Source organism: Anticarsia gemmatalis, chromosome 18 (genome assembly GCF_050436995.1).
Source record: "Anticarsia gemmatalis isolate Benzon Research Colony breed Stoneville strain chromosome 18, ilAntGemm2 primary, whole genome shotgun sequence".
Lineage (NCBI taxonomy): Eukaryota > Metazoa > Arthropoda > Insecta > Lepidoptera > Erebidae > Anticarsia > Anticarsia gemmatalis.
In genome coordinates this window covers 4051243-4195421 of record NC_134762.1, presented here as the reverse complement: position 1 = coordinate 4195421, position 144179 = coordinate 4051243, and the positions used below count along the sequence as shown (strand labels likewise).

Sequence of the window (144179 nt, the reverse complement as noted above, 5' to 3'; positions counted from 1 at the left end):
GGTCTAAGAAAATTTATATCGATACTTCTTTCACCTCATCACTATTTCTCATACGGTTACCATTAGACGAAGCTTATTTAAAGAGACTAGGCACACTTGTACGCTGAGAACACAGGGCTTTGACGATGATAACCGGCAAATTGGTTTGAAGAACTGACAGCTCCTTTGAGACACTCGTACTAAGGTACAGACGGTGTCTTAGCAGTACTCACGACAGATTTTGGTACAGTTTCAATATAATATATGGAGGGCTGTATTGCTAAAATAGTCTGTAAGGACTTTATTTGGTGTATACAGTATGACTGGTGAGATACCTTCAATACTTATGGAGAGTACTCGGTACTCGATTCTCGTTAACTTAATTTTTTATCGAAATTTCTCTAAAAATAAGTGAAATTTGGACGACACGCTTTACTAGTTTTGTTGCTAAGACAAGCTGTCAAAAATGGACTCGCCCTACATTCTGTGTTGATAGCGCAATGCGCGCCGCGTGCGTTCGCGCGGTGTCCAATTACCTATTCCGCAGTTAAATACTGGACTCTCGGTGTACTGTGTACGAAGTTTACTAAGAAGTTATGTAATATTTAGTTTTTATGTTATTTTATTTCATGATATATGTTCGCATACTATCACGTCCTCAAATATTGAAGGTATCTCACCAGTCATACTGTATATGAGGTGTGTTATGTGTATTCACACTCAAAAATTAATAATTTAGACAAGTAATCAAAATATTAGCATATTCACATACACTTGCTGTTGTTTATTTTTGGATTGGCGCCGGCTCGTTGATAGTGTGCTGACATTTTGACCGAGTTGATCCTTTATACCCTCTTCTTTCTTAGTTTTCTAATAAGCGATGAAAATATTGCACACGCAGTGCACACGAGTGGATGAGGGCACGTTAACCGTTACATCAGCTTATCTTATCTCCTCATCGCAACTCATCGCTAACTTCGCGGCCTCTAGTTCTGTGAATGTACATTATTAGATACTTTGTGACGCATTTGCGGTGTAATTATCTACTAATTATTTTCTTTTTTTTATAAAAAATATGAATACTCACTTGTTGAAAAACAAGCTTTTAAACCTACATTTAAAAAAATGGCGTGTCATAGTGTAGGCGTACCTTAGTCTTAACTGTTTCATATCTATTGCAATTGATAGAAAGCATTTATTAGAGATGGTTATGATCGATAGTTTTAAAATTTGTCCATATAATATTTCTGATTATATGCTCATCCATTCATAATTGGTTATTGGCACAGCTACCTCAAACATTTTTAACTTCTAGCTCAGTGGAAAGATTCCGCCGTAGAACGACAGCGTGCAAAACAAAGAGATATTTTCTATTGTTTTTTGGTACGAAGAAAGCAAAAATTATCACGAAATTAGTAATTTTTGCGTATTCCAAAATACTCGCATAAATTAAGAATATGTAGTCTGAAACCAGTAAGTATGTAGTCATAAACCGTACGCACAGAAAGTAGTGGCAACGAAACTAATTAACAAGTTGGACTCGACAGTGCTCAGAGATTTCGTTAGCTAAACAGCTATTTTTGTTCGACTTCGCCTCCCTTCCTCGTCTACTACGCACTTTATTACTTAAACATGAGTTTGTGTTTATTTATCTGTAGTAAAATAACAGTTTCTCGTAAACTAGTAGGTCACTCCAGAAAGCCAACATCGGTTTCTTTGATAATTTGTATATTTTTTTTATGCTAGAAGAAAAATAAATCGTTTGATATGATTATAGTTAGATATAAGGTAGAATTGGTTATAAGAACTAGAATATTTGACTGCCAGTTGCGAATTATCTACTCTCTAGACTATTTCAAGGTGGAATCGCAAACTTAAGGGTACTTACATACAATACTGGGTTATAGAAAAAGTACATTTGGATGGAACTTTTTACGCTTTTCTGAGTCACAAATCAAAATAACAAACTAAACTCTAGGGTTTACTTAAGTATAATTTATCATTTAAGTATGTTTATCAGTTATCTGGTTACCATAGTACAAGCTCTGTTTAGATTGGAATCAAATGACCGTGAGTGAGATGTGCCAAAATATTTATTTATTTAATTATATTTACTTTAATAAAATCACAGTAACTTCAAAACTATTTTATCAAAGGCGCAATGTATCAACAGTAGTAGGTACTCCTGAGGTCTCGAGACCTCATTACACTAAGCGTATATGCAAACAGCAGCAAAGTATTCCAGATGAATTCACAAAGTTTATACCAACTTGGAGTTTATTTAGCAAGTCTCGGCGGAAAGTGTGTTTAACTTATGATTGGGATCCGTACCTCTTAAGGTGCAACGGGAAAGAAATGCCTGGATCCAGCTACGAAATTATTCTTTACTTGATGTTTATTAAAAGTTTTCGTAAAAAAACTGCAGTTTGAAGGACGCTTGGAATTAAAAATATTTTTTTGATTATTATCAAGAAAGAGAGTTAATGAAGAAATTAAAGGAAAGCGAGTCGTTGTAGACTTGAGACAGAAAATACTGTCTCTAACTGTACTATTATAAAAAAAGACTTCTGCTGTAGCAGTCTCTTTTTAGTATGTATATATATGTATGTACATTTGACAGTAAATTCTCAAAAAGAGACGGCCTTTTCAAACTGGTCATATATTCTATCTTCAAGATTCAAATCGTGGTCATTCCTGAGATATTTTAACTTGTTACTGCAAGAATGAAATTGAAGATCCACAATAGTCTAGCATCAATGTATTCATCTCCATTGCATTCGTTTTCGAGTTATGCAGAGTTAAATAAAGTTTCGCAAAGACGTATGCGTTTGCGTCCCGTGGCCTAATGACGTGTGACGTCATCAAATTTGAAACAAACTTACATTTTAAACAGCCAGTGCAACTTTAAATTAAGTTTGTTAGTTTGATGAAGTTTACTAACTTTGTGTAGTGCTTAATCATATTTTCTGACTACGTGCAAGGATGTAGAGACATACTTTACTAGTTGATCTGATTATCACGACATTTAAATAATCAACTTTTTGAAGTAAGATTAATTATAATGTATGAGAAAATGCATTTAGATAATGTATCATATTTTGTTTACGAAGTTTCTTAGTGGTTGGTTTACTTTAAAAAAATTACAATTGTTATCGAAAGTATTTCATAAGCCAAAAATTCAATAGATATAAAACAAAATTTTACTTGTTTAGGTATATTCTAAGCTTTCTAATGTAACATGCAATAGTTTATTATTGCTATAGTTCAAATTCCTTTACGTTTTATACCCCTTCAAGACTGAACTGAGGGTAAAATATAAAACTCATCTTTTAAACAAGGTGTAGAGCTGCCATCACTGACGTCAGACGACACTGACCCAAAAGATCAAATTCGCAAACGTTTTAAAAATATAAAAAAGATTATATTTTATCAATTTTTACGGTGGCTTCAAGTCATCAAAATATAATAGGTTTAATCTTCTCAAGGTGTCAGCGGAAATTTTAATTATATCGCTGGAAAAAATTGCCGATGGCGATGATGACTGTTTGAACACCATACAGTGGGATAAAGAAGTTCAACTTGGTACAATTTATTGAACTGCTTGGTCAGGTTAAGTTAAACTGTGGAATGTTTGTATTGATTGATTATACGGTTGCAGGTCTACTCTGCTCATTTAATTTAAAATTTATTTTTCCTTGAGATATTGAGCATTTGAGTTGGTAAAAAATATCATTGAATTGAAATTGAAATTACAATTGGTACCTTAATTGTACATTCTAATAAATATACATGAGCCCAATGTTAATGTGGTTTGAATACACACATCATATATGCAGAATTTTGTAAGATGCGTATAAAAAATAAAACATCACAATGGTATTCATTATCCTTTATGAAACCGATTTCGTAGTGGTCTCTGTGGCAAATATTTTCTACGTGGGACTTCTGTCATATTTCCAGCTATTGGCAGCCTAATTGGAATTATCTCGGCGAAAATTTGAGGCTTTGAATAATGAGTCCCTTTAACGAGCACACTAAGAGGATTGCTTTCAGCCCTTAAATGTTTTATACAATTGTAGGCTTAGTAGTGTGGACTAATTCGTAGTACTATTTACAAATGGCTTATAGCTATACGCTATTTGTACTTGCTAACAATTTATTTATGTCGTTAGATGTCCATAGAGTAGTGGACAAAAATGGCCACGCAATATTGTTGAGTTGGGAGATTGTAGGTTCGATTCCCACACGAAATAAATATTCGTGTATCCATAGAAAGTAGTTGAAAAGTCTAATGAAACGCGCCTGTAGTTTCTTTATTCTAAAAGTTTCTGCGACACAACAGCACAATCAAATAATATAACATACATGAAAAAAATCGCGACGTCTTCTCATAAGGGTAGCCAGAGGGCAGATTCAAATAACATATACAAAATTAACTATTATTAATTTATTATATATATCACTACAAAAATACATCCATAATATCTTTAGTCATCTTAAAAGGTTCGAGTTCTTTAGAGTTCTTTTTATTTTCGAGTAGTATTCTGCCTTCGCCGTGGCTGCAACACTTCACGTAGTCTGGGTTCCACCATTCTAGAAGGTTCTTGTAGGAAGACCGTTTGTCAGCCTCTTCGTTCAAGATCTTACAGAGCTGACATACATCTGGGTTTTTGGAGCTTGCTTCGTATTCATAGTAGTTATGCCACCTGGAATATAAAATGATTTGTTAATAGGTTGATTCTTGCCAGCTCTTTTCATTGGCCCTACCTTCCGAACTGGCGGTAAATTCACTCTCTGTATCATTGACTATCATAAGTGTCACCACTTGACCTAAATAAATAAATGATTTGATTTTGATTTGATTTCTGATACAGAGCAGTGATAGCCGAGTGGTATAAGTCGGTACCTTCCCCGCAAGTGGTTGACGGTTCGAAGCCCAGCCAACACACCAATGAGTTTTTGAAGATACGTGTGTATTAGAATCACACATTAAACAATGAAGTTCTTCTCGAGTGTAAGTTGAGTTTGAGTGGAGTCAGTGTTGAATTGCTGCTAGTTGCTGCCGGGTTTTGAAGTACTTCATATATTCATTGCTATTATGTGAAACTAAGTTCCTAAGTGCCTAAAACAAGCCTATCTCTTACCGAAGTTAGGTTATTGCAAACGGTTGCAACGACTTACTGGAAATATTTCTCGTACTCAGCCGGATCTTTGATTGCTTTATACATTTCTGCAGCTACCTGTGACGCGTTCAGTTTCCTTGCATCTATGTAGGAACCCGGTGGTAGGAACCTGAGGGTGAAAATACATTGTTTTATATGCCATATTACGTTATTTTACATACTGTTATGAAGCTTCTGTGTAGACCGTTCTTTCAAAGTACCACATATTGGTCGTTAATATAAATGTATAGATTTTATTTGGGCTCAGGATATCCAGTACCAATTACATACTATGACCCATCAGTTTCATCGTTAAACCAACTCATTTCTTTTCATTGAAAATACATTTGTATCAGTATTTGTAAATAATTTCAAAAGATCTTACCTGGAATAATTTGCTCCACCCAACACAATCGGAACAGTGTAATGTTGCAACGGATACAGAATCTTCTCAGTCACATAATCCTCACTGAACGAGTTCTCAAAAGACAAATAGAAGTAATAATCACTCTCTAATAATGCCAGGCAGTCTTCAAAACGGTCTTTTGGACAGGTTCTTTTACCACACCATCCAAACGTATCGATGAAAAGACCGTATTTCCTTAGCTCAATTTCTATTAGGTCAGTGACATTAGCTCGACCACTCTTTGTCTTGCAGTTAGACACGAACCATGCCGCAGCAATTCTTTTGTCCCGTAGTTTTTCTTTCACATCTAATGGGGTAGACTTCATAGGATCCACCCAAGTCATGTTAATTTTAGGTCCAACTACATTGCCCCTTTTGTCGTATATCGCCAAATACGTCCAGCGAATATCCGAGTCTAACTTGTAGGTCCATGTCAAATTGTAATAGTCATTGTATCGTCTGTCACAAAGTGGGTTGTTCGCTGATGACTCTGATGCCATAAATATGAACTTCTGGTATGGCTCTCGAAGCAGAAGAACACTGTCCCAATCATTTTCCACGTCAAACATTATCGCGTCGAAGTTTCTAACGTCTGCTAGCATATTCCTGTCGTTTGTAAAATAACAGTTGATGTACTTACATTTGTTTCGAATGAAAGCAGTTTGCCCGTTCTCGTAAACATATGAATCGGAATGCAAAAATGATTCAGTATATTTCAAAATATATTTAAAATCCGACACAAATCTTAACGGCTTCCTGAATTCCTTTTTAAACCACGTTTTGTTTAGCTTTTGAGATTTAAAATTCATAACTTTGTCTGCGTAAGCGGGTGATTGTTTCACGTAGTACAGTTCAACATCTTCAATGTTCGCAGTAAGTGTGTTCTTGAGATATTGTAGAAAAAGATACGCGTACGCCGCAAAAAGAAACGTTTTTACCACCTTTGACATGATCGTCGTAGGGACTGACATCAGACTGTTACATGGAGATGATGGATACTTCTATATATGATAACATTGTTTACCGGTAAACGCGCAATTCATAAACTTCCGTACGTAGAATTGATCTTCAGTATTACCGCGAAAATGTAACGAATACCACGTACCGTTAATTTGGATTGTGTACACAGAAACGCTTGCTCTCAAATCTACGTATGCAAATCTAGACGAAAAACGTAGGACAGGAAACGAAATATGTTGGCAATTATACTAAATAGAAAATTAAATATGAAAATGTGTTTGTCCGCGCGAGCGCGCAATGTGTGGTGGACTCGACGTCTGGTATGCAAATGACGATAAATAGACGAGTGGCGCCCCCACTTGTGGCGGCTGCACGAGGATTTATTTTAGTTATGAAATGCGATGCGTGAGACTTCCCGTTTGGGAGTTTTTTGGAAGTTTTCTCATTTTTAGCGTCGGCATTGTATTACGAATAAAATTTCCTGCTTTGTAAGCAAAATATGCATGTGGTTGAAGTACTTATATTTAATTGGGAAAATATTTTGGACGTTTCGTTTTGTAGTCTCACTATTTACGAGAATGTCAATCGTAAGAGTATATTTATTTCACAATATTTCATAGAATTATGATACTGTACCCTAAAGAAATTATATCTTATCACAAGCAGATAAGTAACTTATGAATATTATGGCGTTTTTGTAAATAAAATAGTTCTCAACAATTATATTCCTTTTTGGGAGATGAGGTCCATACCATAAACTTTTCAATGATCGTCCTCGATCGTCGATACACTGATCAATTGCAAGTTTAAGTTCACAAGTCTTCAAGACCAATTCAAACAATTTTCGGGTATGCAAAGTTCTATGTTTTTGTATAACAATGGTATTGATAGTATACCTCAGTGACTGTCTATTGTCGAACATCTGGCGCGGTGATCCTGAGTCGTGACAACTTGTCCCCACATTAGCATAACAGAGTATCCTCGACTTTACATTACAATATATTCCTTGTCGGCTTGTTCTGCTTTTGATTTAATGAATATTTTTTATATTTTTTGTTGAAAAGGTAGGAAATATGTATAAGTTAAAAAGGAGTGAATGACATTGTTTTCGGTAACGTAAGATTCGATGGAGAAAGTTATTAACGAGTGTGTAACCTTTTTCTTACTATTTTGTTTATTAGTTACGATAGATTTAAAAATAAGGCCCAAATATTCTGAGAAGCTCTGTAAACTTAAAGGAGATCAATAAAATTATTGTTGAACAGTTAAAAAAAATTAATAAACGAACTTCTTATGTTGCCTAAAATGCCATAGCACACAATCTAATACTGTCGTCACTTACGTACTTATTATTTCTCAAATATTGCACAAAAAAAAAAGTTTTCATATTTTCCGCCCGCCATTAACTAATGTTTCATAATAAAAGTTGTGCGCACCTCAAACACGAACCTATCTTTGAGAGAAAAAAATCGAAACCTCAAAGTTTTTCCTTCAAAAGCCGAAAGCGGGGCTAGATATTAGCAAAAAGTCATTAAAAGTGCGGGCGCTTCATCATAGCCGACTCAAAGTCGGTATTAAAGCAAGTTGGTACCTTAACTTAGAAAAGTTCATTCATTTAACGGTTGTGTGCTCACGACCCCAGTTGAATTTCAAATTTTAACACGTATAAATAAATGTTATAGGTTTTTTATTTTGTATTGAGTTTGGCTTTCTAACTTTTGCATTTTTGCGTTGCATGTTTTATTTAATATGAGAAATAACGCGAATATACAGTTAGCTTACTTTGAATTGTTTGATGTTTCGGCGCAGGTCAATTTAATAATGGTCCTAGTGCATGAGTTTGTTGGTATGACGGCTATCAACGTGTACTTTGTGTAGTGATCTATGGTTTACCGTTAAAGCTTAGATTGATTTTCATTTACGAGCGCTTTTGACATTTGTCTCTTAGTATTTATTTAAAAAGTTTGATCATTTAAGTTTGTCAATCTTATAAGTAGTTATTTCAAAGTCTGTAAAGTGCCTACTATAATTGCAAAACTCAGTAAATATTTCGCAGAAAGATGAGACACAAATCAGAAAACTTTTCTAATAAAAACGTTAAAACCAATTGACGTAAAACATCAAAGTAATCGTAGTAACAAAGTTAATCCAACTCTCTCAATAATAATAATACACTGTCATCTTCAAACAACATTACACTTAAACTAAACGGTACAATAATCCACAGAACAGCTTTAAAACAATCAAATTAAACCGGCTACGTTTAAAAGTGTTCATCGTAACACAATACCAAAGTTTCTCACAACTCTTTAATTCGGCGACTTTTAGAGTTTCGGTTTCCGCACCATCGGCCTCCTTTATCCTATTACTGATTATTAAATCTAACTTTTGATTTGTATTCAGAGGGTTTGAATTTCATTTTGGGTTAAACTTCGCTAATGTTTGAACGTCGGTATTATTTCGTTTATAATTAACATTTTAGTTGAGTTTGTGGCGATTCGCCTTTTAAGTAATGCGTTTCAATGCTTTTGAGTGAAATGACCTTTGTAGCTAATAATAGAATCAACGAACGAATATATATTATTGTTATTAACCAGCCTCATTTGGAGATAAATGTGTCATTTAACTGCCGTCGTGGTCTGTACCGTAGTGTATGCGACGGTTCATCATCGCTCCATTCCCGGCTCGGACAAACTGTTAACGTAATAATTTCTTTTGGGATATTATCAATAGCAACCCGTAGTTTGTTAACCTGCTTAGTTTATGGCATTAGGCTTGGACTTTTCCCTCTTATTATATATGGAACTAACAATAATCACGGTGAAAATTTGATGTACACAGCTTGAGCCAATGCTACACAATTGTTTATAACAGTCGTAAAGAAGAAAGAAAATCAATGCATTGTTGAAATAACTACAGAAACAATTTAATATAACAGTGTAGTGGTACTCATTGAAAAGTCCGTTGTGTACAATATAGTGCCCGCATATTCTTTGTGTTTTGTCAATGTTTGATATACGTTTAGTTTCAACTATGAGTTGCTAGTTGACACGGGTTCATGTACAGTTTAAAAATATATGATTTTTTGTCCTACATTATTTACTTACATAGAGGAGAAGCGAAATCTGATAGATATTTGAATACGTTTTAAATTTCATGATGGCAATTTCAGCTGCATATAATTTGATTTTTCTAAAAAAAAGTACCTATGTTTGATGCTGGGTATTCTACCGTAAAAGCGTAACACAGATTCTATCAAAATTTCGCATTTATAATAATCAGGGATAATAAAAAATTGGAGCAGTCAAAGAGTTGATGTTAGTACTGTAACTACTCGTAAGTAGGTTTCAAACGAAGTATTGTCATGTTTGTATTGCTTATTGGTAGTTACATACTGTTTATAATAGTTAGTGACTAAGCTTTTGACAAAGTTTGCAGAGCCAGTCGAAAGTTACGTAGCTTGACGTAGAAGTCTTAAGACAACAGCTAGATGTACTTACAATTTATCCAATATCGAAGAGATGTTATAACGACACATCCATGTTAAATTTTATTGAATTTTACTTTATATTTCATTATTGACTAGAAATAGCTCGAAGATTTATTTTTTATGTAAAACGTTTTACTGTAAATTTATACTCGAAGAATTATATCAAAGGATATTGTCAAGACATAAGGAAGTTAAAAGCAACCGAACGCATAACCAAGCAGGCAAGCCTTTACGAAAAAAAAAACAAAACGCAACTTAAAAAAAATCAAGCATTCGACCAGAAAATTACATTACCAAGTGACTTTGCATAAAAATATCTTATAACGGTCACAATGTAACCATAATTTTGAGTAGAAGGTCCATCTGTCAGCACCCTCAGAATAAATCGTGAATAAAATTATCACCTTTCGCCCCGTCGCCGCGTTTAACTTCATTTTAATATAAAAAAGTGTAAAAGTCCTTCCCTCCTGATAAACGCTGAGGCTGGATATTTTTGTGCTGTCGCTGCAAATCTTTGTAATTCAATTGATTCCTGTTATCTTTCAAGGTTGGTGCTTCATTTAAATATTTCATTTGATTTTTCTCTTGATTTTTGTTATCGTTATTTTTGCAAAGAGAGAGAGAGTCATAAAGGTACTGTAGCCCGATTTTCTACTTCTATCACCTACCGAAAACTGGCTAGCGGTCGAAAATTTTTGTTCGGCAATCGGTTCAGCGCCTCCAGCGGGTGTCGTAGAAACTATTTTTGCAGTACATTTTAAATGTCAATCTTTCAATACTCGAAAGTAGCGACTGAACATAATCGTGCTACTGTAGCCCGAATCTCTACTATTATCGAGAATCGACAACCGGCTAGCAATCGAAAAATTGTATAGGCAAATCTGATCAGCGCCTCTAGCGGACGTTGTAGAAACTATTTTGGCAGTACACTTTAAATGTCAAACTCGATGGTTTCAATTGTAGAGAATTATGCTACTGTAATTAATAAAAAAAGGAAAGTAGTATATTAAGTTACGTGGACGGCCACCAAAAACAATGACCGCTGTATTTCGGATATTTCATTACATACGTGTATAATACGTTTAACATTAATCTGACACATACTGTTTTTTAACAATAACCCCAGTTGAATAATAAGGTCCTATGAAACAATATGAGTTTTATCATTGTGGTATCTTCAATACTGTCATGAATTCATCTGAAATTATATTTAACTTTTAAAATGAAATTTATTTCAAACATATTTCTGGTAGTGCGGCTTTTATTTCTGAGAGCACTACTCAGTTAATTTCTTTGAAAAGTGTTCCAACATTGCAATGATTTAAATAAAACAAATCTGTATAAATAAATAAAAATGAATCACCGAAATGCACTCGCATAACTTTTGAACAACTAAACTAAATTAAATAATTCTTTTTTATATGTTTGTAACTGACGCGACAAGGCTTTCATGGGCTAAAGTTGCACTATACCCAGACGAAGTCAGGCCAATCCGCTAGTTATCAATACAAACTAAAGAACATGTAACTTAAGCACTAAAACTTATCTCAGCTAAGAAACGGCTTTAGCTGTTAACATTTGGCGTTAATCCAAAAAATTAATTGGAGACAAGCGTTCGCTCAAGAGCGCTTAAACGCTTAAAAGCGCTCAGGCTCAAGTGCAAGCGTTTTCGTGTCGAGTGTAATTAGTGCAATCAGTGTGAATCACGTTTTAGTCAAGTGAACGTTGCTGTGTTGAGTGGAGCCCTTACTACCGATTTAATTGACACCGAAATACCATGCGTGATGTACGTCCTAGACATGGTGACTTTTGTGTAGTTCAACTGCCACTGTTAGTTAAATTTAAGTCCAAAATATACGTTTTTTCGGCACTTCGTACAAAGTTTTTGAAATAGACCTATTTTTTTACCGTTTGGAAACGCAGGTGTCTTAAGAAGGAACGGCAAAAACTTTTGACTGTGAATATAATTCTTACAATTTCTGTTTGCAGTATTAAGAAAATAATACGAAATAAATTTCATGCTAAAACAAGGTTTAAAGAAAAACTTACAAGCTGACACAATAAATCATCTGTTAGTCTTAACTACTGCAATCTAAATTGACAATATTTGAGACACAATAACATTTCTTCTACAATAAAGACTTGCTAACCTTAGACACATCAACGCGGCTACTCATTTAATTACTTATTTTACTTGATTTAATTACCGCTATCTACAATATCTAAACAATTCACAAATTGATTCATTCACAATACTCATCAATTACAAATAATAGTACATTGTGTGGTACAAATTGTATGTTTAAATTAATTGTTAATAGCCAACAATCGATACAATATGTATAACAAAATACGCAGCAAATCAAAACATGAACAAATTGAATAACTTTTAACTATCGTAAACAAGTGGTAGGGGTGCTCTCGACACTCACAAACTACATACGTTCGAGTACTTGTTATTGCGCTTTTTACCGTCACTTCGCTGTAACAGTGAATAATTACAGATCAGGTCAGTGGACCACACATGAGCACACTTACCTATATATTGCGACTGATTGTGATTCATTTGACAGTGCGATCGCAATAAAAGAGTACAGAATTCGGATGTCATCTAGACTAGTTATTTGGTTTAAAAGAGTGTTGTCTGGGCGATAATGAATACGACTGCTGATAACGAGGTATCGGGTTCGATTCCCAGGTCGGACAGAGCTCATTTGGGCTTTAATAATAAATTAAAAATATGCTCTCCAGTCACTTAAAGGTTGACTACGTCCCTGATATATGACAATAGTCTCGTAAAATTCTGTCATTTGTAAATAGCGAAATCTAGGAGCATTTCTTACACCTTTGTATACACCTTCAGATGGCTATAGCAATTATGATATTAAAAGATGATAATATTATTAAAGACTCTAGGTCATTTTGATTGGTTAGTAAGTGACTTGATCTACTAACTTACTCTCATCTATTTGAATGGCAAAGAAATGTGATGTTTTCATAACAATCTTCATAGTGTATTTGATACCTTGTAGTACTATCAACTATTGTCTAAACTAACCGACAGAGCAATATGTTTTTATAACACTGACCTCGTACCTATTTGTAAACGCAGATTTAAAGTAGTGAGACTTCTTCGTCAGTTAGATGCTAACGCCACTGGATCCGCAGGATTTTTTATCGTATGGCTAGTGGTCAACCTGGTGACAAAGTTGTTTAAGTTGGTGGGTAGGCCTTTGACATACTTTGACGAAATCATCACCAGCTTAGCCTATTATCCAAACTTTGTTGGAGTCGGCTTCCAGTCTCACCGGAAGCCACTGAATACCAGTATTTTACATAGAGCGACTGCCTATCTGACCTCCACAACCCAGTTACCTGGATTATAACACGATTAATCTAATAGTTTGACGACAAATAACTTTAAAATCTAATGGACAAATTTTTAACTGTTCATCAAAAGTTAGAGCGTTCCCGAGAAAAATTTGAACAAGTATAATATGTTAAGGCAAACCCGGTGTAAATCGAACGAAACCGGCGGGCCGCTAGTGTTCGATAAAAACGGGACTTCCAATCCAAAATATCGCTTTAGGCAGTATTTTTTAAGACGTTTGAAATGGGGTCTCCAATAAAATACAAACAAATTTTATAAAAATTATTTAATCTGTTAATATGTGTAACTGTTCTAACTCTTCTACTTTACATGATAAATCATCGACGGCAATTGTAACTTAGGTCTCTAAGTGTACCTAGCCATCTTACTATTACAAACAAATCAAACAGTCCCGATGGCCTTGGTCACAACAACAGTCATATTAAAATTAATTAAACATAACAATGTTATACGAAACTAAATCTAAAACGTATGTGAGAGTAGACGCCTTATCGTGTCGAAGACAGACTTGAAGGTCTTTACTCTGGCGGGAGGGAACAGAAGATCTAAGACTCCCCTTTGGTATTTGTTGGATTTCGCTATTGGCAGAACTTTAATGATCAATTCGTCTGGTTCCTCTGTTGTTGAAGACGTTGATGACGTGGGGAGTGTAGTTTCTTCTGTGCCATTTCTGATATATGAAGAATTTATTGCGTATCGAGGAGTTGGCGGTGGTCCCACTGTGGATTGTATACGAGGTTGGTACTCCACGAAGTGTGAAGGCATGTTACTGAGGTGGTAAGAGTCGTCGTCTGTGAGAGGCGTGGCTGGAGACGGGTCGTCAGCTAGCATGGCTAAGCTGTTCGCGTAGATGTCGTGGAAGTTTACTGTCGAAGGCGCGTAGTACGTGAATGCTTGGTCTTCTGATGATTCGCCATTTGTGTGTGCCTGTTAATTAAGAAAACAGTTGAATTACAAAAAGTGAATGTGGTAGTGTATGTATAGAGAGTGAGCTTAATGTTCAATATACCGGATACGCTACCAAACACCAGGCTACTGTTAAGAATATAAAAAAAAAATTAAAAGCATTTCGCATGACCCAGGAATCGAATCCGAGATCTCCTGAGAAACCGTTATATACATTTAAACTCAGGCTACAAAGTTCATGAAACAAAGAAGACTAATTACAATCAGACTTGAAACAAATGTTTGCGTTTCACACAATATTTTATATATGTTTCGTGTGGGAATCGAACTCATAACATTCGCGGGTATGGGTAGTGAGAGACCACCACGGAAGACTTTCTTAATAATGAGTTCAAACAAAAAAAACAAAAGGAACATTAAAAACTGTCAAAAAACAGTTGACGTCAATTGTTGATTAATTTCGATAGTTTCGTTTTAAAGTAAAATAGTATAACTTCAAAGATACTTGCCTTTAAGCTCAAAACATGCAATAAATAGCACAGAAGTCACTTACGGACAAACACCCAAAGGATTCAGAAATAAAAAACCATTATTTTGACTTGAATCAAAATTAGGGGGATAACTATATATTTGCTACGAAACAGTATGAGGTGTAACACTATAGCCAGAATTATAGCATAACCTTGCCGCGGAAATAAATTAAGTTCCAAAGCAATATAAGATATTATATCAAATAGAACTAAGATTAGTAAAAGCAGTTCAGTATGACACTCAACAAGCCGAAATTCACCAAAAATATTAAAAAAATAAAGTAAAACTTTGTAAAGCTATAAGACAGTACGGGATACCTTACGAAGATGTCTATTAGGTACCAAAAAAATCACTAAGATATAAGAAAACCGGGTCAGGATATTAACAAACAGATGAAAAATCTCCAAATATAAGTAAAATAAACTTACAATAAATAGCACAGTAGTTAATACGATAGCACACTGGCACATGTTGATAGCACGATCTTCAAACTCGAACTAGCTCTAGCTATTGTCCAAGCCACTATCATTTGGTATGTGAAGTCATTTAATTGTATTAGAGCAACAATGAACTGCTTTTGATAATAAATTAAAGAATATACAATACAAATGTCATTGTCAAAGTGGATGTTTGTTGGGTATTGTATTGTTCGATATTCATTGTTGAATTATGAGTTGAAGCGTGTGTGTTGATAGTGGACGTATCCGCTTACGATTTGAAGATTTAATATAAATATAGTATTTTGAAGGCGGACAGAAGTGTTGAATGGAGACAAGGAAGTAATACGACCGAAAATAATGGGAGTTCAAGAAAATATTCGGTAAAAGTTCACCTTCTTTAGAAACAAGACCTTTGATTGGACTGGTGAGAAAGTCTCTGTGCTTAATAGTGGTACAGATTTCATTCATCATAGTATGGTTGGTGATCTATTAGTGACAAAGTTGGTCAAGCCGCACTAAAGGCCTTAACCTAATAGCTGTTATTTCAATTGTCAATAACCGGGACCGACTTTGTTACTGTTGCATGCACGGAGACGCTGAGTTCAAGCAGACACCCATCTATGGAATGGCCGCGCCAAGCTTCACCCATTGATCGTTTACCTATCGGTGACCGCAACTTGAGTTAATACAGTTTATTAATAATGTTTGGAAATCATAGTAAAAGTAATGATAAGCCTGAAGTAACGATAATATCCTGGTGAAAGTGAAATGAAGCGAAAATCGGAAAATTCTCTGGTAAAAAATTGTTTGTCGGTACACGGGATGTTGTCAAAGATTTTATAGCAAATATTCATCAGAGAGACGTGCAAATGTGAGATAAGATCGTATTAGAGCGCAAATAAAAAGAAGCCATCGCAACCCCGCTGCGTGCACGCCGTCTCGTATACAATGTTGGTTTCCATTCACATAGACGACACGCCAAGTCACACAAAAAGAGAAAGTCACGACGAAATCAAATGAAATGGAACATATATTTTATGTTTTAGTTGTGAATGCCAAAATTGTTGACGCGCATTAATTTTTCAGGATAGAGGAGGATTTTAATTATTTATTTATTTAAGTATGGAACTCCACCAAAGAATACACATCCACGCATTACATGCTACGTGTTTCTTCAATTAAAGGAGAACACATCATGCTTACTGCCAAGATGATAATACTCACAAACATACGTAAATTCGAAGGAATAAGCAAAATAACAAAGTTGTATATTTGTTATACTGCTATGTGTAATTGATCACAAAAAATCTTGATAAAGATTTTTGACGCTGCTGTGTGAAATCGATCATGAAGAAGAAAAGAAGAAATATTTCTCTATCTTTAGGAATCCAGACATCAGAATCGGTCACAATATTAATTTTTTGAAATAATTACGCGAAGGTAAAATGCTAGTTTATAGCAATAATTCAAAATACCGAAATTAGAACACCGAAAATATGATGTCTCGATATCAACTTTAATAAAAAGTGCAATGAAAACGCGCACAAACTCGACGTGCTTCGTAAGGATGCTTATGATGTGGTTGCAGTTTATTTAATTTCCTCAAAGGCATTACGTGGAAAAAGCATGTTTTCAAGTGCCTCCCCGCTCCTAGAGCGTAGCGCGGAGGCCTTTTTGCACAGCTCTTTCATGTTGGATATATATTTTGAAAGACACTTCTTTTGATGGTGCAAAGTGTATGGTTTTAGAAATGTAATAATGAACGGTATGGTGCTTGTTTCTTTTGGAAGCCGTTGAATGATTTATGGAGTTGCGGCTTAGATTTTGTGGTTAAATTTTTTTTTTGGTTTGCTTTATTTCAGCTTGCAATTCAATGTTCATTCAAATACTATAAGACAAGAGGTCATAATGCAGTGTCTATTGAATCGAATATCGTATTGCATCCTACATACAGTTAAACTGTGGTAGGTACATATTAGTAATTAAATTTCATGTCCATAATGGCTACGAATGAAATTAAACGACTTTCTCAATTTCGTTGTGTCATTATTATTTATTTGTTTATGTATTTAGAAGTATATAAGTATATTTATTTGGTTACCATAGTACAAGCTCTGCTTAGTTTGGAATCAAATGACCGTGTGTGAGTTGTCCAATGATATTTATTTATTTATTTATTATGATTTTAAGGTTTTTCTTGTACCTAACGATTCGTCACAATTTACCCTAACAATAGTCACAATTTTTTTATTGCTTAACACAATAATTCTCAGTGAATTTCTTTCACAATCCTTTAAATCAGTCTATAAATAGCAATATATTCACTTAGAGTGTACAGACGTGTCTACATTGGGGAATCACTCACGGCTCTTAGAATATATTCGGGAATCTTTTGTGGAGACTTACGTTGACAAATTGTGTAAGCGAGTGCGATTTATCTGTCTCATGTCTACTCCCTCATGGGTTAAGGTTTTATGTGATGACAACTGTTTGAAGACTGGTGAAAATAATAGTAAAAAGAGTAATGTTGTCTTTAGAATAAGCCTCAGTAAAAGCCTTTTTAAATAATTTTATAGTCGTTTTTATCATTCAAAGAGCAGTGATAGCCGAGTGGTATAAGTTGACACCTCCTACTCAAGTGGTCGCAGGTTCGAACCCGAGGCAACACACCAATGACTTTTCGAAGTTATGTGTGTATTAGAAATAATTATCACATGCTCCAACGGTGAAGGAAAACATCGTGAGGAAACCTTGCATGCCTAAAATTTGTTTAATACATTTATTGAGGGCATGCAAAAGTCCCGAACCCGCAATTGGCCAGCGTGGTGGACTCAAGGCCTAACCCCTCCCTTATTACGGGAGGAGACCCTTGCCCAGCAGTGGGACAGTAATGGGTTAAATTTATTTTTTTATAAATTTATTTTATCATTCGCAGAACGTGTAAAAACATCAACATAATAAACCGACTTCAACCTAAAATTCAAAGTTACAAATTATTATTTAAAACAAATTGTCACATTTCAAGAAAACTAAATGGAAACGCATCGGAGTATTTAGTTATACTTTATTTCAACAACAATGAACTTTTATTACAGAATAAAAAAAACATACAGATGACTTGAAAACCGTCCCCGTTTTTTTAAGTCGGGGATAAAATCTTTAGACTACTCGAATTGCACTTAAAACACCATGGTTTGGAACACTAGCATCCAGACCGCAAAACACTATTTTTAAGTATTTACCGTCCAAATACTTTACTTTCAAAAATACGATCCTAATTGAAGATTTTCATTGAACAGAACACGAGGAGCACCGTCACGCATGCTCTACGCTCACGTTCTTGAAACACGTCGCTACATCGACTCTACCAAGGGATAGAGACGTTCGTGTTACTTGTAACTTCTATTTTACACCAGCGCCTTCTCCAGAGATTGCTCTACTAAATTATATCTGATTTGTGGTGAAATATTTATATATACTTGTAAATTGTTCTACGTGTTTTTCCAGAAAAAGAGGTGTTTGATATTACATTTTTCATCTGTTATTCAGTCATTACTGTTACAGTTTTGTGTCTAGACAACTTTAATGCACGACATAAATTATACTTTACAGAGACTATAACAAATTAACAAACCGCTTAATGTTTCTTAATCAGCCAGCGAATTAAAAACACAACTTACTTTTAAAATCAGTGCAATGGAACGTTCAGTAGACCATTAATTCCTTAGCTTTGGCGGGTGTTACAAATACTCAGACTATCATCGGCGCCGAATCGTCAAGCCTGCCTTTTCCTGTACCTTATAAACAACACTAAAATTAATACTTTCACATATAAACGTAAGTTGGAAGCGTGCCAATGTAATAGTTAAACAAGCACGTGAGTGTACACGATAGGTACATAATGTTCGGTGTTCGCTCCGCTCCTTAACTCGTGAATAATGCAGTTGTCAATAGATAGATTGATATGCTTACCGCACCCCCTCTCCGGGGCCACCCTTTACTTACGAGTTATACTGAGATTTGGATCCCCGAGCTGATTGACCAATTTACTGACTTCAATTTTCAGAAAGCAGCATGTTACTTTAAGTATCTGAGTATAGCAACAAGCTTATGTGCAGAAGGTGAAAAAATAAATAATAATATTATTGGACAACTCACGCACGGTCATTTGATGCCAAACTAAGCGGAGCTTGTATACTTCTATAGATAAATTTACAATTAGGCTCTGAACAGGTATTCATGCTCATCACATTGTTTTGCGTGGGATTCGAACCTACCACACGCGGCGCTACGGTTATTGCGGCGAGGTAACCACTGTACCACCAATATAAGAGAGGCAAACAAGGAGTGCCAGTAACAAAAAAGTAATAATGATGGCGTGATTCCTCATTTTTAAATAATAAAAGTCTGTATTACCTTTGAGAAACAACTATAAGTATCATTTGAACAAAAACCCACGGCATTTACGGTTCCTACTTTGGAAAATAGGTACATACAGACATGAAACAACTTCATATTTGTGGATCGCTGAAATAATTGTCCCGAGTGGGAATTCAATAAACGACCTCCTGGTACAATGGTAATGGCGTAGCCACCACCTTAACTACTGACCCACGGAGGTCAAAATAGCGGTAGGAATTTACCCCTTTAAATGATGAGTTATGTTCACGATTTCTATGTCTCGTATGTCACGTGTAGAATGGTCATACACAAGACCGCGATAGGTAGCTGTTGCGTACGTAATCTATGCCGGTAAGACACCTTTGTTCCACGCGCTGCACGCCGATTCATGGCCAATACAATGGGCCCAATGCATCAACCTGATAGCTTGTGGCCTAATCCTTGCTCTTCGATATATTACATATGCTATTCGAATCTGGATTGAAGGCATTCGACAGTTCGAACGAAGTAGTACAAGTTCGATATGGTATTTCAGTTATACGCTGTGATATATCGGGTGACAAAAAGTATGTTCTAAAGAAATACATAATCTGGAAAATGGAAAGATTACATAAGATGAAACGCACACAATATGCATCATACATACATAATATCACGCCTTTTTCCGATAGGGGTAGGCAGAGACCAAACAAGGAGGATGGTCGATTCATACAAACTTCCCTTGCTTCATTCACACAGATGGCGTTACATCTTGTCATACAGGATCGCCGGTAACGAGTACTATGCACCTGACCTTTTTTCATGACTGCACCGATGTGATCAGTATGCATATGCATGAAACTGATAATATTCTCTACTAACACAATTTAATAAAGGGTTACATCAGTAGTCTAATATCATGAAGATTTCGTAAAATTATAATTAGGGCTCCAATCAAAATTATTTTGGTTTGGTTTTTTAAACACAACTCCCGCTCTAAGAAGTGCTCTTGCGTCGCGGGGACTTTTACAAACATACAAACAACGGACACAAACTGCAACCAGACCCGAAACAATTATTTGCGGATTGCACAAATAATTGTTCCGTTTGGGAATCGCCCTCTCGAAACCCACGACCTCTCGACACAGTGGCATCGGCGTGGCGACCTAAACCACTGCGCCACAGAGACAGTCAAAAATTATAATAAGAATCCATCAAGTTATAATAAAATAATTAAATCCCAAAATATGCAATTAGGTACTATTGGAAGCTTTACGATATACCATTTCAAAGTAGGCTATTTACATAGAGTATGTATTATGTAAGTAGAACTACTGTATTAGCTTTACATCGGCGGGTGTTCGGTTCGACATAATCAATCAGGTCTGGCGCAGCTTGTCTCAAAGGATTGAACCAAAACACGCGCATAAGATGCCAGATAATACGGATGCTGCAGTCATCTGTTAAGATGAGAAGCCATTTGTTCTACAGAATACGTTTATTGTATGCCACGTTGGGTAGAAAATTTATTTGGTATTTTAATCTTTTCATCTAATTACGAAATAATAGTTAGTTCAGTTTAGGATTAGGTAAAACGAAGGTGATTTATAGAAGTTAACATTTTAAAGAATTTTAATAACTTTATGTATTAAAGACATTGATTTGTAAGTTTGCTTTTTAAGGTTTAATAATCATAAAATTATGAATTCGACAAATATTGATTGAATTAAGCAGCTCAATTTGTCTTTCATTTGTCATGATGCTGAAGAAACTATTATTTTCTAATTATATAAGGCCTGCAACCTAACTAATCTCCTTTGGTAAAAATTACGTAAAAAGTTTCTTAACTTAGTTTCAGTCTACTCTATAACACTTTTGTCTATGCCAGGGCTGTCACTCAAAATAGTTCATTATTACACAAAATCATTATCTCAACTCGCACTACACATACATATATATTTTTCACAGATCTTTAAATCATATTAATTACTGTAAAAGTAATTAACGCTTTCACGGCATTCGTTAAAAACTAGTCTTGCCGCCAAGCCAACCGTTTGGACGGCATCATGCAACAATAGAACAAGTTACGTAAAGTTTAGCTTAGATGTACAGATTTCAATGAAGCCAGAGAAGTTTGTAAGTGAAGTAGCAAGTGGTTTTCTATGATTTCTACTTACCCTATGTGAAAAAGTGTAATAACACATTATACATTACAAATAACAATATTAGCTTATACGCTGATTCAATCGCGATTAATATTTTTCGTTGGAAAGAGAATCCCGGTCACGCTTTTTTCATCAATAAAATCAAAATAGTTCAGCCTTTTAGGTGTGAAAACGAAACATATGTACACACAATCCTATTCATAATAATATATGTACTTATGTCCCATATTACACGTGTGGATTCAAAGCGAAAAAAAGACAATAATGTTTTACATAAATTATTGTCAAAATGAAATTTCTATTTGCCTTTTCCACAAACGATTAATTAAATACTAATTCGCGGTATCAAACAATGGATTTCACAGAATACTTGAAACGATACTAGTAATCCTATAAATCCTCTTATTAGTGCTTTGACCAAATTATCCGGTCAAACGTTTGTTCAATACAAGCCTGAATAAAATGTTTGTATACCCGCAATTTACTTGGAATACTGGTATGTGTGTCTGTGTGTTTGTATGTCACTTTTCAGAATACACGCTTTGCCTGTGTCACTATTTTATTTGTAGGTTATATTTGTAAATCTGTTCGTAGAATATCGTATATTTTTATTGTATTGTGGTTGAAACGTTAAAATACTAAAAATGTTTATTTTAACAAAAGGTCGTATTTTTTGAGTTTTATTGTAAAGTTGGCGATTTTAGTAGTAACAAAAAAGTGCGTACGTGCATTGACACTGATCATTTAGAAAACATGATGAAAGATCACAAATATTAGTATTTCACCTCTTACATTATTTCTTTTATTAAACGTAAATTTTTGGTCAATTTCAATAATCTTTATTCTTGCCTTGTAATATGCTATCCACAGTTAAAATAGTTTAAAAAATCTAAATGAATTAGTAACGATATATTTTTGACCGACTACAGGTTAAAAATAACGGTATATAAAGCTTACATTGCTGGTACCCTCTCACATGATTGCTACCCGCGAGGGTTGCGCGGCAACATCTTGTACTAATTGGTCCGCGACGCGAAGATGTTCCGACGATTTATCGCACGGCTCAGCACCTACCACTGTGCATTTAATGCTCACAGTTTTATATTAAAACCTGTGTTCTTATGCGCTTTATTAGGTGCATGGAGTGCATGAACCGCGGCAAGCAAACCACACTGAAGACTAGTCGAGACGTTCTAAGTAATATAAGTTCCCTTTATAAATGGTGTTTTGAATGGTGTTTTCATAACACCAACTTAAAATTTCCTTAAATTTATAAGTGAAGTACAAATATTTTATAACATGATCTATTGTTCTGTTCTAGGTACATATGAATAGAATTTAGGATCACTTCTATAGTAGACAGATTTTTGTATTGACGCTGGAAAATAATTTTGTGAGAATATAATTGTGATACTTACATAATATTTATTATAATGATTGATACAAACAACACTTCTCACTGATACGGGGATTATGAACAGCTTTGGAAGATTAATTGGTAAAAACCATAAACTTTGATATGAAAAGCAAAACAGACAGATATACAGACAAACATGTCACTGTATAAAATATTAGATGCAATTCCGCGTAACATTTCCTTTTTCTTTGAAAGTTATGATTGGGAGAAAATCTCACTAGTGAGATCGCCAACTTTGCCTTATTATAGCATAGCCATGTTGTGAGCTACCGACCGACTATATTAATATGGACATGACTTCACCGGTAAACTGGCGTTTTATATCTATTTAAAAATGAATTTCAGCGCTATTGTACTACAGCCACTATTTGTTATGTACATTAAAACCAGCTAAAGTAAAAACCTGAAGAAAATCTGTGTTATATTAAACTTAAACATACATAATATCGTGACGTGGTCATCAGTGAATCCTATTTGGTATAGTAAAATCGAAGCAATCTCCACCTGTATAAAATGACACATAAATAAGTTGTTTTTTTTACAATGATTGCTTGTTATTGCTCCTTTACACCTTTAAACTTTAAAAAATAGTAATTAATATATTATGAAAAACCAAACATCTTTGACTTGGTTTACTAAAGAAAACTTTCTTAAATAATTACTAACTCTGTATTTCTAAATTTATTTTCTACCGAAATAATTCTACCGCCTTTAAATAAAAAGTAAGTCTTAAACCTCTTAAGACATTATTTTTAAAACACACCACGTCCTCATGTTTCTTTAGTTCGCTGCCGGTGCCGTAGCCTCCTGTACTCCAGTCGCGTATGAAGGAAAATTAGACTTTTTAAACTTGCCTCCAGAACTTCGATTTTACCTCATTTCTCCCAACTTTGGACTTATTCCACCCCTCAGGTGGGCTGCATTCTTATTACCCACTTTTTATGAGACGCGCTGAAATAAATGTATGAAGAGTAATTTAATGATGTTCTTTTTGGATCTAGTTAATTATTAGGCTTTATTGACTGCAGACAAGGGAAGTACGAATTATAAGACATGATGGAGTAAAAATATAGTTTTTGTACTTTTGACCGTGCTTGTTTTGCATTACTAATGCCCGGTTTCTGAGGCGCATTTAGCGGTACATTATCTATTCACATTGTCATGCTTATATCAACTTAAGCGATAATGAATAGATAAACTACCGCTAAATGTACCTCAGAAACCGGTGGTAATCCATTTCGCAATTTTTCATAGAAAATTGTTAGTTTGTCATATTGTATCTTTCGGCTTTATAGTGTAGTTGTGTAGATTTGCAAATAGTTGTAGTTGTCACCAAACCAGTTTTAGGTCACTGATAGATTTAACACGCAGAAACAAAACTAAAAAAGCAAAAAATCCCGAAAAAACAAACAGAAAAAACACATCAGCCATATATCAGAAACCCGTTGATAAACCAATTCACAATATATAACAGTACGAATAAAAAGCAAAGGGGAATGCGTACAGAATCGTCATTTATAACATCCTATCGCTTGTTTCCGAAACAATGTTCGCGAATGACAAACGGGTTGGTGGACTTCATGAATAAAATGAAATTTTATCATTCGCGCCGGACGAGTTCCGCGGAACTTTATCAATGCAAGTTTTGTGGTGGTGTGCAATGTTTTCGCAATGGATTGTACTAGTGTATTGTATTATCGGTTTTAATGAGCGCACTGCGTATGTGATTGTAGCTGGATTTATTTAATAATGCGTGATTATTCGCTTTGTTTTAGACGAACGGAAATTTACCCGATACGTTCGATGATATTATGAGCTTTTTGTGTTAAATTTTGACTTTATAAAAACTCAATGTGTATATCTGTTATTTTGCGTTTATAGTTTTAATTATGTGAATGTTGGATTTTGAAATACAGTCTTTGACGTAGTGTTTTACCGTTTATGTATATTTATGATATTAACACAATACATTTCAATCATTTATTTTACTTTTATATTTTCGGTACACTTCCATATTAAATTAGCAATATACATCTGTTGGTAAGTGTCAACCATAAAGATAAAAATATTTATATCTGTCTAAGTTTACGATGTTTTTGAGAACAATGACATCACCTTTATTATGTCTCAAAATCTTTAACTTGCTTAGTCTATAGTCAAACCATTTGCGACAACCCACAAATGTGACATAGAAACATTGAAAGTTCACATATCGCTCTCTTGCGACTGTAAACAGTCTTTCCATACACTAATAAACTTACATCCTTATTGAGCTAATAAACTCGCAATAACGATAACATTTAGGTGTATACCCACAGGTAGACGTGACCCGTCGACCGCGAGGTATGCTGGCATTCTCGATTGAATGTCTGGAACGCCGCTCGCAAGGAATGCCCCGCAGTCTGTCGCTCAACATTTACCTATTATGTGTCAATCAATAACTGAAGGTAGTTGGGGTTTTGTAAAATTGAAGCTTTGTTAATATGTTAGGAATTTGTAGTGGTTGAATTTTGGTTAAGAAAACCATATTATGATCAAGAAGTTGAAGGCATGTGTGATCTAAAGGTTGATATTTTGACTCTTGTTGCATCGAGTGGCCTAGATTCCTTGTTAGGTGCATTCTCAACATGTTATTTGTTATTTACATATTGAAAAATAGAATTGAACATATAAATCTCGAGCTTTTAAAAATAGATATCAGACCAGACGTCGCATAAGTAAATTATTTCACACTAGCTGACCCGCGCAACTTCGCTTGCGTCACCTAAGAGAATGGGTCAAAATGTTCCCTGTTTATGTAACATTTTTTGTTGCTTCTCCGCTCCTAATGACCGTAGTGTGATGTTATATAGCCTATAGCCTTCCTCGATAAATGGGCTATCTAACACTGAAAGAATTTTTCAAATCGGACCAGCAGTTCCTGAGATTAGCGCGTTCAAACAAACAAACAAACAAACAATCAAACAAACAAACTCTTCAGCTTTATAATATTAGTATAGATTTGATATAGACTCGTGATCCACACAAAAGCAAACAAAAGATGCTTCCAGAATAAAGAATAAAACCTACGAACTTTCACTCTATCGCAAGTCCAGAATAATCGCATCCGAGAATTCTCAATCGAATTTATATTTATGTAAAACTAAGTACAGTCATGCACGGCTCATATTGACACGTCGACGGCGTCACGTGCGCAAAAGGGGTATATTTTTATGGAATACGTAATTTTGTTTGACTTCATACGCGATGTCCATATTTGCCGAAGACTCGACGTCCTACATGCAAAGAGCGGGGCCTGTTTCCTATGCTTTAGATGTAACGGTAATGTAAAAGGAATAACGTCTTTGCTTGTGTTTGATGCAGATAACTAAATAGATGTACAAATTGAAGTTGTTGCAAGCTGTGTGATCACGTTTCAGCATTAGTTTGTGTAAACTCTGTTCTACTTTAGTTTTATAGGAATTTTGTTTCTCCTTGATGTATATTATAATTCTTAGCTTAACAAAAGAGTTTTTATTATAAGTGAATGATATTAGAATAATTTGGTACTGGAAAATATTCTCCAAGTCTTTTTTAAACTAAAATTAGAACTTTATCTACTGTTGATTAGGCTGACCATAAAAGAAAAAGAAGAAGAAAGACCACTATTTTGTGGCAATATTATTACGCGTGGGCACGTTATAATATTGTCCTATATACTAATCTGGCTATACTAGACTACAATCAAGGAAACTATACATAACCAACATACCATAATTTCACAAACAAAAGCTACAAAAGTTTAAAAAAACCTATATTATTTATTAATAAAATTGATATCACAAAACAATCTCAATACATACAAAGTACAATGGAAACAGCCAATGCCTCTAACGAAACAGGTCTTAGCAAATAGAGGGAGACATCGACTGATAGAAAAATTTTCTCGAGAGCTTTTTGGCTGCGAACAGACAGACAGACGGATCTCCTTTGAGAGGTTTTGCGACGGAACATTTTAGATGTTTGCTATAAAGAAATAGGACATATACGGAAAGGCTTGTCTCATGGGTGAAAGATGTTCAATAGATAGTCTTTTGAGACTTTTATTGGTTTTAGGAGCTTATTAAATGGTCAACAATCGCTTAAAGATATAAAATTTAGTTATAATGATGGGGTTTGGTTAGGGAATATAAGTTTTGGTTCTTTTCTTATAAACTAACAATTTTAAATAATAAGTAATAATACCAATGTAATCTTTTTCATGATATTTGCCTTCGTGGGCTCACTTGTAAACAATGAAAAGTATCAAAAAGCATTTTTCATATTTTTTCGGAACTTTTCGTGTTATGCTTACTTTTGTTAACAGTTTTTATGAACGTTGTTTAGTCGTGGTATTAAATAGCCAATTATTGAATCAAATAAACTAATTGGGGAACCACAAAATTGTATTTGGCTGAATTGATTCCCAGGGTAATGTCTAAAGAATTTGTTCATCGAGCCAGCACGCGACTCACTGTCTCTTTGTTTATTTGGAATCAAAAGAATTTTTTGTTTACCGCCGTCATCTAATGAGACAGCGGACGCATTCTTTGTTATTTATCGAGATGAAGCCGACGTTTCTTCTCATTGTTGATGCGACGCGGCGCGCACCAACTTCGCAAAAATGTATTTAGTTTCTCGTACCAGAACTTTTGCGAAATTATTTTTTGTCGTTAGCATTACCGGGCTAGTTATGTACGCGGTGCTCGCGTTTTATACCATTCATGCTGCGTTCAAAACAGAGGCACAGGAACCAGATTATACTGTACACAAACATCAGAACTGGTACGTCGAAGAGTTCCCTAAGGACTTGAAATATATACTGGTATGGTCTGTGGATGAAAATCAACTTCAGTTTATCGGAGACGGTCCTGAAGCTCCGTTTTTACTTGAAGAGGGGCAAGCTCCCTTTCTCAATTCCAACTGCCAAGACCTCAACTGTTACATTACAACAAAAAAGAAGTTATTGTATGGAAACTATACGAATTTTGATGCAATCGTTTTCAATACAAGTGTTTTTTACAATTGGTATAAAGCTATACTACCAAAGGAACGGTCGCCGAATCAGAAATTCGTGTTCTACGGGATGCAGCCTGCAGAAAATCCTATATGTAATATTATAGTGAACAATTATTTTAATTGGACATGGTCATATAAGTTTGGATCGGACATTTTCACTCCTTTTATTGAAGTGAAGAATTTGCGCGGTCGAGTGGTCGCTCCGAAGATAAATGTGGTGTGGAAAAATCACAAACAGTTGTCAACGAAGGAAACTAATAATATAGATGAGGTTACAACGAAAACGAAAGCTGTTTTGTGGCTGATGAGTACTTGTCAGTATAAAGTAAGATCAGATATATCGTTATGGAAGTTCAAGAGAGCTTTATCAGAGCATTCCTTAGTGTTTGATGAGTATGGATGTGAGAATAAAACGTGTCCTGAAGGAGGATGCTTGGCGGCTATTGAGAAGGATTATTATTTCTATTTGGTGTATGAGCCTGAAGGAGTCGATGATTATGTGACGGACGAGGTGTTGAAGGCGTATCATCACGATGCTGTACCTATTATTATTGGCAGTGCTGATTATACCAAGTACGTATGTGATGCATTGGCTTTACAATCCAAATCTTGCCTATATGAAATTTTCGAAAAACAAATTCACACCTTGTTTTAAGAGTGGTCTCAGTATTCTGTAAATAATTTCAATCAGGTTTTTGGTCTCGGTAGAATATCTGACTGGTTTTGTATTTATGCATAACTCAACTTGTATATTTGCGAGTAGGATATAGAGACCACCAGTTTCTTTTCTTACATTAATTTTATATAATTTATATATTTGAGGACACGTTTGCTCACCCAAATCGTGTGAATCGTGTGTCAAATGACAGGTTTCCATCAAATTATAAGTTCAACTTTCATATTCTTGTACACAGATTCCTCCCAGACAATTCCTACATCAGCTACAGCGGCTACGACGAGAATAGTCTAGCGTCCTACATCGCGTACATCATAAGGACACCATCAAAGTACCGTGAGTACTTCACCTGGAAAAAATACTACACCATTCACAAGGTCGATGAACGCAGTGGCTTGTGTCAATTATGTGCGCTCCTGAATGATGAGAAGAAGGTCAATGACCATTCAACATATGTCGACTTTAGAAAATGGTGGTACCCAGGCAATCTCAAAGGAAAATGCTATCCAAAAGGGGCAGAACTCCTCAGTGATGTTTTAGTCAATTCGAATAGATCAACGATATTTTGATTTCTGTTACTTGTTTGCAACTTTTTTATTTGTGCTTGTAAATAATTAAATAATACTCTTTTGTAACTATGCAGTTGTTTTCTTATATTCCAATACTATTCAGTTTTGATTTGATAGAAATAGAAACCGCAAGAAATTTCTGTTATTTTTACGAGCAAGTCAAAAAAGCTTAATACATTATGTATTTTTTCTATCACGCCAATTATATCCTAAGGTTTAGGCAGGCTTGTTGTCCCGACGAGTAACAAACATGTAAAAAATAACAATAAGGTTAAGTTGTTCAATAGTTCAGCGCGCCATACATTTCGTTGATTCATATTTATTTATATAGTAACTAATTTATTGCTTGAGCTTTTTATAATGTCATCCAATTTACTTAATCAAATGAACCGTGAATGTCCTACAAAACTTTGTACGACAGACACAAGACAAAGGTTCTATTATAAGCTTTCTTGTAGCGAACAATAAGCCTTTTGTCACCTATTGAAACAGGATTAAAAGAGTTGCTGATATTTGATACAAGGGAATAAATGACACCTTTCGATATTAAAGATCAACGTATCTGTTTATTAGTAAAGGTAAATATTGTAATCATTCTTGCAAATAGAATTAATGAACAATAAAGTATTAGATATATTTATGTAGATCGCACAAATATTTGTTCTACGTAGGAATCGAGTATCTGTGTTCTGCCCAGGTAGCGCGGGTTTTGCGTTCGGGAGTAATTTTGGTAATGTAAATTTTAGAAAAGTCTTGCCTATGTTTGATCTCGGGTCTTCCACTATCTCCTCAATTTTCGTGAATCTGGGTCCAGCAGTTTAGTCAAGATAACGTAACTGACAGATATTTATACAATTATATTAGAAGGGAGCAGTAGGTACTACTTCCTTTGACTACAAAAGAGAACCTTTTATTGAAAAGGCTCTACGAAAAATATATCATTAATGAGGCCTCCAAAATCAAACTGTATGAGCGCACAAACAAACTGACGTAATTTCCATACTGTAGTACGTAAGTAGGGTCAGCAACAAAGAGCTGTTGAATATTCGAGCGGGCTATCTCAACGATATGCTAACCATGCCGGGGCTTGCGACGCCGCTGACGAAATGTATGAATTTTTCAGTATTTTCACTATTTACGGCGAAGAAACTTGCTTTGTTTCGTCTCTGGTACGATTGTCGCGTTCAATTTTAGTATTGTTGTTTTAATGACAAAGTTATTGAAATGAATGAGGAGACGAAGTGCTTTGTGAATACGACGAGAAACATATATCAGTTCAGGATACTGTCACTACTTTTATGATATAAAAAAAATCACGTTGAGGTAACAAAAAATATCGGCACAATAGATCTCTAGTATCAAGTTAAATTCTGTGCAGCATGATAGAGAATTCTTCCGTATCTTTGAATTTAAGCGCACTGTGACTGTTACTACAACTTAAGGTATTTTTAGCTACGTCGTTAAGTTCTTAAGCTTACTGAGGCGTTTCTGTTGCACTTATAAACGACGGACAATGGAAGCAAGAAAGCGTATACGCGTCTCGGACGCTGCCGAAGATAGCCGAGGCTGCCGAAATTTCTTGAAGACGATTGTCACTTAAGGTTACCATGCTCCGTGGGCCGTGGTATTGTTTTTGGAAATGTACACATATAACGAGTATAGTTAAAACTTTGTCAGATCATTTTGGAAATCCTTGTTAGCATATAAGCATCATTCGCAATAAGCTATTGAAAACTATCATTTTCTCTCTTTTCCTTCCAGAACTTTCGTATGACAAAGGTGCTTATGAAGTAATCAAGTCAGCCTGATGAATATTCGAGAAGGCTCGGCACTCCGCCTCGAGAGGGCGCCACTGAGCTAGCGATTTGAATTATGCCTGGTCAGGCCCTTGAGGACTTGCCAAGGTGATAATTAAAATATAGGGGCGTGGATGATGAATACGTTTTTCAAAAGTTTATTGCATTTTTTTGAGAAAGTGACAAGTCCGAAATGACCTTAGTATCATATGCATTTCATATTCGTTGAACAATTACGGCGTATTTATATTAGATACATTTGCTGTATTTGGTGGAGCAGAATACATTACTAATACGTATATTATCTCTTCAAATTGACTATGAATGTGTAAGTGGATTTCGTCAATGGCGCATTGGAAGGCACCAACACGGAAATTCTAAAGCTGACTAAAGTTATTTTATGTCAAATTATTTATTTTATTTTCTGTTACATTTAGTTCGTCTTGTCTTTCATATAACTCTCTGATCTTGTCATTACTCTATTTTATAAAATAATATGACATAGTACATTTTTTACTATTTATGAATTAAAAACAAATTGACAATGCAGCAATGAATAATAAAGATCAAGTTAACCAAATATCTATCCAACCAAGCTATCGACTTTCATATCGCACAATAATCTTTTCCGCTATTCAATAATATTAGTATTCCGTTATAACTAATAGCTGACTCGCGCAACTTCGCTTGCGTCACATAAGAGAGAATGGGTCATAATTTTCCCCGTTTTTGTAACATTTTTTACAGGTACTCTGCTCCTATTGGTCGTAGCGTGATGATATATAGCCTATAGCCTTCCTCGATAAATGAGCTATCTAACACTGAAAGAATTTTTCAAATCGAAGCAGTAGTTCTTGAGATTAGCGCGTTCAAACAAACAAACAAACTTCAGCTTTATAATATTAGTATAGATTTATCCTAAACCTAAGACTTCAATCCCACCTCAAATCTATTGCAAATTTGCATCTCGTAGCATAATCCCCTGTATCAAAGCAAACAACAAACGAATAGCAACTCGTAAAGTAGTGTTGCAGAGACGGTGTAATTGAATCTGAGTGCGAGATTCGGCGATATATCGACTTGTAGGTGTTAACTAACAAACACGCACCTGCTACTCGATGCAATAACACCTCTACTACTGGAACTCGAAAGTGAATAGTTTTTTCGAGACTTAATGTTAGACGTTGGAGAGAGAAGGGTGTAATGATTTTAGTTTAAATAATCACGATGCTTTGGTAAATGTTTTTCTGATGAATTTGAGTATGTTATTTACCTTAAGTCTCCACTTTGTTGAAAACGGCTAAACGAGTTTAGTCAAAACAAATTATTTGAAGCAGTCTCCAAAAATAAACCATGTAGTAATATATTTTTTTTGCATGTCGAAAAACATTAACAACTTACATAATTCTACAAAATTGCTTTCCTGTTCAATAGAAAAACACATTAAACAAATGTTCGTTGTGTGTCACTTATTAAATTCATGATAAGTCATAAAAAACGCTATAAAAGTGAGAATTCTCACAATAGTAGGGTACCTCACAATTCTGGCAAGTTCTATTACCCGTGCGTTGTACACATACGTACGCACCTGAGCCCTGTTAACGCTTCTAGTAAACCTATGCAATTGTTTCCAGTTATAGCCTGTTAAATAGATAGCTGTCCAATATTGAGGCTAAATTGTGGTTCAAAAAGAGTTATTAGCCGTGAATAACAAGTTAACAGGTATAGTTGGTATTGAATTAATGTTAAATGGGAATTATATCGGTCAACGAGTTTTAGTTGTCGACATTCATTATAATAATATTATCAAACGATAACAGATTAAATCATGGATATTCTTCTTTTGCTTTTCATAAATAGACATACTGATTTTTGAGAAAAGTTTTAGAGTATTTTCTTTAAGACAACGTGTAAATTAGGTGAGATATGATGATACTATACTATGATGTTACTTTCAGAAAAAGTGTACAAACATACTACAGCTTACGAGGCCGGCTAGGCGATAACGATTTAGTTGTTAGTGGACCATAATTTATCGATGTGAAACCGACTGATGCATAGTAGCAATTTAAATGTATTTACCTATTTTTCTTTCGTGAAAATGTTTGAACAAATTTTGGTTATTGTAAAGTGATACATACATATTATGTTAAGACATTATTTTTACAAGTGGGCATAAGCAATGAGTGTATTACATTCATAGATGAATTAACCTGACATAAATTCTATAATAGATGTTGATAACATGGTATAAGCACACAGGGGGTGTATCTGAAGTGACTCGGTTACACAGCGGTGAGGCTGTGGGCCGCGTTAAATAACTGATTGCGTCCCAGGCGACCGATTGGGCTCAAAGTTGCTGCCTGCTCGTGATATAATCTCGTCAGGGTGACTATGTCCTGATGAAGTATTGGATCGTAGAAGGAAAAATATTAAAGTCTCAACTGCTGTATCGTTTATGATTCTTCTTGATTTATAGATTGTCTTATTTGTCTTTACAGTTTTTATTGTAATTAAATATACATAGGATGACTATGATTATATTAAACTAAAATCAAAGTGTATAATTATTTCGTTTACCATAGTAATTTTTTATTTAGCGACGTGGATTTGATACTAAAATATGGTTTGAAAATTGAATTCATGCTCGTTCACTTTTGGTACCTAAAAGCTGCATTCGGTGAGACTGGAAGCCGACTCCAACGTAGTTGGACGAAAAGTAACCCAATGGTGATGAAAGCAATAGTGAAATTAGATGTGAATGTTACCACAAGTAACAGCATTAAATAATCTAAATAACACAATTTTATTGCAAATTACATTCAAAGTATGCAGTACAACTAAAATGTCACCAACAATGGCATAAGCTTCAACATTTTAACCCACCAATCGGGAGAATCCTCAAAAACGTCATTCCATTGTTTCCCTTTGCGGTATTTATTTGCGGTGGTAATGAATGAGCTATGTGCTATGCAATTTATTATAAAGCACCGAATGTTAAAATTGAGATTAATAATAATTGTGTGGTATCGCTCGCAGTGTGATCCTTGAGATAAGCATAAATAATGACCTGTTATGTTTATTGCTCTGTGATAATAAAGCGGTGACGTTTGCAAATATTTATTCGTTTAATCTACTAAAAGATAGTTTAACTTATTTTAAAGGTAAATAAAGTGCATATAAATCCAACACTGAACTTATCTTTAACAAAAAGGTAAGTTTCAGATTATAAGGCAACTCATAAAGTATTTTCAGTACACTTACTCTTGCTTCAAGAGGAGCTCGTGGCTTAGTTAACAACAGCCGCGCGGATCGATCTCTGAGGTTATGCCATGCTTGCCGAGGTTGATTCGTGGATGGGTGACCATCTTATACATATCGAGTTCCTCCGTGTTTCGGCTGTCATTTTCGAGGATCTTTGACAGTCGTTAACAGTAATCAGAAGCTTGAAAGTCTGACAACCAGTCTTACCGAAGGATATCGTGTTATCCCAGGTAACTGGGTTGCGGAGGTCAGATAGGCAGTCGCTCCATGTAAAACACAGGTATTCAGCTGCATCCGGTGAGACTGGAAGCCGACTCCAACATAGCTTGGAAGAAAAGGCTAATATATTACTCTTGCTTTAAGTATTACTTGTTATCGTAATATCGTAGTTGCACTATAATACTGACTTGACTGGCAAGAAGTGATAAAGCTCTGTAGGTATATTTTAGACGGTAATTGGACCCTTTCTTTACCATTGACAAGAAGGCAGTACCTTATCCTTATTACCTACACGTTTTTTGTCTAAAATTCCTAAAGTTTTGAAGTTTTACGACTGCTCCAAATGTAACCACCACTCTGCTGCTACTTGTAATCTTTGCCTTAATGAATATATTTGACGGATATTTTCACAGATTTTTGCTGTTTTAACCTTCGTAAATATATTGTATCAGCTACTTGTAGGAAGGAAATCAATTATCTCTTCCATATCAGCGTCAAACAATAAGCATTCAACTGTTTGTTTCAAAAAACAATTTACGATCTTTTTTCTCCAAACAAACGAAAACGAATGCACTTCCAAAAGCCTTACCATAACAAAGCGATGGCAAACGAAATAAGACGAACAAGACATAGAAATGTAAAGAAGATAGATGTTCCCTCATTGTGAGTGAATAAGAAAGCTAAAAAGTATTCAATAATAAATCTCGGAGGACGTCGATCACAGATGCGTCCTCTGAGAGTGATATCGGCACTCCTTTTAATGCTAAATTGAATGTGGGGTGAAAATATGGATTAAATGAAGCCTTTTGTTAGGTGTGTTTTTATAGAATTGGTTATTGGTGACACTGTTGGGTATTTGTGTTTAAGTATTTGGAAAATATATCACTATATTACTTATCCTTTTCTCTATGGCAACTTTTCTTTACACATTGTTTGTGATTTTTAGCTATCATCATTACATCGTTATTGAAATATGGAAATACTATATACTCTGAAGTAGTATCCTTTGGTATATTTCGGTATTACATAAAATTTCAGTCTTACAAAATAATACTAAAATTTAATTTTATCTAATTTCTATATATTTAATCTTTGTCAAACTTCTTATGGAAACTTAACAATAGTAAAATGTTTATATCTGTAATCCTCAAGACACTTAAGCTTAGTTATTATTATGGTCGAATCAATGAATATTTATTTCTTTTCATTATTAAACATTTTATACAAACGTATTCTTTGACAAACATCTTTGTAGTCCGGTTCCCACCAGTAACGGAAATGCTTATAAGTCTTTACTGTTTTGTTATGACCGTTGAGTTTCTTACACAGGTCACACACCAAGGACCTGGGGTTTGTTTTGAAGTAGTAATGGTTTCTCCAGTCGAAGAAATATTCGTACATGTCCACGTTCTTGATAAGGTAGTCGATGAGAGCGCCTAGTTTTTTCATGTCGAATGCTTGAGCGTTGAGGTAGGAACCTGGTGGTAGGAAACTGTAAAAGGAAAAATATATTATAGGTTTTTGAAAATAAATATTGACTATTGATTACTGCTGCTGATAAATGTCTTTTGCAATTTTTTTGGTTGATAAACTGTTTTTTAGTGCATCCTTCCCTTTTCTAACCTAAAAAGTACTATAGCCAATTAATAGTTTGATGACTGAGATCTTAACCATCCTTATTTGTTTTTAGTGCCCGCAAAACGGTTTTAAAAAAGAAATTGTTAAAAGGGAATATGCTTCGATGAAAACATAATTTTTACTCACTTTCGATAATCACCAGCTCCCAAAACAATAGGTATAGTGAAATGTGACATCGCGGTCACAATATTATCCGTAACGTAATCATCCGACATAAACTCCTCTAGAATTAACTGGAAGAAGTAGTTCTTCTCTACTTTCTTATGACATTTAGCTACATTATTATCTGGACACTTCAATTGACCACACGGGCCGAAGATATCTAAGGTATAATTGTACCCTTTTAACTCATTTCGAAGTTCTGTTATAAAATCCTGGTGTTTAGTCTTCAGTTTACACTTGGTAAGAACCCAGGCGACTGCTTTATTCTTGTGTTTTGTTTTAGTATTATGACCAGCACGGTTCATCTTTTCAATCCATTTCATACCATTTCGTGGTCCAACCACAGTCTTTTTGTCACCGTATATATTGAAAAATGGATGCGGAATATCGGAATTAAGTTTGTATGTCCATGTCCAGTTGAAGAACCTGTCAAAACCATGTTCACATATAGGATATTTTTCTGGAGATTCTGAAGACCTGAATATGTAGATTTGATCGGGAGACCTTGTCAAATTGAGGCTATCTATGTTCATTCTTTTTACTTCATCTATTTCAAATACTATTGCGTCAAAACTTTCATCGTATTTCATAAAATGTCTATCATAAGTGATGTAGCAGTTGATATTTGGACAGTTCTGATCTATGAATGCTTTCTGTCCTGATGGAAACTCTGGGGTTCTGTTTGTGAAGAAATGTCCTCGATGTGGCCTTTTCGGCTGGCTCCAGAACAGAATATACTTCAAATCGGATGTATATCTTGCTGGTCGATGAAGAACATGTTGGTTCATAGCTATAAGATGTGGTATAATCATCAGCACTATTCCAAACACGACAAACGATACGTAAATCGCTATCTTCAGAAACACTTTCTTGCAAGTGCTGACGAAAAACATTTCTTTCACGTGATAAGTGTACATGTTTAACACGGCTTTAGTCTTGACTTGTTCCTTCATTGGCACTAAGGACTACACACATCGCTTCACAACGCACAAAGGGTAACTGCGAACATTGTTCATTGTCTCTCTATGTATTCTCTGTTGTTTACAATTTTGTTGACGGAGAATTTTTCGCCGAAGAATTTTGTTTGATCTTCGTTCGTAAACTAACGTTTTTAACAATAGGTGGAAGTAGATGCATAGTTTTGGTCTAATAGTGTACATATTGATGATTAGAATAGAAAAACAGATGCTTTATGCACAATCATTTACTGTTTACGATGAAACGTTTATCAACTATAAGAAGCAAGCCTTTGTTGCACCAAAACAGTGCTATAGTTCAGTGTATTTTGTAATCAAATGCAGACTGTTAGATTTTCGGGATAAGTTAAAGGTAATAGAAATCATATTTATATCTTTCGTCACGTTTGAAGAGTCATAGTGAATAGATTCCATATTTTTGTTTAGATATGAAAGTATTTCTGTGAATTCTTTATACAAATTCCATCGAGACTTACGCACTAAATATTCAAGATAAGATCAGACGGTGAGATTCACAAAGAGAGCTCGTTGCCTCGTAAACATGATTTTTACCTCACAAAGGTAAGGAAAACAATTATAGCTGGCATTGAGATCCGCTATTAAGTACAGAGTACAAACGTATCTGAGAGCCAGTAATGGTGTGCACTTCAAACAGTGGGGGACTCAAAGAAATCATTATTCCACGAGGTTCCTCGCGCGACCACTTGGAAACATAGGGATGGGACGTTGAATTGTCGATTCATATAAAGGTTTTCTTGCAATCATGTGTTCGTGGGCGTAACCAAAACGTGTAAAGGTAAGTGCAAAACTGAACTTCAACACATTGGACAGTCTGTAAAAATGTCTATACCGAAAATTTGAGGTAGTTCATCTAGAGCACCCGTTCCAATAGCACCTAGCCTTACTCACTTATATCTGACAGGTTCACATTCTAATGAAATTGGAAAATTAATCACCTATTCTTAAAAGTTTACCTGAAAAGATGTCATAATTTTTTCCTACATTTTTGCATAAACCTTGTGGTTTAGTGAGCACTACTCAAATTCTATCAAAATGTTTTCAACAAGCTACTCAAATTTATCTGTTTAAATTCGACATCATAGTTCTATTTTCCCTCGTATATTCCACATCCTTCACTATACATAAGCGTACGTCCACCATACACTAGGTACGTACATTAGTGACACACACTGGCCACAATACAGCCATTAGGTGCAGTAACTAACGACTTGATTACCGGAATATGTTACTGTGTCAATCTCGGTCACACCGTGTGACGTTAAGCCGACGTTTCCTTGCTATACATGTCGTATCTCAGTGCTAGACAGGCTTAAGTGGTGTTGTGCTAATGGTGTCTTATGACTTTCTTCTTTTGAAGGTAAACTTGATTTTTATATGTCGTATTTTCGAGGATGAGTGGACAATATTTGACGAGTTTTTGATAAGAAAATGGGAATTTGTAATTACACATTTCTTTAAATAAGTATTTCTATATTTTTATCAAACTAACACTTTAGCAGTCACAATAAGTAATCTCGACTAACCTGTTTACACTAAGGGATAGAGTAGTTTACTATATAATTGATTATACATCAAACTATTAAAACTATGTTAATTCCTTAGGTCCTTAGGTAGGTGTACTTCATTCTGTCATAAGCATACAAGCTTTACAAGATTTAAAATTTATTTATAATATCGCTAGCAACTACTTTTCACTTGACTATACCAGTAACTGTAAGAGACTTCCACAATTTATTATACTCCAAGTTTATATAAAGGTTCATAATAATCTGCCCTGTCGACAAATAACAAAATTTCCGCTCACGCTAAAGTTTTAAAGAGATAATTAAAACGTCTATCGATATTCCACGTCCCATCACTAGAGCAGGTACGCTCCGCCGCGGGGTAACGAAGCTAATCTGCGTTCAAGTGTCGACAATTTGAGGCGCAACAACAGAAAATAAGCAAGAAGCCATGTTGTACTTAAACCGAGGTTTACGCCGAGACTCGTAATGAACGATGTTTATCGACCTATTATTCGCAATACGCCTTTAATTTGAATGTTTCCATGTATATGTTTGGTTTTGGGTTTAACGGTGGGTTGTGGAGTAGAATTTGTGTAGTGGGATCTTAGTATTATGTGTACAACTCGATAGTTTAAAGGGTTGACTAGTGTTTTGTTATTTATAAACTAATAGTGATATAACTTAGTTTTGACTAGTTAATTTCTGTATCTTTGTTCAGGAGATGTAAGTGCATGTGACTTATTTCTGGACTTTTTTTTGTTCAGAAGAAGTTAATTTTTACCTGGTGTAACTTAGTTAAATTGAGATATAAACTTGATTGTTAGTGTTAACCATTGAATAATATTACTAACTAGCGGTGTTTTTCGTCTTCTGGTATAAAAGAGCGAATAACAGTTTGATAGTCTAATTTTTCGCATCTATGTTACTACTCGACTATAAACTCATTTAAACAGAATAGAGCTATATTTTCCATATTTTAGTAACAAAGTTTCCCATAACTACTTAAATATTACCGAAAATTCTATACCATTATTCCACTCGTTATATTTGATACGAGTTCAACATTGAGTGTACATTCCAACACCCGTACGCGTGAACAAAGCAACTTTCCAAAACAAAAAATGCACTCCCTATTTCAATAAAAACACATGTATATTCGAGCAACCAATAAATCATAAAAACGGCTAAGGCAGTGCCGAATTCAGTGCGGTAAGCGACAATATTAAGCTCGGGGTAAAATATTTTTTAGCCATAAATTAAACGAATGTAAGCGAGTTTTCCATACGCCATTCCAGCAAGTATATCGCGAAATTAAACGCATAAATTACCAACAGTTCTGCTTGAGGTGTGTGTGTTTAATTTGGACGCTTTGTGATAATAATTATGTAGTTTTGTATGTCTGTTTGAACTTCAGTTTGTTGTTTAGGATAAGAGAAAATTGTATTGTCATATTAAGTAAATTTCAAGTCAAATCAAAAGACAAAAAGTCAAGATATGTATAACGAGGCTTGCAGAAATATAAAAGTCAGACTTCAAAACTTTGATCGGCACAGATTGCATTTATTGCCTGCTGTGACTTTATTTGGGAAATGAGTATAATAATCTTAAAGTAAACTATGAACCATTTCATCAAATCAATATAGTTACATTAGGAATGTAAATAACTCAGTGTTCTTATAACATTTTTCTGTTTCTTAAATCTGCGACAATCGTATTCACATAAGCTACTTCATACAGAAAGAATACGTAATTATCGACACATGTTGCCGCGCAGTTGTAAGTCAAAGCGAAATATGGTAAAGTGTGTGCTTACTTTCACTCCTTGCTCTTCGTTCTCACAGCTTTGGAATTAATCGGTATTAGGATATGCTTAGTATGATAATTCGGAGCTAAACACATGACTTAAGTTGTTTTGATACAAATAAATGTGATAAGTTGTCAGTCTATAGACAGAAAAATAGTAGCAGAGATATTCTCTTTGTTTCAGTAGCGCGATTGTAAAAATTGTGAAAATTTGACATTTAGGATGTTCTGCCAAAATAGTTCCTACGACGCCCGTCAGAGGCGCTGATCAGATTTCCGTACAATATTTCTCGATGACAAGCCGGTTGTCGGTAGTCAATAGTAATAGAGAATCGAGCTATTGTTCAACTCTGTTGAAGTTTTGTTTGTATGTAATACAGAAACATATTCTTAGGCTCCATTTTCATATTTATATTATGAATGTGAGACACTTTCTGTCATGATTTTACAGTTATGTCACCAAAACTATTTTAAAGCAAAAAGATAAACGAAGTTCCAGTATCAAATATAGGAACAATCAGAACAAATATTTTCTAATAGCTGGCCCGCGCAACTTGGCGGATTTTTTTACCGGCACTCTGCTCCTTTTGGTCGTAGCGTGATCAATGCTCAATAAATATGCTATCCAACAGTAAAATAATTCTTCAATTTGCATCAGTTGTTCCTGAGATTAGCGCGTTCAAACAAACAAACTCTTCAGCTTTATAATTTTAGTATAGATTTATTTCTTATAGTAGTCAAAAAACCAAGAATAAACAATACCCGACCAAAATACCTATCGCTTCTATCCCATCCTCACACCACATAGTTCCAACACCAGCTCTCCAATGAGTCAAAGGACACAAAACAAAGGCGCCACTAACATTCATGTGCCCAACAAAACCTATTGTACCCCGACATCGATCCGAGAGAGCCGTCATCTCTTTGAGTCCAAACGAATGTAGCATAAAGTGGAGACGAACTCAATCAAATCTCGATGGTGTAAAGAAAAAGTGCAGTGCGCAAACTGGATTGTCACAGTTTCAATTCCATTTGGGCGGCGGGCGACCGCGGTCGGGACCGTGTTGTTAAGGTAACGGGCTGAGTGGTGAGCGGAACGGGTTTGTTCAATTAATTTGTGATTTATTCTGGTGGTTTGTCTTTATCTTTGTGTTTTGTGGTTAATGTCATGTTTTTTAGACAAAAACTTTGGTTAATAATATAATTAATAGCTGCACTGTAAGGATGTAAATGAAATTTATCTGGGTTTCTGCGTGTTATAAATAAGTCGTACTTAAAAAACATATTGTACTTTGTGGTGAACCTAAACTCCACCTAAACTCCTTCTACTCTATGGTAGATGCCATATATTAATCATATAACGATTTGGCATTCTCTGTCAATATATATATCAAACACGTAATGCTTGTATTTTATTAATACATAATATTGGCGACGAGAAAAAAAAAAACTGAACCTAAATGGAAAAATTACGTAAAAAACGGAGCACCCTACGTGGGATGCTCACCAGACTCGATACCTACATCGAGCAGAGGGCGACGATGTCTGACGAGGACATCACCGCTCGCTCCGCAGCCTTGAAGGACACCATAACAGCACTGCGAGAGTTACAAGAGAAGATAGAAAACAAAACCATAGATGATAACGATGAAACAGCGTATTTACACGAACAAAATTACGGCTACGAATTCGAAGAACTTCACACTATTTTAGTATCAAAACTTTTAACAAAAAAAAACATTATTCAAGGTCAGCGACAGGAAGACCAACATAGAATATACCAATACCATAACATTATACCAAAAATACAATTTAATCCTTTACATGAATCAGAAACGTTCAATAACTTTAAAAAACGTCTGGAAGTGTACTTTAGACTTAATGAAATTACTGAGCCCCACATGAAGACAAATATTCTTCTGTCTACATTATCACCAGAACTCCATGAAAAATTATGTGATTTAATAGCACCAGACGAACCATTTAATAAGACATTTAACGAAATTACTGAAACACTTGACGACTACTTAGACCCAAAACCTAGCAAATGGGTTCTACAACATAAATTTATATCGAGAACTCAAAAATCGGATGAAACAGTAGCGCAATACGCCGTAGATTTAAAAAAGCTCACTACCAACTGCGAATTTAAATGTCAACACTGCCAGAAAAACATTTCAGAAAGCTTTTTATCTCTTCAACTCATAAGAGGATTGAAAGATAGCGACGCACGTACAAAAATTTTACAAGACCGAACAGTATGTACATTTAAACACCTGACACAGATTGCAACATCTATTGAAATGAGTAAAGCAGAAAATACATCAATGCTTCCGAATGAACAACCAAGTAGTGACAATATCAATAAAATTTCCACTGATTCCTACAATAATCCAAAAAAATCTCCTTTTAGAGGAATCACACCAAGAGATTTAAAAGGGAAATGTTTCCGCTGTGGTTTAAATCACGAAACCAAGAAATGTAGCGCTATAAACATAACATGCTATAAATGCAAGAAGGTCGGACACTTAGCTAGTGTGTGTCTACAACGGCGCTCAGATGCGAAGCCCAGTAAGACTACACCGGATATAAATCAATTAAACGACTCAGCGATAAGCGATGATGATGAATGGAATGATATTAATGTTATATCTGGTGAAACATCCGAAAAATACATGATAACGGTACACATTGAACATGCTAAGATGAAAATGGAATTTGACACTGGAGCCACACTTACTTCTATGTCATTACGAGACTACAGAAAATTGAAAATCGGCAAAAGAATCTGTAAAACTAATATAAAACTCAAAACATACACCGGCGAAGTAATCGAACCTGCAGGTGTTGCATACGTTCAATGCAGATGCCAAGGAAAAGAATTCCACGGTAAATTATACCTCATCAACAACAACGTTGACCCCGTTTTTGGCCGGAGTTGGATGAAAGAACTCGAAACTCTAAATTTAGCAGACATAAAAACCTTACAGCAATCCGAAAATATAGAATTAGACCAGCTTTTGGAACTTTACAAGACATCAGTATTTCGATCCGACTTAGGCGAAATACCCAATTACAGAGGACACTTAAATCTACAAGAAAACACAAGACCAATTTTTATCAAACCACGTAGAATACCGTACGCTTTAAAAACCAAAGTGGATGAAGAGATCGAGCGACTATGCAAACAGGGTGTCATCACGAAAGTCGACCACTCTGATTGGGGTACTCCAGTGGTACCAGTTGTCAAACCGAATGGGAGTATCCGATTGTGCGCTGATTATAAAGTTACACTAAATAAAGTCATACAAGATGAACAATATCCAATACCTATGATAGAAGATATATTTGCAGAGATGAACGGAGGTAAACTATTCTGTACACTCGACATCACCCAGGCATATCTCAACATGACAATGGATGAAGAAAGCGCAATGCTACAAACACTAAGTACGCATCGAGGCACTTTTAAGGTGAACCGCCTAATGTTCGGCGTTAAGGTCGCGCCGAGCCTTTGGCAGAAATTTATGGATAAACTCCTTCAAGATCTCGAAGGTGTAAAATGTTTCTTTGATGACATCATCATTCAAGGCATCAACAAAGAACAATTACTACAGAGACTTAAGCTCGTGTTAGACAAACTAAAAGAAAGTAACTTACGAGTAAACAAAAATAAGTGCCACTTTTTCAAAACAAGCATCGACTATTTGGGACACACTATCGACAAAGAAGGTCTACACAAAAACAGAGAAAAGATTAACGCAATAATTAAAACAGAACGCCCAGTCAACACCGCAGAATTGAGGACATTTCTTGGAATGGCAAATTTTTACAACAAATTTATACCCAACCTATCATCGATCACGAATCCACTGAACAACTTACTCAAGAAAGAATCTAGTTTTCGATGGTCTACAGAATGCGAACAGAGCTTTATACACATTAAAAAAGAAATTCTAAGCGAAAGAGTACTTATACATTTTGATCCCAAGAGGCCCTTGGTTCTTGCAACAGACGCATCTCCACTGGGAATCGGAGCAGTACTATCACATAGACTCCCAGATGGATCAGAAAGACCGATAGCATTCGCTTCCAGAACACTATCGGATAGCGAGAAGAAGTACAGCCAAATTGACAAAGAAGCTACTGCCATATACTGGGGATTGAAGAAGTTCTTTTATTATTGTTACGGTAGAAAATTTATCCTAGTGACAGACCATAAACCACTGACAATAATTTTCCACCCACATCAAACGTTACCAGCAATGAGTACAATGCGATTATTCCACTACGCTCATTTCTTATCTGGATTTGACTACAACATTGAATACAGAACTTCGCCTAACAACTCAAATGCCTGGGAATCGGAGCAGTACTATCACATAGACTCCCAGATGGAACAGAAAGACCGATAGCATTCGCTTCCAGAACACTATCGGATAGCGAGAAGAAGTACAGCCAAATTGACAATAAATATATCAAACACGTAATGCTCGTATTTTATTAATACATAATATTATTGGCAGTTTGGTACTATCACAAGACGTCTAGGCCGACTTCATTATGAGATCCGCACCGACAACGGCGATGTCTGGCGCCGACACCTCAACCAGGTGTTGGCTGCATCTTATATTCAGCAGAACAGCTAAGAGGTTAGGAGGGGAGAAATGTGGTGAACCTAAACTCCACCTAAACTCCTTCTACTCTATGGTAGATGCCATATATTAATCATATAACGATTTGGCATTCTCTGTCAATATATATATCAAACACGTAATGCTTGTATTTTATTAATACATAATATACTTAGTATAACTTCTGTCGCAATGACATAACAGTTTGAATACTTTAACAATAATAGTGCCTCAAATAATATGACATTTATTCTATAACTAAAATTACGTTAAATTTAATTACACGCAGCAGTAACTTATCTCCCTAACTGATTCGAAGACAACAAAAGAAAAAAAAATACAAAGAAATCATAACATGTAACCTAAACCATTACATTAGCTATTTGCACAACATCTGCAACCATGAAATTAAAAGCTGACAACTTTATTAAGGAAGCTATCACAACAAATAAAATTTACTCAAAAATAATCCGGATTAACGTGAACCCGCTGCCTCTCAACAATACAATCTCTACCTAATTTGTGTTAGAGTATTCACAAGTGTAAATCACAGTAAACAGTAAGGTCCGCATTTTCCACGTAGGGATTTAGTCGTTCTAGTGATTTAACAGGTAATTAGCGGTCGACGCCGCGATGAGCTCTGTAAGGAAACACTTATTTATGTGTGGAGTTTAGATAGTGCGTGTATTTACTGTGGAACTTTCTTGTGAGATAACTTAGCTATTTGTGGTGTAATGATATCTGTTTTAGCTTATTTATAATAATAGGGTATTTTACGCTATTCGAAAGTTGACGTATGCTGTTTTTATTATCTGATGTTTTGACTGAATAACACCGATCTTGGTCACGGCGGGCAGACTGTTGTAGCTGCTGAGCATCGTCTCTTTATAGAGCAAGTTTCTACGCCTATCCATCGCTTTTATGAATTTAGTTGTCTTTAAACAAAAAACTGTTACTGTTCCATTGATGAAAAAGAAAGCCTTTTTAAATGAGACAGAGCTTTGAGTCCACTATTTGTTATTGTGGACTTTGCATTCATATATGAACTGTTTAAAATAATTGTCTTTCTAGTAATTTAACAGGTAATTAGCCGTCGACGCCGCGATGAGCTCTGTAAGGAAACACTTATTTATGTGTGGAGTTTAGATAGTGCGTGTATTTACTGTGGAACTTTCTTGTGAGATATCTTGGCTATTTGTGGTTCGTGTTATGATATCTTTGTTAGAATTTGCTTGTTTATAAATAAACTGCCTATGATTTAATTCGCGTGTAAAATCTTCTCGTTATATGTTACTATAGGTTGTAGATTTTTTATGTACCAAAATTCTCAAAAATCAAATTTTGTAGTTTTCACGTGATCGGGAATCAAAAAGTATACTTGTTAAAACTTTTAAAATTAGTATATATTTAACCCATTATTGATCCACCATGTGGCAAGGAGTCCTCCGAATGTGATAAGGACGGTACACCGCGTTGACTAAGCGCGGGTTAGAGACTTTATATATTTTAAAGAACTGTTTAAAGAACCGTCTCTTTAGTGATTTAACAGGTCATTAGTGGTCGACGCCGCGATGTGCTCTGTAAGGAGCTCTTATTTTTTTGTGTGAAGTGAAGATAGTGCGTGAACTTGGGAAATATTTGTTCATCTGTATTGTTAGTATCTGTGAAGTTATATGTGATATTTGCCGGCTATTCGTGGATTTTGTTAGGTTTGTGTATATGTCTTGGGATTTTACCCTTTGTTACTTTTCGGTATGTATATTAAGTAAGGGTTTTATATAAAGAACTGTAAGATTTAGTGTGCTTGTTAGTTACACTGCGGGCTTATCGCGTATCTCAGTTGACAGCTAGTGTACGTCAAATGTTTGACAACTGAGATACTTGATAGCCCGCCTGGACTGAAATAATAATTAATTAAAATCTTAACTTAGCTCAAACGAACAATAAATTATGAACAGTTTTAGTTTCCTATTTCCATCTTATCGGTTTGGCCGTGTTACGGTAGTTGGTAGATAAACTTTAAAATTTATAATATTATCTAACTCCAGGTGTCAGGCACATTTGGCGGTAGTTTATTTATACAATAGTGTTTTTTTATATGAGTTTTGACACTATTGAATAGATAAACTACCGCTAAATGTGCCTCAAAAAACCTGGGGTAAGTCTGTTTGCAAAATTTACTGTTTATCTATTGAAAGGCATCATCTATATAAAAATGTAAGTACATAAATGTTCAGTGTACCACAACAGGCTACACAGCCGCAGACATGGTGTGTTGACTGATGCATAAACAACGAGAGACTAAACAGACTAGCGAGACCGATGAGCGGAACAGACAGGCCGATGACTGCGTGCCACACGTCACGAACCGGACTCTGTACAGAATGGGATGTTTTTCGGGAGGGTTAAAAGTCTAAATGTGAAAAAGTTGTATATTGTCATGTGGTTATATGCCATTAAAAGTGCAACTGATACGTTGATTTTTGTTACAAATTAAGTCTAAACTTGTTACTATTGTATATTATTGAAACGTTATGCAATGCATAATAATTATTACTTAAGTAATGGATGTGTGTGGTTAATCTCTCTTAAATAAAATTATTTATATTTTATAGCAGTCGGATGCATCCTCTTTTCGTATTTGAACACTTTGAGCCTTGTTTTGTAATCAATTAATGTTCACCTATCCTGGCAAATATTTGAATACTTCGGCCAGTTTCCTTGAAACCAGCCAACTGTGCAAGACTTTCTTTATGGTGTACAAGTGTGTAAACAATACACAGGCACAGGTACCCTTTCTATTCCTTTACTCTAACGTAGGGATAACCGACACGACCAGACGTAGGACCGACGGCTTTGTGTGCTCTTCGAGGCACGCAGGTCAAGATCCGTAACTTCCTAACTCGGGGCAAATCACTAAGCATTTCTGGACGGAAAAACTCAGGAATGTATTGTAAATTCGTTTCCAAGTGTTTAGCGTACTAGTATTTTACGAAGCACTATTAAATTCGATTATATTCGTAATCAGGCTATTGTTATATTTTACATACGTAGCTGATAGGTTGCCTGCACAATCAAGTAATCCAATCAACATCGATATAGTACCTATTTAGTGTAAATAAACTACCTGACTATATTTGTGAACAGAAATATAGAATACATTAAATTCAACCAAAACTACCGCATTTTGTCACACGATTAAATGAATTTACTATTTAGATAAAAGTTAAAACCTGTTTATTAGTAATAGGATTGTTTTGTTATCACGGCCACTTTAAGTAAATTACGAATTTTGTATTAAAAGTGCCTAAACATTTGGTTCATTAAACTATAATCAGCGCTACAGCTTTTAAAAAGGCAATTTTTTTTTTTTACTTATCTAATCATAACTTTATTCTGACAGTGAACAAGAGAAAAAAATGTGCGGAAAACATAAATGGTTCTTTTCACTAATTTCGTCAAATTTTCAATTATTTTGTTGTCAAATTGTAAAGAATAATACAAAAATAAATATAAGCAATACCTACCCTGATTCAAAAGTTATTTGCCCAATTTTATACCGGAATATATAGAAAAAATAACAACCTAAACTCTCGCGTAGAATTAGCTTTTAGTAAAAAAAACTTGTCTAACAGTATGCCACACAAAGGCCATGCACTAAGTGAGTTGTTGGCGAGTAATGAACATTGTACGCAGTGCATTACGCCGTCAATGAACGATAACTCACTTGTGACGCGCGCCGAACCAGTAGTGTACTGTGTGCATAAAAATGTACACTAGTTTTATTTTAAAGTTAAAATGCAATGTGTCAGAGTTGGCAGAAATATCTCAATGTCACGATACAAGAAAGGATATTAATATAAGGATATGAAATAATCTAGGATCAGCGAAAAAAAACTGTTGGAATCGTTCTTTCCTTCTTTAAAAAAAAAAACAATATATTTAATTTACGAATGTCTCTAAGTACTGCTATCAATCGCGGTCTAACAAATTAATATTATTTAGGCATGTCACTTTTGACAGGTTGATACCCATAAAATTTCGCTCACAGCAAATACTAAAGAACACCACTACGTTCGATCCCTATAAACTTTTCCTTTATTTACATTAATGCATACAGGACCGTCTATCAATAAAACGTTACCTGTTTAAAATACAATAAATAGAGGGCTATTTAAGGCATATTATTCTGCAGACGCTACCACTCTACACCGCTCACTTCGGCGTTACGCCAAGATACAATGAAATTACCGAGACGGCTTTTTAGCGAGCCGCGCCGTAACTCATAGATTGTCTCCAAGCCACTTGTTTTGTTCTACCACCGTTTACTTACATTTGAAACTTGATCTTTTGCTGATTGACATTGCGAAGATAGTTTAGTTATTGAATTGAGCTTTGAAGTGAAGCAGACTGCGTACCAATTGGTCTACTATTGCTGATTTGAGCGACATAGCTCGCGTGTAATTTTGTTTAGAGGTTGTTTTATTAAAACAAAAGTACTAATGTATGCTTTTCTTAAAGGTATCGTTATCAGAGCTGTAAAGAAAAAAAACCTGGTGAGTTTAATTAAAAGTGTTTTGAACTAAGATTTTTTAACGTAGTATTACAACTAACGACAAAGGCAAATGTGATCGTGCAAGAGTTACCGTGCCTTCTAAAACTTCCTTCACATAAAGATTAGTCACATTGAAAAAGCATCATACTCACACATCCAGCGTTAACCAAAGAACTTTAAAAACATGTTAAAGTGGTGTAATGCAGGCACCAACTCGCGGTAGACAAGTGGCGACGGTCGCACCGGAAGTTCACCCGCAAACAATATGGCCGCCGGCCACTTCCGCCCGCGGAGTTTCCGCCTTCGGTCCACCACAGACATTAATAACTTTTCAAAATGCGTAATGTTGTTTAAAAATAGATGTTCGTTTGAATTTCGTTCCGGCCGTAAGTTTTGTATGTAGTTGCGCCAGTGCAGTATTTATACTAACTTGTTTATGAATATAACCTGTAAATTATGCATTCATATTTTTTCTGTAACTGTAAATTTGTGAAAAGTGCGTTACAGAATCGATTGGGAATTACGAAATTGTTGTGCTTTTTCAAATTATTTACAATTTTGTTTGTGTCAACATTTATTTTGTTTAGAAAGATTGCCAAATATATGTATTATACCAATTACACTCTCTATCCCATAATTCTTATTTATAACAAGCACAACAATCAGGCGCAGCTAGACCGCGTTGCGAATTTTTTTGAACTTAAGATCACTCATTCCGTACACAGTATTTTTTGTCGTTTCATATTTTTCTTTAAACACAATATATAGAATTGATTTGCATGTAAAATGTTTTAACTACCGCTAAACTATAACACTAATTTGCGCTTAAACTGCGTTTATTGCGAGCAGTTATTGTATAAGTTAGTCGTGATGTTGGTAGCATTGGAGCGAAGACTTCCGGTACAGATATGGACAACGGGGACTTCCGCCGTGGAACATGTGCATTAATGACGTTGATGGTACTCTATTATGTAGTATTAGGCGAGTTATGTAATAATAAATTATTAATGGTGCGTGCATATTGACATGTTAAAATATAATTTGTTGAATATCCCTTATGGTCAGTATATGTTAATAAAGTGGTAGTGATGGTTAATATCGGTGTGTTTTTATTTGTAAAGATTACTTATTTTTGGCAGAATAATTTCGAACTTCAAAAATAAAATAAAGAAATGATCGTATGAATTAAAATGTCACAGAGACTGTGCCGTCTTAAAAAAAGGGTAAAATACACAACCTGAATTATATCTAAAATCTGTACCACATTTTGTTTTCTGTCGGTATAGATACCACCACCGACCGTAGTAGCGGTTACCGTTTTTATCATAAGTCAGCTAAGTTGAACGTTGAACTAAATAATACCCACTATACCCCGCCGCGATAACGCATTGCCTTATGGCGTAGCAGCACTACGGCGTAGCAACCGTAGCACTGCTACGGCGGTCATAGCGGGCCCCGGTTCCGGAGGAAGGGGGGGTCGCAGACAGCGGACACATCCGTCGCGCGACATATGTATGTATCGGCGGCGTTTCCTCTCTGAATGTGTCATGGCTAATCTACTGGGTACTGGTCTACGTGTGTGTTTGTGAAAGGAGGTAGTACGGGGCTTCTTGTACGGTGGATTGTAGAATTAGGTTAAAATGTAGTTCGAATAAATGTAGCTACATTTATGTCTGGTTCTTGGCAGCTTGTGTTAAAAATTAGTTTTTTTAATAGCGTGGATGGACGATAGTTGTTTATGTATGTATATGATTGCGAAGTGATTGCGTTTATATTAAAAATATTTCTGTCCACGTTACCAGTTTATGTCCTTATATTTTTTATTTGACACGTTAGGCAATGTTTATTTTTTTTTACATCAAATTAGCTTCACTATACTTAATTGGCTGTATCCTCATAAAAATATCGTGACTTTTTGGGCTTTACATGAAAATGTTAAAAAGATTTTTATTTTATCAATGATAGGGGTATAGTAGAATAAGTTTGTACTAACCGGTCGGTAAACGATTTGCGGTTTAAGCAACCGCGCTGGGCTTTTGGGCGGCTCGTATAACTTTGACACTAGGTTGACCAATAACCATACGAAAAGAAGAAGAAGTGTGGTTAATTGAAATAAAACAATATATTCGTCATAAACATTTTATTAATTAACTCATAAAGACAACACAGGCGTCTAAACTACTACATTAAATTCCATAGGTACATTACAGTTACTTATATAATCGTATAGCTATATAGTAAAATAAAAAACGAATTATATAGCCTACTCATTGTACCGGAGTTTTGATATAAACAGTATCGTATTGCGAATGATACACTATGTCTACATCTATGTATACCAACCTATAAGCTTTATATTTGTAGCTTAGTTACATGTTATGTAAAGCGTAAAAATATACCAAAGATATAAAAAAACAGCAATTTTAATTCTAAATATCATGTTCTTTTTTCCAAAATATTTTTGAAATCAACTTTTTTGGTATGTCATCTAATATATTATTTATACTACTAAACGAATACATTTTATATATCAATTTATTAATTGCATTCCCTATATATGTATAAAGCCTTATTTGTATATTCTTGCAGTAAATACACTTTACAGTGTGGACGAATTATGATACTCTTTTTAGTTATTTATTTTAAAATGAAAATTGTATATACAATTCTATATACATTTAATATTCTATACGTAACCTGTATTTATAAGGTAAGGTTAGCAAAGATATATTAGGAATTAGAAGCTTTGTTATAAGTATATTTCTTAAAGAATTAACAGTATGTTTTATGGAAAATATTGTCTACACAATTGACGATTTATAATTATAATTTTAGAACTAATTTCATCGTTTAATAGACTTCATACATCACGATTATATTATCGATAATTTGAATTGTTTAGGACGCAACAATATGGGATACCGCTCACTGGCTACTTGGCGACTTAGTGACTGCCGCGATGCTGATCGCGTTTTGCCGAAAAACGACTAAAACGCCAATCGCCGATGCTAAAAGTAGTCAGTGTGCGGCGTCCCTATGTGTTAGGTTAATACAGGGATCAAGTAACAAGAATAGTATCTACTTTGCAATTACTTTTTTTTCAAGAGTACAGTAGGATACAAGGCTACGTATTTTATACATATCTAAATATAAAGATACAGTTCTGCTTTTTTTTAGTAAGTTCCTAATTTTTGTTATATTTAAGCCAGATTTAGGTTTGATTTGAGTTCTTTTGTCTGCCCTTTTTTTGCCTGGGAGTGATGTCTGGTATAATTATTACAAAACAAATGTCAAATCTAATGTCTATTTTTATTTATATGCTGTTTGGTTACATATTTATTTACATGAGCATATTCAAACAGTCGCGACGTCAAGTTAGTATTAAAAAGCAAGTTTTAAAGCATTTCCATAGGCTGTTACGCTGTTTTACATCTAAGTTAATGATGTCTAAATCTATCGATTATACATTTATATTTACAAACAAGTACAACATTGCTTTCTATATTATATATTTCGGCCTTATTTAGAATACACGTTCGTATGTTATTTGGGTTATATATGCTATTAATTAACTAAATTTCAATTAACAACGCGGCTGAACTATTCTAAGTTAGATAATCTAATATTTTTCAGTACACTTTAAATCGCGTAATTATTTCACTCCTGTCAATATTCAACAATTTATGAAGTCATGTTTGCCCAATTTTAATGGTCTTCTTAGTCACGAGCTTTTAGTCAACCCAACTGCACACCGCATTCCGCAACTGCAGATTACGAGTTGCGACTGCAAGCCATAACTGCAAACTGCTTGTAGCGGCTGTGCAGTCTGCAGTTTTGGCTTGTAGTTTGCGGTCATCTCGAAAAATAGTTATTTAAAAGAGCTTGACAGTAGTGAAATACTTTAGTGCATAGATAAAAGTAACTTTACATCTTACTAACTAAATATTTGGTTATTGTTGTCTTCAGTAATTGTTTGTTACATAAAGTTAATTTTGTGATAGAGACATATCGTCAACGCTTCTGTACCGCAAGTTGTGTTCCTTCGGCCATTGGGTTGCTGCAAACGTAAAGTAAAGTGTTATTTATGCTGGTCATTTTCGATGTGTGTGTTCTATTTGCAAACTCACCTTACATTTATGCCTTAAGTCAAACGCTTACCATATTGGATAGACGATTAAAATGTACGGTTACAAAATTACATGCATTGTATACCTTAAAGACATAAAAATATCAAGCGTATTAACAACAATACATTGAATTTACAAGCAGAATTAGGTTAATACAACAACCACAACACATAACACACAATCACACGGGATGCACCGTTCGTCATCTAGACTGCTAATCGTACAATATATACAAATGCAAAGCAAACCAAAATATCATCATACTACCGATAGCCCATTATTAATTGAGACGTCAAGTCATACATTTATTTTACTCTGACGTACCACAAAATGATGGTATTTTAAGAACTAGAACTATTAAAAGACCAGTATTAAAGAAACCTCTTGGCAAACACTTATCTTGAAACGTCGTCTCAACAAATAATGGTATTATTTTATAACTAAAGTAGGCAACAATATCAAGTGATTATACGAACTATATTTGTGTAATGTGTATACCTAGGTTTGTGACATTTCTTTGGTTTATCGTTTCGTTTGCATGCAACACTTTTTTTGGAACGTCTCTTGCCGCGGTATCGTGCTGAAATTACATTGGAAAAGTGAAAGGAATTGACATTTTCAGGCAACGTGGTTAATATTTCGTATCAGTTAAAAGTTGTAGCTTTATTGATGGATTGGCAATTTTAATAAACATAGATGAAATTACTGCGACAGCAAAATACTGACATAATATTATAATGCATCGGGCCTTATACGCGATTGCATTATAATATTATGTGTACTAGTCGCGAGAGTTTAAAAACGTTAAAATTCTGATAGGCACTAGTACTACATTGAGTTAAATATATCAAAAAAGTATGAATTAAATTTATATTGCGGCGCTTGAATATCAAGAAAAGAATCATTCTTGCCATATAGGATACTTTTATAAAAAATCTGCTAGAATTTTCGTTTTCTTTAATAAAATGCTTATTAAAATTTCAAAAATTATTTTATAGGATTATAAAACAAATTGATACGAAACATTAAACTCTAGTTAGTGCTTTGCTAATCATAAAAGTCCATGCTCCATTCCGTACTAGGAACACGATGCATTGAGAAGAGTGCAGAAACTGTACAGTGAAAGAGATGTGAGGTTCAATACCTGTGTAGTGCATATTGCGATACATATCTGGACAGTTGTTGGCGCCCTGAAACAAAATGTCATAATTAGAAATAGTCTTATAAAATACAAGAATTGTTCAAGTCATTTTCTTTAATATTTACCCAACCTTTTTTATGTACTTATGTGAATAATTCAATTATTTAGTTGGTAAGCGGTCATTGCAGATGTTGTTTGAAGGAAGAAGACGATTGATTTGACCTCAAAATTTTTGTGTTTCTTTATTTTCAATAACATTTTTTAGCAAACTATGTCCGAATCAAATTACAAATACTAAATATACTGCTACCAATTACTAATACTAAACTGTAAAATAATTAAAAGAGCTTGTTTTTAAACAAACGATCTCTATGAAACATGAAATTATTATTAATCTGTACTATCTGCCTTAACTGAAGACAGGATACCAAAAACAGTTGTTAAATTAAAATTGGTACTGGGAATTTGATCTAAATCTGATATTGCAATAGCAACGTAAATAATTTCAAAATTGTTACATTGCTGTAGAGCATTCAAAATGAAAATTCTTTAACAGATATTCAACTACGCTTTCCATGTTTAGAACAATTTTGTGCAATCATTGAATTCATTGATTTATGTATTTGAACATGTTTTAGTTCAGTTTATTGCGAGTTAACTGTTAACTTAGTAATTTGACTTTAAGTGCCCTAAAAGCCATTATGCAAAACACTGCATAATATTTACCTAAACGTTCTCATTTCATAATCAAAAATATTTTTTGTCGACATTTTACGCGAAATATATAGCAATTTTATAGATTGCTTAACGTTTCGGCACAGGTTACACTGAACGTGAGAGTTGACCTACCATTTGCGTTACGTGATAATAAAATACTGCATACTTAAAAAAAATAAAGAGTTTTCAAAAGCTATCACATGATTTCTACATTTTAACAAACCAATCCACACTAAGACTATCTTAAATATCCCCGGACGTAAATTATTTGTCGCCCTTGAATAAGACAAGCGTCTTACACCAGGATTTGTCCACAATTTATAGCCGGCCATGCAATTTGGTTGTGTTTAAGTCGCTTGCAAGAAATTGTCGCATAAATATACACTCAATGGAGCTGTAGTGTTCCGGTAGTCGCTGCAGTTATGGATTTTCTAGGGCTTGCCGCAAATGGAATTAGTTACCGTAGATCGGAACGTTGGCGTCGAGAAAACCTCGGGTTGATTTAATCACCAAAATAAGTAAATAACTGATAAAACTAGCAATGTGGTCAACTTTACGGTATTTTGTAGTAAATGCCACTTTAAATTATTTGTTTAGTTTAAAAGAGTTTCAACAAACAAATTCCTGTTTTCGAATGTAAAAAATATATACATATAAATATATAATATACCGTGACCGTACCGTTTCATTACAACATGGTCTTTGACTAATGATCTCATTTTACTAACGATCAGCGACTGATATACCGCAATTTTTGAAACAAGACACTGGTCACAGAATTCTAGGTAAATGTTTCTTTATTTACTTCTGATACAAGAAATTGACAAAGCTTTAAGATGAGTCTATAAAACGTTTACCCTCTACCGCGAATGGGTCCATATAGGTAGTATTACAAAAAATAGGTTTTAACCGTTATACTTTGTTTATAAAAAATTACAACATACGATAGAGGGTTATTAACAAGCATGTCGGTATTATTACAATGCCTATACAAGGTCTTATAGTTAATCCTTTATACCCCAATGTGTTCGAGATTTTCGCATGAGTACACAAGTCATAACTCACTAATGTACTGGGAATTTAGTGAAACTGTGTTGGTTTTATGTGGATCTTTTCATAGGATTTCAACTAATGCCAAAATAAATATTTTACTTTCCTTTTCATATATTACAGTATCAATAAATATGTATCACAATCTCCCAGATGGACTAAAAAAGTCCATCCGGGAGATTGTGAAAATATATTAAACACGTATTTTTTTCTTTTAATAGACTTTCTTATAATTACGGCGATACATTGAGTTGAAGACTCATTCAGTTTTTTTTTATTAAAAATTACAAGGTTAATATTTTTTCAATTATGTGACTGACGGACTAATAAGAATTTCTTTTGCGACATCCCAATTTCTGCACAAAGAACTTATATCTTTTTACAAGTACTTTTACTCATAAACTAATAAAGGACACACAGTTAAACAAAAAAGTTATTGGTGGATTTCATAGATATTTTAATCGCGTAATACATACCACGATACAGCACAGTAGTAATGTAGTATGAGTCTGGAGAGATGCTCAACCACAATGATATTTTCGGAGTTCTAACAACTAACGTTTACCTGCACTCCTTGCTTGTTGAAGTTGATGTTAGTTCTGACGGTCCGATGGTGGAGAGGCTGGACGGGTCGCGCGTTATTGCCTAGAGGAGCCTTCGGGGTCAGCTGGGACCCCTGCATCAGTTGACGGAGAGCGTACATCTGCACAGAGAAGTTGGATTTATTAAAACTGTCTTTGTAGTCTAGGTATCTGACCACGAGAACTAGGGCTTGATTCACTGTGCAAGCAAATTAGTCTCAAGCTAAAGTCTCATAAGACTATTCTTAGTAGTAGCAACTCTTGGCCCGGTCATTCCATAGATGGGTGACGGCATACTGGTGTTTGAGCTGGGTGTTTCCATGCATCAGAGGGCACATAAAAAGTCGGTCCCGGTTGTTGTCAATTAAGATAACAGTTGTTAATCCATGTCAAAGGCCTCTCGGCTTGAACAACTTTGACACTAGGTTGACTACTAACCATACGACAAACAATCAAGCAAACAGTAGCAAAGATTTCGGTAATTTGTACGACTTAGCTCGATCCCTATTACATGAGATTAACTATGTAAACGGCGAAACATGAATGTATTTTATACACCTCTGCCAAGTATACACCTTCGGGTGGTGTGATGTTGTTAATTAAAAAGCATACCTCTTGTTTAGAAATATAGATGGGTTTGTTGAAGATGATCCAGACGGCCGTCTCCCAGCACCCGGGGTGTGTGGTGGAGCCTTCGTATGTGAGGTACTGCTGTGTGTTCGGCAGGAGGGAACTTAGAGGTAAGTGTTTGATTGGGAATGAGGAACCTGTAAATAAGTGGACGTTTAAGAATGGCATTTGAGGACGTTATTATGAGCAACTAATGTTTTTGGTCTCAAATTAAAATAGAAAAAAAAAACATCCTTGCTCATGTACATAGTTTCATCTCTTTTAAGTATCTAAGCGAAAAAAAATTGAAAATATAAGCCTATCATTGATCCCGGGTTTGCATTTATCTTCAGGCTTCCTTTCTCTGAAACCGGTTCATCGGTTTGCCGTGACAAACGGAGAGTTTTTTTGATTTATAGTAATTCATGTGATTGTAATGAGACTAAGAAGTTATCATCCATTTTTAACCGATATTTGAAGTTTATATTAAAGGAGAAATAAAGTTAAATAATAGTATCTTACCTCTGTAAGTAACCTTGTTAAATGCGCTAGTGATTAGCCTGAAGTCCGTATTTGTTGGCTCTCCGACCTGCATGAAACAAAAGTAGAAAAAAATCACACACTATATCATTTTTATTAACTTTGACAGTTAAGTAGAAAAGTAGAATAAAAATCACACACTTCATCATTTCTATTCATTATAAATACAAAACTCACTGCATTTAAAAACGACTAACTTCTCTAACTAAAATGTAATAGTTTTTACCTGAACCATGAGTGAGATGCCGACAATCCCCTGTGACTTGTGTTGAGCTTCGGACATGTTGTGATACAGCTCCTTGTTGAAACCGTACAACTGGATCTAAGAACAAGACAGAATTTAAAACATTGCAACAACACAATTTAATTACTTTGATCGTAATTTCAAACTTTAATCCATTCTATTGTCTCGCAGTAACAGTTGTTTGTCAAAATATGTGTCTTTTCTAAAAGATCCCTTCAGTCTATCACTCGTGCTCTTTGCAAAAGGCTCTCTGCAAGTGCAGCTAAAAGGCGTAGACTAAACTAACAACATAAATTCAGTGATTTATTCCGATCACATGACAAGACTATCGATCTCACCACTATAACATCACAGTACTCAAAATCAAAATCAAATCATTTATTCATATAGGTCAAATATTGACACTTATGATAGTCGTACAATTACTGAATCTATCTTACTTTTAAAAGGTACCAAAATATTATCAGAATTTACCAGTCTATCCCACAATAAAGTTTTTAGAATAACAAGTCAGTGTAGTCGCCGCTAGTTAAAGCCGCAGACCGCAGAGAAGTCCAATAATGAATTGAGACAGAATATTCCAAGTAATTAGTTGGCAGTCGAAACATTCTGACAGATTTAATTGGCTGAATCTATAGAGTTAGCAAAATTAGTATTCTGTACAATATTTATTGAAAAAGTAATTTAATAACTGTATTTGTGGTGTCTATGCATGAAGGTTTTATTAACTGTGTCGAGACAGTCAAGGTCTTTGGTAAATACTTATGACCGAATACTTGAACATCATTAGATTTTGGCCAACAATTTCTAGTTATATCTCATGCGTTTGAGGACGAACGCTGTATTTCGAAATGTAAAAGACACAATATCGTAGAGGGCGGAAAAAAAGAACTAAGTTTTTACACATTAAAGTTTAAATCATGGCAAATGGTGACATTTTATTGTACAAGCAAGAATAAAAATAAATTGTATTTCTATCTCAAATATGCTGACTTTTTTCATTTTAACTTCGACGCACATTGTAATAATGAGCTATCAAAATCGGTCACAGCAATAGAACATTTCACAGTATAACCCTTGTTTCATGTGAAAATGAACATATTTAACAATCTTCGGTTTAAGCTAGTTTACGTAAACAGTATATTTCAATAGCAGTGTATTACCGCGACGGTATTCAAACAATGTTTAAGAGGGTTAAAGTTGGGTAGTTCCGACCCCGGGGGCTAATAATGAGGGTTCGATCGAGTCGCTTTACGTGTTAATTTGTTAACTGATATAATTATTGCGCTTGCGGTTTTGTGGGCACAAGAGTTATATAAGTCGACCGCGTTAATTAGGCCGTTTTAATAATAATTTTTGTACTGATTTTTAGGCTGTCTTGCAGCTCTGAACGTGCTCAAACATTGTAGACGCAGGCGCATAATATAGCCTTTGTTTGATCGTGAATCTTCAGCTACGTCAATGCTAAACATCAAATTGGGTAAGTGGTCTATACGTTTAACTGTAACAGCCTTGTTAAAAAGGCAAACGGTTTTGTTTATCCTTTTAATTAAATGGCCTTAACAACACTTTAGACATTAATATGATTTCATCATTGCAATATTTTCTGAAAGGTTAATAAGCATATGACTACATTATGAAAAACAAAGGTCAACTGAGATACGTGATGGGCCCTCTGATCTACAGTCACTTGAAGTACAATTTATCGATTACCTAGATATCATCGATACTATTTTAGGGTCCTGTTTTGTGAACATACAGCCCTACCAACATTTTAAACACGTAGCGAAAGTTAAGTATCGTTTAAGCCAAGTATAAAAAAAATATATAAAACGAAACTTTCTAAAATAAAACATAAAATATCACGGTCCTGGACTTCAACAACTGTCATTTTAAAATCCCCAATGATACCCAAAGTTATTTATAGCGAAATATTCCAACATAATAGCTGGAAACGATCGCATTCGAAGTTAAGGAGCGAACTTGGGTCGTTTTGGCCCCCGCTAATAATGAACGTTTGATAACGACGTCGCGTTTTAGTGTTAATTTGTGAAGTGTTAATTTGTTATTTGTTATGGGAAGGCAATGAGGGGTTATGATAAGATGCGGTTGAGTTGTTGTTGACAGATTGTGAGGGTGACTAGTTATAACCAATTGTTATCTGTTTTAGGTAGTGTTTGTGTGGTTTTCTATGCGGTCAATTTGGACATAGTGTTGGAATATTTTAATTGTGTAGCAGCATAAGTAATGTGTTAGTTATAATGTGTGAGATTTTAACTGTGTTAGAGTGTGGGATGAGCTGTGTTACATTTTCTCGCTAATGAATTTTTCACAGGTTTTACATAAAAATCACAATAAATGTGATTTTAGCTATTCTGGCCCTTATTATACTCTCTGTTTGCGATGTCATTAGCGTTACAGTCGTATCCTAGATGATCTTTAGATATCTCTAAAAATGAGAATAAGCTACAAAGATTGCATTTAAATACTTGCATAGTATCTATCTTCAACGGAAGACGACTTTATGACCACAATGCAATACATATCTTTTAATATCTGTCTTTTAAATAAGAAATAAATATCAAAAGATCTTTACATTTAGCTTTCGATACAGTCAACAAATTGCAGCATACATTATTCCGTTACACTAGATTCCTAATAATAAATAAGGCAAGTCTGGTGCATAATTAAAAGGGAATTAATTAGAAATGGAAGACAGTGCGGTAGTTAGTCAACTATCGGAATGCCCGCATAGTTCGTGTAGTGGTCACGGCGCATAGTTAGGATTACCTGACTTTACCTATAGTGTGCTACCGATGCCTGTGTTTCGTTCAAGAGACGGCGTTGTAATGCTTTATTTAAAATGGTTGTCCTTTTAAGAAACCTTTAATTATATTTTTGCAGTTTATGTCTTTATAACGTTGTTCAAGAGCACGAATAGCAGAGTTATTCATTGTAATCGTAATGTAATTTTTAAAACAGCAACCGCTGTCAATATCTCTCTAAAATTTCTATACTTATTTTTTAGGACACATCAGAATACCGAAAAAATTGCAATGAGTTATAAGGAAAAGGACACAAACTAACAATATTTATGAAAACAGAGATCTATGTCTTCTTTTACTGCCTTTTAAAGGCATTTAGCTGTAAGAAACTTCAAATACTATTGAAAAATTACTACCAAATTTAACGGACTTTAATAAAAATCTTCAGACCCTGAACTTAAAAACTTAGCTAACCACAAAATACAGTTCAAAGGCTGTATAACTACTAAGCACTTCTCACTAACCTCTCCAGGAAACGTGTGATGATCAATCTGATGCTCCGACCCCCTGTTATCTTCCATGCCATAGTGAAAGTAGATCTCTTCAAACTGGTACCGGTAAGATAAAGGCCCCCCACTGATGTTCACTTGGTGTTTCGAGTCCTTCTCCACGCGGAAGACCAGGGATTGACCGGTGTTTTGGAGGACGCCGGAGACCTGGGAACAATAGACGAAATACAGAGTATTATTCATATTCTTTGATAAATATATTTTTTGTGTCGTACCCGTAGACAGCTGTAGTTGTTTTGTTTTTTGTTAAATGAAAAATCCAGTTCAGTGGTAGGAGTAAAAAACTTAAGGTAGGCGATTTCAGTTTAAAACCACACTATCAATGACCATCCTTCATTATTGCTTTGTCAACATCTAAAACTCATTTTTGAAGCAAATTATAGCAAAATCCCAATACTTTTCATGGCAAGTAGTATAGTAGTGCGAGTCTATGTCACTATCGACTACCGATAACCGGCTTTCTGTAGAGATTTTTGTATCAAAATCTGATCAACATTTCTAACGGGCGGCATAGGAACAATTTTTGTAATACGTTTTATGTTAAACTCTCGATACTCCATGGTAACAACTGTAAAGAATCGTGATACTGTTTCACACTACTTAGAACCTCATGTGTTTCAGTGTATTTAACTAGAATAACATGGTGATTAATGTCTGCACCCCTTTCGTACTTACACATGTGGAACTTGAGATTTATGACACCCAACCCGATAAGTTAACTTACAATAATTATGATACAGATTCGTTATATTATACAACTAGCTGACCCGCGCAACTTCGCTTGCGTTACATAAGTTAAAAAAAATCCCCGTTTTTGCAACATTTTTTACTGGTATTCTGTTCCTATCGGTAGTAGCGTGATGATAGCCTTCCTCGATAAATCGACTATCTAACACTGAAAGAATTTTTCAAAACGGACCAGTAGTTCTTGAGATCAGCGCGTTCAAACAAACAAACAAACAATCAAACAAATAAACTCTTCAGCTTTATAATATTAGTATAGATTTATTATACAATATTTAATACATTCATACGGGAGTAAGTAGAGATTAAACAAGACTAATTGATATGATCATTCGTACCCATTACTTGTTTTTTTTAGAAACTATTTGAAAGCAACTATGCTTTACATTGTTTTCTTTATTACAATATAGTGGTTAAAACGTTACGTCAAAGCAGCAATGTGAATAGTGACCATCAATTTGACGAACACTAGTTGTCAACTGAGATATGTTACACGCAAACTGATCATTTTTGTAGATAACTGTCGCCATTCATTTGAGGATCATATAAGTGGACATAAAGATACCTCACATCGATATGTAATGAAGGAATCTATGGCAAGGCTGGTGCTTGTCAGCAGTGTGTAGTTGTCAGCACTGTCTAGCCACAAAATCGATGCAAAGCCAAAAGCTTATTATTTCACTTTGACGTATAATTACAATGTTAAGTACGTTTCTACCGTATATTTATCTGTATCTGGAACTGGTAGACAAATCGATAGATAACTACTAGCATCGAAATACAATGACCCAATCGGTTTAATACAGTTTATGACATTGTACGGGTTTTACATAGAAGGTTACATCTTTGATAGTTGTTTTGAAAAGTATATACATACCAGCTGACCCGCGCAACTTCGCTTGCGACCTTAATAAGAGAGAATGGGTGAAATTTTTCCCCATTTTTGTAACATTAATTACTGGTACTCTGCTCCTTTTGGTCGTAGCGTGATGATATATAGCCTATGTCCTTTCTCGGGTATCAAAATATCTCCATACCAAATTTCATGCAAATTGGTTTAGTAGTTTAGGCGTGATTGAGTAGCAGACAGACAGACAGACAGACAGACAGAGTTACTTTCACATTTATAATATTAGTATGGATAAACTGAATATTGAACAAGAAATACTCGATCTTAAAACAAAGCCTGTTATGGGGCGAAAAGATTTGTTTGACTTATTTGTTAAAAAAATCTGCACGGATTCTGCACAAGTAGAGTAATTTCTTTATAATCTTACTATTGTCTTAATTGGTAATTTTAATTCAATGAAATGAAAATCAGCAGGGTATTCAACATTTGAAGTAAGCGCACTGTATTCCCAAACATGGTTCTTTCAACATAAAAAGGTTTCAATAGCCGTAGCTATTACAAGCGAAACAATACAATAACAATCAGACACCGAAATAATGAACACAAGTCGTGCTATCGAATGAATCACACCGTGCCCCGTGGGGGGCGTCCTATCAATCAATGGGTCACACCTTGATTAGAGCCGCGCAACTTATGCGCTTTGAGTGGAGATGATATATCGCTTGTTGACACGCGATCACTAACGCTAACGGTGTAGCGACGATGGATGTGACATTGGCTTTGATCGTGAAATAGAATGATTTTATTTCTATACTTTTGCAACTTAAGTATTTTTCGATAGAATAAGTTTATCAGCTTAATATTTTTCGAGGTATTTTTTTTAAAGACAACTCCCGCAGATTTGCTCTCGTGTCGCGGGGACTTTTACAAACATACAACCTACGGACACAAAGTACACCCAGACCCAAAACAACTATTTGTGGGTCTCACAAAATTGTTTCGTGTGGGAATCGAGCCCACGACCTCTCGACGCAACGGTCGGCACTGAGAGTCTCCGTGTCAGTTACGATAACAGTTGTTAAGCCGTTTCAAAGGTCTATCGGGTGACTTGAACGACCTTGACCTTAGGTTGACCACTAATCATACGATGAAATGAAATGAAAAAAGAAGGACATATTTCTACGTAAAGGCCGTAAAATTGTCTTTGCACTAATTGTGCTACAGCGACAGCGCAGTTGCATTGCAGTTTCATAGAGGTTACAGCTGCAACGTCGCGTCGGTTTAATGACGGACATCGTGAGGCAGTGGTTTAGGTGATCGCTACGTCACTACCATTACATTGGGTCTAGTCCTATTTTCTGCCCGTTGTCTATATTACTGTAAAAGTCCCCACAGCCCCAGAGCAATTCCGACAGTTGTCTATGACATATTCACATTGTGACAGCAGCTTTAAAATTATAATACTTCTTCTGTAGCTCGATTCTCTACTACTACCGACAACCGACCTGTGATCGAGAAATTTTGCATGAAAATGTGATCAGCGCCTCTGACGGGTATCGTAGAAAATATTTTGGCAGTACATTCTAAATGTCAAAATTTCGATAGTTAGCCGGTTGTCGGTAGTCGATAGCGGTAGATAATCAAGGTACTGTCTCAAAGCATTAGTATTGTTGCAAAGAAAGTAAGGTACAAACTAACATTTTGGCTTCAATTTCAATATGCAAAATTGAATGTGAGTGCCAATTATTTTCTGCTAACGTTCCTAACGTCAGTCTATGCGTTGTAAAAGGTCTATACTAATAGCATTAATCTATTAGGTAGAACATCCGGAGTTCATTGTGTTACTGTATGGTTATTTTAGTATCTCTACATCCTTGTTACGTTATAGGGAGTGACTCGCGTCGTAGTTCACCCTGTTTATGTAAGAGCTTCAAACATTTTAGTTTAATAAAGCGCTCTATTATCAACTGATATTTTTAACTAAGTGCAGTGTAAAATGTGTTGAAGTCGTATGTAAGATGCAATGAACTTTGGAAAAGACTTTTGTTATTATAGTTTTAACCAGGATTATTTAAAAAATATGATTTTTAATTATTTTTAGATGTAAAAATTAGTGATGTTGCATGCATGGATTGTTACTTGTTATGCAGAAAACGATTTAAATAAGCTTCGCAAATAGTTGTTATAGTTTATTTTTACTTAACAGCGTTCTTTTATCCACTTACGCATAGTATATATTTTGTATACTATTTGCATGAAAGGTTTTTATAAAGTATTATTTTTAAATTAGTGGTTATTATCCAAATATCTTTGCAGACATTAAGGTCGAAAGTTATTACAATTTTATCAAAGTACTACACTTTAAAATCTGTAAATTTCTCTCGCACTTATTTGTAAAAGTTCTTAAAGTAGGTTCTAAAAGTCTTATTATGAATCCATAAGTCTTTAAACTTCAAAAGTTGGGGTAGGTCTGATAGAACGTGACCGGGTATCAGTTTTGAAACTTCATTTATTTAGCTTATATCAATGTAATAGCTTGTTAATTACATGTTTGTAATTAAGTAGCCAATTACTGTTATTATTTACTGCAAATTTATTTACGATATTATAAACAACATTTTCGTAAATTCTCTATTTTCAATACATTACACAATGTATACATGTAACAAAAAAATTTAATGACGACTACCACATAAAGCTTATTTTTGTGTTTTAGGGATATTTAAAAACAATGGACACAAAGAACATCCAGTCCTGAAACAATTTAGTCGCACTAATATCTGTTCTGCGTGGGAATCAAATCAAAGACTTTTTGAGGAAGTGAAAGTGGCGTGCCGTCTACTGTACCTACTGTTTCACTGTACCACTGCTACAATGAAACCGACAAATATATTTTTCAAGTCGTCAGATCTATTTTAGTTTTGGCGTGTCCTCGTGAAGCTTAAAGATAAAACTAAGCTTATTATGTCAGGCGAATGTAAAACTAGGTTTACTTCTAAATATACTCTATATTTAGTCCTGCATATACTCCTAAATAGGAGCTGGATATAAACAGCACTAGCGTACTACAAAAAGCGAGTAGATAGCTCACGATAGGCTATCGCGCCCCGCATACATTACCATCGCATTGGCCGCCCATGTAATTCACTCTAAATGAATAATTCTGCACGATACCCTTACAATATTCATTAGTTACGTTATTATACGTATTATTTTATTATAGTTAAGTTAGTACTCTAACACTAGAATTATGTCGACAAAATAATATTTTAGGATCAATATTTTAATTTTTAACAACTCGACTCCCTCCGTGGCGCAGTAGTTTAGGTCACCATGCCGTGGTTTTTGTGCGATCCACAAATAATTGTTTCGGGTCTACTTGTAATTTGTGTCCGTTGTTTGTATGTTTGTAAAAGACCCCGCGACACAAGAGCAATACTTAGTGCGGAAGTTGTCTTTAAAAACAAAAAAAGAACTGTTTTTCTGACGTTAACGCATAAGCTGCTTGTCGATTTCGATAAAATTTATATTGGCGATAGTTGAAGACCCGATTAACAGACTGGCTTCTATATTAGTCAAAAATATACTCTCTGAGGAGTGAAATAAAGGGAGGTTTGTTCGCGAGCGGTGCCGCGTGCGTTAGTCAGTTGAATGTATGAACATAGTTTTATGAAAAACTTTAATGGATATTACGTGTAGCAATTATAAAGGTAACTGTTAAAGGTTTTTACATGTAAATTGTAGAATATAATTACTTTTGTGGAAAATTGATCAATATTATTAGCACGTGTTCTATGTCATGCATGTGTAATATGTGTATATATGATAAAAACTTACGGTGCAAGTAAAACGTTATGGTTTGAAGAAGGGCAGGTATGCGACTGCCATTCTTCGATATATCAGTTCGATATTAAAATTATCCTTCATTTCGTATACTTAGTACAAACCTTAGGAAAGAAAATTTTTGACCGGGTAAGTATACTTTATCTTCTGCTTAGGTATTCTCAAGAACCGTATTTGTATAATCAAAATATGAGTGTGTTTTTAGCTATCAGCAGGTTCAAGGTAGGGTTTACCTAATAGACCTCCTGATATCGCAAATCTTTTTTTATGGTTAAGGATTTTAATATTTGTTCTATGGTTCCGGATATTATCCCCTACTAATAAACAAACTAACAAAATTATTACTACGCGCTATTATCTAAGTCTTGAAAGACAGTAGGCTCGAAAATATTCTCTAGTTTTTATAACTTAATTTCAACTGAAAAAATGCCAGAAAGTTCTGGGAAAACACGAAGCTAATTTGCTTTCCTTAAGTTGTGTTGTAAATCTGGTAGTTATGCTAATGTGTTGGTACAAAAACCATGTACACTGCTATCGCGGACTTACCATGTTTTAGCATAGGATTACTTGTACAGGCACCGGCCGAGTTGATGTGGAAAAAGACTGGTTTCTGTTTTTTCACTACATACATACGTTTTTAGTTGTAGTATATTCGGTCCTTCACCGTTATTTTACTTGCTTTATAATTAACGCCTTTGAAAACATAATAAAATTTAGAAAATTAGCTACTTATAAAAATATAACATAGTCTATAATAATATAAAACTGTATCTGTAATAGCAGATTTTCCCGCTAAAAGGGTATAGATGTAAAGAATAAAAAGAAGAATTAAAAAAAATGGTTATTGTTATTTTTTGTTGATTTAATAGTTAAAAGTTGATTATAAATACGTTAACCCCTGGTTAACTATTAACTATAATAACTATTTATCTATTCTACAACGTTTAAGCTCATGAGAGTTTTAGATTATGACATGACAGTTTGAATAATTAAACTACCGCTAAATGTACCTCAGAAACCGGGCATAAGAGGACACTTTAGCTGAGCAAAATGAGTGGTGTAAGCCACTAAATCAATGAAACACTTTCTTAATAAGCTAAATCTTTGAAGTGGTACTAAAAAAAACGGGACAAGGTTGTTTATTTCGCCAAAACAACTGGTTTTGTTAGTCTGTTCTTTAAACATCGAAAAATATTTGTTCTAAAGCATGAGTAATTCAAATAGGAAAGCATCTTGTGATCAAACATTATTGCAAATAAATAATGAGTTAAAAACATACCTTATGTTTATCAAACTGAATGTCCCTCAGCCAGGGATCGAACAGCAACTTGTCGGGCTCGATGTTGACGGGGCTCTGACGTCGCCCTTTGTTGCACATGCTCCATTGAGGGTTGATCAGGCCCCAGAAACCTGGACCTGAGCAACAACACAAACAAATCAGTAGTCAATTTTCTACTACTATCGACTACCGACAACCGGCTAGCAATCGAGAAATTTGACACGAAACACTGTTAGCTAGCTCACTAGCTAGGGCCCTCTACCGGGCTCTGTAAGAACTATTTTGGCAGTACATTTTAAATGTCTACTACTACTATCGATTACCGACAACCGGCTAGCTATCGACAAATTTTACACGAAATTCTGTTTAGCGCCTCTACCGGGCTCCGTAAGAACTACTTTGTGCAGTACATTTTAAATGTCAAACTCACGATATTCGACATTACCGACTGTTTAGAATTGAGCTACAGAATTTAAAAACAAACGCCTAAATATGCATACGGTCACCTTTTTTTGTATTTTACCAAAACTATACTAGTATTATTTCAGTTGAATTTATTATTTCAGTTTCGTGGCTTGCAATTTTATATGCTTAAGCCATGGGATGAACTCAAATGCTTTTTGGCTTGACCGCTTGAACTACCCTGCACAGAATAAATAGAGGTATGGAGCAGAGTTGGTCCATGATGTAATATTATTCTATCATAGGTAGTTATATCTGTGGTGTTTGAATAGTGTTTTCTGTTTTATAAAAGCACCCTACTTGCTTGTTTAGTGGTAATTGTTAAAAATCGGTTATTGGATAATCTGAGGGCTTTCATGTATCTCAGTTAACAACTTTTTTAAAGACATTATGCTGTACATTGTTTTCTCCCTTAATTATAGAAATTAGCACGTAACGTCAAAGCAGCAATGTATTGAATAGTGACCATCAATTTGATTGTACACTAATTGTGAACTGATGCTTCATACGTTCACTTGGTATAAAGTTTTTGAAGCGTAGCCAAATAGTGGTATTCAGATATTCTTTTAACATATCTATTTTCGTAGTATAAATCTTTACAAAACAAATATCGGGGTTCACAGTAGCCTATTAAGTGCAATCGATATCCTAATTACGGGTGGAGTGTCATAAATACGATGGCAAGTGAATGTTATGATAGCGATACCATCTTAACGACTCGTTCGATAAAACTCGTTGTTTATGTTCAAGCTTGTATTCGCTTTTGTGTCAACTAGGGAATGTTCTATTTCTATTTTTAATGTTTAGTATAGTTAGGAGTGTTTTGATTCTTAAGTATAAGTCAAACCAGCACAGATTTAGCGCCAAGCTGGCAGCAATTGCAGTAGTCAATTTTCAATAATAATTTAACAAGACTACAAATCTTATTCGGTATCTTTTGACCAATAACCGCGTTTGTTATTATCAAACCAGCTCTTGATACTCTTGAACTTTAGTCTACTTTACTATAATAATGTCTAGACAGGCCCATTATATAATAATTATATAATAACGAGTGTTTGACTGTATATGATCAATTCTTTTTACTCAAAAGTTTCATCGATCACCAGCTGTAAGACACGTTAAGACAGTTACACCAGTGTGTAAAAGCCCACGGAAAAACATGTAACTTCCACCAATATTTTGATGTACGTAACAGCTACAAAATGTTAATTTAAATGTAATAAAATCCCGAGTGCAAATAAAAGTGTAGAATCAGTTTTACGACGGTCCCTTCTTGCCAATGAATACATTACGTTGTATCGCTATTAACAAATAATGGTCTGACCATCGCGGAACACATGATTTTGTAATATAAAATCGATGTTAGGAAATACGATCTTACTAACATAGATAATAAGTATGAATTAGTCGTTGTGGAGTAAGTAGGAAATATAAAAGCAAGGTTTATTATCTTTATATACTTATTTTACCTATTTATCAAGTAAGCAGTGATAGCCGAGTGGTACAAATAAGCAAATTATAAAAATAAATGTACAAATGATTTGATTTCTATTTTAAGATTTTGTTTCCCACGCAAGTGGTCAGTTGAAATTTAGTTCTTCAAAGCTATATTATTATTACATACTGAAGGAAAGTGACATGGTGAAATGATAAATGTATTAAGATCCTTTAAAACAACTCTCAAAGTAATTTTAAGTCCCTTTGACAGTAGTGTACACACAAGTTTAAATTATTTTTGATACTCTCAACCCTTCACAAAATGAACTTTGAAAACAGTGCAAAACTTTTTACTAAACATTTATTTAAATGGCCCTCATTACGTCATTAATTCACTGCAAAGAAATAAGTAAATGACACACGAAATTGGGAGTTAAAGCGTTATTCGAATGGAAAAGCCTATTCAAGCCCATAATATACCGCGATATCATTGAATAGGGATTCAGGACACCGCAAAATTTGGTCATCATAGTGCATTGAAACGTACGTAATGTTTCTATGGGGGGACTGTAGTGTCCCGCGTTATAGTGTATCGTGACGTCATCGCGTCATTACTGCTTATGTCGACGGCACGGATTTACGCTACGCATTTTAGCGGGCGTAAGTGTTTTTTTCGGTTTTATGGTAGTCATTTGTTGCTAAAGATTAAGGTTTTGTTACACTGGGAGAGTTTTTATATTTGCTAACACATGTTACGATTTGAAATGTATTAATGCGTAGTAACATTACGCGAGAGTTCGTTTATGATAAATTGTGAGTAGACATCTTCCATTTTTATGACGTCATTGAAGAGTGCGAATGTTGCTTTTAAATATCTTTGGGACTAATTCTATCGTAATGTCGAGTGAAGCAGAGTACGGTAAGCTTACCAATATCTACTTAGTAATTTTAATTAACGCCATGATTGTCTGACTGAATTATTTCTTTTAAACTACTCAATTTTTATAATTACATATAGCTTATCTATTGAAACTAAAACCAAAAGTAAAATCTTCATTCCGAATAACTAAATACGCGGACATTTCGGGTCGGTAGGCACTATCCAATGTAATGATACGGTCGAGCGCGCTTTACCATTAAGATGTTATCTGTGATCATTACCAGTTCAACATTATAGGGATATGTGGCTATGTCCCCGATACCCACTGATACACATTTGATACTCTGTGATATCCAGTAGGGATGAAACGATAGGAGTTTTGTCAAATACATTACAAGGATTCAAAATTTCGACGTTTGGGCTAAAAAATTCGACTGGTTTTATTCGAGAACCTATTTAGCAATAAAAAAAATTCTAAGATCCTTTCCGATAATATGTATAAAAAAATTCTAAGATTCTTTATGCAGAAGTTTAGCATGACTATTAAGCGAAGTTTTTTTTCATTAAACACTTAAAATAGTTGTACTTAAGCTACAGCTGTGTTTATGGCTCTAAATTTGATGATGTAGAAAAGGAAATTGAAAATTCGCGTTAGATTACGCAGAAGTTATTTCTTGAGGAATGAAAGCGGATGCAGAATCAGTAGCGCGATTCTCTACAGTTTGTACCGTCGAGCATCGAAAATTTGACATTTAAAATGTACTGCCAAAATAATTTCTTCGACGCCCGCTAGAGGCGCTGAACCGATTGATATAAAATTTTACGTAGGAACTTTTTTGGCAGTACATTTTAAATGTCAAACTCTCGATACTCGACAGTATCGGCCGTAGAGAATTGTGCTACAGATAACATACAAAATTTCTCAATAACTAGCCGGTTGTCGATAGTCGATATTGGTAGAGAATCGTGCTACAGAAGTCCGTTACAACCCTAACACCGAGTCATACCTATTGGCTATTTACAGTATTGTGTAACCATGTTGTGTTTGTGCTATGAAATATGGGAAGACGGTACACGGTTTAAGATTTTGAATAGAGTCGTAGTGTCTTTGATGAACGTGAATACTAAACGTTAAATAGGGTAATAAACCTACTGATATGGTTAACTGATTTAAGGAAGGCTTTGAAGGAAGGCTTCGTTATCAAAGGTTGTCATAAGGCTGAATTGGCGTAATCGGTGGATCCCGATTTCCGAATGATTGTTTCTATAAAGTTAAAGACACTTTACGTATAGGTATGGTTAACGTTACTCAACATAAATAATAATAGAGTGCACCATAAGTCACTCATCGTTGCTATGACTTATTTACAATTAATATTTCTCACTAAACACCTCTTTTTGCATGAATATATTTTCGAACAAATGTATGATGTTTAAACCAGCGGGCTTGAGCGGTTTCATGATTATTTTGAACACAAAAACTCTGCTCTTGTAGGTCTACTATTATGAGGCCCTTAGCATTTCTTATTAATGCAACTATCACCCACAGCAAATACTATACAAATCCAAAGACTGTTCCAGACAATAGCAGCGTCAAAATAACGTACAAAAAATATATTTTGCCTTAGCATAGATTTGAAATAGAACTTACATTTATAAAATTATTTGTGCGCGTGGCCAATTAGTAGGTCGTTGACCGAGTTGTCTAATTATCGATGCTGCATTTGCACAGTAATAATTATGGGCCTTTCATAAATTACCTTTGTTATTTGAAATCTAAATTACAGAATGATATGTCTGTTGACTAACATTTATTTGCATATCCTTTATGTGATATTTTCTCTGTAGTTTGGGTAGAAGTGTATGTGACTAGGTAGTCTTAACCCTTCCTCGTTTGGGAAGAAAACCTTGTTCTGCAGTAGGACAGTAATGAGTTTAATTTTTTTATAATATTCCTAGTATTTGGTGCCCGGTATATGGCAATATTGTCAATTCAATCGCCCCGTAAATTTCGTGTGCATTCCCTAAGTGTGTATGTGAAGAATTGTTAAGTAATATAAGTACTTTCATTTAATACGCAAATTGCAAATCGTTGACTTTACTAATATTTTTAACGATATATGTACATTATGCTCACTTTGAAACGCTTGACATGCAAGTAAATGGTTTCAGTTAAAATATTGTCTGTGTTTATTTCTAGGGACATAATATAAATTATAATATTATATATGGTAATCCGTATTCACCGTATTATCAATGTAAAATTATCATAATAACATCACAATATTTAGTAAACGTTTGATTACTGAACATTGGATTATAATTTGCTATTAAATACGACAAATTAGCTGCATGAGATAAAATCATGAATAATTATGTCACATATAGAATAAATTACATTCGTGAAACTGTTGATCTGTGATAAATGTGATGTCCTAAAATGTCAGATAATGTTTAATGAGTTATGATTGTGTAATTGTTGTTGCTGCTATTGTGTTACTTGTTTTACTATTTTTATTAAATTTCATCTGTTTTTGAATGTCTACGTTTTAAAATATATAATCATACAATAACAAAATCAATAAATCGGATTAATATCGACAGATATTCTGTGAAAAACCTGGTCAGCTTCCCTAGCAGGTGCCGCAGGAACTAATTTTTAAGTACAATTTAAATCACGATCGGTAGAAACGACTAGAAAATCTCACTATAAGATCCAGGAGACCGGTAGTTACAGCTCCAGGGTGAGGAACTTCCTTACATCACATTAATATTTTGATTCTATTGCATCAGAATGTAACTAAGTAAAACCATACTAACCTGATATGCCATCGTACGTCCACCATTCTTCCCAGCTACCGGAGATATCTGTAAACACATATAAAATTTAGCTAAACATAACATAAAAAAACTGCAAAAGTCAGTGCAAGTTACTTATCCAGAAGTTTAAAATTACGGGTAGCTTTTGTTTCTAAATTTTTCTAAAGACGTATGCAAGTATGGTATTACCCACACTCCGTATGGGGTTTTAACCAGGTTTATCTGTTTACCTTTGACGGAGATGCAGAGCAGTGTGAGTGTGATGAACAGACATTGGTGCATCGTGAGATGCGGCCGTCACGCCCTCCAGATCATTTGGATGACAATACTGTAACAATGAGAGGACAGTATAAAAAATAGAAAAGCGATTATAGTTTTATTACGGGGCATGGGTACGGTCCTTCTCTTGCAATGAGATATAGAACAGTTCTGTTTTACTAGGGGACGAACTTTGCATTTGTCGAAATTTCAGGCATGCGATGTCTTATATATAATACTAGCTGACCCGCGCAACTTTGCTTGCGTCACATAAGAGAGAATGGGTCATAATTTTCCCCGTTTTTGTAACAGTTTTAGTTGCTATTCTGCTCCAAATTGTCATAACGTGATGCTTACAGCCTTCCTCGATAAATGGACTATCTAACACTGAAATCATTTTTCGGACCAGTAGTTCCTGAGATTTGCGCGTTCAAACAAACAAAAATTCAAACAAACTCTTCAGCTTTATAATATTAGTATAGATAATCTATCGCTTCTTTCTTCTATGCAGATTTAGACGTCTTTTTCTCTAAGTAACTTTTTAAAGCGTCAAACTCTCGATACTTGATAGTACTGACTTCGCACAATCGCGCTACAAAATTTATAATAAGAATACTTTTGACATACAAGCATATTATAAAGGAATCGAATAAACTAGAAAATCCTGTGTATTTATAAACAGTAGTAGAAATCTTAAAGAAGTTACTTTCAACACGAACGTTTGTTGCATGTTCTGCGGCAATTAGCTGCGCTAACTCATATTTGTCTTCAACTAATCGCTAACAACGAACAACTAATTCTTTTGAACTAACTATAACGGGAAAAGAAATGTTTTGACAATGCAATTATATCAGTTGTCTAATAGATGTTTAATTTTTAAAATGTATTTTTCTTTTTTTGCCAATTATTATTGGGAAAACAATATAATTGATGATGCATCCAAAGTTATAGATAATACGTGAACATAGGTAGGTTAGAATAAGGTTTTAACCGCGCCTTCCCAATTGCCTTAGCTAACACATTTTAACATCAAGTTTTAGAAATCAAGAGAAAAAAAGAGCTCAAAAACTGACTTCTTGACATCCCAATCTTTTCATTTTCCTAAACTTGAATAGAAATCTTGACGATCAACACTATTTTAGTACGTGGACTTTGATTATAAAATTAGTAAGTATTACTATCATCCCAATGTACTAGTTTGAAGTTATATTAAATAGAAGCTGCAAATTAGTTATACGGTGTAATTACCAAAAGAAATCTGTTGGTGTATACTCTACTGAATCCCATTGGTCCTTATCTCGAGTCTTTGCTAAAATACACAGCGTCTTGCAAGGAAATTACGTTTATCTCAAACCAGACATCTTGCTGATAAAGTTAATGGCGAACGATTTTCTTTGCGCTAATTATTATTGGATTAACCAAGTGAGGTTAACTGTAGAATGTTACAAAGTTAAGATTATTTTGTTAAATGTGTTGTTTCTTTTTGTTTTAAATGCCTGTTATAGACATAGTTAAGATTTATGAAATTTGTGTTTCGTTATTTATATTCTAACTTTATTTAAAAGATTTTTGTCTTGAAATAGGTACATAGAGAACTTTAAGTTTTAAGTATTACAAATCTCCGACGTATGTAGTTAAAAAACAATAAAATAGATTGTTTTTAATTATTTATATTTGTTTAGCGATAAAAACAGTTCCCGTTGTAATGTTATTTAAAAATATCTGTGTACTAGTCTTTCTTAGTTATTTATCTAACGGTGGACTGAAACAATAGATAATATTATCTATGGCACTAAGTCTGCCCTTATACAACTGTATATAAAATCCAAACAAATAAAATATCAAAAGTGTTTTCATCACTTTTATTGCCTTAAACCGTTATTCCCAAATGTAAGTGGGAACGGTGAATCTGAAGGCGTTTGGGGTGCAATCTTCAGTCGTTAGCCCCGCCCCTTTCCGGTGTAACGCCGATGCTATCTACTTCCGGTTGACAGGCACCCTTTAACGAGCCTACTATCGTTTGAATCCATTTGAGTATTGTTGTTCCCAAACTCGTTTGTTGTTATGTGTTGAATTGAATTATTCAAACGGTGATTTAGGGGTTTATGAGTGCTGGGTCGACGTCCGGTTCGATGTACAGTGCGATTTTTTGTCTTTTGACCTTTCAACACTAGCTGAGGTTGATACTTTCATTAAAGAAAATCTGATCTAGTTTTTTTAAGTGCCTATTGTATATATCTGATGTTTCATGAACCTATCATAAAATTATAATTTTATAAGAGCCAATGTTTACAATTCTCTGCCATAACAGAATTGAGTTATAAATGTACTCGACACCTACACAATAATTTCTAAAAAAACGTGTTTATAAATTTGTAACAACATAGAAAAAAAATGCTACATGTGACATACGAGTCGAAAATAACCAGTAACATTATTATTCATGAACTAAAATATTTTATAAAAACATCAAAAACTAAGAATAAGCGAGATGTTATGACTAGTAGCAGAATAACAGAAACACAAGCAAACAGTTATAAACGAGGCCAGACGCGGCGCCAGACTCTCTGGCGACGAACAGGGGTGCCAACACTGGGAACACTCGCCGATTATGTTGGCAGAACGTCGAGATCAAGGGGATACTTCGACTTTGAAATTTATGGGAATACAGCCAAAAAATTAGAATAAATAATGTTTACTACTGATGTAAATCGACTTTTCCTCTTTCACTTGAAAATGTTTACTTTTAGTGCTTTATTTTATTCGAATTAAGTATTACTATTTTCAATGCACGTGCTATTTAAAAATGGAGTTGATTTTCCATCATCAATTTTTTTTTGCCCGAGAAATAATCTTGTCATTTTTGCAGAAAAATAGGTAGTGTATCTGTCTAGGTAAATTATTTTTTCAAATGATGACATTTAATGGAAAAAGGTTCGGCACCATTTCTCATTTTCTTTGAACAAATATACTTGATGAGTAAAGCGAAGAGCCGATCGGGATAGTTTAGGTTATTGGCATAAAGTGTAACCCTAATATTTTACAATAATAGAATGTCTATGTTACTGTAAAAGCCCGAACGGTGGTAAATCCTAAGATTTTCCGGTATAACCTAAGATTTACCAACTCGCAATGGTAAAAGTCCGAAAAATGGTAAAAATCTTTTATTTCGAACTTTTACCTATATTCACTTGATGATATCGAGATGTCGCCGGAGCCCCGCTTCGCGGGGCTCCTCCTTCTGGGTGGTTAAAAAAAAATAACCACGAAACCTTCTAACCTAACCTACCCATGTCGCTATGCCCAAAACTCCTTCTTTATAACTATGTCACAGTATATAATTATACCGTGAAATAGTTATAAACATAGTTATGAAGGAGGATTTTTTTATATATCGTAACATAGTTTTTAAACTCTGGCTTGTTCGGACTTTTACCATTGAGAGTTGGTAAATCCTAGGTTTTACCGGAAAATCTTAGGATTTACCACAGTTCGGGCTTTTACAGTAACATCTATAAGTTATGTTAAACAAAATAAAATAAGGCATTTACCACACTACAAATTGAAAAGGAAAGAAAATAGAAACTAAATACAATAATAATGTACGTATTCAAAATATACTTGGTGTAACAGACAGGTTACCGAAAACGAAAAAAAAATGATTCTAGACATGATTCTGGTGCTTATGGCGTTGAAAATTTTCATCGCTTTTTTCATGATTTTTCCGATTTTTTATGCGTTTTTTTTATTTTTTTTCGGTATTATTTCGTTAATACTACACAGTGCAACATGAATATGAGAAAAAATCCGTCATATTACTGTTTTTCACAAAAAACAGCAATGGATTAAAACAACGTATAAATTCGCTATCAGCTGTCCGCGGCCAACGACACCGCGCCGGCGGCGGCCGGCCGCGACGGTCGACGTACCTACGCGCGCCACACAGACACGATTACGCACACAGCTGTCAGCCTCACTCTCACTAGTATGCAGCGTTACTTAGTATTTGTTCTATGTTAAAAATGAAAATGACATAATTATCCCGCTCTCCGATAAAAGGTACATTAATAAGATTTAAAATGTGTGATATCTTATTATTATTACACGTACAAATACATACAGAACGACAAAAAATACTATTGATATTCTTTAGCGCTATAAAAATCTCTAATAAACAATTTAACAAGTATTGTCGCTTTGTTCTATTTTTTCTTGCAAACTTATTATTCTATTTGATATTTACACGCTCATTCATACAAGCGCGGTGCGACTCGAAAAGTAGATGGCCGTAGTGACGCGTGACGCCGCGACCGCGCGTGGATGTTACATAGATGGGATGCGACAAAATGAATGCTAAGTAATTCTCCGGGGATAATGAATTATGATAAGTTAGTTTCTCTGATAAGAATATTAATGGATATTGATTGTTATCATTGTTATGTACCTACATTTTTTATGGTTTAATTAAATAAACGTTTTGTGTTTATTTTATTTACTTTAATCTGATTTTATGTTATTAAATATCAAAGTAGGTATTTTAAACTTACATCAATAATGTTTGTAATGTTATTCGGTATTTGAATAAAACTACAATGCAACGAGTAACAACTGTGACAAGTAAAAATAGTACCTAATGCCACATCAATATTTTATTCAATCTAATCTCTCGCTGGGATCCTAACTCGTCGCTCGTCACCAAATCGGCGGCGCGCGCACGGACGGCGCGGAGGGAGCGGGTGGCGCGGGCGAGGGGCGGCGCGAGTGAGCGGAGAGGCGCCCGCGCCGGCGGCTCTCTTTGATAGCGCGCGGAAGACGGAAGCTCTTCACCGGTGTCGTTCGTTATGTCCTATTCGTCGTGTCGTGTGTGAACTGCTGTTTATTATTACTTGTTATTGTTCCGGTTTTGAGTTGTTAGTGTTTTTATTGTTATTATTTTTGTTGTTATTGTTTTCGAAGTGCAGTTGTGTTCGTAAATAGGAAGAAATGTTGATGTGCTATGTATGGTGAAGCACGTGGAAGTGCACGGCGTGCTCTGCACCTGTACGTCCGGATCCAAAGGTACCTACTCAAACTCTCGCCATACACCAGGTAATTGCGTGTTGATAGACATTGATAACAATTCGTTTTAGCACTTTCTTATTATTGGTTACATTTTGCTATTATTGTTTGATTTCACGTAAGCCAAGTAGGTATCTATCTACTTACAATTTTACTATGAGCTATTGTAACATACGAGCGTACTTACGATACCTACCATAAACGATACATGAGATTGTTATCTAATAATACATACTAGTGAGCGCATAGACGTGGTGGTACGCGTACGTACCGCTGATTGTTGGCAGCTCCTCGCATGATCAATTATTGTATCAACCACATTGTAAAACTTTTGGCGATTGAAAAGAGTGGCCGTGAGTTTCTCGCTAGCTCTTCTCATAAGGCTCTACCCCCTTTCCGAGCTAGTGGTAGATTCAGTAATTGTAACGACTATCGTAAGTGTCAACATTTGACCTAAATGAATAAATGATTTGATTTTGATTTTGATACCTACGACGCGTCGCGACATGTCGTCGCTCAGCGCGCCGCCGCCGCCAGAAATCTCGTAGGCATGCGCGGAGATATATCGCGTTGTTCACTATACATTGAATGCTCAAAAATGACTAACTCGGGAACCAATCATTTCCGAGAAAAATGGTTGAAGTAAATTTCGCGCATTTAGTGTCACAAAATTAACACTGAAGTTTTCGGTTAACCGTCGTTTACACCCTGTATTAATATTTCTGGTTAAATTGTATGAAGGCGAGCTCGCATAACTGTATGACAAATGGCTCATTAAACACAACATTTTTCTTAGAACAACCAACAGTTACGCGAAAAAATACATTTGCAGAAATCATAAATCTAAAACTACATTTGTGTAAATTAAATTTTGAACCTTACGACTTGAGAAATAAGCGTAGAAATCGTATTTCCTTCGTTAAGTCGTTAAAAGCGTTCGCAGTTGTTACTTTAGGCTCTTAAGAAAGCGATATGTAGTTACGGATAAGATACTTTTATATACTTACGTGTTTTTTTTAAATAACTAAAGATTCCAATAAATTCTTCCAGTATGACGGATTTTCCTGAATTCGAAGGAAATTTCCGTCTACTGAACAAGTTTTAAAAAATGTTTTATATCTTAGTACTGGTGATAGTAAATTAAATAGGATTACGGTATTTGAAAGTTTAAAACATTAATATCATCATAAAAATGGCAATCATAAATCAAAACGTTCATCGGATACGGGCACTCAAAGGTGAGTCGAAAAAAAACTATGCCGGAATTAGCCACCTTGACTTTATACTAGGATTTATAAGCGACATCAGCAACGTATAAGTGTATTGAAAGACCAACAAGTAGGTATATATATATCTCACAAACGGTCTTGACTCTGGCTCATAAATATCTGGAAATATGGAAACTTTAAAACTATTACACAATAAGTTCATGATTGCACTGTTCTTTGATTAGAGATGCCATCCCGTGCGTGATAAGACATAAGAAATGCAACTTCATGAAATTTGTATTCTTCGACCTCGGATAGAATACCACGCCAGCAACACCACTATAATTTAAAACTCAAGGTAGTAATTCCATCAATGTTGCTAACCTAAAATAAGCTCGTGTTTAGTGGCCACACCTCAACCGGAAGTTAACATCGGTCGGTAGACAAAGCTCGTTGTTTACCGGATGTGGGTGTATCTGAAACTTGCGTTTGCTGACGTAACTAACCATCGTAGGCTTTTTACTTAGATACTTTGTTGTAGTGTAAAGAATTGTTGAAAGGAGGGCTTTGTAATTACTGTAGATTGGTGTAGATTAATTCAACAAGGTTTGGAATATAGCTTAGATTATAACCTTACAAAAAAAGACAAATTTTGTGAAGACATTTATAGCTTATTACAAGATGTAGACGGGTATTTCTCTGTCAAAATTTTGTCTTATTAATAACTAACAGACCTGCTGGGCTTTTCTTGCGTAAATTTGGATAAAATAAAAAAATCTACGAGTTGCTTCGAGACAAAAATAGCCTAAATTGAATATGCGTCCATACATCCAGATCCACTTATCTAGGTTAAAGCAAGAAAAATTAAGAATTAAATAATGTAACCAAACCTCATTACGATTTAATAAGACGTACCTACTTATAGAATTCTGCACAAATTGCTACTTAATATATTTCCATAAATAAACATACTACGTAATACCATATTTGTCCCTTTATCCACAAATAATAATGTTTTCCCAAAATAAAAACACGAGCCATTAAGATACATTCAGACAGACTCCCGGAGATAGTCAGCAAGGGGTCGCTGGAGACGGCAAGTCGCGACAGACTGGCGCCAGAGGGCGCTGCCCCGAGACACCGTGACGTCACATTGATATAAATGAGAGCTAATCTGTACTAACAATGAAGAAAAATACTGGTTGAGATAAATAGTTGCGTTGAAAGTTTTTTGTTTGCTTAAGTGAAGCTCTTGAGTTAGATGTAGTGAAATTGAACCTTTGTTAGTGTTAAATAAAAATAACTTTTGCTACTTATAAAGCGATTTTAAAAAGAGGTTGTTGAAAATTGTGATTTCATTCATTGATTGCAGTCCACTTGGATTTGTTATTTCGGTTTTAAATTGTAATGCTACAGACTAGATGTAGGATTAAATAGAATCTTCGTAGATTGCAATTGCTTGGCCGAAACGTCAAGAATGAAAAGTACAAAAGTACATTTAAACATCACTTTAAAGACACAGACATTCCGGTCTACCGGTGCAGGTGCGTCTAAGTAAAGAGATCCTTGGGAATAGACCTCTGCATTTGTGCAGTTTTTCGACCGATTTAATTGTAATATATCATTGCATGCTTTTCATCCTAAAGGTTAAAATGTTTCATTCAATTAAAGTTGTAATAAAATGAACAATTTTTCTTTCAAATTTAATCAACAATGGTAAAGCTGAAAAATATTTACGATTGGTTTGATTGGCATACCACAGTTATTTATACAGACAAAACAAATAAATAGTATTTTAATCGTGACTGAAATCCAACATATTCCTGAAAATTTGAAATCAAACAACATTTTATTAATTAAATTGTTTTTCATTATCAACTTAATGTCGAATATTTTTTTTATATTTCACTGATTTTTGCTTCTTGGATTAAGGATCAATATTCAATAAGCCTACTGAGAAGAGGGGACGGGCAGGGAGAATTGTAATTTATTTTGTGATTAAAATATTTTAACTATACTCTTCTTCTGAAATTTGATCCCAAGACTGAAATAAATGATTTTTATTATTATGTAAAAATGCAACTACAGTTAACGAATAAATAAGATTTTGACCACCCGCGCACTGTCATCTGATTCCAAACTAAGCAGAGTACTATGTTAACCAGAAACTGACAAACACACTCCTAAATACATTCAGCTAAATAGATAAATTAAAGCTCAGATGTTGTCGTATTCTTACATGCTATCTTTCCATGTTTATTTTTATTTCAGTTACATTTAAAAATGACTACCTATCATACTAAGCAGTCACTTGCTTGATTCTATTATCCTCCCATACATGTACTTCCACTCAAAAACCTTCAATTTTCAAAGCGGCCAGTACAATACGATTCTCGTTATGGAATCAAAACGGTCTAGCTCATGAAATGCCATTAAAACGTTCACACAAAGGATTTTGCCAACAATTTTTCCGAGCAATCCAATACCATTCGTCTGTGCGCTGAGGGGCGCGTATCGGATTCCCCTATACGAAATACAAATAAATGTGACCGCTGCTTACACCGTCGCCAACTTAAAACGCAATTGCTAGACGCAACAGAAGTCAGTTGAATCAAAAAAATCAGAAGCAATGAATTACAATAATTTAGTTTTTGGTCCGATAACATTACGTATACGCCCAGCATCATCAACAGAAAATCGTCGACTACACACCTTATAAATTAATTTCCATGATCAACCAGTTTCTGTCAAATGCTGAACACACAAAGCAGTTTTTATAGCGTACCAGTGAATAGATCTCCAGTTTATACTGAGCAATAACCTAATTTTATTATACAAAAGAGGATTCAGATTTTTACCTACTAATTCTAGAAAAAACCCAGGCCTAGCACTTGATACAATCTATTTTAAGCCGTATATTTGCGATTACAAACTAAAAGATAAAGTCTAATAAAAAAATAAAATTGCGGAGTGAACAACGGCTAAAAAGTTTATCCTTCACTTTCACTGCTACGGTTCGGTGTAACACAAATCCTAATGCAGCAACAAGGAGGTACTAGTGAGTTAATTTAGTTGAGTGGATTCGGTCGTGCATTGTCGCTTGTTTATTGTCACACTCGACAGCGAAGACTTAATGGTATTAAACTTTAGATATAAATGTTCTAAACGGTGGAATTTTTCCAACATGTGGCTTCGATACCTATTACGCTGATTTAAAAGGGATCGGTTTGTTGAAAGTGTTTTTGCCAATATGATTTTGTTGAAATTTGGCAAATACGTAGGCTTTTTATTTGGATTAACACATGCTTTTTGACACGAGGTACGTTTTTATGCATGTCACGGATATAAGTTAGATCATAATGTTAGTAGACTTTGTTTTATATTATAAACTGACAACTTAGGAGAGACCCTGGCGTGCATTTATCTACATTATAATTAACAATGATATATATTTTCAAATAAAGTGTTAGTAAATTAGTACCAAAAAGGCCATCCCTGGCTGTAAGTCAATGGAGTTCAAAATTCTGAATTTGGTATTTTCTTCCACGATTCTTGCATACAAGGCTCTCTACTAAGTTGTTGGACTATAGTAATCCATACCACCTAATATTATTAATGCAAAATATTGTCTGCCTTTCTGTTGATCTGCCAGTCTTGTCTGATTTTGATGAAAATTAACTAAAAGTTAAGTTAAGTTAGTTAGTTAAGAGTTAAACCCTAATATTATTAATGCAAAATATTGTCTGCCTTTCTGTTGATCTGCCAGTCTTGTCTGATTTTGATGAAAATTAACTAAAAGTTAAGTTAAGTTAGTTAGTTAAGAGTTAAACCCTAACAAAACTGACCTGCTGAAATAGAGGAAGCAACTTAGCACAGAGCGAAGCAGCGAGGTTTAGTTCATACATCTAATTGCAACTAGTGTTGCACTTTGACTAGAACATATAGATATGTACCTAGGTCTAGGCATTACACCCATATGCATGTACGTGTCAGCTATAATCTTATGACCGTCACGGCTAAGAGGAAACACGTTCCCGGTACTGATAAGGCCCCAGATATCTGTCATGAGAGATTTTCAGACATGCAGTCCTACACAATTTGCATAATATTGCTATATGCACGCGACTACATCGATTATAGAAAGATATGTACTCGTATGTACTAATATTATAAATAAGAAAGCCTGTCTGTCTGTCTGTTTGTTCATGGGTTAATCAAGCCGGCTACATTTATACGAATTTGTAGGAAGTCGGTAGTAGAACAAATTCTCCCTACAGTTGCGTAATTTTCTACAGCCAGCCTGGTACTACAACTACAACTACAACAGGCATCGAAACATTGACGCTTAAAATGTACTTAAAAATTAGTGCCTACGGCACCCGCTAAGGGCGCTGACCAGGTTTAACACATGATTTCTCGATATCCAGCTAGTTTTCGTTAGTGATAGAGCATTGCCCCAGAGTCAGTAAGTGTTACATAATTACAATATTTAAATGAAGACATTAGCGTACGTTAACCCCTTATATAATATGATAAACTGAATGTTACGAAGTAAACACGCGAATAACTAGCCCAACAATGTTGCAGTTTGTTATTGCAACATTTTGTTCTAAAATTTACCTGTGTTTATGTAAATTGCATCCTTATTTACGCAGGCATAGATTAAATTATTGCTTAACGATTCGTAGTAATGCTATGATTATTCATTGGGTTTTATATAGGGTTGGGTGTTAAAATGGATTTTTCACTATTTTATTTATATTTAAAATCTACTATGTGGTCGTTTTTCCCCTACGACACCGACGACATGACTTTTTGAAGTTAAGTTTCTATTTTAAATAGTTCTTGAAGGTATGCAAAGTTCCGGCCAAGCACTTTGCCAGTGTGGAGGACAGTAAATTTGTTTAATTTTTTTCACTTTTGACCTACAAGAACTTTCAATCTGATTATAAACTCAAAATGCAAATAATATTTTATTTTAATTTTATTAAATTTTTGTTTTTTTTTTTACATTTGTATTTTTTTGGTCATAGTACTTAATAGTCTTAGTATAATAGTAATTTGTATTATAAATAATTTAATTATAATACAACTTAATGAAATGCATAAAATAATTTGACATAATTTTTTCCACCCGTTAAACAGTAATCAGTGAAAAGCGGTAAGATAATTCGTTAAAATTAGCACCTCGGTCGAACAAAAGGGGTGAAGGTGTTGAGCCAAGTTAAGGAACTCTCACCAGACTTCCGCGTGACTGTGAACAGGTGTAAATTACTTTTAAAATATGCTAATCTTGATGATGAACTTAGTTCAAGACTTTGTGGCCGCGATACTTCGAAGAATTTGAGCTTTAGAATTATAATGACACGGTTAGAAAGTCATTATAATTCTATTCGAAAGTCATATTAAAAGTGTGATAAATAAAAAACATTTCTGAGTTACTCTGTCATAGAAAGAGTTTTTTTTGCTGACGATGCTTTATAATTTTGGAAAATGTAGTTTAATATTAAAATTACATAAACTATATTTACAAGTCACAAATATATTTAAACTAGATTATATAAATATGTAATATATATGTTACTGTAAAAGCCCGAACTGTGGTAAATCCTAAGATTTTCCGGTAAAACCTAAGATTTACCAACTCTCAATGGTAAAAGTCCGAACGTTCTTTTATTTCGAACTTTTACCACCATTTAATTGGCAAATCTTAGGATTTACATAATGACACGGTAAAAGTTGATAAAGTAATATTATAATGTGTTTGAGTCGTAATATAATGATATTGCTAGGGATATAATTATATGCTGTAACATAGTTATAATGAGATTTTGAAGATGTCGCCGGAGCCCCGCTTCGCGGGGCTCCTCCTTCTGGGTGGTTTAAAAAAAAATAACCACGAAGGCTGAGGCTTCTAACCTAACCTACCCATGTCGGTTTGCCGAAAACTCCTTCTTTATAACTATTAACTTACTTTATATTACCTACATTTACCTGCCCTTGAGGTATATCCTAAGATTTACCAAGTGAATAGGGGTAAAAGTTCGAAATAAAAGAATTGTTCGGACTTTTACCATTGAGAGTTGGTAAATCTTAGGTTTTACCGGAAAATCTCAGGATTTACCACAGTCCGGGCTTTTACAGTAACATATACAAAATCAAAATTAAAAAAGGAAAGAAAGTGAGAGTGCGCTTCGAAATACTCCTCCGCATCGTTGTCTAGCGGGAACGTTCCCAGAATGCTGGCAGCATTGCTACGTTGTAAGGCAATGCAATAAATCAATATAACTTTACACTTTTATATAAAAAATTATATGTAAAATTTTGACATGAAATGTACATACATGTACGTTTTAAAAAACAATAAACGTTTTTATTAGCTCAACAGCCTTAAAATTTTCAACGACAGCCAGTCGGTAGGATAGCTGTGTATATAATTAAAAGTCAATCGACAATGTATGTTTAAAGTTAAATCAACTACAATTTAATCAGTGCAATCCATCAGTTAAATACGTTTTTGTAAGGATACAATCAATAGTAATTAATCCGTTTGATCAACACATCCTGTAAGAAGGCACGCGTTTCATAAACACAGTTGTAGATTGTATGAATACTGATTTATTGTATAAATTCACGCGAACATGTATGGTACTTTGTGTTTTGTTATCTTGTTTATATTTGGGAGTAAGGCGACAACCCAACTAGCACACAAGCTGCTTATACAGTCGTTATACAGCCTGATAGTTGCATAAGAGTCGTTCAAATGCTGTACAATTCTCTATAAGTTGTATACTAGCTATTTAAAAAACCCTTTAACAGCTAGGCGGGACAGTAGCCGTTTAGTAGGAAACTAATGACTTATAGTGATATATGAGCATGTAATTGCATCGCTAGACAGCCTAGGGAAGTATAACTGAGTTAATGGAATCTTCTATAACACCGTTAACTGTATAAGGGGACTTTAGGAGATAAAGGAGTTTAAACGGAGTTATGCGTTGCGCTTATAGCGCTCAAGAGCGTAAATAAGCTTTTTGTAATGCCTTAGGTTCTATAACAGATTTTTTTAGGGCTAGTGTATTACTCATCTATAAAAGAGTTGCGTAGGTCTTTAATAGCGCCTTGAGCGTTATATCAGATATTTATATGGCTTCTGTACGGCAAATAGATGTATAAGGTATAATTCGAAACATTTTTACAGCCATGGGGATTACAGAATTAACATATTTAAAATTTAAATAGGTGCAGTGGTGGTTCAGTCTGTCAACTGTTTTTAAAGAATAAATAAAATAAAATAAATAAAATAAATAAAATAAATAAAATAAATAAAATAAATAAAATAAATAAAATAAATAAAATAAATAAAATAAATAAAATAAATAAAATAAATAAAATAAATAAAATAAATAAAATAAATAAAATAAATAAAATAAATAAAATAAATAAAATAAATAAAATAAATAAAATAAATAAAATAAATAAAATAAATAAAATAAATAAAATAAATAAAATAAATAAAATAAATAAAATAAATAAAATAAATAAAATAAATAAAATAAATAAAATAAATAAAATAAATAAAATAAATAAAATAAATAAAATAAATAAAATAAATAAAATAAATAAAATAAATAAAATAAATAAAATAATTAAAATAAATAAATATAAAATAATATAAAAATGATTTTCAAACTATTTTAATTCTCTTCTATTCTCTATCCTTCCTCTCAGTGCCACTCACCACTTTCCCAACTGCACTCCCTCCTTACTTGACCTCATTCTTGTCTCCTCTTCAAATCGTGTCTCCAAACATGGTCAGTGTCCAGCTGATGCTTTCTCCTACCACGATTTACTTTTCCTATCCTACCGAATCCGACCACCTAAACCCAAACCGAAAATCCTTGTGCATCGTAATTTTCGTGACATGGATGTCGTTAAGCTTTGCGAGGATGCCGGAAATGTTGATTGGAGCTCACTCTTTGAATCTGATTGCGTTGATGACAAGGTGCGTATACTGACAGTGAAATTAATCGAGCTTTACGACACTCACGCACCCTTCCGTCAAATTAAAGTGAAACAGCTTCCGTCGCCTTGGCTTACTGACGACATCAAATCTCTGCTCCACAAAAAAGCTACAGCCAAATCGAAGTACAGATGTCGTCCCTCAGAGGCTAATAGAGAAAAATATGTAGCCATACGTAATCACTGCAGCAAGGTGTGTAGGAATGCACAACGCCGACACATTCATGAATCCGTTGAAAATGGAGATCCAGCCAAGGTCTGGACATTTCTCAAGTCGCTGGGGGTCGGCAAACCACAACAAAACCCTGTCCCCAATAGTATTAATATTAACCTCCTAAACCAACACTTCTCTGCATCATCAAAGTTAGATAATACCACGAAATGTAATACACTTAGTTATCTCTCATCTTGTTCGACTCCTGACTGTTCCCCATTTGTCTTTAGTCAATTCACTGCTTGTGATGTTAAGAGGAGCATATTGTCGATCACATCGAATGCGCAGGGTACTGATTGTGTCAGCCGTAATATGATCCTCCCTGTCCTGGATGTAATACTCCCTATCCTATGTCATATCCTTAATTTTTCCATCACTAGCGGCATCTTTCCGTCCACATGGAAGGATGCCCAGATTGTCCCTATACCAAAAAAGCGTAACCCATCTTCCTTTTCAGAATATCGTCCCATATCCATTCTCCCGTTCCTATCGAAAGTACTTGAACGCCTGGTCCATATGCAACTTAGCACCTATCTTTCCTCTAACCTACTCCTAAATCCTTTCCAATCGGGTTTCCGTCCTGGTCATAGTACTACTACGAGCCTGGTTCATATTACGGAGGACATCAGATCAGGTATGGAAGATGGCCAGCTTACGACCCTAGTATTGCTAGACTTCAGCAATGCTTTTAATTGTGTAGATTTCGATGTTCTACTGGGTATATTGTGTTCTCTTAACATATCTCCATCGGTGGTTGACTGGTTTCGTAGTTACCTGTATGGGCGCCGGCAACGTATTATCATTGAAAACAATGTCTCTGAATGGAGTGCATTATCCGCTGGCGTACCGCAGGGCGGCGTTTTATCTCCTTTACTTTTCGCTGTTTTTATCAATACAATTTCCAATAACATAACTTCTTCCTACCACCTCTATGCAGATGACTTACAAATTTATTATTGTGCTCCCCCGGACAGGTTGACGGAAGCTGTGGAAACAATTAATAGCGATCTGGTTCGCATTTGTGAATGGAGTAGAATGTATGGACTTGACGTCAATCCTAACAAAACTCAAGCCATTACCATCGGTAGCCCCAGGATGATCTCGAGAGTGGATTGGTCACTAGTACCCAACGTGATCTTTGATGGCACTGCCATCCCTTTTGGTGACAAAATCAAAAACCTGGGGCTATGGTTTGATAAGACTTTGTCCTGGAGTCCTCAACTCCAGGAACTCAGCCGTAAAACATTTTCTTCGGCGGGGTCCTTGCGCAGGCTACGCAATTTTCTCCCCATCAACACTAAAATTGCGCTTGTACAATCCCTTCTCTTCCCCATTCTTGATTATGCCGATGTCAGCTATCCCGATTTAACCGAGAACCAACTTAATAAGCTTGAGCGCCTTCAAAACTTCTTTATCAGGTTCATATTTGGATTACGCAAATATGACCATGTCTCCGAGTATCGAAACAAGCTCAAGTGGTTACCTATACGTTCACGCCGGAATGCTCACATTCTCTATCTTCTGTACAATATCTTGTTTAATCCCTCGACTCCCTTCTATCTCAAACAACGTTTTGTTTTTCTACATGACACGCATTCAAGGTTTTTACGATCATCAGAAAACTTGAGACTTAAGATGCCTGTGCACTCCAGTAAATTTTTAGACCACTCGTTTACTGTGCAAGCTGTGCGGTTATGGAATGCGCTGCCGCTATCCATTAGGCAAGTGCAAAGCTTGCCAATTTTCAAAAATCGGGTTAAGGAGCACTACCTATCACTGCAAAACACCTTGCCTTGAATATCTCCCTACTCTCACTCTTCTAACTTTTTTCTTTTCCAATGACTGTCTAAACTCCTCTTGCTATCTCTGTATGAATATAAATATATATTTATATATATATATATATATATATATGTATTTATTTATATATTATGTCTATTTTATTTATACAATTTCTATAAATTCTCTATTTATGTAATAATCAGTGTATGTTATTATGACCTGCCTTTATTTATGTTACTCATGTATTTAGTTTATGTTACTTGTACACAATTCTACCCTTTTCTACATCTACACTTCTCTCTCCATCCCATGGTTGCCTGGAAGAGATTGCCTTGTGCGATAAGGCCGCCGATTGTTCATCAGTATCTTATTTATATTTAAGGTTTCTCTATTTTTATTTAATGTATTTTTATTGTGGACAATAAAGAGTTTATATTATTATTATATTAATATTCAACGACTGACCCCTAAAAGTACGAGTAAAATGCTGGTGTGCGACCAAAACAATTATATTGAAGCACTCCTATGCCACAACTGCAGAACCTTGAGGTCTACAACAGCAAACACTAGAGCCTTTGTACAGCTTAAGCCGCTAGAGCAGATGTAACCAACTCTGAGAGGTGCTTGATCGAGACGCCATTACAGCATTTGGTAAACATATTTTTTGAGGTTATTACGATCTTTTGAAGATCATATAAATCTATAGCCTGGTAACGTTAACATAATTAAAATCATTTTTTATTGCCTATAACCCTAATTAAACTATCTGTAACCCTCAAAGTCTTATTTATGTTCAAAATACAATTTCCAAATCCACATATCTATATAATTTTTGCATTTAAAACTGAATATTTTGAGGGCGCATGAAAATATTGACGATAATATACATATATATTGACAGCAAACTGGCACTCGCACTTTCATATCACGTACACAAAGAAATAAAAGCGATAGACTACTTGTTATTTTCATAATCCAATCCGTAAAAATAAAATGTCTCCTCATCTGTCACTGATGATTCATTTTAATACAAAATATTTAGTTTACACCATAATAAACCGACCATATTACTAATTTAGAGCGTTAGCATTTATAACCGTTACACAGTAGCGCTAAAATAAAGTAAAGGTGGTATAATCGCGCTGCAAGAGCTTTTTCGAACGCTCGTGGCGCTAACCACCTCTGTACAACAGCTGGTAAGCGCCACGAAGCTGCGAAAAAGCTCTTGTAGCGCGATTATACCACCTTCATCTTATTTTAGCGCTCCTGTATTACTACTATACTACGTACTATTATAATTACTATTTACGACCACTGTAGATCCAATGTCGAGCTATAAGCTGGACAGTATGGGCCTATTTGACGCTACAAGAGATCTGTAGCCGCTTATAGAACCACTATACTTCTTACTAAGGAGCCTAAGGCGTTATAAAAATCCTTTAACCGGCCATTGTGCAGCTTGTTATAGCGCTTGTGTGCTAGTTGGGAAATGATTACTGGATTGGAGATTATAGACATTATGCATACCCCGGTAAGAAACCACATATTCAATTTAATTTCTATTAATTATGTTAGTAAGTAAATCTGTGAGAATCGAAGCAAGGGGAGGTCTTAGATCTCTCCCTATAGCCAAAGGCAACAGTGAGATTTTATGCATAAGATATGCCATTTCAAAATGAATATTATACTAAATTCATTCGTTCATCGTATGGCGGTCAACTTAGTATCAAAGTGAAGGTATCCGAAGGCTTTGACTTGGCTTAACGACTGTTAGTATTTTTTATACATACCGGCACCGACTCTTTACGTGCATTCGACATTTACGTGCCCTCGGAAGCACGGAGACGCTCAGTTCAAATACCACTATTCGGTCACCCATCTATATAATAACCGGGCCAACATTTGCTTAACCCACAGATAGTTTACCGACCGGTGAGCACAACTGACCAGAGCGCCTCACTATTATTTATTACGTATGTATTACAGGCTCTGGTGATCACCATGTCTCCCATCAACGCAATGACTACCACGATCATATTGAGCGACCATGTTCCATTCAAGACTTAAACTGCATTCGACACTTTTTCTCCAACCTTCTAGGATGTTCGCCTGTTAACAGACCGGATCCAGAACCTTATTGGATCAAAGCGATATCCATAGAAGTCCCTCATTCAAATATTTCAGCTACTATGCATGATGTTCAAGTTAAGGGGTTGAATTCTGGAAAGATTGAACACTTTTAGTAAGTGATAAAAATTATTTATTTATGATAGGTAACGTATTGAGAATCTGTCTTAAAAGATAAAATAATGCGTCGAATATTTCACCATATTGACTATTACAAATATTAGTACGTTTTCTTTTCATTTGTGATTGGAAATATCACATAACGTCGCATTTTTGAAAACGTTTGCCTCGACAGACTGTAACAAGTTTCAATCATAGAAAAAATTCTGTATTTTTTTAATTTTGTTATCTATGCATCCTCTCTATTAATAACAAAATTTAATTCCAGTATCAACAAGAAAACGGACACATTGGTTATGGAAGTAGAGTTTGAGAATCTTATTGTAGAAACGAAGAGTGTAATGGAATATCACCGCAAGGGCAAAGAACCCATCATAGGGTCCGATTACTCTACCATCAAATTCAGTAAGTACTTTTAGTTTTGGTACAAAAAATGAGCGTGGATTTGTTGGTAGTTAATCAACATTGCCATATGTTTTTATTTCGTCTCGAATATTTTTTGTTTTCTGGCTATAAACTGCAGTAGGTAGTAGTATTAAAAAAAAACCAAAGTAGTAAGAGAAACATCATTAATACAGAACTTGATACTAGTTATCAAGTTCTGTATGCAGAACATTTATATGCAACATAGGGCTACCGCTCAGTTTGCGCTGTGCTAGGCACAACACTGCTTTTCAGCTGTGTTATATTCTGATTCTGAATTAACAACCAATTAAAATAAATGCATACTTAAAAATGTATATCGTTTAATTATAGCTGAGCATTTAATTATAGAGGTAGGTACACGAAATTGGTGGGACTTAAAAATCTCTACCAACATAATCACTATTATTGAACTGCTCAATTTATGTTTCAAAGTAGTATATATAGCTTATCTGCACTCTGATCTGTTTTTTTTCAGGACATCTGTCTTTGACATTAACAGTCCAACATCTTCATGACCCAAATCGCGCTAAAAAACATGTTTATGCGTATTTGTCTGACCCAAACCCGCCGCTCAAGAATGGCCCAGGACTTTACATAATTGAAGGTAATGTGTATTTAAAACTACTTTCAATGTAATAAATGTTTTGATTTATCCTAGCTGTGATTGTAGTAAAACAATATTTTGAATGAGGAAAGAGAGGCAACTTAGCACGCTTTAGATTTTAAATAAATTAATCCTTATTTCATGTTAATTTTAATTACGGCATTTTACAATGTTAAGTGAATTTAAATACCCAATCTTAGCATTAGTCTTAGGTGCAAGAAACTACCATACTGTACTAAATAAAGCACAATAAAAGTGTTGTTTATATTATGAAATTATCGTTAGAAATAATTATAGCAAATGAATTATTTAACTAAACGTATGAAGTATAAATTATTGAACAATTTTCAGATATAGAAGATTCACACAAGCAATGGATGAGGGATGTAGCGTTAAGCGCAAGAGAAGCCATGACTACACAAGGACCGGCGTACTTTGATGCCTACTTTGAAAACAACATCTGTACTATAAAACACTTGCAATAAAAAAATAACTAGCAATAACGACTCTGCTTTTTTTAGATTGAAAATGGCGATTTTTCTGCTACTTTATTTGTTCCTATATTATGACCAGTAAACAAATGCATATTCAGATTTTTGTTTTATTGAAATGTCTCTTTGGCCTACGTGTGGGTGTTTAATAAAATAGCAAAGTCTATATTAACTGGAGCAAATACGATGCTATTGTTTACCGTTAAGCATACTAATGTAGTGTTTTTTAAGTGATGATATCGCAATCTACACTTATATCTTTAATATAGGTATATGTGAAAGTCTGTTACTTTTCTCAGCTAAACAGCTGAAACAATTTTGATTAAAATTAGCATAGAGATAGTAGAAGATCAGGGATCAGACGCGGGCTTTTTATTTATTAACAATCAATCCATAAGTCGTTATAATTGGGGGTGAAACTTTGAAAACGAGCAGTGCTCGGTGGGTAAGTGAGTGCAAAATAGAAAGCTGCTAGGATAGGTAAATAAGTAAAAATGAATAAATGCAGAAGTAAGTATGTACATATGGATTAATAAGTGTGGATGTGATCTAGCAAAAAAAATGGCAAATTGACACTTTGTGCCCCGAAAGTTTTATTTCCATTCATATCACATCTTTTATATTATGTATAAGCAGAAATATTACACATATTATGTGAGATCGGCGTGTTCTGTGGTACTATTTATTGTGAAAGTTGAATCACAATGAGTATCAACAATTCTAAGCATTATACGCTTATTATACTGGAATCAAACAATTAAAATGTTTTTTACGGAAACATTAAATTGTACAATTCATTTGATTGGAACTTCCTCGCATAGAAGACACGTAAATATGCCTATAAATTGTTTGAATACTTATTTGTTGTTTAATTTCATACAAACATGTATAATCCTTTGTGTTTTTCATTATTATTATTTGTTCTTGGGAGCCAGGCGACCAATCATCAAATCAGAAACTACTGGGTCGGACATTATGGACATCAAGTAAACTATGGTAAGACAAAATTGTATGAAATAATTAATTTATGCTAATATGATAAATGCGAGAGTTTGCCTGCATGTCTGTCTGTAACGCTATTATGTTAAATAATTAAACCAATTTATAATAATAATTAGCTAAAACGAAATCAAAACTGCGTAATTTTTTAGTCCATCAAGTAAGTAAAGAAAGAAGGGATAAAGCCACGCAATTCGGTTGTATCTCTAATAGCACAGTAATGATTAAAAATAGTCGTGAGCATATTTTTTCAACAATGCAATTTATATAAGCAACAGTAAGTGTATTGTCATTTTCCAGGCAATCACCATGGCCACCAACGCTATGACCATCACGACCATATTGAGCAGCCATGTTCCACCCACGACATAAATTGCATTCGTAATTACTTCGCCAACCTTCTGGAATGTTCACCTGTACACAAACCGACTCCAGAACCTCATGTGATCAAGAAGATTCCTATAAACGTTCCCCATTCTAACATGTCGGCTACCATGAACGATGTTCATGTTAAAGGATTAAATTCTGGAAGGATTGAACACTTTTAGTAAGTAGTCTTTTCAAAAAGTTTTCTTTGCTTTTTTTTTTCTTTTTAAGTGTTTAAGCAAGACCAAAGAACGCCACTTCAAAATCCTCTGTCTGTGTATATCTGCTAGAATTTTTTTCTCAGCATTTCTTTAACTTCTGCCCAAAGCATTTATCTTAAAATTTTGAAAAATTGTGCTTCAATAATTATATTTTTTTCTCTCAGCATCATTTATAATTCGTTCGGACATAAGTATGTTAACTTGAATGATATTTGGTGGAAAATTATAAACTAGGTCAAAAATTATAACTAATTCTGTTTGCCTATTGCAGTATCAACAAGAAAACAGACACATTGGTTTTTGAAGTAGAGTTTGGTAGCCTCTTTGGGAAGACGTGGGCCGTGATGGAATATCACCGTAAAGGCAAAGAACCTATTATAGGATCTGATTACGCTATGTTTGTATTAAGTAAGTATTACAATTTCTAGACTGGATGACAGGAACTGTAAACAGCAGAATCATTGGGGCGAATTCTTTTACCGATCATAGGCAAATTCTGTTTGAAAAATTAATTAGCACTACTAGCGTATTTTTCTGGAACTATTTTCTGATTAACGATTATAAACTCTCGCTTGCACACGTCTTATTTGTCGATCAATCGATGCAATTCAATCGAAACGTCGTTTAAAAAAATAAGGTATCCTAACCTTTAATTAATTATAAATTATAATATTACATTTTCTGATTATTTTTCAGGACATCTATCCCTGACTTTAACAATTCAACATCTTCATAGTAATCATGGAAAAAAACATGTTTACGCATATTTGTCTGATCGACGACCACCGCTGAAAGTTGGCCCAGGTCTTCGTGTACTTGAAGGTAATAGAGATATAGCAAATATTTCTTTATCTTTATCTATGTAAATTGTAAATAACCCATATCTGTCCCACTGCAGGGCAAGGGTCTCCTCCCGAATGAGAATGAGGGGGAGGGGTTAGGCCTTGAGTCCACCACGCTGGCCAAGTGCGGGTTGGGGACTTTGCATGCCCTCAATAAATGTATTAAACAATTTTTAGGCATGCAAGGTTTCCTCACGATGTTTTCTTCACCGTTAGAGCAAGTGATAATTATTATTATTTCTAATACACACATAACTTCGAAAAGTCATTGGTGTGTTGCCTCGGATTCGAACCTGCGACCACTTGCGCGGGAGGTGCTAACTTAAACCACTCGGCTATCACTGCTCTCTATCTTTATCTATACTAATATTATAAAGCTGAAGAGTTTATTTGTTTGTTTGTTTGTTTGAACGTGCTAATCTCAGGAACTACTGGTCCGATTTGAAAAATTCTTTCAGTGTTAGTTATCCCGTTTATTGAGGAAGGTTATAGGCTATATCACATCACGCTACGGCCATTAGGAGCGGAGTAGTAACGAAAAATGTTACAAAATCGGGGAAAATTAAGACCCAGTCTCTCTTAAGTGACGCAAGCGAAGTTGCGCGGGGCAGCTAGTATCAAGATTAAATTAGATCATCAATTACTTGACTTGTCTTACGTCAAGCAACAAATTGATTTGTTGAAATAAAATTATCAAGTAAAATGAGTAAATGTTTTCCTTTTGGCCAGCGTAATTGGCTCTAAAATTATATATGGTGGCAGCCAGGCGCCATAAATAACGTGACGCAGTAGTTAAGGTACAACGTCACGTCACTTATTCTGCGTAACATAAACATGATTTCGATTTCCATGGAACAAATGATTGCACTGTCTGCTAAATTATTACAAGTTTTATTTATTTATTTTAAACTTCTTATATCAAATTCTGATATCAAAGTTGTGTAAAGGCGGACTTAATGTCAAAGGCATTTTCTGCCAGTCTACCTTGGAGTGATGCAGAGATTAAATGAAGTAGGTGTTTAAAATATAAATGAGGAAAATTAAGTTTGGTCTATATTGAAATATCTTTAAAATTAATTTAGTTTGTAAATTTTCAGAGATTGAAGAGTCACACATGCAATGGATGAGAGATGTAGGGTTGAGTGCCAGAGAAGCCCTGACTACTCAAGGACCGGCTTACTTTGATACCTATTTCAAGACCAACATCTGTCGTTCAAAACATTAGAAGTTTAATTAATACTACAAATAACAATATTAGCTTAAGCCATTCTTCTCGTCATTATGCTCGTATTTATTATGTATCAATTTATGTATTTCTCCTTGTTATATGATAAATATGCTACTTATCCTAATTAAAATAAATTTTTTCGTCATCTTTTGTTTTTATTCTATTCATCAGTTGTACCCCTAAAATACTTATTATTATTATCTTAAACAAGTAGTATAGAGCAGCTGCATATTAGTTTTGTATCGATTAAAAATAATAATTCACTAGTAAAATGATGTCTTAAGAAAGTTTCCTTGAAGATAATATTCATCAAGTAAAGTTACAGTAGTTACAGTTTAAAAATGGTTTCCAAAAGCTACGCTTATAGAGTAAGATCCCAGAGCTGCCAGACCTACGTGATTTTAGCAAAGCTGAAATTTTGAGGATTGTTAGTATAAAGGGTCTGTTAAGAGGTATGCACATCCACTACCTTGAAAGCGGGGCCGTTTCTGAGGTAGCGCGGAGTGAAGGTGCTTAAAAAACGACCCAAACTACGTCATAGTAGCAAAGTTGGTTTTCAGATATGTTATTAATGATATTATGTAGAATTAAAATTGACTATTGCCAGACCGTTTCCCGGGGCCATTACTTCTGCCAGACGCCTTAAATGTTGTTAAAAAATGAGGTCAACTACGTCATAGTAGCAAGCCTAAATTTTATATATGTTATTAAAGGTACAATTTTAAGACCCCCTGTATGCGGACAGACCATTCCGCAGGGCCCTTTGTCCCCTAGACGCCATTAAACTTTCCCTATGAGTGCGAGAGTAAGAGCATTATTCATACGCATTAATGAAAAACAATTGAATTAAAAAAATAAAAATTGAAAAATTATTGAATACTAGCTGACCCGCGCATCTTTGCTTGCGTCACTTAAGAGAGATAGGTCAAAATGTTACATAAACGGGTTATGTAACATTTTTCACTGGTACTCTGCTCCTATTGGTCGTAGCGTGATGATATATAGCTTATAGCTTTTCTCAATAAATAGGCTATCCAACAGTAAAATATTTTTTTATTCGCACCAGTAGTTCCTGAGATTAGCGCGTTCACACAAACAAACAAACTTCTCAGCTTTATAAAATTAGTATAGATTAGTATAGATTAAAAGTACTTGGAGTGTTTAGGAAGATAAGTAACATTATTTTGGGAATTATTTTAAAAATAGATATGGTTTACACTATTCACAAAAATTATGAAATAAAAATTGTAGTCATTCATCATCATCATCATTATCTGAGCTCTTACTTCCCTCATCAAATTGAATATTTAAATCATCTCCACCATCGTCTTCATTGTTACTTGAATTCTCTGTAAAAAAAAATGTAGGAAATGATGTTGAAAACAGTTACAAGTAGGTATATTGAAATAATTTAAAGTTAAAATAAAATACCTAATTCGTTTTCAAGTGATTCGCTTACGAAACTTGGCAATTGGTCACCATCAAACCACTTAAAATGATAATGGTTATCCTTTAGAACCCACCCTTTATTTGCTGGGCTTAAAATGCTAGGACGCTTTATATGAGCATTACTCCAGACACCCGCAATATAATTTGCTCGTCGAAATTGTTGAAGCAATTCAGATTTACAAGGAGGTAAATTACTTGCGTCGAATTTTTTAACATTTTGCCGGTGGAATTTCTCATTCACATCGCCGACTGTATACGTGTTAATGAAAAGTTGTAGCCGTGCAGCATCTACATCAATTCAGCTCAGACCATTTAAAATTTTGAAGAAATCGCCAGAATATCAAGAAGCTTTTGTTCAATTCGGAGAAGTTGAATTATCTATTGATAAAGCGAAGGAACAAAATTGTAATTCAAAAATTTATCTGCGAGTTATATAATGTTCCCGGATTAAAAGTACTTGGAATGTTTAGGAAGATACCTAAACATTCCAAGTACTTTTAATCTATACTAATTTTATAAAGCTGAGAAGTTTGTTTGTTTGTGTGAACGCGCTAATCTCAGGAACTACTGGTGCGAATAAAAAAATATTTTACTGTTGGATAGCCTATTTATTGAGAAAAGCTATAAGCTATATATCATCACGCTACGACCAATAGGAGCAGAGTACCAGTGAAAAATGTTACATAACCCGTTTATGTAACATTTTGACCTATCTCTCTTAAGTGACGCAAGCAAAGATGCGCGGGTCAGCTAGTATTCAATAATTTTTCAATTTTTATTTTTTTAATTCAATTGTTTTTCATTTATGCGTATGAATAATGCTCTTACTCTCGCACTCATAGGGAAAGTTTAATGGCGTCTAGGGGACAAAGGGCCCTGCGGAATGGTCTGTCCGCATACAGGGGGTCTTAAAATTGTACCTTTAATAACATATATAAAATTTAGGCTTGCTACTATGACGTAGTTGACCTCATTTTTTAACAACATTTAAGGCGTCTGGCAGAAGTAATGGCCCCGGGAAACGGTCTGGCAATAGTCAATTTTAATTCTACATAATATCATTAATAACATATCTGAAAACCAACTTTGCTACTATAACGTAGGTTGGGTCGTTTTTTACGCACCTTCACTCCGCGCTACCTCAGAAACGGCCCCGCTTTCAAGGTAGTGGATGTGCATACCTCTTAACAGACCCTTTATACTAACAGTCCTCAAAATTTCAGCTTTGCTAAAATGACGTAGGTCTGGCAGCTCTGGGATCTTGGTCCATTAGGTTTATTCATGGATTAAAGGTAGCATGACATAACATGACATAAATTGCTGTATTGAATTGAAAATTATCCGGTATTCACTATTAATTATGATAAAATAAAAGAGGCAGGGCGGAAGAATAGTGGCGTCAATCACCTTGAGCAGATTAATGGGGGAGTTTCCTATCACTAACGACTGTTGAGTTTTGCGTAGCCAGCAGTAATTGTTGGATAAAAAACTGATAACCATATACTTGCACAGATAGATTTTGGGAAGAAAATGTTTCCTTAAAGAGATTTTCAATGTCAAACTCTCCATATGCAAGCTATACGTACATAAGTACAAGAAATCGTGCTACAGGTTTATAGTCAAGAACAATACAGCACCGCTCATTGTTTTCTCTCTGAAATACACCTAATTATTTAATATGTATGCTGGATGCCTAAATTATAGCAGATTTTTATGCGATAAGATCACGCACATAGACTATTTATGAAGATATCCATCTTTAATTATAAACGTTTGCTCAGTTAAGTGGACCTTCCGAAAAACAATGTTTAATATGCAATTATGTTAAATCAACATAATGAGGCAATTTGTACGCTATGATCACTTGCGAGCAATTGAGTATATCCTTTGAAATCACTAAGTGTGCGTATAAAATGAATTGGCTTGTCTAAATTATATTGAAACGTTTAAGCTTGATTTGAATACGTGCATGTAATAATGAAGATCTTTTTATGTTTTGTATTTTTGATAACGTTTTGTGATTGTCTTGAAGACATTCAGGCTTCTGAAAATTATTGGACAGGACACGATATACCGTTTTACAAAGGTAAGATTCAATAACTTATTTTTTTAATTTTAGTATTATGAGACTACTGGTCATGCCCTGCAGTTTTGATTGTTCTGCTCTTTTGCCGCCTCAGCGAGATGTTTACAAGTCTAGCTTACATAAGAAAACTGATTTTTGGATTACGATTGGCAATCCCAGAGAGTAACGCGTTATAAACTAAATAACTGCTTCTGATTTGAAGCGTAATTTTCGTTTCGTAGCTTGTTTCTTGTAATGCGAAACTATTAATTCGAGACAAAAACTTCGTTACTACGCTCACAAAAAGCATTTTCAAATTTATTTTGTTGTATATGCTCGTATCGGCCTGCAACGTATCATGAAATTTAGTTGCACTCAGGACTAAAAATTGTATGATGAACACAAATTGTGCATGTACCTTCTATAAAAGTCATCAGTTTATCAGGCTACAGTTCAAAATCAGATAAAATAAGATGTGATGCATATTCACAGGTCATGATCATCATCACAGTAGAGAAGACGGGCGGCCATGCTCTCCACACGATCTGGACTGCATCAGAAGTTTCTTCGCACACAACTTCGGTTGCTCAGCCCCCCACAGATCTGCTCCAGACCCTTATTTAGTACATAACTTGCCATTACAGCTGCCTCATTGTAATATCACTTTGACTCTCGTTGATGCTCAAGTCAAAGGTATTAATACAGGCAAGATTAAGGAGTTCTTGTAAGTATTCTCATACTTTTTATCAACTGGCTTTTGCCCCCGGCTGTGTTCGTTTTTATAGTCTTAATTAAGAATTTAATTATTATAACTGCTGTGTTGTTGAAAATATTTTTTTACTTCTTCAAGATAAAATTTATCACATTTTCGATTGTTATTTAAATCGGTACTGCCGTTTTGATTCAAAAGCACGACGCACAAAACCACACATTCTGTAATATAATCGCGTTAAATTATGTTGAAATAATTAATTGGCGTTTTGAGTAGCAAATAATTGCTGATTACAGCTTTACTCAGATTTCAATATAGACTCGCCTAAAATTTTTTTTTGTACATGTTGCTCAGTATGGTCATTTTACTGCTAAGGATTCTAATAAACTGCTTAACTCTTTAGCATTGACAAAGAAGCGGATGCTCTGGTCCTAGAAGTAGAGTTCGCCAGCATTGTGGTGTACACGCCTCATACAGTTGCCACGTATTATCGTAAAGGCAAAGCGCCCAAGTCATCAGCATCAGACTCGATCATTGATTTTAGTAAGTACATACATACATAATATCACGCCTGTTATACCCGACGATGTGGGCAGATGGAGGTAGTCCATCTAGAGCACCCGTTCGAATAGCAACTTTTTTTTTTTAACGTGGCTAATGCATTAGGCTTACACCTGCAACCTGGGTGGAGTGCAGGGTTATGTGGGGCTCTCTCCCCAGAAGGGCAGGTATACCCACTAAACCGCCAGGTGTGCGTTCGAATAGCACCTGCCAAATACATACATAAGTTGAACCCCTTCGTGAACTAGGCTAGCTGTTTTTCGTCAAGGTGCTATTCGAACGGGTGCTCTAGATGGACTACCTCGGCAGATGTTCACGAAATAAATACGACATCCACGTGTCGCTATTAATAATGCTACTAACAATGTAAGCCAATTGCTATATATCCGTCATGTTCTCTCTCTAACTCTAAACTAAATAATTTAATACCAATTTTAGGAAGACAAAAAGCACTATGTTTAATCGCAAATTGAACCCGGGACCAGAAATACAATGATTGTCGGCAGTCGGATACACAGCCGAACGCGCCACTGAGAAGTCTCCTATCTTAAATTATGATAATTATTTTATATTACAGAGGATTTATCTCTAACATTAACAATAGAACATTACCGGGACCAGCATAGGTCTAAGAAACACGTCTATGCCTACTTCAATGATGCTTACCCACCTTTCAGGATTGGGCCTGGTATCACTGAGACTGAAGGTAACTTTGTTATTAAGTTTATTTATTATATAATATTACAGATTTGTTATCTACCAGGTAAAGCTCCTCTTATGTTAAACCGTTCGGGGTGATACTTGTAACTAATTTTTTAACAGCTTATTTTTGAGTTTCAACTATCTTATTTTCTAAATTTCATCACAATAGATTCAAAAGTTCTGCCGCGAAAGTGTGAGAGACAAACAGGATCAAACGTAGGCTACTTTTTGAAAGTATGTTCGAAAATTTTTACGCAAACAAAGCCGGGAGAGGCAGTCTATGATCAAATTACAATGACATATTTAAATGCAAAATAAAGTTTCAGAAGTGAAGTTTCTTACGAATAATTGTCACGGACCTAACAAATGAAATAATTCAATCAAATGATTATTTTTCTTTCAGATCCCATACGCATAAGGATGAACAAGAAATGGATGGGTCATATGGCTCTGAGTGCCAGAGAAGCGTTCTTAAGCCAAGGTCCTGTTTACATGGGAGCGTACATGCAAAGCTACATCTGCGACCTCAGACACATTTAAAACTAACTTCAATTCTAATAGAGTAGTGATGACAATATTTCCACAAGTAAAAAAATACAGGATGAACAGTCAATGCGGCACAAGACTTTAATTAATAATAATTTAAAGAAAAAACATTGCCCACCATAAATTAACCACACCACTCACATTTGACGTATTTAATCTTTTTCTATTTAATAATGATATTTAAATATACGCTCTATAATTTTTATTGTATGTATGTATTATATCATGTTTATTAAAGCGAGCTTGTGTGTTATTTCAATACAACTAACACCATCTAGCGCTGGACATCAGAACTAAGAGGTGGAGTTAAAATGCCTTGAATCGCACATCGGAGCTTATACCGACTAACAATATTCACTAAAATAATTGTACTTTCCAGTGGATCGAAACGTATAAAACAAACATTGTTTCGTAGCTTTGATTAACAATACTCTATAGTACAACTACTTTTTAAGAGCCTTGTATCTACAAGATTGACGAACTGTGTTTAAAAAAGTCCACTAATAATAATTATAATTGAAAATATAAATAAATATATATAAAAAAAGGAATCGTAAACAAAACCTTTTGAACCTCTCAACCGTTGTGTCTGTTGTATACGTGTCAATAGCTTCAAAAGTGAATACGTTACTTTATATCGACAAATCACGCGAAGGAAACTAGGCTGAAAGTTCGATGTATGGAAACATAATGTTATTTTTTAGGCCTTCGAGTATTTAGGTTTCTTTTTGTTAATATGAAAGTAGAACAAGGTGTATAATAGCGATTCTTTACCTTTGTCCTGTATATATATTTTTTATTAAATCGACTAAAGTAGCGCGATTGTCTACCACTATCAACTATGGACAATAGGCTAGCTTTCGAGAAATTTTATATGAAACTCGAATCAGCGCTGCTAGCGGGTGGCGATGAAAGTATTTTCGCAGTACAATTGAAATGTCAAATTCTCGATACTCGTTGGAATCGACTGTAGAGAATCCCGTTATAACTGGTTAATTTTTTTATAAGTATTGGTCCGTCCGGCATGTTTATCATACATTTGCTGTCACTATATCTACCGGTTAGTTTATCTGAAACTTATTCCTCAAGCTTAAACTTTGGGGCGTTTTTCTACAACTATCGACTATAGAGCTATACATTTTGTTTTAAAAATTGATCAGAGCCCCTCTAGTATTCTCCGTGAATTATTTTTTCAAGTAACTTTAAACATTGAACGGTCACTACCTGATAGTGCGGAATGTGGGGACTTACAATACATGTTTCATCTGTACAACTAAGTATATTATTTTAGAAAATCTCACTAAGATACGAAATTAGGACTACCCTTATCTTAGTAAAACGCGATTATTCTGTTTAACCCATTACTGTACCACTGCTGGACATGGGTTTCCTCTTGAACTAGGAGAATATATTATTCTTATATTGATTTCAATAAAGGTGCAACATACATAGTACAACACGATATAAAACGTAATACGACCCAAATAAACACACAAACAGACAATTCTATGATATCAGTATAGATGTTTTACCACCATACATGGTGGAATACAACGTCGTTAAGGTACAGTGAGTTCAGTGCAGCGTTGATACCGTGTCACTCCTGGGAGTCGAACTGTTTATTATTTAGTGGCGGGAGGTAGAGTGCAGCTCACCAGATATCATCTTTGTTTATTCAACTAATTGTACATACGATACACTCGCTAGATTACATTGTACTTTTAATTTTTGTTTTAAGTGAAATTATATTATACCGTGTAGTATTTGATTCATGTCTGCTGCTGGTTGCTCAAACGAGGCTGGTGTAGGCTTTCTTATATGAGTATATTGGTTTAACTTGAACCCTACAAGAAAGACATACTTTCATTTTTTAATGTTTTTGTAGGATTTCTACTTATACCATGAATGGAACTTATGTTTATTTTGTCGAAATAAAATTGCGCGTAAGAAAGTTGAACCCCTGCTTTCAATCATTGACTATATTAGCTTGTGCCAAAAAAATATTCAAAAATACACGCTAAAAAGTTTACTAAATAAAGACAGCTATTTAACATAGTTATAACCAATATTGGCGCTTTCTGCCAACATTGGTTACAAGTTGTCCCTCTCCCCAAGTTGTCCAAAATCTCTACAACACAAGAGAAAAAAACAAGATCTAAATCTAGAATCTTCTACACAGTAATCCACACTTAATTTATGTTTGAAGATGTTCACAGGTGTATCCAAGTAGCAGTATCAAGCTAATCCACTATAATTAAGGCGTACAATATTAACAGAGCACGGTGCTACATCGTCTGTATTATTCAATGGATAGGGTACCAAGGAAAATGCTCAAGGATTACACACCGAGATTGCCAATGCATTATGAAAGACGTGCAACTTGGAACTTTTGATTATTTTGGGGTGTGTGTTAGGTTATTAAAGATTACTGTGAGTTGATGTTTAAACTGCTGTAAGGTAAGTTTGTAAGATGTGTGTAATTTTGATAAAATTAAAAATCAGTCAGTGTTTGATCTATAGAAATTACTAGTCTATGCCTATTCCGGGTCTTCGTTTATCACATTAAATATTACTGTGCGTAGCTGATGTTTAAAATGTTGTAAGGTATCTAACTAACTTAGTAAAATGTGTGTAATTTTGATGAAATTAAAAATCAGTTAGTTGAATCTATCGAAATTACTAGTCTACACATGATTTTGGTCCATTATATTTAATTCGGTTCAGCATTTTAGCGTTTTATTGCCAGGTTTATAAAATTAATAGGCTAGCAAAGAGTGGTAGGAGTAATTTTTTTGGTCTATGTTCAACCCGAGTAACAACATGCTACTAATAAATTTAATCAAATTGGATCAGCAGATTAGCAGTGTAATCGTAGTAGATATACCTACTGACAAATAGAGATACTTTATTATCTATACTAATATTAAAAAGCTGAAGAGTTTGTTTGTTTGTTTGAACGCGCTAATCACAGGAACTACGGGTCCGATTTGAAAAATTCTTTCAGTGTTAGATAGCCCATTTATCGAGAAAGGCTATAGGCTATATATCATCACGCTACGACCAAAGGGAGCAGAGTACAAGTAAAAAATGTGACCAAAACGGGAAAGAATTTCACCCATTTTCTCTAATGTGACGCAAGCGAAGTTGCGCGGGTCAGCTAGTTTAAATATAAGAATATAAGATCTTGAAGAATCTAATATAAGAATAAACAAAATTGCAGTGATAGCCGAGTGGTACAAGTTGACACCTCCCACGGAAGTGGTCGCAAGTTCGAACCCGAGACAACACACCAATGACTTTTCGAAGTTATGTGTGTATTAGAAATAATTATCACATGCTCCAACGGTAAAGGAAAACATCGTGAGGAAACCTTGCATGCCTAAAATTTGTTTAATATATTTATTGAGGGCATGCAAAGTCCCCAACCCGCACTTGGCCAGCGTGGTGGACTCAAGGTCTAACCCCTCCCTCATTTACGGGAGGAGACCCTTGCCCAGCAGTGGGACAGTAATGGGTTAAATTTATTATATTATAAACAAAATTCAGAAGCGGTATGAAACTTTTTTCATTATTCCTACAAAAACCAAACAAATAAACCCACCATGAAATAACCATTGTTCGTATCTAAATTAAAATTGATACAACGCAACTGACGCAGCGGTTTCTAAGGCTTTTGTTTCAAAAAACAGATGCAGAATCATTAATAAAGCTAGTTAATTAATACTAATTATGTTATACAAAAGTTAATGTGATGGGATGAGTCGACGTTTTCGTTAATGTGACCTCGTATAGTGGGTAACTCATTAGTTATATAAATTGTAATAATGTAATGTGATACTAGTAGCTCACCACGACTATGCCTTACTTATAGCGAATTTGCACATAAATACGGCAGTTATATACTCCAGTATGCGTTTTGGGGTTCATAACTTGTGTACGTCAAATTTATGGTTACTTTTCAGTACATTGTTGCTTTGTCGTAACGTGTTAATCACTATAATCAAAGAGAAAAACCAATGTCCTTTTGTACCATATAACTTTCATGTAGTGAAATATATTTCAATACGTTCAGTGTCTCTAGAGATTTTACTATACTAACAATCTCAATAAAAAACCATCATCCTATCCTACTAATACTATAAATAGGAATGTTTGTGATGTAGAAAGTATGTTTGTTGCTCTTTCACGCAAAAACTACTGAACAGATTTTGATGTATGGTACACACATAGTTTATAACCTGGATTAACTCTTTTATAGAATTTAACAAGCTAACGTTTTACGTGGTTTAATTTCAGAACCTTCATAATCCGTTTAAGGTTTTCTTTTAACATTTTAAAATAAAAACACTTAAAACCAACAAAAAAAGTGCCATAACGAATAAAAAAGCATTAACTGCCCATTTGTAAAATCGGCGTACATTAAACCGTGAGTTTTAAACCGGTACAAAAGATTGTCGTACACATTAGAGTTAATTACTACGTTCGTACACCTAATCAGGGATATGAGGTTCACAAAGGACATCCTGTGCCACCGCCGGACACAATACACATTGTTAATACAATGTAAACGTGTGTGAAGGCTTTTCACGGCGTTTGGTAGAAAATACTTGAACATTTTTGGTGGTTTTTTGGGATAATTAAAGAATATTTTGAGGTTATTTGGTTTTGTGGGAGGATAAGGTTAGTTAGAGAATAAATAGCCATATAAGGAACAAGGATGGTTAATAGAAATTAAGGACTTATTGTTAAGTTATATTAAAATACAAATAATTTAGTTACAAAGAATTAAATGTAAATATGCCCTTGCTATGCCCCTGATTCTCAAGCGTAGAGTCTATAATATAAGTTCACAAAAATACCTTTTATTGTATTATTTCCTCATCTTTTCTTATTTATTTTGACTTAGTGTTTTAAACGTTCCAAAAACTTTTATAAGAAGCGATTACATCAATTGATGATGCTGATGATTTCTTAGTCGCATGCCGTAAATTGCAACGTAAGCCTCAAACAGCTTTGTAAAATATTTTAAAAGAAACCTAGCAATATAACGTGCACACATATTGTATTTAAAACTCCCCACACAAACAGAAGTGGTAAAGAATAAGGAAATTTAATCCATAAGCCATAACTTTGGTAAAAAGAGCACTTTTACAAGAGAGCCTGCTTTGCCGTGACTGCGTCAAAAAGTTGATCCTATCTCTACAACGAATTAAGAACAAATGGATATGGCATTTGTTTGATAACTGCACGTTTGGTGCTGTGTTTAACGTGGTAATCTCGGCCCAATTACCTTTGCGTGTGATGGTGTCCAATACCTAGGACAAATATTTGTGTAATGAGCACGCGTATCTAATTTGAGTTTAGATGATGTATCTATACAGTATTTTGAAGTAGATACTTAGCTCAGTTTAGAATGAGATGCCCATATGTGTTATATGATTTTTCAAAAGATTTATTTAACTTATTAACATCTGTATACTATGTGTGATTCTTTGAGTTGCCATGTCACTATGTACCAGATGTCGTGGTTTTGATTACTGTACGAATAATTTAAATGTAAGAACACAGATAGCTGTTATGGTACTCGTTGAAGGTGAGTCCGCAAATGGCTTAACTTGATTTAATTACATGTGTGCAATTATACATATGTAGGTACGATGGGAGCTAGAAAAATTTAATTATAAGAAAACCTCTCTTTTTCAACATTAGCGAGGTACATTTTCCGGCGATTATCAAAATTAATTTACACCCCTAAGTCCCCTAGTGATAAGTCAGCGCATAATACCACATCCTTACATCAAACATGAACGTCGGCAGGCGTTTATAAGTTTTTTCATGAAATTGAGTGCGGGCGGGCCCGTTTTAATATAATCGCTCATCTATTCACCTCGGTAACAATATGACAAACTTTCACACGTATTGCGACCTTATTCCAACCTTTGAGAGTTTTAGACACGAATTATTAGGTTAAAATGTAATTTTTATATATTTTTTGCTCAATTTTGGTCCCCGTTTTAATTGGATTTAGAGATTTCGGTTTTTGTATAATAAGTTTAGGGATTTTTGTGAGGTATTTGCTTTTTTTAATTGAGTAGATTTGGGACAAAGATTAATTGTTAAATAGACTAGAATTGAAAATAAAACTGGATTAAATTAAAAAATAATTGAAATTTACTCTATTTAAAGAACATTAAGTTTTATTCGCTTTTTTAACACTGTTTAAGGCTTAGCATCTGGTAAAATGATTCCGACTAATCATTATTTAGTAAAAATAAAAAAGTTATACAAATAGTAATAAAGAAACATTTTTACCACACTTTACGTAATATCCCATTACTTAACATCACTAATTTAAACTTTCTTTCCATAGCTTGATTACAGCAGGACTGCTGAGCTGTATTCGAACCTACTTCCTAAAATACAAACATTAAAACAAACGTACTATTACTCTTACCACATTGGTTCCAAATACAGCTTTTCTACTTTGTAATTAGCACGATGAAACGACGCGAGAAACAGCAAACAGCAAAGCTTATCAATTATGTTTCATTAGCCATCGAACAAATCACCAACACTAATTAATTTAAATTAACTTATTAACATTACAAATTGATCAAAAATATGGATGTCTAAAATTGCCGGGTTACAGTTGCACTCACTGATACTATTAAACATTTTCTACAGGAATCATCAATTAATTTAATATGTATAAAACTCGTCCTTTACTATGTGACTGACTTATTGGGTGATGGACAAAGCAAAGCCGAAACCACTGAGCGTATTAAGTTGGATATTGGTATGAAGATTTCTTAAAAGCGTAGAGGAGCACTAGTTCTTGTGATATAAAATTAAAAGTGAAACCAATAAGTCAACTAAGAGCAAAGTGTCAGCGGTCCTTGAAAAAATTAAGATTAGTTTTCTCATTCGCATGCTGACGCGACCTGGATTATAGCCTAAGCCTCTTATTCATAAACATGCTATAAACCTTCTTTAGTTAAATAACTACAATAATATGTTTGCTATTTTTCATTTCGCTAAGGAGTGGAAGAAACTAAACACTTATAGCCTTTCATAACTTCATATATTTTTATGAATAAGAGGGTAAATGTACAAACCCCGATAAATTTATTGAAAGTCTGCCATAGTTTTGTAAAAAATCTATCTATCTTTCGTCGTATGGTTAGTGGTCAACCTAGTGTCAAAGTTGTTCAAGCCGCCCGACAGGCTTTTGACATGGCTTAACGACTGTTATCTTAGTAGACAACAACCGGGACCGATTTTTTACGTGCTCTCCGAAGCACGGAGACGCTCAGTTCAAATACCGCTATGCGGTCACCCATCTGTACAATGACCGCGCCAAAGGTTGCTTAAGCCACAGATCGTTTACCGACTGGTGAGCACAACTGGCTATGAGCGCCTCGAAAATAAAATGTAACGTAATGTAACTTGTAGAAAATAAAATGACTATTGCTCACAATATCGCGTCGCTTATGATTGAGTTAAGTGTTACCGACTCTCGAGTCTTTACCGTCGGCTTGTCCTAGCGCACTCTTCAAGATAAACAGAAATATCACTTTAATTTATACCTAGATACATCGTTTTCAGTTATGTTTGTGGATGTAAGACAACCCGGAATAAAGTTCAAACTTGACCTTGTTGCTCCATGAGTTTTTTTTCTTGTCGGGAGCCGATAACAACGTTTGCTCTTGAAACATGCTGTAATTTTGGATTTCATCGCCTGCTTAATGACAACACAACACTAGCAATAATATTACAAAAATATTGCAATCTTAACTCAATATGTTGCTAATTAAAACCATGTAAAATGTATTGATGCCCAGAGCAGGGGTTATTGTTGTTATAATGTCAATTTCGGGACAATGTTATTGCCAATAAACATCATCATATGTTTGAAAATATGTTTATTTAATTGTGATGGAATAAATAAATAGAGTTGACATAATTTCTACTTATTTATTCATAACAATATAAACAGGGCCTGATAACCTTTGATTGCCATTGCTCGTTCACTGGGACATGAAGATAAACTTATGTATTGAGTGTAAATATTTCGGGAATCGAATCTGAGGACTCGTGTACCATAATGTGCAAACAACTGTTTGGCCCATAGAGTCCCGATGAATTAAGGTAACTAAAACTATCTAACTTTATTTCATGTTTGTTGTTGTTTGTCTAGTAGGTATCTATTAGTTAATAATTTTAGATTCACTAAAACGAAATTTCCTTGGAAGTTTAGGTGCCGAAGATCCACCATCAATGTGGTAAATACATGGCTACCGTGATTGAACTACCATTACTGGTAATGCCACCTAACTTGCTTTCCCCCCAATAGAAGTCGGTTATCTTGAAGGGTTTTTCTCCTAGTGAAAAGAGGTAGTCTATGATTGGTAAATACATACTTTATGTTCAATGTAATTATGGTTTATCTATACATAGTATAGTCAGTAGTCAATAATTCAACGTGCCGTTAGGTTATTTACGATCAAAATAAATTATATCGTGTGAAAGGTTATCAGCATCTTGTGGCAGACTTCACTCTGTATACTACGTAACTCACTAGTGGCATAATAATGTTCAAAATATGACCAGTGTAGCGATCATTTGAACTCCTACCACTATTGACTATCGACCACCACCTACATGCCGGCAAAATCTATGAAATGTCGTATGAAAATCTGATCAGTGTGTCTAACGGGTCGCGTGGGAATTATTTTTTTAAGCACATTTTAAATGTCAAGCTGTCGATATTCTACAGAACGGAGTGTATAAAATTGCTCTACTTAAAGCCAAATATAGTATTTTTTATAACGGACAAATGCTATCGCACGCTCATCAGCAATTTCAGCCATTTAAGTAGTGCGATTCTCTACCACTATCATAATCAAATTGTATATGAAAATCTGATCAGCGCCTCTAGCGGGCCGCGTAAAAGTAATTTTTGAAGTACATTTTAAATGTCGAAATACCGACTGGGCATACTTATTTAATAACAAAATTTACAAAAATGCTCTCTGAAGGCAACAGTTAATGAATTAAAAAAACAACGATGATAAAGTAATACGTTTAATTTCGTACCGAGTAAATACTGATGAAAATTTTCAAATTAAAATAAGGCGAGTTAATTCATGTGTAATGAAAGCAGAGCTAATAATATTAAAACATTGCTTGCATACGTGATAAAACAAACTGTTAAACATCGATAAATCCACGAAAATATATTAAAGCCATGTATACGCATAATTTGTTGACTTTACATTGCATTTCATATTTCACTGTAAACAGTTTTTTGATGTATAATCGTAAAAATATATAGGCATGTATGGTATTACGTCATTTGACTAATATAAATCAAATATATTCTATTTTAACCATGATAAACATGATATATAAATGCAAAAATCTATCTGTTTATTTGTAACATTTTCATAGCTAACCCGCTAAAACGATTTTGATGAAATTAATTTTGAATAATGTTAAATGTCTTTTTCGATATGCACTTAATCCACGCACTTTATAACAATCAGTGGAACATACAAACAACCAGAAATATATCTTAATTTACATAGTACGTAGTACTTTTGCTATTATAATTTTGGTGAACGTTTCGTCACGATACGAAAATAACTGTTTTAATCAAATCCTGGATGCGAATTGGTATCAATTACCTAGAAATGAATTATTTCTAGAGTTCTGACAAACCACTGTACAGTTTTAGTTGAATAAAACTTGTTATGAGGAAGAGAAATATTTTTAGCACCTTTTACTCTCAATATGTGGAAATAGCTTTGGTGAAATTCTCACAAATCCGTATATTGCTGTAGAAAATAAACGGTATTTTATTATATTTTTGACTGTTGACAAAAACGAATACCTATAGTTTTTGATAGAATGCTAATAATAATAACATAGAATTTTTGAAATAAACCTCTAAAATAATAAGAAGTAAGCTCAATCTCATAACTCGAGTCTTTTCCATCAAGACATTGGTAGGTAGTAGTTCACCATGCTTCCCGTTTGAAAATTATAGATTTTTTCAAAATCGGTATAGATATAACCGTACAAAAAGGATTATACCAAAATTTTTATAAACGATAAAGTTAACTAAAGTTTATTTCCGTATATTTACCATATAATTTTTCTCTATATAACTTCTTAACTTAAACCCAAATAAAAACCAAAATTTAGTTATTTTTCTTCAATATTTACAATATACACAAAGGCAAAACACTTAGTTATTAATGATATAATTAAGGTTTATAGTACTACACTTATGAGTGTTTCAGTAGTAGTAAGATTCGTTGGCGAGTTTCATAAGTGTGTGCGCGATGGCTGCCAGCCAAATATCTTCAGGTTTAATAACTTGTTTAACTTTTACATCTTAAACTTATGTTTCTTACCTAATAAAACAGTATTTTCTTATTAATACTATAGCAATAAAATAAGCTTTAAGTGTATTTTACGAATAAACCAATGACTTGTGCGACGTTTTAAAGAAAGCCGTGAAAAGCGCTACAGTTTAGATGGTCGCTATACATCTGTTGTTACTGTATTCCGATGACGGGATATAAATATGATTCGGATTTGTCTGTTATTTGTACGTAGAATTAACACACGAGACGTTTTTAACAGATTCATACATATAACTTTTAGAAAAAACTAGCTGACCCGCGCAACTTCGCTTGCGTCAGTTAAAAGAGAATGTCATAATTTTCCCCGTTTTTGTAACATTTTTTACAGTTACTCTGCTCCTATTGGTCGTAGCGTGATGTTATATAGCCCTAAATATTCCTCGACAAATGAGCTATCTAACACTGTAAATAATTTTTCAAATCGGATCAGTAGTTCTTGAGATTAGCGCGTTCAAACAAACAAACTCTTCAGCTTTATAATATTAGCATAGAGAATGAATTACTTAAAATTTGGTTATGTAGGAACCGGCTCAAAAAACTGAAGTATATTCAAGAAATAAAGATAAAGACCGCAACTGTATAAACTTTGTACAAAAGTAATTACCAAAGCGTAAACTCCCGCTAAATATTATTAAACGTAGCGCTAGAATATTGTGTGAACACTATTATCTCTTTAGAACGGCTTATGCGGCCCCTAAGTTATGCATTTGTAGTACAAACGCGTAAGTTGGGGGCCAGTTTCCGAATTGTTTCAGTTAACTTCTGATATTGCGGATACGAGTACACTTGATTAGATCCATTTTGTGTCTCTGACTTTGTGCCAACTTGTATGAGCTTGTCTTATGTAACTAGTAAGTATTTTACTTTTATTTACTACTTAAATAATTTTATAAAGTATTTATAATATAGATAAAAGAATTTTTGATGAAAAAAAGCGACTTTGATAAAGTGTAGGCAGAGACAAGCTATATTCTCAAATCGGCGTTTAATTGTTGGCGCTATGTTATACAAGTCAGGTTTACGGAAAAAGCTCTATAGCGATTTGATCGACTCAAGAATTAATCCAAAGAAGTTGTTATCAAAGCAAGTAGCATGTTTGACGGCCTACGACGGCAACGTGTCCGTAGTGTGCTGATCGGTGGAAAATATCATCAATATAAATATGTAGTACCTATCTTTGCATAAAAATTACTATCGCATGGATTTACTAGAATTCTATGAAGAATTATTTATTGATTTGTGCCGACAATTAGAAATACAACTTTTATTTACGGCAAAAGGCTTAGCTGTTCGAAACATTGTACCCAAATGGGTTATACAGCAGTTCGTATACATTCATTATACATAGATATATCGAAACAGCTTCGGTATTCAAAGGAGCAACTATCCGAATATCCGCATTAGGTGCATTTCTGTGAAATTCACCCACAATACGCTCTCACATTATGCTCGCTTATATTGAAACAGTACAAAATGCCACACAATAGAACCGGGAGAATATTTTTGTTTGAAATATGAGGCCCCGTGTTTAGGGGGATAGGTTATATGGTTATACAATAAAGGTACGGGTTTAATGAGAATTACTTCTGGTCTACATTATAATCACCAAAGAATTGAGGGTATCAAATAAATACTCATCACTATAATTATAATCTATAACAGTCGCTTTCCGCTTTTCGTCACTATAATAATAAATAATAAATATTAATAAATGTCAAATACGTGTGTATTACCTATGTATGCTTTGATATTTTAAACAACGCAACGAATTTTGATGCGGTCTTTTTAGTAGATAGGGATTCAATAGGAAGGTTTACATGTAAATATTGTAAAATAACTCTTAAAACCGTATGAAGCCGAGTCGGGCCGCTAGTATTTAATGAAATAATTTCTATGTATTACTTTCCCAATGCTGGGCATGATTCTCTTAAAGTGAGGTAAGGTATGGGACTTTAGAGTCTACTCTCCCTAGATTTATTAAAAGTTCGTGCTTCAGTCCTTGCCGTCCAAGTGCGGGTTGGAGACTTTGCATCCGTACAAAAATGTTGGTCGACCAATGTTGTATTATTGTTAACTTTTCCTACTGCGGGGCCTTCCCTTCTCTATACTAATACTTATTTCTTGCTGACATAAATTGTGACATGCGTGCAACATATTAAATTCTTTGGTTATTTTTTGACATTTCATACAAATATGACTATAGGTATTAAATATCCCTGTGTTTTAATTTGGAACTCGTCACGTTTTGCCCGCAAATTCCTCTTAGTTTAATTAAAACATATTCTAGTATTAAGCAGTAAATTGCGTACAATAAATACAGTTTAATTTGAGACAGAAAAATCTGATTTTTATGATGTGGTTTAAGTAAAGTTTAACTTAAAAAATAATTGGACTAATTAAAATAAAATCAACAAGGACTTTTGTTATTTTATTTAAATATTTAATTACTTTTATTTTAAAGACAAATAGAACTTACGTGATATATAACTATTTCTTTAAATAACCTTGATTTACAATAATAACCACTGATAAGATGTCATACGGTAATTACATTTAACCTAAAGGTTAAAATGTGTTTGCGATTCCGATAATCGTGGCATTACGCTAGTCAATGTAATAAATATTTTGCTGTATTTGCTGAACTATTCATACTAGTTATTAACTGAACGTTTATGACCATTAAAAATACTGAAATGCTTATTAAAAGCCTTTTTTTGAAAAGGCAGGAGTTAAAATAATGTTAAACTTATTTTTATTGAGCTAAAGTCAATATTTTCGGAATAAAAACGTGCAATAAAAATTTGTTTTAAACAACTTACTTTAAGGTATTTATGCAGCGAATAATAGAGGTATAGTTTCCAAAATACATTTTCGTTTGCATTGTTGCCTCTAATATCTATTTCACGTACATATAAGTATATTGATGTTAAATTGAGCGGTCCTTTCAATTCACTTACGTGAAAATCAATAGAGCAGAAATTCACTCAACGGGTGACACAGAGGACTAAAATTAAACTATGATGGCTTCAATATGAAACTTAGTTTGATAAATTGAGTTTAAAATTGTATTAGAAACTGTCTAGGTGGGAGTTTTATAACGGTTAGTAGTTTAATGATTAAAAAATAGAGTTTTTTTTATTACTTTCGATTTAGCCTAGATATTTTCATTGTTAAAAAATAAGTTTAATTGTAGATTAATTTAACATTTCTTTAGATTTTCACAATAACTTTGAAAGACTTCACAAATAAAATAACTTTGATAGTGATAAATTTATTTATATAATAATACATTGGCCATAAAGCAAGCAGAATTTTATTCGGAAAATTAATTATTATTTAAAGTGTTTAAGAATAAAACAATAAAAGTCTTACGTTGTTTCAAGTGAGCTTGAAAGCCTTTATACACGAACAGTTTCGTTAAAAGAAACGTGTTCTAGTTTCAGTTTGTACTGCACAAAGTAAAGTATAGCGAAAAGTTAAGAAACTGCGGTTCTTTGACGTCGTGTCTAAACTTTCAGATTTTTCCGCATAACATTTTCTTTTGGGATTTTGTTGATTCCTCTATCTTGATTTTTTAAAAGTTTTAATTGGCACACTATTAATTAATTGGTGCTTTTTTTAAAGGTTAAATAATCCAGTCAAAAATCAACAGTGTAGAAACTAAAAAATAAGTTTTATTCTCTGATTTTAGTTCAATTGTAATTTTTGTTAGCCGTATAATTTTTTTTTGCTATGTAGAAAATAAGAAAATACTCAAAATGCATAAAATTACACTTACCCGGATCAAAATCTTCTAGAAGCACACATAACACTGACGGAAACAACAAAAAACTAACACGTCACACACAAGAGAGAGAACACAGAATTGAATTCGACGTAAAGTTTTCCGCGACCCCCGGCGAGCAACAGCAAGCTGCCCCCCACACGTTCGTCCGCGCGAAAGCTCGCGGTCAACTGAGTGTATTCCTCGCCTGCCAGGCTCCACTTTCATGAAATGAACTGAAACTCTCATTACCAACCCACAATGACGTATACAACTTCACTCCACAAACGATTCTCAACTTTCTCCTTACCCGTTAAAGCGTAAAATCGAGCAACAATAAAATTGTTTTCAAAGTCCTCGGCTGTTTGTTTGGGAGGGTCGCAAGGCGGGAATGAGTGTGTCGAAAAAAAAATAAGCCAACCACGTCTCAGTGAGTTAAGGCTTCAGGGGCGGGTTTCCACTGAATATCTTTAATTAAAACCCCAACTTTGCTTCGTTCGTCGTTGTAATGAATTGAAGTTTGTAGGAGAAAAAATCTGAGTGATAGTACGATGTGACTATGAGGCTTAATAGGAAAAGCCTGCGGTAATTTTGAGGGTACATGTTGTGAGGAAAATTAATTAACAGTGAGTAGATTTTGCGATGCACCGCTTTGAAATGCAGTGTTGGTTGATGATATGTTTAGTTCATATTGTGAACGCTTTTCATTAAAGTTTTGACTGGTAATGCAAACCTCTGTAAGTTTCCCATTCCGTGTATGAATCTGCCTGTTATAAGAAATTACACATTAAATGTTGAAACAAATTGCAGTTATAAATAGGCCTTATAGATTAAAAATATAAGAATAGCTTGAAGCATTCCATATATTATTAGGTATATTTAAATTGGTTATTTAAAATAGCCAAGACACTGTTTATAATTATTAATGTGTGCATATTATTAAAGTATATTAACCAGTTTTTATATATTTTATAGGCTTTTTTATCTCGAAATCCAGACAAACTCGGTGATTGCACTATTCTTATAACACTCGTAGTTTTTCCAAAACTAACTTGGACTTTTCTCTTAGACAAGTGCTTAGCTAAACCGATTTTTAGAAAATAAAAGAACATCACAAAATTTATTCCTTGGCGAATTCGAGTCTAAATGAAGCAAAAAGTAACATTGTTTAAAACATTTTATCCCATTACTTTTGTAGTGGCGTCAACAAAAAACCTTTTATTTTGATTACCATCAACTTTATCTGAAATCAATCTTACCAAATCAGATTTTGATGGGCTCGAGGACTGGATAGAAGAATGGACTACCATCTCTTTCGTTTATAGGCGTGGTTAAAGACCGCGCATGCTCAGACCGACTATCTTAAGAATAAGATACTTGATTTTTTGCCTCTTCGCGCGATAATATATTAGATGTATACAAAGAGTATATATACATAGTGTTAGTATATACTTATGTACGAGTGTGACCTCTAAACGAATGTACAAGTTCGCTCTTTCGAGACTTATCTTGAAGGCTTTGTAGACGTATTGTTGGATTGTGACATGATCGTCTTTTGTTCTTGCGTTTCTGACGTTGAATTATCAAGTTGTATAAATAATTCATTTAATTTTGCAGTGCTGACATCAACATTATTTATATGAGATGCTGCAGCAATAAATTTTCACTTGTAAAATTGTACTTTTTTGCTTTAAAACAGAGTTAAGCCAGGTGAATATTTGTTGATTGAACGTTGATACCTACTCGTAAGTTAGATCAATGTTTTTGACATTATTATTATTAACATTTCTTAATCAACGTGTATATTAAGCAGAGATATAAACCTCTAAGTTTTTCATATAAGTAGCTTCTAAACACCTGGGCTATCAATAGGCGTTTATCAATCATGTATCTCACGGATAAGTTTCAAAATAAGGAGAGTACGCTAATAAGAAGAAACCCTAAAAAAATTGTCAAATGATTGTTTTTTTGTAATTTTCTTTTATTAAATAAGACCTATACCAAATGTATTAGAAGTTTCCTACTTAAACATATTTGGTATAGATCTTATGAAAATAATTGATATGAGAATCATGACAACTCTCTTCAATACATTTCAGTAATAATGTAGGTATACAGAATACTAAAACTAAAGTTACAATACTTACAATCATAGTCAGACTATATAAAACGAGTAGTTCTGTAAATAAGTAAATTAATAAGAAATAAGAGCTATGATACCTACGGACTTACCCGTTTATGGAAAGTATTATTAGGAAGACAATAATAAACAAGAAAAAAGCTGGTATGATAGTAATTGACTCATACAATTAATTAACAGATACTAAAAGTATCTTGGCTCCCGGGCAATTTATCAATCGAATTTAATGTAACATGCCTAATTTCGAAAAAAATATGCTTCTGTTTTCTAAAAGACTTATTGATTGAAAAAGTGCATTTCTTTGGATCTTAAAATCGATGTTGGATCCATTATCTTAGGTATGAGAAGGGAGCAGGAACCTTTAAACTTTTCTTTTTACGCATTAACCACGTATCACACCAAAAATATATTATAAACTAGCCGACCCGCGCAACTCTGCTTGCGTCACATGGGAGAGGTAAGGAGAGGTCATAAGTCCTCCAGTTTTTGTAACATGATATATAGCCTATAGCCTTTCTCGATAAATGGGCTATCTAACGCTGAGATAATTTTTCAAATCGAACCAATAGTTCTTAAGATTAGCGCGTTCAAACAAACATACAAACAAGCAAACAAAAAAACAAACTCTTCAGATTTATAATATTAGTATAGATGTAATGTCATTCGTGTGTTAGGTACCGTCGGAAAAATATGAATTTCAAACCAGATTATCAAAAAGTGGTCTAAAGTTAATCTTCTAAAGCAAAATGCCTACTATCATTTTTCGGACGTTTTATTACATAGTAGACTGCTAAGAATTCGCATAACAATTGTGAAATTCCACGACTTTATAATCCAAATTTGCATCGGAGCAAAAATCTTCGAAACTATATTGAAAGTCGTATGCATTATTACATCAATGTGAAGAACTACAATTCTATGTATTTTGTTATATATAAACGTGACACGTCCGCGCATCGCCGAGTTTGGTCACGGAATGCCGCCTCGCAGTGCAATTTCGTGGCGAGGCGCTAGGTGGCGCTGTCAATTTGTGCTGTCGAGACGTTTTGGCGCCCAACGCGGGACAACAACTCTGTACTTGTACTAAGAATTTAGAGTCACGGAAAATGCTTTGAATAAGTTTAAAATATTTTCGGTGAAATATTGCAGCGAATATTGCAAGATAAGTTTGTCGGTTAATGCTGTTATTTTACTTACTAGGGTTTTGTTTGGTATCTCGTTTCAGTAAAAAATATTTTAAACAATAAAATATTTAATACTTTGAATCTTAGATGCTACAGCTCAACATACAGACTTCCGAAATAATAATATTAATGGTAACATTTTATCTCAATAGTGAAATAATTCTGTTATATGTAGTAAGTTTTAGGAGTCTGTATCGAGATTGGTTTTATGAATGTAAACCTTAGACAAGCATCATTTTAGAGCCCTTTACTTTTTTATTGAATATACTAATGAGACAGAAAAATACACTACTTTCTCTACGCGTTCAGTAACGTGGCTCTTACTAGTAATTAAATATTTATGTCACACGATATGTCAAATAATCCATATAAAAATGCAGCAAAAATAACGACACCAGCTCGAAAAAATACAGTGATCGAGAAAAAATCTGAAAGCCATCAACGGAACAAAATCCATGTGAAATAGCAAAAGCATTACAAAACAGCGAGTGATACAGGCGTTTAGCATCAAAGGTCTACCCTCGGGAACCGCGGTTACCCGGCGATTAAAGCCGAAAGCCGAATGCCGAAAGCCGAAGCCGGGAACCATTTGATGTATTCATCCCCTCGAAGCTGCGAACTGAGATAAAAGTAGCGGGTTAATACTCCCTCGGGATCCGTTAAGTGATTCGATGTTCGATTTTAAAATTTATTTTCCTTTGACTGTCTGAATTTATTGAGCTCTAGTATTGCAGTTGTACTGTTTATAGTGGTTTCGTTAAATTTATTTTTACGAAGATATTCTACATTCCGAACGTTGTTGATTTAACGTATAGTTCTGAAGACTGATTCAGCGAAATTGTGTTCTTGTTATATAACATAACGCTGTGTGAATAACATGACTAACTCTTCAGATAAACGCAAACCTATGTAACTAGGTAACCCAAGACCCGTACAAATTTATTCAACTTAAAAAGTAGAAATATAAATCTTAGTTATTGAAAGTTCAATGCTAATAAAACAATGAAAAGCATCATAATATTTGCAGTTAAACCGCTTATAAAACAAATGTCCTAATTCGCTCTATGGAAGTGAAACTTTGCCAACTAATTGAATTGAAGTCAAGTTCTTGTTAAGGTGAAAGCGGCGGTGCGCCACCCGAGGCAACGTTGCCATGTCGCTTGCAAACTTTGAAAAATTCCCCACTAGTTTGTTTCACAGTAACTTAATAAAAACTACCTCTGAAGCTCAGAAAAGTTAAGGATTAAGTTTCGAAAACATTGCCTTGTGTTCGACGCCGGTATTTTGTCATATTTCTGTTGAGGGCCAGTAAAAATATGACCTGTTCGTTTTGTTTTGTCATTTTCTTATCTTTTCTAAAGTTTTAAGGAATGTCTGTTAAGAAACAAAAGGATAATTTATTACTGCTGGATATTTAATTTAGACTATTAATTTATACTGGTGATTTAATAGAATTTTTTAATCAAGTAATTATAAAACATGCAAATTTTCTTCTCATCGTTAAGTAATCTCTCAAAATGGTTTCAGAAACCTAAAGTAGATGTAAAATTTCTAAGCCCTTAGGCAGAACAATAAAATCACGGATGTGTGCCTAATTTCCTCAGCAATAAAACTAATCAAGATTACAAACGAATCAGGGGAGGCAAACAGAGCCGCTCAAAATTCGTCTCAAATGTAAATTATGCAAACAGCTCCCCGCAATATTCTCGTTTTCGACAATATATTTAGCATTTGAAATAGAGTTGTAACGGAATAAATGGTTGTCGCAGCACGTCCGCTCGCTTCGCACTCAACTCACGAACTGATTTGAATTTGGAATTTCGTTCGCTCGGTTGGCGCCGCAGTCGATGTTTAGCTTTTTTCGTATTAAAAATTTGTATTATTCATTTTTATCCATTTGGTTATTGAGTTTTTTGCGTTATTGAACTTTAGTTCTGCATGAAGTGAAATTCCTACGTGACGTATTTTTGTTGCATTTCTTCCTTACTAATGAAAAATTTAACACGTTTTATGTCCTGATTGCATTCTTCAGCCGATTTTTATTAAGTTATTTGTATTTCATCAAAACGTCAGCCGCGTATAGTTGAAAATACCTTTCAATAGCCCTCACTCGTTTAACTTGTATGTCAATAATTGCATTAAACAATGGAATGCACATTTTCTTCACTAAAACAATGCACTTTTCAACCCTAATCCAGAAAGAAATCTCTCTAATCTCTAGTCTTGTTTACCTACTTAGAAACGCTAAGCAGCTTTGCCGTGGAAATGCTAATGTTTACCGCATTCGTCCAAATTAAAGGAAAAAAGGACCTACAATTTAAAAACCTCTACCACACAACATTGAACCTTATATTTAATGTTATAAAGTTGTCTTTTGCATGTGGTTTGTATTGTAAACTGTCTAATGAAGTCAGGAGTAATGGAGTGGTTGAAGGTTTTTGTTTTTCCGCTTTGCTGTTTGACTCCAAGAGATTTGCGATCAAGTTTTATCCGATTGTAAAATATATTTGAATATTTTTTACCGTTTGTTGGTTGTTTTTGTTGCATTTAACAATATTTTTGTTGGAATTAGGGTTTAGACCCAGTTTCACTTATCGATTATCAAATAAAATTCTGACGAGTGTTTTCGTAAATTTACGGTTACCCAGCAAAAAGGCTATCCGGCACTTATTCCTAAACTGTGAAACTGGACCATATAGTTATTTGAGATACAGAACACTAAACTTTACTAACACAAGTATTAATATTAACGATTGTTAGATTGATAGATTGTTATTTCCATAAGTTCTTCAAATTGTAGTAGCCTTTCTGGGTAAATATTATTTCAATAAAACAAAGTTCAAGGTCAAAGACCTCAAGCACAAAATTTCCTAACAATAAACCACAAATATATTAACATTCATAACATTGGCAGCGAACATCTCAACATCCTACCGCTCGTTAGTCACAAGAACATGCAAAAATACATAATTTGCTTACAAAATGATGTACAACACAATTCTTAACAGACATACCAGTTTAACTTGACCTCTCGTACTTGTACACCGATCAATTTGTAAAGTGAAAATGTATGTAGCGAGATAGAGCAGGGGTCTAGGTTCACTGGTTACATTATAAATAATGATGGCTGTGCATGGTCTTAGCTATTCATCATGTGGTATAAACGATTTGCTCATTATTCTCACATTGTATGATACGGGATTAAGTTTAGAATGTCTTGGAAATATTATAATTTATTTGCGAAAAGATTTCTTCTATTGTTGGCTGTATAATGCTGGAGATATTAACGTCTTGCTAAACTTGTTTGTCCTCCAAAAGATTTTTTTTTAAATACTTCTCAATCGTTAAACGCCTATAATGTCTGACATCTTAACCAATACACAACTACGTTTCAAGACCTCTTTCTTTCAAAATTCGATAAAAAGACTACCTTTTTTCATCTTTTGGGCATGTGTAAAGTTTATACATACACGTAGGTATATGAAACCGACATTTCGTTTATGATATTAGTCCCATGTTATATGAAGCGAGCCTTTTTACATATGTTACTTAACTTCAAGCCCCTGTTAAGATCTATTCGAATATAAATTTTAAAAGGCCAAAAGCACTTTGCCTGGAAAATGTATCTGGGACCTCGTGATCAGCAGGCGCATGTACTATTGACTGCGCTACAGAGGCATTCTTAGTAGTTTAACATCAAATTTAACTAGCTAAACGCTTAAAAACTCATTTCTAACACAGAGGGACCATGAATTAATTTCAATGAACAAGAGATTTACAAACAATTTTAATTTACACTAAAACAAAGAAACCTCAAAATTCTTAAAGCAAACTCACAGAAGACTCAAAGCAAAGATGGAATACAAACCAGAAATTATTCGCAATGCAGACTACATCAATAGTAAATGAGACGGTTGCAATGTCGTCCCACAAAGGATTTCCACCTGTCTAATTTAATTATCTGTTTGAAACTCGCGATATTGTCGTATTGTTGATAACAAATAATATAATTGCATTGCTTCCACATTTAGTGACAAGTTTCCAAGTTTCTGTACGTATTCCGTAGTTTGTGTTGTGACGTTGATTAAAATTTGTTGTACGTTCTTGATTGTGCTTTGAGATTATTGCAGTTGCTGTCAGTCAGAAATGCTGGTTTAGAATTACAATTTCCATTTTGGAAATCAGTCTACTTGAAATTGATCTGAGGACTAATTTATTTCTCTGAAATCTTTATTTTATTTAAAGTACTTGGTGGTTCGTGGTTCAAACTTGTAAAAACAAATATTAACCTATAACTAAATAAACACCTGACTTTAAATTAAATAAAAAACTTAAACATTGAAATTTAGAACTATTTCCTATCTTTAGTAAAACTGAGGACCTAAGATTTTGTAAAAATGATGAATCCAAAAGGCAATAAAAGTAATTACAAACTACGGTTCTTTATGATTCAATACATGGAATATGACGTCCCATGCATTGATAATTGGTATTTGCGTGTCTTACGTTCGTTTTTAACATAAATACGTTCATCCAGTCTATAATAAGCTAAAAAAGAAAAAGATTCCGGATCCCTCACTCCACAAACTCAAGAACACAGAAACAATAACAGAAAACAATTATTCAACATTTAAATCCGCTAGTGTATCGTGACGTCACAAGCTAGACGGAGTTCCGGATGGGCTCCCAATTTGTATCCGCATCCGCATCCGGAGTCCAAGTCGGGGGCATCCGGCGTGCCTGTCCAGAAACTTCGGTCACATGTCTCGCGAGTTTAGGCGATTTCTATTGAACTAGGTTCAGACGCGGTTCCACTCACAGAGGTTTGAAGAATGGAAACGACAGTAAAACTAATTTAGCACAGACATATAACCGCCCAATTTTTCACTGTTTCTGTGGTGCATCAGTAGTAAGTGCAGAGGTCCGAGTTTAAACTCAAAGTCAGGCTAAAAAGGTTTTTTCTAGTTTGCTGACAATTTTGAAACTCTGGATTCCATTTTTTTAGTTTATGATGTCGTCCCGGCCGATTTCGGCTAAATAAGACAAACAGAGCCATTGTAAATCGTTGTAAGTGTTATTTAGATAGAGATGACTTTCAACGGCTCGATAACTGTCTACTCTTTTGCTTAAGGGTCCTACTATTGATATGATTAAGCTTCAAAGCTTGTTCCAATTGAATTTCGTGTAACGTATAACGTATTTAATTCTCTTCTCACAATTTCTCATACTTACTGTGTGTCTTTCATAAAAATTATATAGAAGACAGTATAAAAGGTCATATCTAGTATCTTTCATTCAACGGCAACATGAGAATCTGTCCGAACGTTACATGTCTCAGTTGCAAACAGCTCCCGATGAGTTCGCCTCTAAACTTGCCACACTGTTCACTGTTCCACCCTGCAATATTTCTAACGTCTTTCCATATTCTATTTGATATGAGATAGTATAATATTAGATCGGGGAAAAAGTCTTTTCGCATTATACTATGTATGAACTTGTAATAAAATCTCTTTGGCTTCAAGAATCACAAATGAGTTCACGGTTCATTAGGTTTCTATCAGTGAGCTCGTGTACCCAAATATCGAGCTTTTTGGTGTAGAGAAAAGATTTTATTACAAGTTCATACATACTATAATGCGAAAAGACTTTTCCCCGACCTAATATTACTACTATAACATTGTAATGGTCATTAAAAAAAATTCATGTACTGTAAACATATTATTTTAAGTACAGTAAATATACTCGATGCTAACGCCAGAACTGCGTGTAATTGCAGTTGTTTTTTAAACGTATATTGTCCCATAGGCTACCGTGTCTTCCAAAATCTTACTTCTAATTTTCTGACATTAGATATGAAGAATATACAGGAATAATTTATAAGGAACTTTCGTAATGTCCTATCACACTTCTAGAGGACCTTACTGCCGCGATTGTAAGTTTAGTCATGTTACTCTAGAATAGAATAAACGAAAGAAATATCTGTCAAATTACGTCTCAAAAGCACTTCTAAACGATCGTGAGTCTAACCTTCATCCCATTCAACAAATACTAAAACATAAAAATACGCATAACAATATCACTGATATATTTCACTCAAATTTTCGCCATGTAAATATAAAAGCGCAATGTAGGGGGGTATAAAAAATTCACCGATGACAAATAGACGCGGCGGCCCGACAAGTGGTCGACATCCGTCTTCAGTGGAATTTCCAGAGATCCGTATGAAAGTCACGACATCTAAGGCTTCCCGCTACATGTTTGGCCAATAGCAGCCAATGTTGGGACAAATAGAGAATTTCAAAATATTCTGTAGGCTGTGTACGTTGTATGTAAAAGAATGATGAGAGCTTTGCCTATTCGGTTGGATTGTCAATAATATAATTAATGCTTTAGTAGGTTTTAGTTTATTTTATTAATAACACGTTTATTTTGATTTTAAATCAATTTTTAAGTTCTTATTTTTTTTCAATAACAAAAACTATATAACAACAGTAGCAAGGTGATTAAGTAACCTTTTAACCTAATCCAATATACCTTTGTTGGATATCAAATTACTTTGACTTCGTCAATATGGTGAATGTGTTTTTTTAAATATTAATATACTTTATACACGTGACACGATATAGTAAATTTTTATAACTTAGTAAAGCCAATTAAAAGTTTTATTGACCAATTAAGGTAAATTATACCTTTCCTATTCTCACTGCTTATGTCTACTCTGTGTCACATCATCAGCCAATGTTGGGCCAACACAGCACAAAGTCGTAAGGCCCCAAAACTGACGATCATAATTCCTCGCCCTGTAGATGTAAATCACGGTGGCGTCCAGTTTTTTGTTACACTTTATGAATGAGTGTTCCCTTGTTTGTAAATAGGTATCTCCAAATATACAGCCGGATTACATTGAATCATGAACGCGATTTAAGAAAATAAGATTTTTTCGCTGTAATTTAGTTCTGTATGTTTGTGAAACAGAAATTTCGGTAGAAAGTTTCCTGATTAAAAAAACAAAAATTATAGTACAAATTGAGTGCCATTTGACAGACAGACAGATTTGTTTGATTAATAAAATAAGAATTCTAGTATAACTATTAACGTTTATATTATAAATAAATAATTACACCCTAAAATTATTATAGAAACATCATAAGCATTTTGTTTACTTATTTTGCTTTCGATTTTTTAATATTATGATTTGCAAAAAGGTCAAGTGCGTAGTACTTGTAACCGGCGGTCCTGTATGACAAGATGTACGGATGTAAATGAGGCAAGGGTAAGGTCGTAATACCAAGTGGTTTTCTATGGTCTCTGCCTACCACTATGAAAAAAAAAGCGTGACTTTATGTACGCATTGTTGCATAAAACCATTTATTGTGTTATAAATAATTTATAAGAATAAAGTGTAATTCGCGATAAGCCCAAGTATACACTAGGATTAAGTTCAATTATCGCTGTAAAACATTTCATAGGAAGTCACATTTTAAGCCGTGCACACATGCACTGTATGGTATGAAAAGCCAGACCAATAGTCGGCAGCTTTACACGAGACGACGGGGGATAATATCACGCAATGTTGCCAGATTTACGTAAAATATGAAATAATAATTAAAATAATTATGTTTTTAATAACTGATATAAAGAGAAGCCGTATGTTTACTGTAGGTGTGGGATAATATGCCAAATATGCTCGATCATAATATTTTGTGAAAAATTAAAATAAAATCGCTTTTTGACTGTCTCCGTGGCGCAGTGGTTGAAGTCGCTATTGTTTCTGGTCTGGTTGAACTTTGTTTGCATATTATTTTAAAAATAAATACGCCGAAACTCTTTGCGTTAAAACAATAGTAATAAAAATAGTAAATATGGTATTTTCTACAAACGACTTCAATAATACGACATACAAAGTAATGAGAGGTCGATATACATTTAAAAACTATTTCTAGAACGACTTGATACCACTTTTCTATTTGAACACATCATCATCATCCATCGCAAACCAATATTCATTTCACCAAAAAAACACCTATCCATAATAATCTGTACGAAAATGGCAACACCGATGCCAATACAGTGGCGTGTAGAGATGAATGAAGTCGCCGGGGGGTGAACCCACTACCCTCCAGTTTATAATTAAATCGCACCCAACACCCACTTGATTGTGAATGAAGCCTTTTCGATAACCACTCATGTTTTACGTACCAACTAAAAATATTTATTGACCTGAAATTGTAATTTATTTTGTGAATAGTTTTTGGAAGCGATGTTATTTGTGTATTTGTATTTGTGATTGTTTTCTTTTTATTGCATAACTAGCTGACCCGTGCAACTTCGCTTGCGTCACATAAGAGAGAATGCGTCATAATTTTCCCCGTTTTTGTAACATTTCTCGTTGCTACTCCGCTCCTTTTGGTTGTAGCGTGATTATATATAGCCTATAACCTTCCTCAATAAATGGGCTATCTAACACTGAAAGAATTTTTCAAATCGGACCCGTAGTTCCTGAGCTTAGCGCGTTCAAACAAACAAACAAACTCTTCAGTTTTATAATATTAGTATAGATAATATTAGTATAGATATTGCAATGAAAGTTCAATGCCATTTATGATATTTGAAAACTACAATCAGTGAAATATTTCAATAGTTGATACTCAAGTCCTAACTCCCGCCTCAATTTCGAATTGCCCAGCAGTGGGACAGTAATGGGTTAGAGATAAAAAAATACTCCGTAAAAAACACTGCTTAGAGGGATGATGAGATAATACTAGCAATAGTATCAATCCAGGTACCGACTAGCTATCGAGAATTTTTGCTTGGATGGTAAACTGATCAAGACCCTTACCGCATTTTAAAATAATAATTAAGTTTGTGGATTCAAAAGTACGATATATTAGACACATGGTTATAATACCTGCTTATGATTCGAACCATAAATTACTAGAGTGTATCGCGTATCTCAGTTTAAAACAATTTGGAAGCCACTATGCTGTACATTGTTTTTATCCTTATATTACAGTAGTTAACACGTACGTCAAAGCAGCAACGTACTGAAAAGTAGCCACAAATTTGGCGCACACTAGATGTCAACTGAAATACGTGATACGCACACAGAACAATTATTTTTACCAATGTTCACCCATACATGAAACAAATGCTGAATATAAACTTGTTAATTTAAGCTTAGGTCTAAAATAGTACATTTTTTAAATAGTATAATAGTAGTGTAGTAAGAATACAATTAAGATACATGCTGATAAGTAGTTGTAAGTGCATATCACGCAACGTTAACAAGCATGATAAGATGCACATCTCACGCGAACAACGCATCTGTATTCACTTGATTACACTGCGAATGGCAACAATGATAGCACTAGTTACTAGGTCGTTCGTTTAAATTATCTTTCTTAATTATATACTTGGTATCATGACCGTTGTTAGCTGATTACCTGTAATCTGTAGCACGATTTTGTACAGTCGGTGCTGTCGAGTATTGAATTTTTGACATTTAGAATGTACTGCCAAAATTTTTACTACGACGCCCGTCAGAGGCGCTGATCAGATTTTGTATAGTAGTAGAGAATTGAGCTAAAGTAGATTGATTCTCTACTACTATCGACTACCGACAACCGGCTTGTCATCGAGTTTTGTATGAAAATCTGATCAGCGCCTTTGACGGGCGTCGTAGGAACTATTTTGGCAGTACATTTTAAATGTCAAATTTTCAATACTCGACAGTACCGACTGTACAAAATCGCGGTACTGATTACTTGCAATCAGATTTGACGTAATGCTTTCGAGTCGAGAGGTTGACATTTAACATCTTCTTGTGGAGTTAGCTGGTCAGCACTTTCAAGCGTATTTTCAAGAAATTTGTCTTCTCAATAACACTAGAGGTATTGATCTATTTTTGATATAAAGAACCTCGATAGCAACTTGACTCGATTAACAGTCGATAATAAAACCGGTTATCTTATCTAAATGCTAAATTAAGCGCAAATTGCCCAAGTGCTTTCAGAAAAATATTTGAGTAATCACATCAGACTGCCTTAGTTTTGCATTTTACCACAAATATCAACTAACAGCGATCCGTGGTTTGGTTATAAATCTGAGCACACAACTGTATCCGTGGTTCATAACAACATAGTGAACACTACAAATACTACTTATATTCTACAACCCGAGCGCAGCCAGTGTCGTTCGCTAGTTTATTACAAAACTACAGTTCAATAATATTAAAAACATGCTAAGTTTAGACTCAGTCACGGTCTAAAAAGTCAGCATTAAAAATCAATGGACTCATGGATTGGACAGGCGTCACTTTCGTGCCACTGCACACGGCCCGAACACCGTGTTTTATACGAAAACAATAAACAAAAACAAAAAAAACAAAACATAGTGAAACTGCACACGATAAAATATTCAATAGTTAAACAGTATTGGAAATTGTAAAATATTCCGTGTGAAAGGACTTTGTCAATATCATTTCGATGTTTTTGCAATACGATGCGACATGCACTTTTTCCAAATGTGTACGTTGTTGATTAGTTTGGTGTTGTGATTTGTTAGTAACACGGTTTTTCTCCCACTTTATTTATATTGTTATGCCAAGAATTATGCTTCGGATTATGTTATTACCAATTTGTTTAATGAGCTGTAAGACACAGTCTACTAGACGGCAGTAAATGGCACGATTCTAATCTCCTCGTCTTACTCCTCCAGTTGCTATTACAAGTGAAAATACAATAACGTTAAAACAACAACAAAGAGCTTATTAATTTATACGAACATCAACCTCAAAATAACCTCAATTGCTTGAAAATACATTTAGTACATTCACAAAAGTCCTCACATGTATCAAACTACCTGAAACTCATTGCATCAAACCTCAAATCGAACTGATATTGATTTCCAACTGAACTTAGACAAACGGCGAAGGCTTTTAGCTTAGTTCCGGGAGTGCACTACGAGGCCGTGACGTCACTTCCTCTCTGGCCGACTCGCAGGTGAAAGTTTAATGCTTGTCACATGTACTTAGTCAAAGATCAAGTTGGGATCATTACGACTCCAATTTACTAAGGTGCTTGTGTCTTTGCTGACGTACAAATATAGGTATTATAATTGCAGTTTATATTTTTTGTCTCGCAATAAGTTTAATTTTATTAGATGAGATCTTTATTTATAATTTGGTACAACGCAAAAATATTTGCCTCGCGTACTAGTCAAGTTCCTGCTCCTTACACAATTGAACCAATTGATCAATGTTTTTTAAGTTAATATTCGATTTTTACAATATACAGTCATTACAAGCCTTGCGATTACCCGGTTACAATTCTTAACATCTTTTCCAAAATTGCTTACTTCCTTGGTAATTTTAGTTAGTGCAACTTCATTTTACTCTAAACCAATAGATTTGATTTATTTTTCCAGCCACACTTATGTATCTATATTTAAAAGAAAACTCACCGATTGATTGAGAAAGAGCTTGAGTGAAGCGAGTTTCTTGAGTCAGATCAAAGATTAAAAGTTCAAACAATCGTAGACATGACAATCAGTCAAATGCTCAAAAAAGTTATAGTAATTTATATTTTCAAATCAAATCTTTTATTCATTTAGGTCAAATACTGACACTTACGATAGTCGTTACAGTTACTGAATCTGCCACTAGCTCGGAAAGGGGGTAGAGCCGTTTGAGAAGAGCTAGCAAGAAACTCACGGCCACTCTTTTGAATCGCCAAAAGTTTCACAATGTGGTTGATACAATAATAATAATTGATCATGCGAGGAGCTCCCAACAATCAGCGATATAGACTAAACGTCAATTATGTGGTAAGGAACAAGAATATTCAAATGCCTACATTCCTACATATTCGTAAATTCGTAAAAAAGTGAATCTTTTTACTTGTTAACGGGAATAATGCATGATACAATACTGTCAAACGTAGTTAATATACTTAAGCCTTAAGTTATACCTTTTCGATACAGTCACGTCTCGTCAGTTTAAACAGCAACAGTTAAAATGAGATGTTGAGCAAAATATTTTTTCTATCTTGATTACAGTAAACGAGACAATCGTAATTTTCCCAGTTTTTTAACATTTTTCGTTGCTACTCCGCTCCTAATGGTTCCTCGATAAATGCTCTATTCAACACAAAAATATTTTTTCAATTTGAACTAGTGGTTACGAGATTAGCGCATTCAAACAAACAAACAAACATACAAACTCTTCAGTTTTATAACATTACCTCTAGTATAGATTTATACAGAAAATAAAATATTATATTACTGCCTTTTGCCACATCTGTTTCCAATACATCATCTAATCTCCGTCATCCCCGCCCAAGGCGCAGCAATTACACAACGAAGGAACCCTAAACCGGCGCTGCTTAGATGTTTTTCGCTTATTTTCAAGCCCGTTTGTTCGACGGAACCCAACACGGCTCACTTACTAATTGGTACGGGAATTTCAACCGATATTTTGAACAAATTGTCGACAATTCGAAAAGGATTGCGATTAGTATAATTGTTTTGATGGTTGTGTCTGTTTCGTTTTAAATTGTTGCGATTTAATTGGAGAACGTTTCGGGATTAATTTGGATATTTTTTTAGTTACTAGTTAAAAAATATAGCTTCACAATAGTTAACCTATTATTGTTATACTATAAAGGCTATGCAACAGAAAATAGAATAATTTTAGTTAATCAGTTGCAACTTGCCGCTTGTAAATAAAATAAAAAGAATGCCTCTAAGAGCCATCTGAGAGATAAAAGGCAGATTTATCTACTGTAATATTTTTTACTATTAAATCGCTTAATCAGCCGTTACTTTGTTATTACTTAATTTTGTGACAGTTAACGACTTCAAAGCTACTGTATTTGAAACGCCTTTAAAAAAAGTGGTACATACGTAACCTATTGACTACGCCGTAGCAAGTAGTCTCGATGTAAGCTACGTCGTAGACAAATAAGAAATGTAGCTACGGCGTAGATGTAGAAATCAGACACAAGTGATTTTTATACATACGCGAGAATAGGCTTGAAAGGGGCATTGTGCAATACAATTACGTTGTTCTCTTGGCGGAATTAAGAGCAATTTTCTTAGTGATTTAACCGCATCTAACGACTGTGAGTCTGCTTACCCGTGGGGGAAGCCGACACTTTAATGAACGGTAACAAGCGACCGGTAACTTTATACACAGCTATACACTACACTATATTGTATTGATAAGTTATTAAGAAGTAATAGTTTATTATAAGCTTATTAAGACTTCCATATGGTGAATTCATTTACTAATTATAATGTTCAAGTCTATCAGTCACGCTTATATTTTAAAATGTATTCAACTAGCTATGCCACGCGACTCTTTTCGAGTTTAATAAGCTGATTTGAAAAATAATGATCAACTGATTATCAATTGATGAGCTCACAAATGTTGGAATTTGATGTAGAAATGTTTGAGAGTTCTTCCTAATTATGCATTAGTCATCAAATTCTAAATAAAATTAAATCTCAATAAAATTTTATCAAAATCAGTTCACCAGTTTAACAAACCAACTGGCTTGCGTCTAATATTAAGTAAGGATTAGTGTTTGAGCAATAAAAAAATCATATATTATTATTATTATGAGCCTATACTATCCCACTGCTGGGCAAAGGCCTCCCCTATAGTTTTCCACTGTTACCTATCTCCGGCAGTTTAATTCCATTCTGGAATGAAGGTGTCAAGCTCAAAATCATAAACAAAGGAAATAATCGTCTTCATTATCTATACTAATATTATAAAGCTGAAGAGTTTGTTTGTTTGTTTGTCTGAACGCGCTAATCTCAGGAACTACTGGTTCGATTTGAAAAATTCTTTCAGTGTTAGAAAGTCCATTTATCGAGAAAATCTATAGGCTATATTATCATCATGCTACGACCAAAAAGAGCAGAGTATCTGTATAAAATGTTACAGAAACGGGGAAAATTATGACCCATTCTCTCTTATGTGACGCAAGCGAAGTTGCGCGGGTCAGCTAGTATTAAATATATAATAAAGAAATCATCGGATCATATAAACAAAGGAAATAATCGTCTTCATTATTGTTAATAAACGCATATACGAAACTTAACAAATTGTTCATTAATTTCCTCACAGGCTTGTATGAAAGTTGATAGAACACAATGTAACAAAATATGAGCGCGCCAAGTCACAGGTAAAGTTTAGATTGGGTTCCGCACTGCATTGTTTGTCTGCAACTTACTACAACATACTGTACCATAATAGTGGCTGTTAATGTGATTTATAATTGGAAAATGTCGTAGCTTTATTTTTACTATTTTATAATCGATTTGTCCTGACTTTTCCTGGATTAGTTGATAATGCCTTTCCGCAATAGTTGCAGCGCCGCGTGTGGCGGGTTCGAAACCCACCCGGGACAAATCTTTGTGTGACGAGCGCAACTATTTGTTCTGAGCCTGGTTGTCAATTTATTATATAGGTATATATTAGGAAGTATACATATAAGTACTCTGCTTAGTTTGTAATCAAATGACCGTGTTTGAGTTGTCCAATGATACTTATTTATTTATTACTGATATTATGTGACTTTGACTGCCTCAGTTTTGCAACCGGCAGTGTATACGACTGTCGAGTAGAGGTCTCGGATACGAATCCTAAGTCAGGCCAAAAAGTCGTTTCTGAATTGTTCTGTCTAGAATTTCTCAGATAATGCTTGAATTTAGGAAGTTGAGGTCGTAGACCACCGTGCCTTGAAGAGAACGTTAAGCCGTCACCGCGTCGGTCCGGCGCCTGACTTCTCACTGGTGAGTGAAGGAATATATAGTGTACCTGTGTATTGGGCATACACTTGGACACTATAAACAAAGTCCTGCACCGTTGGCTGATTTCAATAAAATTGGCCGCTGGAGCCGCATATCGGCGTAGAGGATATTAAACTTTTGGTTTAAACATTGAAAACTTAAAGTAAAAAATCTTTAAATGCTTTAAAGCGTATGTACATTTTTTATTATTATCCTTCTAAAGCACAAATCCATTGAAATCTATTTTCTAATTATTGAATGAAAATCATAAAATTGTATACAAATTCATAGCGTTAGTGGTAATAACGCATATCGGTATAATTACAATCGCTAACAAAGGTAACTGTCCTCTAACCGCGTACAGTCGCACACAGCTAAGCGCTACACAAAGCGAATACATTCAAAATACCTCTCGCCGCCTGTCCAGACTCGGGTACAGTCGAGTACACAAACATTATGTGCGAATATAAACCACTTCTACAATAAACTTGATGTTTAATAACGATTTTATTATGTGATGAAATGTGTACTTGTTGTACAAGAAGGTACAAGCAGAGGTGAAACTAAATACACCAAATAAATACTTATATTTATGGTTTCGTGTCCTATAGCTTATAGGATAAGCTCATTGCAATACATATAATAGATAGGTGATTACAGTAAGTTAAGAATTTTCCAACACAAATTGAGGAGCTTTACGTTTTAACCAGAATTTTAATTCATCTTGATGATTTGGCATAAGTTAAGGGATATAGAAACTCTAAGTTATTGGATTACGTATAGCACTGTGGTCACCCGGGTTTTGGTTCAAGACCTAGTCCTATGCACAAGTATGGTACTGTTAGTACCATACTTCACAAAAGCATTTAAACGAAAATTCATACACAAATAATTCCACAATCAAAGTAATAAACCCGAATACTCAAAAGCACTTGTGTCGTCAGTATTACTCGATTCACACTCACCGATAACCGTATGCATCAATTATTCGAATCTGTTGTCAGTATTAAAAGCAATCGGAACGGCTTGCCAATTTAATTCCCCACTCATATTTAGCTATAATTCACCAATACCAATTAAACATACATTACGATTTGTAATATGAAATAATTTATGAGTAAACAACCGATAATTTGTTTACGGGACAATGATTGTTAATCATTTTTGATACCGTCACTTTTAAAGCTGTATTAATGGATGGATTTATTTTTATTTCACTGATATTGGTATGTAATTAATGCTGGTATATTTGTTTGTTTGCTCAATTAATGTGATGTTCATTTTCTGGGATATTGGTACTGGCAAAAATGAATACTGGACTTCATTTATCACATAGTGTATGATGTATGTATGTCATATCAATTTAAAATCCTAATTAAATAATTATTTGTGGAATCAACAATTGTTATATGGAGTTTTAGTGTGATTGTGACTGAATAAATTAGCTATTTCTATATTCAAAGTTATCCAAATAAAAGTCCTAATGTTTATTATCTGTTGTCCTTGGTGGTTGGACATAGCATGTTATGTTTCTTGGCCTCTGACATAGATATAAAAAGGGGTGTTTTATATAAGTCCCTTTAATAACTGTGTTACAGCAGACTACTATACCTCTGCTTGCAATTAATTATATAAAAAAATGTTTAAACTAAAGATGAGCTAAAGTATCCTAACCTTTAATTTTCAATCGCGCTTAAGACCCGTTGCATTATAAAATTATGTGTAAAAGTCGCGAGAGTTTTAAATCCGTAAAGATGAGTAGTTTAATTGTGCAACAAAAGTCAACAACAACCCAACTTACTTCAACTCAATCTTAAAACATGTCAAGAAACATTGTTGCAACAGCATCACATAACTAAATTAAGAGGCACTTACTCGTCTATGTCTGTAGCCGTTAGCTGACCCGCGGCTAATGCCTTCCACTAATGATGTTACGTACGAGACAAGTTTTACGCGTAATTACTTGTAATTAGGCCTCTGATTGAAAGTTAATGAGGAAGGTTCGGAAAAAACCTTGAACTGATCTTAAGATTTCATGTGTTTTAGGAGTACAATTTGTTACAGATAATTTGCTGATTTTATTTATTTCGCATCTGCATGATTGTATATAATGGCTCCAGTATATTGTTAGGAAATTATAAAAGATGAAGAACCTCAATCGGTTTTTCCTTTTTTCTGTTCCTAATAAGACTGTTTTCACGTGTTGAGCGCCTAACCTCACCTTAGAGGCCTTATTGTAACTTATATAATTAGAAAGCGTAGAAAATTCTGTTAAGTTCCAATTTTATACTTTGTTCTGAAAAACTTAACACAAAATAATAAGTCAGAAGTAAATATTTATTTCGTTCCATTTCAAAATAATCACAGACAATTTTACTCAACAAAGTTGTTGTTACTGCAATAGGCTCATATTATCACGACAACAAAGCTTGGCATCATGAGAGCAGATGTCACAAGCACAGGGTTTTTCCACATTGCATTCATAGAGGAGCATTGTACGTTTATCTTAAACGGTTATACGTCACGCACAGGGAAACTTTTATTTTAAAATGATATGTAATTTTTGATATATTTATTTATGTAAATATATATTATCTCTCTCTTCCATACTATGAATCTTATATGGTAGTGGGTCAGTTCCTAATCTTTCTCCTTGATTTCCTCTGCCCTGGACATCGTTTACGGAAACCTCACTCTTGTTCATGTCTTTTGGCATTCAATTATTGTTATTATGATTATTGCTGTAAAAATAAATGACGCGCAAACAATTCAATATAGAGCATTTTCAATTTAAAAAATCCCCTGTGTCAATGGTTCCGGACAAATAAAAAATTCAAAACAGCCCAATAATAAAAAAAAGAAATCAATGCAAATATGCTGTTTCTGTTGCGGCATGAGCGAATATTCTCAAATTTCAGTTCTAATTCAGTCACAAAATGGCTACTTTAAAATCCATCCTCATAAAATATATGCAATATCCATTCCGTTGGCGTGGCTAGGCGTCCAAATTTATAGAGTACACGAAGGGCAATTTTTAACCAATCCCTCTGGCTTGTTACACCGTGAAATATGCCCTGTTGCTAGAGAAAATTGAGTGGCGAGAGGATAGAAAACCGGTATTAAAGCTTTTACGGAAAACCGAAAAAGTTTATGTTCGGTAAATTGGTCTGGATGCTTTTAATCTACCCACCGCGGCGGGAAATTGTGATGAGTCTTTTTATTCTATGTTAAAACGCTGAAATTTCGAGTTTTTGATAGAAAGATAGAAGCTATGTTTCAATTTTAATAAATATGTCTAGGTAACTTTAAAAAAAAATAGTAAATGTACAGGAAAAATAAGTAAGTCTTCACATTAAATTAATCAATCCTTATCTAGGACCTGCAATATACGCCCTGGATTTGTTTTAAGCTTACTGTAGCAACTCTCAGATCATTTAAAATGGTCTAAGACAAATGCTTCTGTACCTCGATTCTCTACCACTATCGACTACCGACAACCGGCTAGCTATCGACATTTGACATTTAGAATGTACTGCCAAAATGTTTTATACGACACCCGTCAGAGGCGCTGATCAGATTTTCATACAAAATTTCTCGATGACAGTTCGGTTGTCGGTAGTCGATAGTAGTAGAGAATCGAGCTACTGTTCGACTTAAAAAATCACTTAGTAATTAGAGTAACTTTAATGTTTCCACTTACAACAAAATAATTCCAGATGATTAAAATATCAATAGTCAATAACACACCGACATTTGCGGGTCCATCGTGGCGGAGCATGGCACAGGACAGACAGGTTTGAAAGGAAAGAAGGGAGCCCTGTGCCCAGCGGTGGGACACATTAAGGGCTATTAAAAAATGATTATAATAACACACCAGCATCCTCGTCCGTCCTCCATATTTGCAAATATAGTTTTTTTTTTCATTAAACCCGACTTAAACCTAAACAAAGCAGATGAAATATGAATAATACAAAGGTAATCTGGCTCAACTAATACGTACTAATCTATCTAACTGTTCAGTAATCATATTAAGCGCGTTCCAGTGCGCGTTCACCGATATGCTATTTTCATTTCCCGTCAACCACACAGCGGATATTATGGAATGCATAAACGTATCGTATTGAGAGCTTATACCTGACTACTGTGGGCGTTTTAGATATTGTATATTTCTTTTTTATATTTGGGTAAGGTTTTATATCTATACTATCTATAATAATCTATACTAATATTATAAAGCTGAAGAGTTTGTTTGTTTGTTTGTTTGTTTGTTTGAACGCGCTAATCTCAGGAACTACTGATCCGATTTGAAAAATTCTTTCTGTGTTAGATAGCCCATTTATCGAGAAAGGCTATAGGCTATATATCATCACGCTACGACCAATAGGAGTAGAGTACCGGTAAAAAATGTTACACAAACGAGAAAAATTATGAGCCATTCTCTCTTATGTGACGCAAGCGAAGTTGCGCGGGTCAGCTAGTAAAGTTATATAATGATGGCTCATACGAATAAGTAAAGGTAATATTCTTGGCATTGTTTTTTTTTATACCTATGCAATTTGAATATATTTTCGTAGAGGTCTACTTTTATATACAAGCAATCATTATAAATCGAAACTAAGATTGACATTTTCTGGTCTCTGCCGACCCCTATGGGGAGAAGGTTTGGTTTTATGTATGTATGTAGGATTGACATTCATTGCATTGTTATTATATTATATTTGTAGTTATATAAAAGTAAAGTATTTCAAAAGAAAAGTAAATTGTGTGTAAATGACAATAAGACTTAAATTAAGAAACAAATAGTCTGATCCCCGATTCAAATTATTGTCCTTTCCAAGTCAAAGGTCAACGACACACGCGAACCACTTATAAACATAAAGATAAATATAAAAATCCTTACTAATACTGTTATTTATTCTGGTTATAATAATATTTTACTTGGCTTGGTTTGGTTTCATTTCCTGTGGGTGCCGTGACGGCGCGCTCCGCCGGGGAGTGTCCGACGCATTATCGAACAGATAAATATTTTGTGCCGCTACTCCATAAATAACCTATAATGGATTCCCATTCCGAAACGGCTTAGGGTGAGATTTCTTGGATATTTTGAATGTGGATGGAAGAATACATTGAAAAAACGACACAATTCTGTAGCGCGGTTATCTACGGTCGGTACTATCGAGTACCAACAACTTGACATATTAAATGTAATTGAAAAATTAGTTCGTTCGGCAGTCGCTAGCGGCGCTGCAGCGAGATTTTCTGCAGCCGGTACTATGGCACCGATATGATGGCTAATCCGGATTTCCTCAAAACTAAATAGCCCTTTTTACGATAATCAATAGTAGTACACATTTACATCCTTAATGTTTTTCTTTCAAGCGCTGTAAGGGGCGGGCACTAATTACAAAAAAAGAGAATATTTTTGGGATTGTAGCAAGTAGCGTTATTCAGCTGTCTTTAACTTATTCACAGGAAAACGGCATGATTTTATGTATGTATGTACTCAAAATAAGTTGCAGTAAGCCTTACTAACATTTTCTACAACTACATAAAAAATCACTAATTAATATTCTTAATCGGCGGTCCTGAATAACAAGATGTAGATGTAAACGAAGCAAGGGAATTTTGTAAGGATCTCAATAAACGGCGTTCCATGGTCACTGCCTTCCCCTATGGGGTGTGAAATAGCCGTGATTTTATGTATTCAATAATAAAACTTCAAAATCTTTTCACAGAAACATGTGAAATATCTCCCCAACTTATTGAATTCATATCAAAGTGTCCGTTTCGATTCAACGTAATCCGCGCTCAGTTACGTATGAAACTGATTCTCACGATCACGCCTATGTCCGAGCACGATTGTTATTTAAATCTATACTAATATTATAAAGCTGAAGAGTTTGTTTGTTTGTTTGTTTGTTTGAACGCGCTAATCTCAGGAACTACTGGTCCGATTTGGAAAATTCTTTCAGTGTTAGATAGCCCATTTATCGAGGAAGGCTATAGGCTATATAACATCACGCTACGGTCATTAGGAGCGGAGTAGCAACGAAAAATGTTACAAAAACGGGGGAAAATTTGACTCATTCTCTTAGGTGACGCAAGCGAAGTTGCGCGGGTCAGCTAGTGTGATATATTATTGAGTGAGATCTTTTCTGTATGAATGTTGTATGGAACTTTTATAACTTTTTACATTTTGATGGGAGACATGGATATTGAATTCTTCCTGTAATTTAATTTTGTGAACGCTAAATGATGCGATTTCCTTCTCTTGCTGGTTTCTGAGGTACATTTAGCGGTAGTTTATCTATTCAATAGCGTTTTTTTTATATGAGATTAAACGCTAAATAGATAAACTACCGCTAAATGTACCTCAGAAACCAGGGGTAAGTGATGTTGAATCGCTTTTGTATGGCATCTTTGTAATATCTTAATGTTAATGAAGTATTATCGATAAAGATATAAATGGAGGCTTAGGCCTTAAGCTCACGAGACTGTATTGCGGGCTAGAACTTAGTATGTCTTTAGTTCTATTGCATAAAACTGTCAGACATGCAAGTTTACATCAAGATGTTGGCCTTCACCGTTATAACAAGTAATTATAATTATTAAATGTAATACACAAACATTAAACATATATTATGATAACTCTCTGGCTACCCCTCTCGGTAAAAGGCGTGACATATGTAAGTATATATGAAATACACTTAACTTCGAAAAGTCTTTATTGTATTATCATAGGTTCTTACTCGCAACTATTATCGTGAGAGACGAATCCTTAGACTATTTACTTGATAAAATAAGAAATGTTGTAAATAAAAAACATAACTATAAAGCAAAATAATAAATAGTAACATGAAAGAACTACTTAGTGCTTATAAAGAAGTTTTATTAACTGTTCTTAATTGGAGTGGTCGCAAAGAAAACGGGAAACGTTAATTAAACTCAAGTTTAATTATAAAATGTTTTCATTGCAGCCTCATTACTCATTAGAGTAGTTGATTAGATTCTTTACCTTTTATTCCATAAATATATTTATGTATATTATTTATTATAAGGAACATCCTTAGTTTTGGTTTTACAAGACGACGCCCACACTAAATTGCTCTTGTATAGTTGAGACT

The 144179-nt window shown here is 34.5% G+C and overlaps 8 protein-coding genes across 9 annotated transcripts; 4 read left to right on the top strand and 4 right to left on the bottom strand.

Moving 5' to 3' along the window:
* Positions 1–4441: 4441 nt before the first annotated feature.
* Positions 4442–6576, bottom strand: LOC142980754 (alpha-(1,3)-fucosyltransferase C-like). The gene is made up of 3 exons (XM_076126331.1): positions 5527–6576; positions 5161–5271; positions 4442–4685 (listed from the first exon to the last, which is right to left on the bottom strand). Exons 1-3 carry the CDS (start codon positions 6516–6518, stop codon positions 4442–4444), a joined length of 1347 nt encoding a protein of 448 aa, XP_075982446.1. The 5' UTR covers positions 6519–6576.
* A 7088-nt stretch (positions 6577–13664) lies between these two features.
* LOC142980705 (uncharacterized) lies at positions 13665–15344 on the bottom strand. Its single transcript, XM_076126239.1, has 2 exons — positions 15254–15344; positions 13665–14315 (listed from the first exon to the last, which is right to left on the bottom strand). The coding sequence occupies exons 1-2, from the start codon at positions 15293–15295 to the stop codon at positions 13851–13853; spliced, it is 507 nt and encodes a 168-aa protein (XP_075982354.1). The 5' UTR covers positions 15296–15344; the 3' UTR covers positions 13665–13850.
* Positions 15345–27938: 12594 nt separating this feature from the next.
* LOC142980753 (alpha-(1,3)-fucosyltransferase C-like) lies at positions 27939–33304 on the top strand. Its single transcript, XM_076126330.1, has 4 exons — positions 27939–28070; positions 28617–28837; positions 29179–29423; positions 33264–33304. The coding sequence occupies exons 1-4, from the start codon at positions 27939–27941 to the stop codon at positions 33302–33304; spliced, it is 639 nt and encodes a 212-aa protein (XP_075982445.1).
* Positions 33305–35982: 2678 nt separating this feature from the next.
* On the bottom strand, positions 35983–37563 carry LOC142980752 (alpha-(1,3)-fucosyltransferase C-like). Its single transcript, XM_076126329.1, has 2 exons — positions 36553–37563; positions 35983–36280 (listed from the first exon to the last, which is right to left on the bottom strand). The coding sequence occupies exons 1-2, from the start codon at positions 37539–37541 to the stop codon at positions 35983–35985; spliced, it is 1287 nt and encodes a 428-aa protein (XP_075982444.1). The 5' UTR covers positions 37542–37563.
* Positions 37564–52208: 14645 nt separating this feature from the next.
* LOC142980622 (carbonic anhydrase-related protein 10-like) lies at positions 52209–119136 on the bottom strand. Of its 2 annotated transcripts, XM_076126109.1 has the most exons (12): positions 118951–119136; positions 74975–75072; positions 74745–74792; positions 69143–69279; positions 62382–62573; positions 59075–59170; positions 58831–58897; positions 58312–58466; positions 57684–57821; positions 55355–55400; positions 54709–54790; positions 52209–54140 (listed from the first exon to the last, which is right to left on the bottom strand). In XM_076126109.1, the coding sequence occupies exons 2-12, from the start codon at positions 75024–75026 to the stop codon at positions 54095–54097; spliced, it is 1059 nt and encodes a 352-aa protein (XP_075982224.1). In that variant the 5' UTR covers positions 75027–75072; positions 118951–119136; the 3' UTR covers positions 52209–54094. The 2 variants fall into 2 exon arrangements, with proteins under 2 accessions (XP_075982224.1, XP_075982225.1); XM_076126110.1 differs by lacking the exon at positions 54709–54790.
* On the top strand, positions 93363–95131 carry LOC142980709 (uncharacterized). The gene is made up of 4 exons (XM_076126247.1): positions 93363–93525; positions 93799–93935; positions 94432–94560; positions 94912–95131. The coding sequence occupies exons 1-4, from the start codon at positions 93473–93475 to the stop codon at positions 95043–95045; spliced, it is 453 nt and encodes a 150-aa protein (XP_075982362.1). The 5' UTR covers positions 93363–93472; the 3' UTR covers positions 95046–95131.
* Positions 95929–98854, top strand: LOC142980701 (uncharacterized). Its single transcript, XM_076126234.1, has 5 exons — positions 95929–96047; positions 96351–96597; positions 96909–97045; positions 97334–97459; positions 98577–98854. Exons 1-5 carry the CDS (start codon positions 95936–95938, stop codon positions 98702–98704), a joined length of 750 nt encoding a protein of 249 aa, XP_075982349.1. The 5' UTR covers positions 95929–95935; the 3' UTR covers positions 98705–98854.
* LOC142980680 (fibrohexamerin-like) lies at positions 102113–104983 on the top strand. The gene is made up of 5 exons (XM_076126196.1): positions 102113–102242; positions 102714–102945; positions 103337–103476; positions 104072–104200; positions 104600–104983. Exons 1-5 carry the CDS (start codon positions 102134–102136, stop codon positions 104734–104736), a joined length of 747 nt encoding a protein of 248 aa, XP_075982311.1. The 5' UTR covers positions 102113–102133; the 3' UTR covers positions 104737–104983.
* Positions 119137–144179: the final 25043 nt, after the last annotated feature.

Coding starts and splice junctions, on each gene's coding strand:
- LOC142980754 (XM_076126331.1), bottom strand. CDS start 6,518: ATGTCAGTCCCTACGACGATCATGTCAAAGGTGGTAAAAACGTTTCTT. Junction 5,272..5,526: donor GGTGGAGCAAATTATTCCAG/GTAAGATCTTTT, acceptor TTTCACCCTCAG/GTTCCTACCACCGGGTTCCT. Junction 4,686..5,160: donor GAGTACGAGAAATATTTCCA/GTAAGTCGTTGC, acceptor TTTATATTCCAG/GTGGCATAACTACTATGAAT.
- LOC142980705 (XM_076126239.1), bottom strand. CDS start 15,295: ATGTGCCAGTGTGCTATCGTATTAACTACTGTGCTATTTATT. Junction 14,316..15,253: donor TAACTACTGTGCTATTTATT/GTAAGTTTATTT, acceptor CTTAATTAACAG/GCACACACAAATGGCGAATC.
- LOC142980753 (XM_076126330.1), top strand. CDS start 27,939: ATGTACGCGGTGCTCGCGTTTTATACCATTCATGCTGCGTTCAAAACA. Junction 28,071..28,616: donor AGGACTTGAAATATATACTG/GTATGGTCTGTG, acceptor TCGTTATGGAAG/TTCAAGAGAGCTTTATCAGA. Junction 29,424..33,263: donor TAGAAAATGGTGGTACCCAG/GCAATCTCAAAG, acceptor TGTTACTTTCAG/AAAAAGTGTACAAACATACT.
- LOC142980752 (XM_076126329.1), bottom strand. CDS start 37,541: ATGAAGGAACAAGTCAAGACTAAAGCCGTGTTAAACATGTACACTTAT. Junction 36,281..36,552: donor GGAGCTGGTGATTATCGAAA/GTGAGTAAAAAT, acceptor TTCCTTTTACAG/TTTCCTACCACCAGGTTCCT.
- LOC142980622 (XM_076126109.1), bottom strand. CDS start 75,026: ATGCACCAATGTCTGTTCATCACACTCACACTGCTCTGCATCTCCGTC. Junction 57,822..58,311: donor TCTATATTTCTAAACAAGAG/GTATGCTTTTTA, acceptor TTCTCTGTGCAG/ATGTACGCTCTCCGTCAACT. Junction 55,401..57,683: donor TCAACAAGCAAGGAGTGCAG/GTAAACGTTAGT, acceptor ATTTTGTTTCAG/GGCGCCAACAACTGTCCAGA.
- LOC142980709 (XM_076126247.1), top strand. CDS start 93,473: ATGCATGATGTTCAAGTTAAGGGGTTGAATTCTGGAAAGATTGAACAC. Junction 93,936..94,431: donor TTACTCTACCATCAAATTCA/GTAAGTACTTTT, acceptor GTTTTTTTTCAG/GACATCTGTCTTTGACATTA. Junction 94,561..94,911: donor AGGACTTTACATAATTGAAG/GTAATGTGTATT, acceptor AACAATTTTCAG/ATATAGAAGATTCACACAAG.
- LOC142980701 (XM_076126234.1), top strand. CDS start 95,936: ATGTATAATCCTTTGTGTTTTTCATTATTATTATTTGTTCTTGGGAGC. Junction 96,048..96,350: donor TGGACATCAAGTAAACTATG/GTAAGACAAAAT, acceptor GTCATTTTCCAG/GCAATCACCATGGCCACCAA. Junction 96,598..96,908: donor GGAAGGATTGAACACTTTTA/GTAAGTAGTCTT, acceptor TGCCTATTGCAG/TATCAACAAGAAAACAGACA.
- LOC142980680 (XM_076126196.1), top strand. CDS start 102,134: ATGAAGATCTTTTTATGTTTTGTATTTTTGATAACGTTTTGTGATTGT. Junction 102,243..102,713: donor CGATATACCGTTTTACAAAG/GTAAGATTCAAT, acceptor GCATATTCACAG/GTCATGATCATCATCACAGT. Junction 102,946..103,336: donor GGCAAGATTAAGGAGTTCTT/GTAAGTATTCTC, acceptor TTAACTCTTTAG/CATTGACAAAGAAGCGGATG.